The sequence below is a fragment of the Columba livia genome, chromosome 2 (assembly GCF_036013475.1).
Source record: "Columba livia isolate bColLiv1 breed racing homer chromosome 2, bColLiv1.pat.W.v2, whole genome shotgun sequence".
Classification (NCBI taxonomy): domain Eukaryota; kingdom Metazoa; phylum Chordata; class Aves; order Columbiformes; family Columbidae; genus Columba; species Columba livia.
In genome coordinates, this window is record NC_088603.1 from 116,974,418 (window position 1) to 117,110,487 (window position 136,070).

At 41.7% G+C, this 136,070-nt stretch overlaps 2 protein-coding genes and 1 long non-coding RNA gene across 9 annotated transcripts in view; 1 reads left to right on the top strand and 2 right to left on the bottom strand.

Moving 5' to 3' along the window:
• Positions 1 to 11,679: 11,679 nt before the first annotated feature.
• Positions 11,680 to 114,817, bottom strand: GAREM1 (GRB2 associated regulator of MAPK1 subtype 1). 6 transcript variants are annotated; one of them, XR_010470549.1, is made up of 7 exons: positions 114,415 to 114,817; positions 91,440 to 91,580; positions 38,630 to 38,760; positions 26,242 to 27,420; positions 21,151 to 21,317; positions 16,003 to 17,958; positions 11,680 to 14,414 (listed from the first exon to the last, which is right to left on the bottom strand). XR_010470549.1 is itself a non-coding variant. In XM_065053413.1 (6 exons), exons 1-6 carry the CDS (start codon positions 114,533 to 114,535, stop codon positions 17,046 to 17,048), a joined length of 2,652 nt encoding a protein of 883 aa, XP_064909485.1. In that variant the 5' UTR covers positions 114,536 to 114,817; the 3' UTR covers positions 11,680 to 17,045. The 6 variants fall into 6 exon arrangements, 5 of the variants coding, with proteins under 5 accessions (XP_064909485.1, XP_064909488.1, XP_064909487.1 ...); XM_065053413.1 differs by having other exon boundaries at positions 11,680 to 17,958; XM_065053416.1 differs by lacking the exon at positions 114,415 to 114,817 and adding an exon at positions 110,807 to 111,559 and having other exon boundaries at positions 11,680 to 17,958.
• Positions 114,366 to 117,684, top strand: LOC135578611 (uncharacterized). Its single transcript, XR_010470550.1, has 3 exons — positions 114,366 to 114,445; positions 114,817 to 114,982; positions 115,638 to 117,684. It is a non-coding gene; the product is annotated as an uncharacterized LOC135578611 (long non-coding RNA).
• Positions 117,685 to 122,294: 4,610 nt separating this feature from the next.
• Positions 122,295 to 136,070, bottom strand: part of LOC102096676 (ras-related protein Rab-10) — a 33,917-nt gene continuing 20,141 nt past the window's right edge. For both annotated transcript variants that reach the window (XM_065053418.1, XM_065053419.1), the window contains 2 exons: positions 132,982 to 133,083; positions 122,295 to 122,674 (listed from right to left, as the gene is read on the bottom strand). In XM_065053418.1, the coding sequence (XP_064909490.1) occupies positions 122,600 to 122,674; positions 132,982 to 133,083 (177 nt within the window). In that variant the 3' untranslated portion in view covers positions 122,295 to 122,599. The remainder of the gene's footprint in view (positions 122,675 to 132,981; positions 133,084 to 136,070) is intronic.

Below are 136,070 nucleotides of genomic sequence, written 5' to 3' on the forward strand. Positions count from 1 at the left end.
GCTCCAGTAAACTTGAATCTTGGTACTTTCAGGCTCTGGCAGGAAAGAACTTGATAAATGTTCTTGAACTTACAAAGTATTTTTACAGTTAATTGCCCAAATACCCTTGGGAAATGGGAAAACAGTTTCCTCAGTTTATTGGGAAGACAGTTAAATCAGGACTATTAGGAAGGTTAAGTAAGAGCACAGAGTAAATAGTTGTCACACCAGATTGAGAAAAGGTGACCCACCAGTATCTGTTGGTCTGATGTTTTGCTGCCATTTAGTCCAGCAGTCACAAGCAGGGACATGGCACTTGGTGGGAGCAAACCCAGGACCTCTGGTAGCACTGCTCCTCCATGGCCGCAATGGTCACCAAGACACTTCTTCCCCCTTAGGCCCCAAAACCCAACAGCCATCAGCTTTGTTGCTGTGGGCAGCCAGACCTCAGCAGCTGGATGAAGGTGGCAGAAGCAGGAGAGCCAGGAGTCCCTGCTGATGGGTCAGAGGATGCTAAACCTAATTTTGCCAACTCTAGGGGAACCTGGGACCATGGCCTCAAGAAATGCAGTTTGCCAGCAGCTGTGAGTATGTTGAGATGGATATTGAGAAGTGGAAAAGTTTTTCCTCTTTTCAGATAAAAAAGATAAAAACTTTCAAAGTATAAAACATTCACTTAAACCTTGTGAATACCTTGAAACATCATCAGTACATTTTTTTCTAAGATAGCAACCTTTTATATGTTATTAAAAAGCACAGCTTCCATATAAATGTTGTGAGATGTAATATTCAGCTTCAGTTTAGCAGGAGAAAATTTTGAGCAAATCAGATCAAAACCTTGTTGTCTGTTTGTTTATTTGTTTTCTTTTTCCCAGCATTTCCCCTCCAGAATGCTCTTGTCTTAGCAAACTTGATAATCTTGCACCACTGATTAGCTTCTAAATTGCTTTAGTTGTAAAGTTATGCCAATAGTACTGGCATATAAGAATTACAGTTTCTCATTTCAGCCTCAAACTGAAAAGAAAGAGAAGCTGGCATTTCTAAGATCAGGAGTGCAAACTTTTATAAATATCTATTTGTATTTATATATTAAAAAATATATAAAGCAACCACATACCTAACACCCCTTCAGACATTACTGCAACATAGGTAGGTACTACAGACATCCTCAGAAATCCTGCTGTTTCAACAAATCAAATACAATTGCTCAAACCGTACTTTCCTTATTAGAGTTCTTCCTTCAGAACCCTCCCAGAATAAATATATATATTTTTTTAATTTAAGATATCATTTCAAATTTCAAAGAAGTGTGGCTTTGTCCGGCCTAGCTTTGCATGTTATTAAGGGACCAGCTTTTGGGTTTATTAAAGCTTGAATAGGCAGTTCTTGGGATTGCAAGGCCTAGCAGATCCATTAGCATGTCACTGAGTGTCATTAGACAACTGCTTTGAATTTTTGTGGCTCCACGTATGATATATTTGGATATACAGCAAGGTAATTCAGGTGCTGGGCAGGTGCTTTTGATAAGGGTTGTTGGATAACTCATCCCACCTGTACTGACATGGTTAAAATGCCAGTAGTGGGGTGTGGATGAAGAGTTGTTTCAGTACTGCTAATAAGTCAGCGTGCAAGTTTCCCTCTTCAAGAGGGAAAGCACATACTCAAATAGAAAGATTTGGAAAGGATTATTGTTTTAGGTCAATCTGTTTTTAAAGAAAGTAATTGAATATTAGATTGACACTCTGTAGACAAATAAAGAGCTTGATTCATGCAAAGAAGCTGACACCTCTGCCAGGAGCTGTTATGGAGCAGGTTAGTGTTGTCAGGCTAATGTAACTTAATTACGGGTACTGAAAATGAAGCATTTAGAAATGAAGTCACAACTGAACAGCCACCATGCCTACAAGTGACAGAAGTAGAATAGTTCCATCAGCTCGAGCGATAAACTGGAGCCCATTCGTGAAATCAGTGGGTGTCTCGCCCGAATGAGCAGTGCAGGATTAGACTCGATTGCACATTGTGCCGACACTACTCAGAAACATAGAACAGATGTCAAGTAAATAGGGAAGTGTGGGACAAAACAGAAATAATTGTAAAAATGTGCCCAAGGATAAAATAAATTGATCCTAAGACACTAACAAACATTCTTATATAAGACAAAATGAGTCTTTGTACTGGGTTGGCTTTTATTTTCTTGCTAATATTGCATAACAGAACTACACTGGCATGATAGGAGGGGGGATAATAAAATAACTTATCAATGCACTATTAACTCTACATGCTCTTACCTAATAATAAGATATTGATGTCTCCTTTAATGCGTGTCCCATTGTTGAGAACCTTCTCATTACCCCGCAGTACCATACACAAAATGGCTTTTTTAATATAGTCATGGCCATGAACGTTTGGTGCTAAAGACTTGCTTAAATGGTCAAAGATTTCCTATTCAAGAAACAGCAAACACTTACATTGCACATTACCAACATTAGAGTGGAATCTCATTATCCATTAGTCAGTATTAGTGCAATTTATATCTTACTTTAGTTTGAGCTTTGCAGAATTTCTTGATCTTTGCCACATCATGAGCTGAGAATGTAGGTGCTGTTTCTTTGCTCATCAGTTTAACATTATTAGCCAGCATTATTGTCCTGGGTATTTTACCAGATGCAGAGAAATGTCATGAGATTAACTATTAAATAGATGAACTATTAATTATTCATGACACAAAAAGCTGCTTAGGAAAGAGAAAGTGCAAGTGGAATCAAATTCAGAGAAATTATTAGATTTATCCATTTTGTTATGGCTTAGTGAGGGAAATCCACAATAAAGGAGAATTTAACGAAGTTCCACTGTGAGGATTCGAAAGAACTACAACTACATTGTGGAGCTTTATAGTGCTGGGGATTTCATTTCTCCCTTGCCCTGCAATACGAGCAGGTAGGATATCTGCATGGCAGGAGATATCAAATAATGCACTCTGTTGTTAGGGCTACCTTGGAAGAAAAGAGAGAGGACAACTCAGTTCTTGCTTTGTTTTCAAAAGGCTTGCCAGGGACTTGGGCTTCTTCTACACACTGATCAGACATGTCTTCAAAGCCCACAGGGTGAGAAAAAGCTATCTTCTCAGAAGCCTGACTTCTAAAGCAGAAAGCGGAGAAACACCACTTCAACTTCTACTTTGTGAAACTATCAAACATTTGTTAGTTCACAGGCTTTGTAGGGAAGTGCTAGTGAGACAGCTGATCCATCAGAAGGGCCACAAGAAAATGCTTGGAGGAGGGGAGAGTGCAATTGATATCAACTATCTCCAAGATCTGCGTAGGAACATCATCCCATCTCCAGGGCACCATTTTGTCTCCCAATACAGAGGACAAGAACAGAAAATAAATAAAAAACTAATCCAATTCCTTCTTGACTGCCTTGGCGTTGCTCCAGAGGCTCCTGACAGACCTCCGTGTTTGCTGGGCCTGTCTCAGCCTTTGCGGTCAGGCAGAGCTCCCCTGGCTGCCATGTTGTCCCTGCCCAGGTGAGCACCGAGCTGTGGTTCCACCACAGCCGCCCATGAGGACAGCGCATGGAAGAGCACTGAGACATCTCAGGGGGTGTTCGGCTGTCACTGGGGAGGGTCTGGGGCCAGGTAACAGGAGGAAATTTGTTAAAGAGGAGAGCAAGATAGGTGGAAATGGTTGTTCTAGCTCCATCAGCAGCATGGCAGAGGTTCCCATGTGGCACAGGGAGTGGCAGGTGGCAGCAGGCAAGACCTATTTCTAGCTCTAAAAAAATGAGATTTCTCTGAGTAGGTCCTTAGGAAAGAGCTGGCAAGATATTTTTTTTTTTTTTTTTTGGTAATCAGTGCAGAAGAAAATTACCATAGAATTAATAGCACCTGATTTTTTTAACTGTTCAGTAAACGCCAATCCCTCTGTTTGATACCAAGTTCATCTCAAGCCCATCCCGACAGGCAGTCTCCTTTGCTGCCATGCCCAAGTGCAAGGCCAGCTGGCAGCTGCCTGCAGAGGGGGTGTCAGTCAGAGGTACCTTGATGCAAGGAGGTTTTTGTGACCGCTTATTCCTCCTGGGCACTAACCAAAAGAAATACATTTTTCTGTCGATACGTTTCATGTTATCTTTGTAATATTGTAAGCAGAACCGTATGCTCTTGGGATACGCAATATTTGGATATTTCCCCACTGAGGAGGAGGACGGATGGCAACTTCAGCTCAATGGTGTGGTGAGGAAGGGAGCATGAGATGGCAGGTAAGTTGCCTGCATGCTGGTTTGGTGCCTGTGTCACCCTGAGCTGCAGCTGATGCCCTGAGGCAGATTAAGATACCTGGATTTTGAGGAGATGCCCACCTGGGTCCCCACCACAGCCATGTGCCTGGGACCAGCCCAGACCAGGTGGCATGCAGCCAGTGGGACCGGTGCCACCAGCAGAGCAAGGGGAAAATGCTGTGTTAATACTTGCCATTAATACTAACCGATTAAGAAAACCCGACAAGCAGTGCATATTGCCTTTTATACAGCTGAGAGACAAAACACAGACCAAGTTACAACAAAGCTTAAATCCAAAATAATTACATTTTGTTACAATTCCTTCCACACAACCCAGGCTACCAAGGAAGCGAGCCGCCAGCGCCTGGGGAGAGACATGATTTGCTCCACAGCTTCCTTCAATCCCAGTGTGAGAATTTCCAAATGTTCGAAACATGGAGCGACTAAATCTTTTAATGCTCTCTGAAAAGCAATCAGCTCACCAAACGCATCATTCAGCAGCCTCCAATATAAAATAATTAAACCATGAAAAGCTGCTGCAGTAATCTTACTTTAAAATCCTAAATTCCTTTACATTTTGAGGATCTGATGGCATTGACTCCAGTCAGACACACACAAGCAGGGCAGAGACCGCGGGAGCTTCTCACAGCTCAGCTGAACACACCTCTTCCACTCCTTGAGCAGAGGGAGCTTAACTTTATGAAGATTTGTTGCTGCAGCAAAACTATCCAGGAGATACAGCTAAATCCAAATTCATTTCATTTCCAGCCAAATTATATTTTGATGCAGGCCACTAGAACCTAATCTTTCATCTCTGTTTTTCATACATGGAAAAAAAATTCAGAATAAGCAGCCTTTATCATACAAATATAATTAAATCAAATGGAAAATTGCATAAAGAAACTCAGTTAAAACAATCACATTAAAAAGCCCTTTACCTGTGTGAATGCAATCTTTGATTTTCTCAGAAGAGAAGGAAACCTTATTATTAAGCAAACTTAAAAGGGAGCCTGGATTACCCTTTTCCCATTTCCCTGCACTTGAACTGTCAGTCTGTCTTCACGAACACGATTTTGCTTCCTGTCTGTCAGGCAAGTTGACTTGCGTGTTCTCACATGCTAGAAAAACCCATGGTTTTGGTATTGCAGAGGCAATTAAGCTGTACAGTAAGCAGCAGACAAGTAGGAGACGATTTTTTATTCATGCATTTTTTGTTAGTTACATGCATATATACACAGACACACAGGTGCATAGACACACCTGCATTCAGTATCATAATACAGCTTTAGTAAAAAACTGAGCTAACCAAAGACTAGCCTTCTTTTAACAACCTTTTATTGATGTTCTGACTTTTAAAGAGCTCCCATCTGAAATAGCTTATGGTAAGTATTAAAAATGAAGAAATATAAGCCTTCTAGAAGACACCTATTTAAAATTATCTCACAAGTATTTCAGCATAATTGAAGGAATTATAGTCCTTTTTTTCCCTGAAAATTCCAAGTCTACCATTACATCAATTAAAAATGCATTTATGAGCTTGGCTTACAACAAAATGCAGAGCAATAAGCAGCGGCTGTTATGGAGAATGGCTCTCTGGGAAGAATTTTTCTGATATATAACACAGGCCTAGGAGGCTTAGTAATGCCTTGGGTCAAATTTGCTGATGAACATTATCTTAGTTTTTTGGCTGGAATCCCCTCTGGCTTCAGAAACATTCTATTTCATTTCAGGGCCAATTTTGTGTGAGAAATAAATGCAGAAACCCATGCAGTTAGGTTAGTTTCACACAGAAGCTGACAAATGCTGAGATTTGAGGTCCAAGACAACATTCACTTTATTCCTTGGTGTTTGGCCACATTTCCTTTAGATCTACATGAATGAGTGGGTGCAAACTGCATCCCTTGAGAACTGGGAGGGTTTTCATTTTACCTCATCAGAAACAAGTATCCCCATAATTCAAGGTGTCTCACACATTATTGCATGAATCTCAAGCTCTGTGAGTACCAAGAGAAAGATCTAACACCTTGGAAAAGCATGCAAGAACAAAAGTATTAGAAACAGAGTCATGTATAGTTTACAAACAAAATGTGCTGATACTGTTTTAGTGGTGGCACTGAGGTCTTTAAATGCATCTGTTCCTAAAAATCTTGATTTTTGCTTAGCAAAACATAAGTTGCAGGTAGAAATTTGCATTTTGGCATGAAACTTCGAAACTTTGAAATCCATTATTGAGGATGGGGACTTTTAAATACAAAATACCACTTCTGTCTTTGAAAGCCTCTGAGATATAAATCACTGGAGAAGGGGAAAGCAGTCCCAAGAAATATCCTTGTGTATCCTTGGCATGTTCTTCACTCGGGGCTGCTGCAAGGGAGGTGATACCAGGCCACAACCTTGGATTGAGCCGCTGTGTCTCAGCCTATGCTGGCTCTTCTTCAGTACGTTGGTCCTTTGTGTTTAGAGATGAAAAGCACAGTGTGACAGAGAGGCGTCTCCTCTCTCCTTAGAAACTGTCTTCTCATCTCCGGCCTTCTGCAGTTCAAACATAAGACTTTGAAAAGGATTTCAAAGCTTCATCTTGTATATGGAAATTCATGGCTCCAGGCAGGTTCATGATCAGCCCTGATATTTCAAGCTTAAGAGTAAGAAACTGCAGCCTAAACATAACTCATTTTACTTGTGTTCTGCCCTTCTCTGTTTTTGCTGTTTAAAGCCATCAGTAGGAATAAGATGATACCAGTTTTCATGGATCATCTATATAGTTTTACTTCAGGTAGGTATTTCAATTTTCTTATAAAAACACTGGGTTAAGGAATTATGAACACAAGTCATTTGGATAAGCTACAAAAATCAAATTCTAGCTGCCGGCAATCAAATATAAGTGATGTTATACATGCTTAGGAAACTGAACTCTGTACAAGACAGTAGCTGAAGTTGTCTCAGTAATCCCCAGAGTGGGGAAATAACCAAACCACTTTCAGGGTGATAGGAGCAGAAATATCGTGACATATGTTGGGCTTGGGAGTGGATTCATTTCACATATGAAGAAGCAGGGAAGAAGAATGAAAGAAACTCCATCAACTGAAAGCTCTGTAGTCCTCAAAACAGTTCTCACTGCTCAACAGCAGTGGGATATTTTTTTACAAACATTAGTTATGTGCTTTCATATGTGGATATCACCCTACCTGAGTCCTTCAGGGTTTGCAGGCATGGTGGAAACCAAGACCAAGTTTATCTGCAAAGGAAGCTCAGAGGTTAAAGCTCTCATAGCAAGAGGGGTACAGACAGCAGGAGCAGGGCAAGAAAAGGATGGGCTGGTCCACCTGGACATACCTGTAGGGATCTATGTGGGACCAGAGGCAGACACGCAGACTCTGCAACCACCCCATCACTCCACAGCAGGGGGAACCCAGCTGGTCTGTGGAGGCCAAAGAGTAGCAGAAGAGGGCAACAAAATTAAAAGCTGTGCTGGGTTGGGTTCGTAGGTCAAGCTGGGAAACCTGGATTTGTACTATTTGTTGCTTTTTTAATTACTGGGCTTTTTATCCTTGGCCCGCTGCACTCCCACTGGAGGCTCAGTTTCCAAGTCCTAGTGTTTAGTATTGCACAAGAAACTCAGATTGAATTCTATAAGGCAAAAAAAAAAAAAAAAGCACCGAAAACACTGTTAAATTACACTTTTTTTTTTTTTCAGTAAACCAGCTGCAGCAGAGAAGAATCAAAAGAAGAAACAATATGTTTCCTTTTTTTTTTTTAAGTCAGGAAGGAAGGGTTATTGGAAAGCTTACTAGATAGGTAAGAGAAAACTGTTTAACTCTCACTGCCTTTCATTATGGGAAGCAGAAGACAAAAATGCTTGAGAAATCAATAGTAAGGCAAGAGGAACTGCAGACCAATGTGGGACAGATATAGACAGTGGGCTGTGCCCATCTTTACTGATGCTTTACTGTGCCTATTTTCACTGATTTATTAGTAAAAGGAGAAATTTCAAGACCATGAAAAAGGCCAGAGGGCCACGACACCTCTCCTGTGAAGAAAGGCTGAGAGAGTTGGGGTTGTTCAGCTTGGAGAAGGCTCCAGAGAGACCTTCTTGCATCCTTTCAATACTTGTAAGAAAGATGGAGAGAGGCTTTTTACCAAGGTGTATAGTGCCAGGACAAAGGGCAATGACTTTAAACTGAAAGCAGATTCATACTGGATATAAAAAAGAAATTTTGTACTGTAAGGGTGGTGAGGCACTGGAACAGGCTGCCCAGAGAAGCTGTGGATGCCCCATCACTGGAAATGTTCCAGGCCAGGCTGGATGGGGCTTTGAGCAACCTGGTCTAGTGGGAGGTGTCCCTGCCCGTGGTGGGGGGAGTGGAACTAGATGATCTTTAAAGGTTCGTTCTGACCCAAACCGTTGTACGGTTCAATGAAATACTATTCCAATTTGATTTTCCAGTCTTTTTGAAGGATAAAAGTACTCATTGTCTTCAGGACGAAACTGAAGGACCAGTTGCCAGGGTGGCCTGTGCGGTATTCTTCAGGAGCAAAGGCTAACTAGGACAAGCATTTAGGATAGTTTCTAGCTGTCATACATTTCTCCCACTTGCAGAGCTGCCATTAAATAAATAAGATTAGCCAAAATATATGCAGTTCTTCAGGGCTCTGCCAGACCTTCTGCCAATTCTTACAGTGTCAACCCATTAGAGTTTCCTCTTGCTTTCTGTTTGCACTAATCCACTGGAAACCCAGCCCTGGAGACCTGCCTCACTGACCCCCATATTCATTAAGAATAATTGTCGATACTGTATAATGGAATAGTGACAGCACAATTAAAACAGCTCCTCTCATGGCAGAGCTTTTATGGGATTGGCAGAAGGTCCTAATGAGATCCCCGAGCCCATCTATCACCCTCTGCAACCCCTACAGCAGTTTTGTCTCCTGCGGCTGTGTGCCAGTCTGACACTGTGTAGCACGTACAAGCACTACAGCAGCCACCGCCACACAAAGCAAAAGGACATGACCCTCTGCTTCACTGCCAGCTCCTTAGATTTGGCACCTTAAATATGTTTTCTCCTTCCTCCCTGTTTCGTTTCCTTTCATTCTTCCTCCTACCCCACACTCCCTGTGAGGAATAGTTTTCATTTAATCCAAGTGTGTTTGGCACCAGATTCCTGTTGTCCCACCCAGGAGTCAAGGGCATTTTGAGGTCTCGTTGAGCAATAAATGAAGATTTGGGTTGCATATCTATGCTGACATTGTGGTGGCTTGGTTACCCATCTTGAGCTTTCCACCTTTGGAATCTGATGGTGAGAACAGGGAGAAGACGCCTCTGCCTCAAAGCCGCTCTCAATGTCAGCTCTTCATTGTGCTGAGTGAAAATGAATAGCTATGCTTTATCCTGGGAGAGATGCTGGATCTGGGCAACTGAATAAAAATATAAACACTGTCACCTTTCAACAAAAAATTATCTTCACTAAGCGTGACAACCATGGGCAAGAGAAGAAAAAAAAAAATCTATGTACAGAATACAATTAATCTTGAGGTTTTGTGCAACCATCAGAGCTGCCATTCCAACAGCCACCCATAGAAGCAGAGCCAGCAGTTAGTAAGGTGTACTAAGGGAACCACCAAAAATCATGCTGCCATGGGAGCAAGGCTGCTAGGGAGATGGTCCAGCAGCATCAAGGGACTGGGCAAAACAACCCAGAGCAACTGCCTGAGAAGGCCAGATTTTCTGTTCATTCTGCAATGGCAAATCCCATCATCTGCCTACAGCATGGAACACAGGGAGACCAGGAGAACTTTGCCTAGGTTTGCAGCTTTTGATCACCCTGTGCATGGGAGAAAGTGGTTGCAGATGATTTGTGCATCTGGTGACATAAAGCATGTTTATACCTGGGCAACAGAGCGTGGTGTAGAGTGCCCCAAGCTAGTGCCGACCTGAGCACAGTCTACAGCAACTAAGGACTTCAGCAGCGATTAGTCACCGGTGTCACGAGACAGGACGTCAGGCGCTCTCAATGTCCTGAATCCCATAGCAACTCAAGGACAGGAGCCCCAGTGGAGGGAGAACGGAGTAAATACCCACCTAACAGATCTAGTGGAGCTCCAATTGGTGTACGTATCACACCAAGAGGAACAGCACATCCATAAAGGTTAAGCTTGCACTTCCCAAAGAGATGAGAGCTGCATTTTCAGGTACCTCTCCTGCCTGTATTCCTTATTCATATTTATAGGTAGCCACGGTGACTAGAGTTAGACAGATTTGTGTCAGGCTTGATGACTGCTGTAACACACATGAACAGCAAACATCTGCCTTAGAACACCGCTTTCCTGACAGGGAGTTGTCCACATTTTGAGTTGTGCTATAGCCCTTCCCTTCACTTCCCTTTCATGCATCGAATACTTTCCTGCAGACCCTTTCACCCAGCCTGGATCCAGCTGATGGGAGCATTCAGAAAATTAAACATTTTCCTTTCCCCTCTTTGGAGAGGGGAGCAGAGATGTGGCCTGGACAGCCCTGCTCATGGTAAATGAGATTTTTCTTAACTTGGGAAAGCAATTCTGCTTCTCTCTGTTCCCCCTTCCCACATGATGCACATCCTGCCTCCAGACACACTCCTCCCCTCTCCCATCTGAGGTTTGGAGGAAAGTAAACCCCCTCTGCCTCAAATCCAATGGCAACCCCTGTGGCAGATTCTGCCCCGCTTTATTTCTTATAAACATATATTAACGAGTCTCTCCATAAAACCCTCCACAACTACTGTTGTGCTGGAGTACACTATCTTTTGGCCCAGTATCAGCAAACGATGCATCAGCCCAAGGAGAATTTGGCACAACAGCAACTTATCTGCGTGACATTTGGGTGGCTGTAGAGCTGACATTTCTCCCTGTTGCCAATATCGGAGGAAACTTGAAGGGGCAACCTAGAGCACAACATTGTTTTATCTCTAATTTTCTCCTCACCCAATAAATGCTTCAGAGACTTTTTGCAAATCAGAAATACCTGTGCACGGCCTTGTGCTTGAAAGCATATCCAAATTATAATTGAACACATTTCACTAAAACAAAGATAATAGGCTGAGGGCTTGGGAAAATAATGTTTTAGGCAAATGTCTGCTAGAGACAGGAAAGCTGTCTGGTAACAAATTCTTTGGGGAACACACCGCTCGATACTCTTGCTGAAGGGGATCAAGTGAAATTGCAAGACAGAGAAAAGTAATGTGTCTTGAGAGGTTAAATGCAAAAGCCTGATTGCTCCTCTCAATTATCCCAATCTTACTTTGTGAATTCACTATTTGAGAGGCGCTTATTTCTAAATTATACTGAGATGAGCAAGAGGATAAGTCATTGAAATTACTAAATGAAAATCAACCATCTTAAACAATACGTGCAACCCAACCAATTTAGTACAACAAATTCTGTACACATTTGAAATATCATGAAAATAGTGTCTTTAATATACAGTTTATACACTTACAATACGTGGTTTAAATTTGTTCATATACATTACAGGGATATTTATTTGCACCTGGTTTAAATAATAAACTGCCTTCAGCCTTTTACACAAAAGCCCAAAACAGCACAGAATTCCACAAAAACCATGCTTCGTTTTATAACGGAAATGTACTAAGCCAAAGATTTGGGGCTTTCTCTTTTTATCCCAAGTGTTACTTTTTTGACCTACCCAAAGTGAATCTAAAGAGCTAAGAACTAACAAATATTTTTAATATAATCCAGAAGATTGTCCAAGTCAAGAGAATCACTCTGCAGATTTTCACGCTGAAAATTTTGGTTATTACACACAGAAACAGTAATGTCTGATCAACTCCCGGACTATTAGGAGTTCAAGACACAACAAATGAAGAGTCATTTATTGCTAGGTCTCAACAAGGGGCCTGCATTTCCCTACTGCCCTGCCGTCCCTAATGCCACAAATAAAATGGACGAACCCTCATTTTGATTATGATTTCATTTGTACCTTCTAGCTTGTGCACCGGAATGCTGCATCAAAAAGAGGAGCCAGGAGAGTTTGGCTAAGCCTTGGTCCTTTTACATATGGCTGGTGTTCGGCTTTTAAGTGGCACGACATAACCCCTGCCCGGCCTGCAGGCAGGACTTTGCTGACCGAGTAACTGGTGCCAGGATGCTCTATTTAGCTGGGAGATAATGGAGTTGACTCAGGAAGAAAACATAGGAGAAAACAGTTCAAATATTTATAGACAGATTTGAAACATAGTGTTTTTTTTTGAGACAGCGTTGCTATTTATGCTGTTTCTCTTGAAGCTGCTGTTGTGGAATAAAGTCAACTAAAGTGTCAAATAGAACTGTTGTATTGGAAAATACCCTGTGTAATATACAGTTATTTCAAACCCTTGTTTCTAGCTGCAAAGAATTCTTCAAAATGCATTTTCCTTCTAATTTTGGATGGACCAAATGTTTTCTGTCTCTAAGTTTCTGGCCATAGGCAATTTTTACAATACTGCAAGAACAAGAATGCAAATATGCACTTTGAGTTGATTTCAATAAAGCTTTGGTTAGACAGCCAGGCAGTAATACAAAGAATCTTAATCCTAGGCACAATGAGAGTTTAAAGGAAACCAGCATTTCCCTCTCAAGCTTCCTCCCCATCCATCCCTTGGCCAGTTCTGTGTCCACCTCCAGAAAAGCCCCCAGGCCAGAATTCAGCTTTCGCCGCTGAAGGCCACATCAGTCCTTGTGCCGCCACGTGACTGTTGCATAGAAATAATGTGTTTCCCAGTTCAGGACAAAGAGACAGCTCCATACAGAATTACATGCCAGAGGTTTTGCTACCAAAACCCCCAGTCAAACAAAAACTATGAGGATAACGCATGACTTCAGACACTGATATCTAAATAAGCACCAGAGACTTTGCTTTTACTTAATCTGAGGAAAGAAGTCTGAGGTTAGGGTTGGCCTATTTTAGCAGGCAGCCTCCAAAAAGTAATAAAGATTTTAGGTCCGCTGTGGCATGACACGTGTTGCCTGAACTCAATGGCTACACCTCTGCTAGGGTCAAAAACGGGCCAGAGCCTGCTCTCAGACCCCAAGGACAACCAACACGGCTCATATCAACATGGCTGAACTCCATTGCCATCCACACCCACGCTGGTTTCCCACATCGCTCACCTCCGAGTGGTGCCTGGGAGCATCTGGGATCTCTCACAGCACAGGCTGGTTGGGTTGCACCAAACCATGCATGAAGCCGCCCCAAGAGTTCAGCAGAACTGACTCCCTTGAGACACTGCCCATCCCCTGGTGCTGCTCGGTGTGCCAGGACAGTTTGCAAGTCCTATTGAAGGCTGAGTGCTGTCTCTTCCTATTCACATCAGCTGGTAAAGAGCTCATATCACAGGGATATTCCCCAGAGCTTTCAGATACTTCCAAACCACAACGGGAACACTGAAGTAACCCTCTGTCTGAAAGTACAATAAGCAGTGCAGCATTTTGCAACTTTTTACAGGAAGACTGCTAATGCCTCAAAGACTCCTCCTGCCTCATTTCAAAGGTGCCACCATCCCTTTACTGCCAGGGTCTTCCCGTGAGATCAATGTGAACGTGTCTGCCCTGTTCACACTGCCTTCTGCTGCACCAAAGATGGTCCTGACCCCCTAACACCACAGCAACGAAGCTCAAGAGGAAATCAAATAAATTAGATCCCATGGCATCAATGCTGCCACAGCCTGGCTACCTAGGCAGTGGTGGAGACAAGGAACCACTGTGCACCAGCTGGTCCGTTTGCTCATCCCTCTCCCAATTTCAACAGAGCAGACACTTGAGTCCAGCTTGGGCATCGCAGCAGGTGGCTTACCACCACAGTCATATAAGTCACACAACACAAGTGTTAGAACACCTAAATCACTAAAAAAAGCTTGGAAAACTAAGGTGATGAGCTGCTAAGGGCAAAAGAAAAGGCCAAATGCTAACATATACATGAAAATAAGTAAGCAGTACCAAGCCAGAACAAGACAAGTGAAAGGACATGAATAGCAAGTTTGCAATTAGAGGTTTTAGCTGGCACTTCTACACACAGGATTTGCTTCTGAAATCATTGCACATCTCTGGGCCTTTCAACAGACCAGTTGTATTTCAGCCTATGCATACGTGACGTCAACGCAGCACACTCCTGAATGCAAATACCACCAGGCTGCCTGCAAGAAAAAAACATTCCAAGCAGGTAAGCAGAGATAATCGGTATAGGTGTTCATCCATACTCAAAGACCACTATTTTCTCAGCAATGTTAACATCCTAGGGGCATTACAAATATTTAATATTAATATTACCAAGAATACTTTTTTTTTTTTTAAAACCTGGAATTAACAAGCCAAATAAAACAAAGTGAAGTACCTGACATTTCAAATTTGGCCCTTTCAAATTTGAATGCTACTTTGACATAGTAAGAGTTAAAATTCAATTGACTTCAACTTGCACGTGCCTACCCACAAGCATACACAGCTGATTTAGTCCTACTTGCAGCTAAAATATTTTAGGATGCTAATTAAAAAGCATCCAGAGAAAGCTGTTGATTTGTTGCTAAAAGTCAATACATTAAGAAAAGGAGGACAACTACAAACTCCTAGGGTTTTTCTATTGGGATATTTTTTGGCTCACTTCTTTCTAGTACCCACGTCAAGTGGGCTTTGCTGTCTGGTTGGGAACTGGTGGTTTGCATTATTGCAAGACCAATGATGCATCCTGGCTTCAACATGAAATTTGCCTGGGCAATGGGGTCTCTACAACTGCCTGAAAGGAGGTTGTAGCACCGAGGGCTTTGGTCTCTTCTCCCAAGTAACAAGCGATAGGATGAGAGGAAATGGCCTCAAGTTGCACCAGGGAAGGTTCAGATTGGATATTAGAAAAACCTTCTTCACAGAAAGGGTTTTCAGGCATTGGAACAGGGTGCCCAGGGAAGTGGTGGAGTCACCATCCCTGGAGGTGTTTAAAAGATGTGTAGATGAGGTTCTTAGGGACATGGTTTAGTGCCAGAGTTAGGTTAATGGTTGGACTCAACGATCTTGAGAGTATCTTCCAACCAAAATGATTCTATGATTCCACCCCATTTGCAAAAACATCCTTTAAATGAGTCAGTTATATTGAGGAAAAAAGGCAAAATCAGCTTCTCATTTTTGTCCCTCTTCTGTATTTCCTCTTGGTGCTCCCACTGTGTGCTCTACAATGAAGAGAGATTTTTTTGAACTTCAAAAAGGTAAAAAGGCAGGTGATGGTGTCACCTGGACCAGGGCTCTGCTCAGCAGAAGGTGCAGTTGAACCTGCTCCAGCGTTCCTGTCTCTGACCACCTGAAGACCCTGGGCACACACAGCTGCCAAGGATGGACACCACAGACTGTTTTCTGAGGATCTCCACAAATCCTGCATTCAGTACTACAAAGGGAGGGGATGCTGGGGTTATTTAAACATATTTCGAAGCGGTCTGCCAAGCACAGGAAATCTATAATGGACTATCAAAAACTAATTCTACTTCTAGCCTTCTGTGCAGTTATGTTTGAAAGGTCTCCAGGGGCAGCCTAATGCCCCCTTCCCATCTCTGTGCTCCCTTTTGATGGCTACTCCTGCATGACATCTCTAGCAGTGAGCTTTGCAGCTGGGCAAGTGAAAGAGCACATCTTATGACACTACACTCTCCCCCACTTTGACACCCACATTTCCCCAGCCCACTGCAAACAGTACCAGTGAACTTAAATATCACAAGGCCCGAACCCCACTTGGCCCCTTCTCACCAGCGTGCCATGTGCTGTTCCTGCTCCGTCCCGCCTTACTAATGCTTTATTTCAAAGGCATCCTAGAGGGGTACTATCACCTTCCCACACAGATCCGACCAAAGAATTAGGGCAGCCCATCGAGCGCAGTTTCAGATGATCGTAACAGCAGCAGAGAAAACGTTGGGAGTTGCCTTTCACCAGAGCAAAGCTACTGCAAGGAGCAGGATCTGCCAAGGGAAGAGTCTGGGCACAGAACTGTCCTTCCCATGAGAAAGCTGCACGGCCAGAAGTCGTGCTCCTTACTCCAGCCATCCAACTACAAAAGCAACTTTTGAAATCTACAGGTCATAAACTTTTAATTGGCCAGGGCAGAGTGGCTCAGTAGGAAAATCCCCCTTCTCCCTCCCCTCTGGGCAATGAGCTAAGCAAGACTCCTGCTTTACATTTAACTCTTTCTGCTCAAAGTAACATGGAAAATGCACCCACATTACAGGTAGTCAGGAAGATATTGTTAATAAAAATGCGCTGCAAGAATAGTGTATTAGTGGCACTTCACAGCAAATCTTAACATTTTCAGATGTAGTGTCAAAACCGCGTTTTTCATATATCCGAACATGCTTTTTGTTAACAGAAACAGAAGAAAGTCACAGCATGTTACCAAATATTATTTGAACAGAAATAATCCCGTAAGAAATACACTTTTTTTACAGTTAACACAAAACTGTAAACTGGATTGGTGTGTGTCTTTCAGCATCAAATTGTTCAGTAATAAATACGACTAAGCCTTAACAGACTATGGAGTAAAAGTTCCCTTAGTGTCCAGTTTTTAGCAGCTGTTGAATGTTCAGGGATGCACAAGGCACACCTCTGCAGATTCTCTACCTTTATTATTGACATTAAAAAAAAATATCCACTTACCACCCAAAAACGTTTATCTGCATAGTAAGAATTTTTCTACTACTATTTACAGGAAGGACTTTTAGTGCAAAAAACAGGAAGTGATGTATTAGCTGAAGTGCATCAAGCACATCTCGTATAGTTTCACTAATAACTAGCTGGCATCACATCTTGGGCCGCCAGCCATTAATGAACTGTAGTATTTTCTTAACCTGCAATTTGCTTAGCTTAAAGTCTTCTGACAGGATTTCTTCTGTAAGCTGAACCAGTAAATTGCCATCGATCTTCTCTGTAACAAAAAACGATATGACATCTTCTGACAGACCAATAAACCTCAGCGATTTAGACACTTCCTCTATCGAGAGTCCAGAAAGGTCTGTGGGTGGCTGCCAAGGAGACCCGTCCCCACAAGACCTTGGTGCTAACTGGAGGTGGAGGGGAGACGAGAAGGGATAAGACATAGAGAATGTATCTTGCATGCCCTTTTTAATGAGATACTGATCTTCCGAAAGGTCTGGAGAACCAGTTTTTGACTCCTCCTCAGCACCATCTATTTTCAGCGGCAAGGGACACATGTCTGTAACTGGTTTATCTTCGCTTGACTTTGGTGCCCGAGGAGGTAAGGCAGGACATGAATGGCTCTGCTTTGCATCGCTGTCTCCCAGAGTTTTCTCGTCAGTGCAGTCTAGAGAGTAACTTGCCGACTTTGGACAGCTAGAGATGGTGCTGGTGAACTCTGCTGGGGTCAGCGGGGAGTACCCCGCCGGGAGCTCACACCCATCGAAGTCAAAAGTCAAAGGTGCTGGACAATTTCTCTTTGGCGTGCCTGGAGTCTTCTGTCTGGGGTAACTGTAGCTCCTGCTTGGATCAAGCAGGAAATCACTCCTGTTCAGGCCGTCAGCTGTTCCTGAAAAATGGTTTGGCCAAGATAACCTGGAAGGCAGAGCTTCAGGTGAGGGGCTTCCCAAAGGTATCGTGCTCTCAGGCTCTTTGGATTCGGTTTTCATTGCGTTACAAGGGTAGCAGGAGACAGGTGTGCTCTCAGTTGGGTTGGTGTTGCCACTCTCTGTGACATTGCTTAAGGAACAAAACAGAAAGGATGTAGTTAGTACAAAAAATGTGGCTTGTGAATAAAATCATAAACCATCTGACAGAGTCAGAGGGTGGCTGTCACAAGGAAAGAATCTTCTTTCCTGTGGTAGGACTCTTCAGATTTGAATTAACAATACAATTGAATAACGCACTGACAGCTCTTTCACTTTTTTTACAAGCCTAACAAGATGCTGATACACCCAAAAACCTCAGGAGGAAGACTTACGTCTTGGTTTTTCAAGCTTGTAAAAAAATAGATGTCCCAATTCAGTTCTGTGTCATCTCCCAAACACTCATTTTTTCCACTGTCGAATTCCTGAGGGACATCACCATGGAAAAGGAACAGCCTTACACATACTGAAGATGTTCTAATCCTGTATTTTTTATTGACACACCACAGATGTGTCATGATATGCACACGCTCGTAACAGAGGCCGGTCATCACTGCACTAGATCCAAGCTTGACTGACGTAAGAGATGACCAAAAGCTCTTTTGGAGCCAACATTTTCATTTCTTACGGCACTTGCGTGTGCACCGGGCACAGGATCCTTCCACACTGGTCAACAGTGCAAAACCACAAAATAAGTTAATGCTTACAGCCAAAGAAGAGTTTTAGCTACAAGGGTAAGCAGACCCAGCTGTATATGTTGAAGTGTCAGGCTTTAAGCTCACCCCACAGTAACTTGTTTATGCACCCATATCCTTAAAATCTATGAGGAGAAACACTTGCTTTCCAAAGGCACCTTAAGAAAGTAAACCCTGACCTACTTTCAGGTGGTAAACTAAGCTTAGCCTGTCAGAGAGAACTTACGGTTTTGTATCGAGGTGCTTCCGAAAGACAGGGATATCAACAAAGTCTGAAGGATTGAGTTTATCTCTGGAATTCTGGCCAATTAAGCCAGAACACTGAAAAAACAATTAGGAGATGTATGAAATCCTAACTTAACACAACAGAGGGAAACTAACAGTTGACATAATGGTTTTAATTATTCACCTCTCTCTCCTGCAAACTAACTAGTCAAGATAGAAACTCTATAGTCATTAGCTCAGTGAAAACTGCTTGAGGAGGACACAGCAGCTTTCAAAAAACCAGCACAGCTTTGAATGGATTGACATAAAAAATAGCCCTCCATGAACTGAGAGTGAGTCAGAGAGGAAGCCAACCTGGACACAAAGCACAAATGCGTAAAAGCAGCTCTAATCTGTATCACTGGAAAATTAGTTGGTAAACTCAGCTCCAACAGATGCAGTTTCCCCCTAACTACCCATCCCTTGCTCTCCACTCCATGCCCTCCAAATGTTTTTCCTGTTTATGTCATGAATACAAGTCTGCAAGTTAAAGCAGTTGGATGTTTACGATAGCAGAGATGTTTTTTTTTTTACCTCAACAAGGATACACAGCCAACTGGTCATTTCTGTCTGCTTAAAGGCCAACTGCTTTAATGTACTCAGCACAAAGCATTTTTCACAAATCTAGCCATTGGGCTGTTCAATTCACAGAAGACAGTCAGTGAGGTGTCGTAAACAACTAACAATACACAGAAATTAAGTTGATAGATCCTGTTTCTGTTATCTGATAAAACATCAGAAATGGGAACATTTAATGATTTAAAAGATTAATCGAATTACTGAAAACTGATAAAGTAATGTTTCCAAAGTGCTTCCTTATTCGTCCTCCACCAAAATTAATTCACTGGGACCCAGTGCCAAAGGATGCAAGAGAAACCTGAAATACTGCTGAAGTCAGGCATCGGGCATTTTTATATGCAGATAAGGACAAATCATACTGTTTTCATTTGTGTTTAAAATATTGTCTTGCAACCATTCATGATCCAGAAAATAAGATCATGGATAAAAATGGCAAGACTTGAAAAGCAACTTCACCAGCAATCTGGTTACTCCACACAACGCCAACTTTTTAGCAGCCCTAGGTCAGTTCTACCAAAATGGAGATAACTGGTCTGGACCCAAGCTGGAGATGAATTTCATGCAAATATTGCGAAGTTCGAGGCAAATAATACCACCTGCATTCCTGAGAAACTTCACTTCTCACTGTTTTCCTTGTTTCTTGGGAGGCAGATGTATTCTTGACTACAAAGAGGGAAAGCAGCATTTGGTGGGCCCCAAATGCTGGGAGGTCTTGCACCTCCTGTGGAGGCGTCCTTGACAGAACTACCCAACAGGCTTTCATAAAAACAAACGAGCAGCCTTGATCTAGAGTGATCATTGCCAGATACACAACACTAAGCTGCAAATGTGCAGTATGGCTTAGAAAGGCAATTGCAGCATAAGTTATTATTCTAACTGCATCTAGGCTGAAGTGATTTCAGTGGCATTTCAGATCAGTCTGTAACATCCAGACAGGTAGTACCTCGTCATTGAAGAGATACCAGAAATAACGTCAACAAGACATTCAAGTCAAAAAGGAGGCAAGACTCCAGAAGGTGTATACACTTTCTAAAGCCAAAGGAAGAACAGTGCATTGCTAGGCAAAGGTATGCAGCCATGGAATTCAAAATCTACTGTCAACTTCTAGTTAGCCTGAGTCGATTTTCTACTTTGTGGGCTAGGCTTGTGCTGAAGTGTGTTTGATCTGGAAGCTGTCTGGACGTCTTCTGCTGCATCTCACGTTGCACTCAGTGGTGTCTGTTGGCCTTCCTGTTCTCCATCACACCCACCCCATAGGTTCCCATATAGCTGGCATAACGCATTGTTGGATTACCACGTCCCTTTTGTGCCCCCACTTATCAGAGCTGACTGCACTGCACACATGTAGCACTGAAATCCCATCTCGAAGCTAGCTTGAAGATGCTCAAGTTTGAAGATTCAAGACTTTCAAGAATTATACAGAACTGTGCGGGATTTTCCATTTAGACAGCCTGTGTCACCTTACAGTGACATTACCTACACCAATATGTGCGGGTATTTAATATAAATCGCTATGTCCTATCTAGTAAAACATAGTTTCTGCTCGAGCTTTGCTCTGAATCTTTAAAAATCCTCAAGCTTTGCTTGAATCTTTAGAAATACTGTGGCGGGTTAACCCATTTCACAAAAAGTCAGCAACTCTGACCCAGTACCGTGCTTTTACAAACAAGCGCCTCCAAAAAGAGCACTGCCTCATTTAACTTTCTCAAAAAATGCTAGAATGAGGCTCTCACAGCAAAAACACATACATGTTGTGCAGTCCCGATGAGTAATAGGACAGAGTTGGGCTAGGAGAGCGGGTCTGCTGCCGCGCAGGTTTGACGGTGCGGGGAGGGATGGAAGGACTGGTGGAGGACGGCTTTGAACTCCGCGGTGGGACGGGGGGAGCGTTCAGGAGCCTGCATTCCTCTTTCACCTGTACAAAAGAAGAACATGTCAGTAAGCAGCAAGAAAATCTGGGCAACAGCACTCTCAACCAGATGAAACACATCTGGTTGTGCCTTATTCTGTGAAAGGAAATAATTAAAAAGGGAGGAGAAGAGAAAAATTATGCTAAGGATGTGCATTTGCAACAGTATGTGGCTGTCATAAAGAAGTCCAAAAGAATGCTTTACTGCCAGTAGAGCTACTAGCACTCTTTTTTAGGATGCTTTTCAGTACTTTGATATCCACTCATTTAAAAAGTAGCAGTAGTGAAACGATGTAGAAGAACCTTCCAGTACCACAGAAAATCAGAGAGACAGTTCCAGATACTTTACATTTTATAAGGAGCAAATGATTAGGCTTAAACTTCATTAGTGTTGTTTATTTAGCTATAATGAACCAAGCTTACGTAATGAGAAGATCTCAACAGACTTCAGTGTTTCCTGACTTATTTCATACTCAGCTATCCAGTGTTCCTCCCCCAAGAATAGTACATCCATCTGTCCTGGTTTTGTCTCATATTTACCAGATGCTGGCATGAAAACCTGGAGCTTCAGTCCTTCTGTAGCTACCCCAAGCAGTCCCGGATGAGGTTAACAACAAAACATACAAGCTGAAAGGCATGGGCAGAAGAGCCTGTTCAAGTAAAACACCCAGCCAACAGGTCCACTTTTTGCAGCCAACCAACTTTGCAGCTTAAACCAAATTACTGCAGCAGTGCTTATCTGAAATTTACTTTGGTATGCCTAGGTAGGAACAAAATACTAGGATCCATCCCCATAGAACAATTGATGGAATTAAGACCTTAATCTCATCAGGACATACTGGGGAGGGCATCTTTAGGGCTAAAGGTGAGCAAGACTACTGAGAATTAGGATGCCAGGCAAGATTTTTCAGGACTCACCACCTGCCCCTGGCAGAAGGAGACCTCTCTGTTCTCCTTGTTTGAAACAGTCTCAGATGCACCAGAAAAGGGAAATTCTCTTTGTGTCTGAAAGTTGCAGTTTATTTTAAAATTTAACAACACTGCAGAACTAAAAGTTATCTTAGCAGTTCTGCAACACATAATTAGCAATTAAAGTGATTTAATTTATTCAAAACCAGAATAAATGTGGAACCTTTTGCAATCCACTTCAGTGCTTTCAAAATGCAACAACCCATTTAGTACTTTTGTGAAATGGAAAATTGGGGACTGGGACACTGTAGTACATTTTTTTCCTAATTCAAAACAAGTCAAAATTACAGGAAATGCCCAACAGCATAAAGCACTGAAATAAATCTTGCTCTAAGGGTTCCTATTTGCTCTTTCAAGAAAAAAAAAAGAATCAATTTTATTCATGTTTGTTATTGAATTCAGGCATAAAACTCTTCAGCCATTTTAGTGCTGTGCCCCAAGGATGCCTAAGGACTCTTTTTTTTTTAATCTCCCAAGTTGGAGTAGGCAAAGTTAATGCTGCATGCTATTGAATATATACCCACGGGGTTAGAGAGACCATTCAGGGGAGCTCTTGGAGCACAGCAGACGGTCCAAGGGTTAAAGGGATTCTTTCCTGGGAAGACTGCTGGCATTCAAAGGTGCTGGCATAACAAACTATGCCAAGCTCCTTTGCTGACCTAGATTGCAGATCAGAACGAGGCCATAAATAATACCGGTTTGCAGTCCCAGTTGGTCCCTGTCACAAGACTGCGACTACAGCTGCCAGACACAGCCCTCAGGAAACCCAGCAGGGGAATAAAAAGGAGAGATTTTGCAGATTAAACTGACAGGAGCGAGAAGAAACTTCAGAGGCAAGCTACCCTCACACTAGGTCCAAGTGAACATAGATGAAAAAACAAATGTGGGAGAGGAGGGGAACAGCTGCGGTGCAACCTGCCAATCACCTTGATGGATGTTGCTGTTAGTAGGAAATACTCTTTTGCCCAGAAGCACTAGATGTTGTGCGGCTGCCAGATACAGACAAAGTGCATTCGCGCTGCACGTCCCAGGACTTCTATTCGTCACTTTCCGAACCCTTCCATGCTCCAACACTCCTTCCCATGACCCAGGGATGGGGACCGCTTTCTGATGGCATGAGGTGGATTTTAAGACCTCTGCTCCTTTGCCTTGGTGTCAGCCCAAGCCCTGCCAGCACCCCAGGGCCCTGGGGTGTCACTCGCAAACCTGGGCATTGCTAGTGCCCATGGCAGTGATCACTTCTGAGGCCAACCCGGATAAAACTCACCCCATCATTGGCATGACTGGGAAAGTAATGCAAAGCTGTTCAACACTCCTTGTTGCCAGGAGTCTGAACTTGCAACACACTCCATCAGGGATTTGCTTTAAATCAATCAGGAAAACAGCCTCTGATTTTATGCAAATTAGTGCTTGAAGGCTGAAGCAATTTCTAATTTACAGGCCTTAATTCAGAGGTCATTTCCCCCCCTCCATCCCCCACTTCTGCCTTTATGCTACTTGGATTTTCTGAAAGGTATTTAGAAAATAAGCACTATATATCAGAATGCTCCATCCTGCTGGTGAGAAGAAAATGAGAACAGCCTGTGAAACACTTGAATGTCCTTTTCTCTCTCCTACAAACAGCTCTCTTATACACTGATTTTAAATTTACTGCATGCAAAAACACAATTGCTAGCCAAGCTTTATACAGAAACACTATGGAATATCATTCTAGAGGGAGTGATGACTAAACCCCATGTTCATCAGCAGCTCCTGAGATGATCTTATTCTATAAATACCCTACATGGAAACCATGCAAACATCTCCTTGGCCCCAGCCCACTGATGAATTTGGTAGGCCACTGATACTCAATTCTAAAGCTGTTCCAGGAAGCCACAAAACTGAGCCTAAATTATTATCATCTATGGAGATGCATTTTTTCTTAAATTTTGTTTTATTTCTTAAGGGGTTACACCCCACGCCCACCTAAAATGCAAGATAATATCTTTACCAGAAATTACTTCTCCTGCATGGCTAGAAAGCAATACCAAAACTGCTGACAGCATTCACACATTACATCACTAATGTAAGACACACATGATAAAGTCACACACTTTTCCAAGTGACCTTAAAAAGCAACATATGCAGGTGCCCCAAACGCCACCCAGCTACCCCCAGAAGGGAGATGCTAAGCCACGAGGCTTCTCCAATCGTTTGAGGGTCCACACCGATGCTGTGCAGGTGCTCCACAGCCCTCCCAGCATCCCATTACCCACGCCTCAGGTGTGACATGAGACATCCATGTCTCAGGTATGACCCGGGGGATCATCCCCTGTCAGGAGGGCTGTCCTCACCCCACCATGGGGGCAATCTTCCTCCCCCTCATCCTCCCACCCGCTCTGGAGCTCTTTTGACCCCGTGCTGAAACAGTTCAGCTTGCAGGAATCAGCAGGAAACTAATCATTTTCCAGATCCAGACCTGGCTGCCTGCCCAGGCGCAGGAGTGCCAGAGCCAGCACAACACAGGAGCCAGGACTGTGTGGCTGCGAAAGGAGAAGGAGGAGGAGGGTGGGACCAGCCCCTTGCGGGTTTACATCAGCACAGGCTGCCAGGGAACCTCATCCCAATACGGTGCTGCTGGGCACTTGTCCAAAAGTCCGGACAAAGCGTCAGTGCATACCTGACCTCTGCGGCAAGGAAGTGCTCTTGGGTTCCCGCACTTAAGACATTACACGTAAACACTCTTTGCTAAGACGACGTAATGTCTTGACTTTCCTGAAGCTGCTGCAGCTGCTTTTTGGGGAAGTTTTGGCAGCACAGTCAAAGGGCTGCAGTTGTACACTTCATTCCTACGCTGGTGTTCTCTCCCTCTCCCTCTCCTCTCCTCTGCTGCAGTTTGGTCTTAGGTTAGTCTCAGCTTACTGTGCAGCCACACTCTTGAAAATATAATTGGACTTGCAAATGGAACAATGTTTATCTAAATTCCAGCACAAACCCTGCAAAATTAATTTGTTACATTATTATATCTGTCAAGATTCATGTGATGTGAGTATTAAATTTTGCTAAATATTCCTAGACACTCTTTCCTGGGGAAAGTTTTCTATATTCCCTTTGTGTTTTTTAAAAAATAATGTTTAGGACCATGACAAGAGACCACACGATGATTGGATTTTCCATCCAGTCCACATAAGCTCCTGTTGATAAAACATATTTGTATTTTTGTCTCTGAAGTCTCCATGACATTTCAGGTTTGGAGAAGTGATTTCTCCCATGAGTTTTGATTAGAAACCATAGGGTAGGAAATGTGCTCTATTTGAGTCCTGTAGAAAGCTCATTTAACAGCTCTGCAGTGTTCCTATTTACACATTTTATTTCAATAAGCAGTACAGAGTGATTAGTTCAGGTCTAGTTTGATAAGGTTCCCTTGAAGTCGATGACACTTAATATTCTTCAAATTCTGCAATAGACTTGTAACACAGAAGACAATCTGTCCTTAACAAATACTTCAAATGCATAAAAATTCTAGCTGTCCTCATTAGCAGGACTTGTTAATTGAAGACACACACACTAAGGTGATTTGAGGCAGTTCAAAGTGGGGTCATGCCCTACACACTTTGGCCACAGAAAATATGAGAAAACAGAAAACACGGAGGCCATGTGGAGAGATGATGTGAAAGCAAGAGAAGAAAGTGACCAGACAATTCTTAGATCTTGTTTGTCTGAGCAAAAAACCCCAATAAATACCACCCGAGAGTATCAAGATTAAGCTACTACTTCCATTTTATTAAATATACTTCAGTAATTTTTAGAATATGACTTACACTTAGTAGCAAAGTAGTTGAAGTTGCACATCTTACAATGTCTCACTATTTCCTTGCCCTCTACATGCCCCCCTCCAAGTCTTTCCTAAAAAAAAAATCCCAAGCAAACTCTTAACCAGCTGAAAAAAAGAAATGAATCGACATAAATAACCCTGACTTACTGCTTCTGATTTGGGAGGCACTGGAGGTGGAGGTAGGGAAACTTCTGAAGACTTTGTGGTTACTCCGACAGTCGCAGGCACAGGAAGGGATGCGGTACCACACTTTGATCGGAAAGACCCCCTGTAGCTGTCACATTTGTTCTTCTCACTTAGTGAGCGAGTGAGAGGCTGGTCACCGGCCTTTCCAGACCCTTGGTCCAACCACAGCTCTTCGTAAGGAAGCTCTGGTTTTGTAGGCAGAAACATCGATTCTTCGCTGACTTCAGGAAAAAGGTAATCGCTGCCACTGTCACCAGACTCCTGGTACTGGAGAGCATCGTGAGAGAAGAGGGCCCACTCGTTACACAAGTCCCTGCAGCCGTGGAGGTTCACTTCACTATTCCCGTGCAGATTGTTTCCATAGACGCACACAGAAAGCCGGTGGAAGGATTGGGTGAGCTCATCCCGTGCGTAGCTGAGGGAGTTGGGCACATGGCTGTGCCCCGGGCACCGGCTCTTCTTCGGGCTCTTGCAGTCTTCATTCCAATCAGTCTTCACATCTCGCACTGCACGGGAATACTCGTCTATGTCAAACTGTTCCTGGCATATATTAAACCAATGCTGTATGAGGGATTCATGCCACAGCTCCCCCTTCACCAGACTGTCGGGCAGAATAAATTTTGGAAGCGCTAAGTGCAAGGGAAAATGCATGGGAATAATTTTGTTGCCACGAAGCACACAACAAACCACCACAGTCTTGGTTTGAATGTTGACAAACTTGTACCTGTGCCCTTCACGGATAAAATGCAGGTCGTAAGGGTTTCTTGGTGTAGGACTCGGCACAGTCACATTAACAGGCAGCCTGGTTTTTTCTACTATATTGCGAATCGTGTGCTCCCCTTCTTGCATCTGCACCTCCAACGGGCTGCGGGTGCTAAACTTGCCCTTACACTGGAAAGGGAGACTGATGCTTTCGTTGGTCCTGTGGTTCATGCATATGAGACAGGGCATTTTGCCTCTGCCTAGCTTACTAATTGAATTAAGTTTCCCAATTTTTTTGAAGATGGTGTTGAGTCGTGACTTCTCCTTAGAAGATTTTGCATAAAGGATTTCTGCTTGCCCCATTAAAGTGAGCTCATCCCCAGTACAAAGGGTAATGTTGTAAACCTCAGTGTCTTCATTGCATTCACCTGAAGCCACCTGCAAAATAATAATAAAAAATTTGGTTTTGCCCTGCTGAAGATAAGATTTCAAATCATATCAAATCTATCAAGACTGAACTTACATGACTATATACTAGGAGAAATTAAACTAACTTTATTTGAACAGCTGAGTAGTCAAGTGCAAGGTGTTTAACCTGAAGCTCGGCCAAGTAACCTTTTTTTATGGTCCTGCACATTCCTGCATCCACATATTCCAGCAATTTAAATAGTCACTTCTGTCATACAGCTATGACAGAGCATGTCTGGATTCCCTTGGGAACCATTGGGAACAGTTTTTGCTGTTTGCTAGAACTTCTCTGCCAGGCTCTTGAGGGAAGCAAACCTCCTTCTTCCACAATCTTCAGCTCCCTGAGGAGCAAAAAAGGTAAAGCATATCCCTTTATTATCATCATCTCTTCCAGGCTAGGGGGAATCACAGATGACATCTACTCCCTGAAGGAGAGGTCAAGAATATCAGTTTATCCCATATGCCTAACTCCCCCCTCTGCCTTGCTCTCCTAGTCATAGACTTCCTTCCTCATTTTTTTATCATAATTGCAATTTAAGAGATTAAACAACATATGCACAGCCATGTGTGTGCTTTTCCACTATAGAAATTGTACTAGGAAAAAAAAAAAAAAGCAAACCAGATGTCCAAGGCTCATTTGATCCTGAAGTTATTTCCTTAAGACTGAGAGAACTCTTTATAGACAAGATTGCTTTGCTTTGTATTTGAGTGGCTTAATGCAAAGGGCCTTTTCAGGGACCTAACAACCCACCCAGTTCTTTCTCAGCAGCAGCAGATAACTACTTATAAAGAAACGTGCAATAATAAACACTACTGGCCTGTTATAGACCATTTTACGCAGAAATGGTAAAATGGAATATACCAAAGAAAATGGAATGGTAAAATGGAATATACCAAAGAAAAAAGCCAATTAAAACATATGGTAAAACTGCACAACCCTTCCTCACCTCTGCAACCCCTAAAGACTTAATGGAGCCGTGTGAAGTTCATATTCCAGGCTTCAAACTCGGGTATCACCACAGAATAGCCACTGCATGAAGTCAAGGCTGTAAGTCCAACCAGTTAATAACTGAGGAGTGCTGTGAAAGACGCTTCCTCTTGTAAAATGTGATCTGCACCTCACCCGTGTTTGTAAAGACGTGATTATCTCCTGCGAGCCTGTCAGAGCCAAGGCAGAGGCGGCTCAGCCGAGGTGTGCCGCCTCAGCACTTCTGTCTCGGCGCTTCCGGAGAGGAAGTCATTCAAGCCCTGAATTATCTAAACAAACACTATTTGGTCTAATCGAGGAAACTGCTGGGATTTTATGGTACGCAATACTCATTCACAGTTCACACCATTGGCCAGGCGGTATTTTGAAACACTGAGGCATGAAAGGAAAGCACTTGGGGTTTTTTTGCTGATAACACCAGCTATCATTGCTGGTTTCTCCTCAAAACCGCCACAGTGTTGCTTTTGAGCTGTGGCCATGTAGCCCTGCCTTTGGTGGAGCTGATAGTGTTGAGGGAACATGGGGCTCTGTGAATGTACTGTTCAATCACAGAATGGTTGGGGTTGGAAGGGATCTCTGGAGTTCATCTAGTCCATCCCACCTGCAAAAGCAGGTTCACCTAGAGCAGATTTCACAGGAATGTGTCCAGGTGGGGTTTGAATGTCTCCAGAGAAGGAGACTCCACAGCCTCTCTGGGCAGCCTGTTCCAGTGCTCTGGCACCCTCAAGGTAAAGAAGGTTCTCCTCATTTTCAGATGGAAGCTCCTGTGCTTCAGTCTGTGCCCATTGTCCTATATGCTGTCAATGGGCACCACTGAAAGGAGTCTGGTCCCATCCTCTTGACACCCACCTTTGAGATATTTATAAACATTGATAAGATGCCCTCTCAGCCTTCTCTTCTCCATGATGAACAGACCCAGCTCTCTCAGCATCAACAAGTTCTCACAAATGGTTTCTTTGGACAGCAGGAGCTATGCTGCCAGAAACTTTAACTGTAGACAGTACGGTTGGTTACAGCTTTTTGTCGCTTCCTGCAGGACACCGGCCAGAGCGAGGGAGGTGTCACCCCTATGGCTGTGGGAGCTGCTGCTTGGCCAACTCACGGCTCCCTGGTGATTCACAAACAAACAAGCCTCTGTAGAAGGAAATGGTGGGTCAGATGTGAAACCACAGAGGTAATGAAGTGGCCGAGCTTTACAGCAAAGGTATGATGAAGCAGCTGCTTATTAATGGCATCTATTTGAACCAGCCAAATAGCAAATGGATTTTTAGATTCAACAGGTATGTTTAAAGTCAAAATTATTTTTAATTAAAAAATCTGTTTTTTTTTCTTTCTTTTTTTTTTAAACATATATTGTCACAGGATAACAGGTGAAATAAAGTTGAATTTTACTGTGCTGGAACAAAAGAAAAATCACACCACAGTTCTAGTTTGGCACTCTGAGAAAAATACCGTTCTGCACTCTTCCTTCTGAACAAAAATATAAAGTATCAGCAACTGTCCAAAATTGTAATAAAAAAAAATGAAAAAGTGAAATGAAAAGTGTAAGACCCTTACTATGGTGATGCTAAGGCTGCTGACCACCTCACCAGGCTGAGTATGTTTAAAAATGTAAGTTCTGAAAGTCAAGAAAGCTATCTCCTCTCATCTTGTGTTAGGCTAATTCATTCATTACCACACAGTAGTTAACATGTGTAAAACATACATAGTAGGTAAATACATGTTCCAGGACATTAGCAACAAATATACACCATATCATACATATGTATGCATATATATTAACATGTATCATACCATACATAGTAATTACTAGAATAATCTAGAAACTCATACACAGATATCTCTAAGTTTTACTTCTCAGATTACATAGCTAAATATTTACTTTGTCCTTGTAGCAATGATCTATGAAAATCAAACTTGCTCTGTCTTGTTCACTCAGACATTTCACTTTATCAGTGGCCATAAAACTTACAAAAATATCAATAAATAGGGCCATGGACTTTAGTACAGGACATCAAGTTGACACCTGTAGAATCCTCCAGGTTGGGCAGGACCCCCAGAGTCATCGTGTCCAACCTGCTCCTCAAATCAGGTGTAGTTATGGCAGCCTGCTCAGGGCCATGTCCAGTTAAATCTTCAGTTTCTCCAAAGATGGACAATCCACATTTTCTCCAGGCAACCTCTTTATTTGTTCAACCACTCTCATGTTAAAATACATTTTTTTCTTATATGGGAGCAGAATTCCAACTTGTGCCTGTTGTCTGTTGTCCTCCAACTGGGCACATCAGATGAGTTAATCTGTCTTCTTTATACCCTCCCATTGGGCAGGTACGCACAGCAGACGGATCTCTCCTCAGGTCTCTCAACGCTGAACAACCCCAGTTCTCCCTGACTCTCCTAATGTGTAGCTTGCTACAGCCCCCTGACCATCTTGGTATAATGAATTATGGGAAAAAAAGGTGTTTCCAAAACTGGAAGCAACACTTCAGCTGTAGCATTGCAAGTGCTGAATGATGGGGAATAATCACCGTTCTCGACTTGCTGACTATGCTTTTCCTTACACAGCCCCATATGCTTTTGTCTGTCTTTGCCACACACTACTACTGTATACCAGGTACGGCTCAGACTTTTTCCACAGAGCCACTTTCTACCCATCAGCCTGTCACAGGTCTTATGGCATCCCAGGTGTTGGGCTTTGCACTTGCCTTTGGTGAACTTCCCTGGGCCCCAATCAGCCCAGGAACCAGCCAAGCACAGCAGCTGCTCAGAACAGATCTGATTCATGCCAAATAATCCGCTTAAAGACAACGGGATCTGGGAGAAAGTGCACTTCATAAATTATTCCTAAAAGGCAGAATGAGTAACACCTCACCAGACTCAGCTTCCTCTGCCCTCTGAGCTTCTAGCACTAACCCACGATGATTTGTACCTTCAAGCACCCCACGCTTCTTTACACCCTTGCTGAGAGGATCCCCCGTGCATCCTCCGGTTTCTGCTCCGAAATCATGGGTGGGGTGTAGCAGAGCCCTACGCTATTTCAGACACTTGGAGCTGCCAGCGGCACATCCCAGGCCACGCATGTGACACGGCGTATCGCTGGTATATGATGGACAGAACGGAGCAGTGCGCTATCTCAGAGTGGCAGAGTTAAGGTGGTCCAGAACACAGGCTGGTGCAGAAATAATAGTATAATTTTGTGGCAAATCTCCTCATAATTCTGGAAAACAGGTAATGCTACAGGAGGCAGAAAGCACCTGAGAAGCCTTCATTCAGCTACATAACATATCTGGGAAGTCCAGCTAGACTTCCAGTGGTGCTCCACTCTGCCCTACACTTGTAGCTCACTCAACTCCCTCCTGCTTTGCCCACATTTGAGCAACGCTCCTGTCTCCTTTGGGACTTCTCCACCAGGTTTGGTTTTTGAACCTTCAGGTGTGAAGACCTTGCAACTGGCAGAAAGCTGAGACCAGCAATGGGGGAAAAAAAGGAGGACAATACATTTTCTTCAATTATCTCCACAGTGGGACTGTGCCCTCATGTTTTAATTCTTTGTGTGTGTCACCTCCTCACATCCTCTAAACCAGGAATTCTTCAGTGGACAATATGCAGCAGTAACCATCACATCTGCAGTTGCTGTCATTAACCTAATAAATACAACCTCTCCTAGCTTGGGAGCATTCTGAAATCATTCCTTCCCCAAACACATTTATCTTCATGGCTGCTCTCTCTGTTTTACACATTATCACAACAATGCTTTATAGAATCACAGAATGTCCTGAGTTGGAAGGGACCCACAAGGATCATCGAGTCCAACTCCTGTCCCTGCATACGACAACCCCACAGTTCACACCATGTGTCTGAGGGAGTTGTCCAGTCTCTTCTTGAACACTGTCAGGCTTGGGGCTGTGACACCTCCCTGGGGAGCCTGTTCCAGTGCTCCACCAACCTCTGGGGGAAGAACCTTTTCCTAATGTCCAACCTGAACCTTCCCTGGCATATCTTCCTGCTATTCCCTCAGGTTCTGTCACTGGTCGCCAGAGAGAAGAGATCAGCACCTGCCCCTCCTCATTCTCTTGTGAGGAAGCTCTAGGATGTGATGAGCTCACACCTCAGTCTCTTCTCAAGGATGAGCAAACCCAGTGACTTTAGCTGAAAAGTTAAGTCTTAATTGTAAAAGGAGCGTGTCGCTCAGTAAAAATACAGAATTTGTGCTATGCTGACTTTGCTTTCATATCTCCATATTAAACTACTAGTGGGAAATTACTTAAAAAAAATAAGTATTATTGTAACTTTTTTTTTACCCCAGAAAAATCTGAGTTGAAACATCTACGCATATTTTCTCATGCTTTATACATTATAACAATGACTCCTGCAGTTTTATTTGCCCCTTGCTCCTCTTTTGCCCTTCCCAGCCCATTTTCACTTTCTGCTAACAAGTAAGAATAAGCAGGGCTCCCAGCTCTGTGGAAGAGGCAGTGCTTGTCACTCTACATTCCAAAGCCATCTAGAAATCACTAGGAGATGTTAAAATCGAACAACTCCTAATGCATAAGACCCACAGAATCAGAACCTACTCCATGCTGCGCTTACCCTCCACCTCCCTATCATGAATATTGATTCATTCTAACAGTTCAGTATTGGTGCTGGGAAGCTGCCCAGGAATGTTACTGGCTTACAGACATCTTATCAAACACATTGCAAAACACAAGTCAGTTAGGTCACTATAATGTTTTAAATTTGAAGACTCCCACAGCTCTATACCAATTCAGAAGCCAATTATATCTTCTGCAGAAGCTAGGCATCAGGAAAGTGATGAATGATTATTTAGGAAAGATGTTCTTTTGGGAAAGCTCAAGTATATTGTTTCTTTTTGCTTAAGGAAAGATTAACTCCGAAAAACAGATTTTGATAACACCCAAGCCAATATCCTGTCTTAGACTCCAATTGTTCTAATTTGTTATAGTTTGAAGTAGAAGTCTTTATTCACTTGGACACATATGAACTCCTTACAAAAATGATTTGTGGCTTCACATTGTTTGTCATACCCGCTAGATTTTATTAGATCAATGCAAGCATTGCATTCACTTTAAAAATACACAGTTAGGGTTTTTTTTTTTTTAGTAGAGTTCTTTTCAGCTGTGAGGTCTCTGATTGATAGTTGCTGCTTACTGTTTTTACTATTAAAGCCAAGGGACCAATCACAGTAATGTATTTATATAAAAATACATATGATATATACTAAATATATATACATTTTTTTACAGGTCACAAAATATGGATTAAGATTTTTAAAATATAAAAAGAAGAGTCTTCAGAAGATCTATTAGCAGAAAAAATAAGCAAACTTTTTCAAGGAAGTTGACTAAATTCAGTGAGATTGTATCCCATTTTTCTTTTATAAAAATCTGTCTCCCAAGACAGAGAATCAGCAAGTATAACTCTGCATGTCAGCATATGGGCATTTCCCTCTCAGCTGAGAGGGACTTTGCCCTGATCACTACATTAAAAGCTATCTTCAGTGGTGTTTAAGGATGTCTCAAATCAAAGTATTCCAAAAATGACCCAAAATGTGACAGATAATAACAGAATCATAGAATCACTTTGGTTGGAAGAGACCCTCAGGATCTATGAGTCCAAACATAACCTAACCTAACTCTAGCACTAAACCATGTCCCTAAGAACCTCGTCTAAATGCCTTTTAAACACCTCCAGGGATGGTGACTCCACCACTTCTGGGCAGCCTGTTCCAACACCTGACAACCCCTTCTGTGAAGACATTTTTCCTAATATCCAATCTGAACCTTCCCTGGCGCAAGTTGAGGCCACTTCCTCTTGTCCTATCACTTGCTACTTGGGAGAAGAGACCAACCCCCTCCATGCTACAACCTCCTTTCAGGTAGTTGCAGACAGTGATAAGGTCTCCCCTCATCCTCCTTTTCTCCAGGCTCAACAGCCCCAGACCCCCCACCAGCTCTGTCGCCTCCTCTGCACTCTCTCTAGTACTTCAATGTCCTTCTTATGATGAGGGGACCAAAACTGAACACAGTATTCAAGGTGGGGCCTCACCAACACCGAGTACAGTGGGACAATCACTTCTCTGCAGAGCTCCACCATGAAGTGACTCTTCACATGGGATATCAGGAAGATACTGTGAGGCAATGGCTCCCACTACCTGGGCTCCTTGCAGAGCAGAAACCCTCTGGCAGGTACACGAAAGCAGACACGAAGCAGCAGATCTGCTTCTCTCTCGCTCAAGCCCTGCACCAGATGCTGGAAGGAAGAGGCTGCCACAGCACTGCATGGCCAACGCAAAACACCGAGGTGCCGTAGCTGGCATGTGCTGCAGGTGCCGGGGGAAGAGAAGAAGAAAAACCACCCTGGAGACGAGGCTTGCAGCCCTATCAAGCTGGCATTGAGCCACAGAGCGATGAGGGGACTAAAGCAATAATTCTCAAGGTGATGTACTATGAATCGCTTGCAAATTTGGAGCTAAAACCTACACATGGACTGATTTCAAGAGAGTTGCTATTGTAGTGTATAAAAATGCCAGTATAGGTTACAAGCTTCTCTAAATGTGCTCTTTGGACACTCAGGGCAAGTTTATCAGAGCCAACAGAACTGCAATCAAATCAGGAGGTCAATTTTGCTTTTTCACTATAGATTTATTTCTGTTAAAATGCACATTGTATGAGACAACACAGTTAAACCACTGTGAAAAGAGGATTACACTAAAAAATTGAACAAATCAAGTATCAAAAATCCACACCAGCCAAACAATATCTTTGACAAGAAAGAAAAGAATCGTTATAGGGCTAATGAACTAATCCACTTCTCCATCCTGGAAAAGCTCTGCGAACAGCTTCACAGGCTCTCCTGAGAGACTGAGTGGGATCTTCAGGACAAAACCAATATCCTGCAAGGTTTGAAAGGTCCTGCAACACTAAGCGGGCTGGTTTTCAGAGTGCAGGAATTCACGGCTTGTCCAATGTCCAACCTATCAGGAAATATTGTTGCTTTTCTAAGAGAACTTTTTGTGAATTGCCCTCAGTATGATGTGAGGTTTCTGTTCCTGGTTTGTTTTCTTAAGTCTTAATGCAAATAGCTTCCTGGGTGTTCGTACAGCCTGCCATCTGCATGGGACCAGAGCAGCCGACTGCAGAAACCTGCTGCTGTTGGCTCAGCAAAAGCTAGAGCCCCGGGGTAGCACGATTTCCTTAATATTTTTCTTCCTAGCAGAGAGAACAAAAAAAAATCCTCATCTTTGTAGTGTAACGTTGATACATAACCAAAATTCTCTGCAATTATGTGCTGAATATTAATAGAGAAAAGGTTATCACCTATCTGGTCAGTGAATAATAGAATCGTAGAATCATTTTGGTTGGAAAAGACCTTCAACATCATTGAGTCCAACCATTAAACTAGCACTCTCAAGTCCACCTTTAAACCATGTCCCTAAGAACCTCATCTACATGCCTTTTAAACACCTCCAGGGATGGTGACTCCACCACTTCCCTGGGCAGCCTGTTCCAATGCCTGACAACCCTTTCTGTGAAGAAATTTATCCTAATATCCAATCTGAATCCCCCCTGGTGCAACTTGAGGCCATTTCCTCTTGTTCTGTCACTTGTTACCTGGGAGAAGAGACCAACATTCTCCTCAGTACAACCTCCTTTCAGGTAGTTGTAGAGAGTCAGAACAGATTGACCTATTGGCTGTGTGAAATTAGGTCAACCCCAGAACACACCAAATTGCAGTGCCTGTAGATGCTGCTGGCCAACAGGTACCTGAAGCAGCTGGGTACACAAGTACACTATTGATATATATGTACCTCCAAAGAAATTACTGGAAGTAGTTTTAGTCATTACAAAAATATTTGTCTGGTATTCTCCACCTTGCAATCCCCGCTCGGCTTGTTGGCCTGTGTTACAGCGCTCCTTCAAATATCAGACAGGTCCCAAAGCTCCAGCCTCAGCGCATTACCCAAAAATCCTACCTAGCTGCAAAACCCGTGGGGAAAGAAGGGAGATCCATCTCCCCTGCCTCTCCCAGGATAAGGGGGCTTATTTTTCCTTTTAACAACTCACACATGAAGTAAAAATAAAGTGACCCCAGGTCGAACCGTACCTGTGGCATATCAACACGTGCAGCAGACCTCAACAAGCACAGGCAAAACCATGCAGTGACTCTCTGGTGGCACAGCACAACTCTATAGGCTTTTTCTTCAAAAATTATCCATGGAAGATTGGAGTATTTGGAACAAGAAAGAATTCCCAGACTTCAGAGTTTCACCTCATTTTAAATGATTCATCAGATATTTTAGGCATTAAAAAAAAAAAAAATATATATATATATATATATGTATATATATAATCAGATTAGCTACCTGGTACTCTCTTCTGAATTTAAAGAGGCATGCCACATTGGACAGAAATAAACTGTACTTAGTATTCCTCCCTTTGCTCTAATCGGTTTCACAGGATCTCCCCTATATTAAAATTTTAGCATACATAATTCTCTTGCATGTAAACGGTTATTAAACACTTTCATAAATCCTGTTAAGTTCATTTATTTTTTGGAAGATTATAACCTTGGAATAGACTTCTATGAAACTGGAAAAACTGCCAAGAGAAATACTGCCAAGATAACTGTGTAACTAGGTTAAACCTGGATTATTATTACTGTTATTTACATTAGAGAGTATAACTATAGTATCTTTTAAAAATTGATTTGATATCTAACAGCAAGCTATGCTAAATTGTCAGTTTGCTAAATAAGACAAAGAGTTTTGAGAACACCCATATGAAACTCAAGACATGATGTTTTACACTGAATCAAGCCTGCAGACTAATACTTTTCTCTATATAAAACTAAAGCTGTACATTTTACCATGCCACTCTCTTGATTTAATCATTGATCAACTGAGAAATAATGGCACAGCACTGGATAAGGCTAGCAGTCCCAAAGTAAGGCTGATTTGCTTGGGCAGAAATGAAATGTTCCTGTTGCCTTGATTTGCCCAACCAACTACATCCTAAACATAAAAAAGTGTTCCAGCTTTGTCATGTAGCCTTCATTCATGAAAGGCTCTGTTTTATGAGTTCAGCTTAGTGGAGAACACTAATGAAAGCAATCTACTGCCTGTGTTGCTAAATTAATTAACTGATGAGCTCTCACACTTAGAGCAGTCTTCAGTAATCTTGTTTCATAGCTATAACTGGAGACTAGCTGGTGTCCCCCAACTTTACAATGCAAGAAAGAGTAAAAGCTATTAAAAGGTTGTTACAATAAACCCACATCTCTATTACATGCGACCAGGAAACTCTATACTGGTTTTACACCAGTATCAACCAGTTTCCCCTGCAGGGTACAAGATGGGCATTTGTGCCGCAGCAACCCAGCTCTGGGATGCTCTTCTACCAGACTTAGGTGGTGAATCAACTGAAGCAAATCAGAAGAGCTCAAAGGCCACTCTGCTCCGTTGGCAGAGCTGACCTACCTTCTGTAGTGTCACACATACAGGTAGGGAAAGGAAGTGCAAGTTCTGTCTTCTTCATTTTGTGCCACTGCCCTGCAACATGTTTGGTGACAGCAAGCACTCGTACACTCATGGGTTTGCTGACCCTTCCATGAGCCCAAGAGGCAGGCACATGCAAACAAACACACACGCACACAGAGAACAAGTGTGTCTTTTCTTCCGTGTGTGTTTTGTTTGTTTTTTGTTTTATTCACAATGCTATTTAGCTGCAGTAATTTTGAGACAAGCAACCCCATCATTTCACCCTGCATGCTCTCTGAGAATAAGGCTTTCTGGATAGGGATTTGAGCAGCTGCTGCTTAGCAGAGAATAAATTTCATACAGCAGGAGGGGGAGGAGAAAGGGGGCAACAAGCAACACTTGTTTAAAATCTGGCAGGAGCATCCTAATTAGATGAATTATTGGATGGGTCATGAGGATTGCTCCCCGAAGTACCATAGGACAGGAGAGCCCTTAGAGGACATGTTGATTTAAAACTGCAAAAATGATCCCGAAGAGCACCATCACTGAATGCAGGACAGCAAAGGTTCGTTTGTCTCAAAATAAAAAAAAAAAAAATCACACTTCCCACACAGCACCGTTACTCACTTGCCATGTATATAAAGGTTGTAACAGTTAATCACTTAAACAGGGATAAATATTTATTCAGGGACTACCTTAACGTTGAATGTTATTTCCTCCATGACGTAAACTCGTTCAGGAAATGCTTTAGCCACCTCCTCCACACTGTTAAAATACTGCACTGGCTCCTTAATATCTCGGTCTTGTTCCAGCAGCTTAAACTGCCCTGAAAACAGATGATAAACAGAAGAGTTGTAAGATATTTATATTGGACAACTGTCACTGTGGCAACTGCTGGCTCAACTTCTTCACCATTTTGCTCGGTCAATTTTTCCGGTTATTAGCAGCCAAACAAGAAGACAGGAGATCGCAGAAAGTCTGCAGAGAGAACCTGCCATGCAAGACACCCAGTTTCACCAGGTTGGAAGGAAAAGAACGTGTGGGAGCCAAAGTTAAACTAAAAGAGATCTTTTTATCACACGCTCTCTATAAATAGTAAATAACTATGGAGGCATTTGTGTTCGTGTACTTAATTCGGTGTAATCGTATCTGTACAGATAGCACTTTTTGGCCTTTAATATTAAAAGTTTTAGACAAAGAAAACACACCCACTACTATAAAATCCCCAAACAATAAACATAAGAGTTTTGTTTTTAGCATCATCAAATAGCTATTTAAAAATACTAGACTAAAACCCTTTCTCCTCTAGGCTTCCCTAAGATTGGAAGAGCACCTAACTTTCCTTAATCATAAACTAAGCCCTTTGAGACCTATAGTTAACATCAAAAAGTAAGCCATACACATTTAAAACCCTTTTGAAGGTGGTCGCCTTCAGAAGAGCACTAGAAAGAAGTGTTTCTTGCCGACTTTACCTCCCTGCAGCATTAAAACCTTGGCTATATCCTAAGTGTTGTAAAAGGCATGAACCAACACGTAGGCAGCTGCCCCGGGCAGACCTCCCAGGGACAGCCAGGTACATCAACCCCCTCTGTGCGCTGTGAACACAAAGATTAAAAGCTTTCTTTAACAAACACTGAGATAATGAAAGCTTAGAAGGACACATTTGCTGCTGGTGTGACTTCAAATCAGTGGAGTGATCTTCCCAAATTTAGAAACATTAACTACAACTAAGTTAAAGGCTGATCTCAGCAAGAGGATATCACAGCAGGACCTGAGGTAACAAACAACTCAAGAAAAAGAGTAAAAGGCTGAGTAAAACCAATGGTTAGTGCATTTGCTGTAAATCATATTCTAAAATTAGCAATGTATGCAGCCAGTGGATTATTGTTCCCCGAGAGTGCTCAACTTCATTAAAATTCATCCAATACATCAGGATGTCAAGCCACCTACAGAAATACTTTCTCACTCCTTCAGCATTTTTGTGCACAACACCCTGCTGCTCCTATATATCCCCTCAGACTTGAGACATCTGTGACATGTTCAGAGAATTCACCCACACTAAACTCTTTCAGGCCACCTAGCAGCAGAGGAGGAAACGAATGCAAGCTCAGCAAGTCCTGACGCTCCGTGAGAAAGACCCATCCCACCACCCTGCCAGGTGTGTGTATGTGTGCACACACACACGCACACCAAGAGAGGTGGGAGAGCAAGAGGCTCAGTTCCATTACCCAAGCCCAGAACACCGCTGACAGAGGAACACTCTTGTAGTCGGTGTGCTTGAGTACTGTGGTTACAAGCCTAAATATCAACTTAGAAGGCAGAAGACTTCCTTTTATTCCCTGCCATACGTTTTGTCTTTCTAAAGTGACCACAGTAACTTTGAAGTACTATCAGCAGGGTAAGAAAAGATGCTGGTACTTCCCACCATGTGACTACAACTTTCAACTGTTGAAAAAAATTCACCGCACTCCAAAAATCAGTTGGAGTTTTCCCAACTCTGTGTCTGCTTCAGGACACACTAGGATTTGAAGTTCAGCCAAGACAATTCAAGTGTTTCAAAGACCAACACTGGGGTAGATGCAGCAGGACCTCTGGTCTGACCTGCTGAAGCCATTCCTATAGTACATTACAGCAACATACACTGTTTCCCCAAAAATAAGACCTACCCCCAAAATAAGCCCTAACATGATTTTTTAGTATTTTTGAGGATGCTTGAAATATAAGCCCTACTCTGAAAACAAGTCCTAGTTACAGTTCATAAAAGAAGTCAAATTAAAAAGTGTCCAGGCAGCTATACATACAAAAAGTAATTAGTTTTGGAGCAAAAATTAATACAAGACCCTGTCCACTCCAAGGACCCTTCCGTGCAAAGCAATAGAGGGGCCAGGCAGCCAGCTCCTCTGGGCTTAGGGAATCTGGACAGTAAGCAGGGAGGTGCTCAGTTAACCAAAGCTGGAAAGCGTGTTGTGAGTGATGCCCAGACAGGAAGATATGAAGAAAGAACCCTGCTTTTTAATCCCCAGTCTGCCATACAGGTCATGTAAGTCCTCGCTTCAGGATTTCCCTCTCAGCCACAGCCTAACCAAGAAGATGCATTCTCCAGCCCCGCAGGTCCTTTCCCGTGCAGGCACCCCATTTTCCTGCCAAGGAAAGTCAGGAATGGGAGGGAACGAAGTCAGACTTCCTCCTCCTTCTCCTCCATGGAGTCAGGACATGCCAGAACATCACGTAGCAGCATGGACTATGAGTTGCATCAGAGAGCACCTGACAGCACAGAAAAGCTACCACTCTAGAGCATAATGACTGTATTTCACAGATAGTCACCAAGGATGACATGTCATCACACAATGTTCATTCTCCATGGGCTGACCTGAGACTGACGCTCTCTCCTGCTTACTTCTGAATTGCTGCTCAGGGACCACTGCTGTCCTCTGCAACTACCAACACAGCCACCTAGATGCCATCCTGATTGCCCAGTTTGGGATCTAGGGGTCTGATTTGCAAGATTCTCAGCTGTGGTTACTATCCAAGGCAAGCAGTTTATAATGATATTTCATACATTAAGTTCCCTCTCAAAGAAATAACACAAGCCCCCCAACAAAACCACAGCAAGTTTGAGTAACCTCAGATCTAAAATCAGTACAGTTACTTGTGATTTAACACTCCCCCTTATGTAGAGAATGGAGTAGAATACGATACTGTGTGGAAGCTACATAGTTGTTTGAAACTGTGAAATAGTGCAGTGATCAAAGTTTGCTAGTTCAGAAAGAACTTGAGAACTCTCACTTCAGAGTGGGAATTGAGTTGGGCACAGTAACAAAGCATGAATTCACATGAAGAAGGAAGCAAAACAACACATTGAATAACAAAACCTTATATGAAAAATATTCATCCAACACTTTGAATGAGACAGTGGTCTTTAATTCTAGGTTCTCTAGTTACTCTGTTTGGAAGCATAATAATATTATTTTACTGTGACTGTTATGTACTTAACAACAGACAGTCTGGTGGCAAGAAAAGGCCACTTACTCATTACAATCCAAACTTCCACAAAAAAGTCCCAAATTCCTCAGCACAGAAAAAAAATGCTTTAGGCTGTGTGCAACTGGAAGCAGGGTCTGGTATCTATTGTTGACTTACACACGTTTCTGAATTAAGTGAAAAGTCAGCTGGAGCTTTGCTTCAGCACAAAGAGATGCTCAGAACCATCCATGTCTCTCTCTGTGCCATCCTCCCCTTCCTTCAGCTCAGCCACACAAACACAAAGCCGTCTGTGCCTCTGCTGCTAATAAGCAGCAGTTCACGAGGGGGCTGACTACAGAGGAGTACACACTGATCCCAAAGCATATAATAGAAGGGCAGCATTAATCTCCTCCTGTTACGAAATCAAGAAGTATGCTGTGCATGGAAGCTGTCAGGGCTGGATGTTAAAATGCCTCTCTTTTGGAAGAGATGGCTTATAACTCAAGATTTTCTATAGACAGTTTTTTTGAAATTTATTTCCACATTGAAAAAGGCAGACTTTTTTATTGGAAGGAAAGAAGGCCTGAAGAGGGGCCTGCAATACACATTTGAGCCAGATGTCAAGTAACTAACTAATGGAGAGGAAGGAGACTATTTCTTATTATGTTTCTCCCTGGTCTCTACTCAAGCTGCCATAAAAAAGACAGCACGGCTGAAATACAAGTTAAATGGACATAAGTCTGGCTTGACTGCAAGTTAAAGTGGGATTTTATCACACTGCACAAGAGGCAAAATTTCATTGGGAGACTACAAACCTGACAGCAATCTTAAACAAATCACAACACAATTTAAATATGTGTTAATTAGGAATTTAACAGAAAACTTGAAGAAAATCTAAAGCTAAAGTTATACTATAATAGAAGCAGCCCCACCTCTCTTACAAGCACAAAAAGAATAATGAGATGTTTCGCTAGTAAATCAGTGCAGGTTCAGAAAGATCAAAGATCTGTAATACCTACATGGTCCACCGAGCAGGTGTGGTTACTCCTTTGCAGCCAAACGCAAACGAGTAATGAACGACTACTGCAAGCTTTATATCTCTTTATCTTCCAGCCTGGCCTCTGGCAGGCACAGTATTGGAACAGTTTCATACTAGTATATATTATCTCTGCAGATTATGAATTCTTATTTCCCTGTGAAGGTACTTACAGCAAAGACAGTAAATCCACAACTGCTGGAAGTAAGTCTAGAAAGATAAAAAGGCAGCGAAAGACCTAAACCAGGGCTTATCCTCCAGTTTTTGGAGGCATTTATTAAAACCCAGTAGGAGCAGGGAGATCAGTCCATCTTCCTTCTCACCAGAAGCTGGCCCTGCAGTATCTGCGAGCAGCGGCTTTAACCAGCCCTTTCAGTCCCAGACTTCAGGATGCTTCTGCTTTTGTCGCTGCTCAGGCTCTTCCAGGCTTACACAGGTTCACAACTCTAACCCACCTCATACAGGTTATTTCTGTAATGTCAGATCCCCTGTTTTTTGCAGCAACTTACCCCTCACCTCCAAATGGTTTAACCATATCTAAGAGTTCAGAATGCTTCCAAGAGAGAAACACGTATTTTGCACTGTCTCTGTACTGCGCCTAGACCAAGGGTGTCTTTATTGCAAGGGTTCACAGACTGAGCAAAAAGTCAGGCTTTTATGGATATAAAAGGATGAGAGCATGTATATGCTCATATACCAAAAAGAAAATTTGAACAAAGAAATTCTGAGAAGGAAAAAAAAAAAAAAAAAGTAGCTGCATGTCATCAGTAGGAAACATGGAAGGTCAGTGAAACATCTGCTCAATTGCGTTCGCTGTTAAATGTTTCTCCAAGGAGGCAGGAGTTGCATTGTCTTTCAGCAGCTTTGATTATTTAGTAAGTCTCACATCTCTCTATGTGAGACTGTATGCAAAGCCCAGCGCTTCTCAAGAATGCGCAGACAGCACAGCAGGGTAGCAAAAGTACTGCAGAGGTTTATGTTTCATATTATTTGTTGACTGCTGACTGCTTTTCAGTATTTCAAAGAACAGTAGAGCTGTCTCAAAAAGAAAAGGCTCTCTACCTGCCAAACACCACCATTCTGGAAAAAGACAATTTTTGTCTAGATTTTTCAGCATTCCTGTCAAAGCTGATAGGAAATAACTTTGTTTTCCTCCCCAAAAGAGATGATCCTTGATAGAAGTGAGCAGAGTTGAAAAGCATAAGCCTAAAGGATAAATAAGATGTAATAACAAAGGGCACGGAGAGGTGGCTTGCTAGATACCAGGGAGAATGTAGTTGCATGACTTGGAAAGCGCACTTCAGCATGGCTGGTTCTTACGTGGACCTGTATAGTCTTCCATTGACAGTGCACATAACAGTCCTCAATGCCTGATGCAGAAATAAATTTGTCTCTGTGGGGGACAATGGAAGGAAATCTCAGTTTACGGTCTCACTTGTCACCCCATCAACTAGATCATATGGTAAAGCTATTTCTTCCTTACCTAATCCTTAGACAAGGCAGCCAGTCAAGAGTGAGCATAGCAAACCAGACTTTGAAATAATATATTAAGACATAATCCTAACACTTCTGTCACTTCAGCCTACATGTATTTTTTTTTTAATCGGGGTTTTATTTAAATTGACATTTGCCAAAACGCCTGCACAGAACCTACATGTGGCATTTGGTTGTTGCAAGAAGTGTTGTCATGACAGTGGTAGTAGTTGTCTAGACCTGAGAAAAAGGAGAACAAAAAAGAATCCATCACAACTCTCTGACACTGCTATTACGTGACTAACTGGAACCAAGGTGTAAAGCCAACATTGCAGCTCTTTTGGGGACCGATCACTAGGTAACTGTGAAAAGGTTTAACATACACTCGGAAGAACGAACGAGTGGGAAATAAATGCTTTGCTTTGCTTATGTCATCTTCCAGCTGGTTTGAAACCTAGGATTTGTTCACAGCTCTCTGAGGAGAGAAAAATGCCCCCATGCCCAGGTCCTCCAGGGCTGCAGAGTCCCCCCCTGTAGGGAGGACAGTGCAGTGAGAGAAGATGCATCGCCGAAAGAAACTGCAAGTGTAAACGGAATTAGAGAATGTTGTTTTCAATAGTGGGAGCAAACAGTCCACAAACAGCTCACAGCCCTGGTGCTGATGGAGAGGAGAGGAAAGCTGATCACCTGCTCCATCACCTCTGGGTTCCCTATTGAAGGAGCTACCACCTTTACCTCAGGTTGAGACCTGGCTGCAAACTAACATGGATGCAACGTTATGGTAAGTTCATCCCCTCAGTCAAAGACAGTAAGACACCAACAGTTCAGGTTCATCCTTATCTGCCATGCTGACAGCATCTGTGAGCTATAAATAAAAAAAAGGTTTGGGAGGGCAGGGAAAAAGGAACTTTTTCTGAGTTTTAAGAACTTGTTTATTTGTGTATTTTAGCCTGCTGAAAACATACAGGAGACTATGATAGGGTGGGGAATACAGCAAGGAAAACACAAAACAAGGGTCTTTGATACACAGCTTCCAAAGGATAATGACTGAGCCACAGACTGGAAAAACTATGATTGATTCTTGTATTATAATCACCATGAAATAGCTATTAAACAGACTTTGAAATACTGCCTTTGTTTTTTAAGAGCTGCCTGTCAGTACTTTTTCTTGACGGGTGGGAAAGGGATGAAGAAAAGGACCTCCTGTGTCCCCATCTGTACCCAATCTTAAGGAAATTTTAGAAATGTATTAAAAAAAACCCAGATGAAACATGAACTAGAGACATATCTAAGTAAACACAATACAATTAGAATTCATCAAGTGTACTGGAGCTAAACTTATGGCACTGCAAAGCAGAGGGCACGGCACAAAGGCACATTCAGTCAGTAGCGATTGTGCAACATTTCATGGGGAAGGAGCCCTTCAGAATGAATAGCTTTACTTCTCAGAAGTATTATGAAGATTTGAAAGCCTCCAACGCCTTTATTCCTCTCTGTGTTATGTCTGTGGTACAGATATCCATTCAACCAAGGAAGAATGAGTCAGGCCTGACAAGCTGGTGAGACATGTCGAAGCACAGCACCAGCACGCTGACACATCCATCACCTGCACGGACCCACAGACACCGTTCCAGAGATCAAGGAAAGGAACCCAACCATGTTTCCCACACAGCAATGCAATGCTTGCTAATCAAAACCTCTAATCCTGCCCTGGCAAAGCAAAGGGGATGGTACAGCCTGTTTCTCCTATCTTACCTTCATGACTCTTAAGCAGCATAACAAAAATATCTGATTCTATTGGCAGCATAACAAAGAAAAATCAGTTCAAATGGTGACTGATGATAGCTTAAAGTAGATTTAACTCACAGATTTTGCATGAGAGGGAATTTTAGGTTGCAGATGATGTACAAAGACAGACAGGGAAAACAAGCCTAACCTCTAACCTTTGTTTCATAAGTTATTATCATCACAAATAACCAGACTGCCACAATGAAACGTTTCATTTTATGGGGTCACATGTTTGAGTGTCTGGACTGTAAGTTAACTAGATTTAACTTATTCACTGGGTTATCATCAATCTAACTTGTAATGAACATCATTTATTCCTTTCCCATGCACTGCCAACAGACACCAAGAATATTCCACAGGCTGTGTGTTAGTTCACATGCTCAAGTGACCATGCAGAGGAGTCTGATGACTACTGCACCATTTGACTCTCCTAATTACTATTAACAAAGGCTGTTGGCAGTTTTCTGTTGAACAGTAAGATTATAAAGACATGCACATGAAGATGGCATGCTCTCCTGGTGAGTAACAGAGCTTATCCAGATGGCAGGATAAAAAAGAAGGAGAAAAGTTACAGAAAGCCCAACTAAACCAGCCCTGGGCTTGCATGAAACAGTGCTGAGATGACTATGTTTAACAGCAGCTGCCCAACGACAAAAGCTTTTCTTACGTGACTACTAGCACTGTGCCTTTGGCACTGGAGTGGAGGCCCACTTAGACCTTAGCTATGAAAATGGTAAGAGTCACTAAAAGCTTATGGCTCTGGTCTCCTACAGCAGCAACCAGGATCCTTAGGAGAACATTTGGTGGAACAGCCTGCCACCAGAAAAGAAAGCAAAACCAAGTTATCCCTGACTTAACAGAAACCTCTATCGAGAACTTCTGTCCTCTTCATGAACAGCTGGAAAATGACATAGAATCAAAGGTGAAAAAGTACATGGTTACAGTTCTTACTGTACTTCGAGACACTTGTCTTACTAGGCAGATACACTGCTTTAATTTATACTTTAATACTGATTCAGGGCTAAAAAGCTGCCGTAAGGCGTGGAGACTCAGCTTAGATATCTCAATGCAAGTCAAAGATCAAACCCTGCCCTGGATAACAGACAAGTCCCTTAATAGCATCCTTACATTGTTCTGCCCAAGTAGATTTTCCCATTTCAGTGAAAGACATTATGTATATCTAAAATTAAGAGGCAGCACAAACCTAATCTGCCTTTGGGCCTACTCTTAACTAGGCGATCTCCTCCCAGATCATCAGTATACACTCATCCCAAGTTATTCATTAGAAGAACAGGGTTGTCTACAATAGATTAACATTTAATTAAAGCACAGAAGAAAGTTGAGATGAGAGTAACAGAATAAACTCCTGGTTAACATTTGAAATTAATATTACTAGTTTCAAGCAGGCTCAAACACGCCATATTAGAATACCTGTTAAAGGTTAACCAAGTGTGCTGGGATTTTATATCACAGTTGCATCAAAAAAATTCTGCCTTCACACCATGGATTCCCTCACCTCATTAACACTGATTTCAGTAGAAATTATAAATCTGCAAGATTTCCTCCTTAATGTGGAAAGAGCAAAATCCTATCTTTTATCAAAACAAAATTTCTGATCATTAGTAAACAACATTTATGTTAAGAAAATACAGTTAACACAAGTTTGTTCTGCTTGGGCTGATGCCCCCACCAGCAGTGCTGCAGCTGTAGATCATAATCTGCCCAATTCCAAGAAGCAAATAAGTACCGAAACCCAACTCCAACCTCCCCTTCAGCAGAAGCCTTCTCACGGGAGATACACATGGGAAGAAACCTTTCTTCCCTTTCACTCTCCTAATTTTGGTTGCTAAATAGTGAGCTTTAGTTTCTCATGCAACTGAAGTGTCAATGAAAGAAACTGGAGTATTTTCTAACTGCAGAAATGTTCCAGGACTCATGTTAGTGCAGCTCTAGTTGAACAGATTCTCCTACTTTCATCGTCTAAATTTCTTCAAAAAGGTAAAGAGGATTTTTGCTCTGATAAAAAGCATTTTAAACATAGACTGTACCTTACAGAGAGTAGTTCAGTGTACCTCCTCATCACCAGTGGACACAAGTGAATGATGACATTTATTTGAGGTTAAGATAAAAACTGGAGAGCATTCAAAAAAGAAATCCCATCCACCAGTGGCAACACAGAAATCTTACACTGGCTGACTAGAGAGGCTTCATTCTCAGAGGATCAACTGAGCTTGGAAAGAGGTTAATCATTTTATGGAAGCAAATTTCAACTGCATCGAAGAAAGTAAATTCCTGCAATTTAGAAACTAACAGGTCCCAACCTCTGTGTCAGGCGTGCTCTGAATTGCATTACTTCCCTTTGTTGATTAAAAAATTGGAGAGCTGCAATTATAGGGAGGAAGTTAAGATGTGTAGAAACATATTTTTGGTCATAACATGAATTTCAGAGATTCTAACTATGAGTGACTTGTGGATTTATACCAGACACTTTTTGAATTTGGTAGCCATCTCTTAAAAATTAAATTTGACAGAACGAAAGTGGCTTTTCCAAACAACTTCATGCAAATTCTTTAATTCTTGCCAAGTTGAAGCTTTTGCTAAAATAACAGCAGCAACTGCTGAGCTTAATGGTTAACTTCGCCTTACTGAGTAGCAGCTTTTATTTATTTATTTTGCAAAAGCTTCAAAGTCAACACTCACCAAAACTCAAGCTCTTAGTGCTTCTGCCACAGTGCAAAGACAGTTTCTTGAACCGCACACCCAACATCCTTTATGCTTTCTGCTCTTTTGCTGAGATATCTCTTTCCTCCTGCTACTCCCACACGAGTATCTCCATTTCTATGACCTGACTTTAACTTCATTCATCGTTTTCTTGCTCGCTGACAAGCCTTTTGTGCTTTTCAGGTTCTGACCTCATCCCATGCTCAACGGGCCGTGGCACAAGTGTAGGACGGTGTGTAGTAAAATATTCCAGCCGAGAAGGACAGTTGTGTCCACAGTACTGCCTCTGGCAGGCACTTGTGCTGCAAGAAACAAAGCTGAAGAAAAAGTGCATTCACGGAGCAGAAATCTTGAAAATGTACATAGATCAATTCTGTATAAAAAGTGCTTTTGTTTCCTGTTCAGGAACAGGTTTTTTAATTAACTGAATGGGAGGAGTTGTAAAAACCAGGAACAATGGCTGAGTCAGCAGCTCAGTCAGTTCTCAGTAGCTTACAGGGCTTTACATGAGACAGAAAAAACGTATTTCATTCAGAGTTAGACATTTTTATCAATGTGCAGAGAGACTTCAGAGCTTGGGCTTGGTAGCCTGAAAGACCGTCTGTGCATTATAGAGCAGCTTATTGTTTCAAAGCTCGTAGCTCATTTGCTTGCTGAATATACATGTCGTTTACAATCTCTAGCAGAGCCTGTATTTTTTTCCTCCTCCTCTCTCCCTTGAAGTATTGCACTCAAATTACTGGAAAACCTGTTGCTCAAATAGTTCCCAACATTTGTGTATCAGCACTGGAAAGGAGGCGTTGCTGTTCTATGTGATTAAAAAAAGACAATTTTCTTTGGAACAGTACCATCGCTTTGTATTGCCAATGCCTGGTGCAGACTGTAGCTTAGCTTACATACTTACAAAGTGTTTAAATTAGGAAGGAACTAAATTTATTGTATCTCTGACCACCAGCAATCATGAGCAAGTTCTGAAAAAACAAGTTCACTTTACTTCTGGAACAAATTAGACAACATATTTAAAACTGAAATGAAGCCAATTTCCAAAGAAACTCCTTAATTACACAATAGATCTGGTTTATTCAGCTGAAGTCTCCTGCCAAGGAGAGTATTCGGTGTTAAGTATATTTATGCTACAGCTAAAACTATATTAAAGATAATTAAAACAAGTGTAAAGACAAAAAAAACCCAACAAACACGATCTTAAAAATCACCTTATTGAAATACATGATCCAAAAACTATCATCCATAACACTGGAATATCTCTCAAGCATGCAAAGTAACGTGCAGCAAGCAAACATTACTAATTTTTTGGTTTAGGATCAACAGCCACGTTTATATTTCTCAGGTGAGAAGCAGAGGATGTTTTGCTACCCGTATTCTGCACGAGGTGAGCCAGCTCTTCTTCTCTCACTCTCTATGAATGCGACAGAGTTTCTGTCAGAATCGTTTGTCTGGCTCCCAGTACAGGAGGACATTGATTCAGTGTTGTGCGATTTATCTGCGAAGCAGACAGAGCTCTCGATAATGGCTTGAGATGAAGGAAGGCAGCTTTTAAGAATGAGTATTTTGGTGTATGTTCACAGCATGTGCTAAAAGTGTTACCCAAAAGGAAAACAGATGAGCTGAAAAGGTGGGTGAACAGCGATGCTGGGTAAGAGTACACTGGTTCAGCACTGCCCATTTAAATTAATTTTCACTGCTACTCAAGAAGGAAACAAAGATGATAAATCTAAAATTCAGATCTAAGCAAGATATGTATCTGCCTCAGTTCTCTTGAATGCATTCCCTCACACATATTTTGTTTCATTACCTTAAATAAGGTGAGTACCATCTAAACCTCTCTCTGGCAGTTCAAATTATCATAGCTGAATCCAAAAGGTATAAAGAAAAAGAATTGCCAGCCAATTTTTCCCCTCTTACAAGATGTCTGCCAGCTTGCTGAGAGCCAAATGAAACCAGTTAGTAGAGGCAGCCTAGCTTAGAAGACCTCGACAGAAAGTAAATGCTACAGACTGCACATGGGGAAGTTTAATTTCAAAAGTGTTTTTAGAAGACCACTTAGGGGATTTTGTTTTCTCCATGTAAATGATAATTCATGATTTAAAAAGTTGTACTACGCCTTGCTAATGCTTTTGTGAAATGCTATTGAATATTTTATCCTATATGTGTTTCTAGTGAAACCTTCTTGCTAATATTGGTTTAGGGCACCTCCGGTTGAAAGCCATTTTTGCACCAATTCCATTTTGTAGCCTTTCACAGAAAGGGCTGTGAAGTGGTAATTATCAGAGTGGCTGGCTGTCTATTTGCCTCTGAATGCATATGGACTTCCCTGGCTGCTAGATTATCATGAGATATGTTATTACATACTGACTTCTAAGTATACAAGCTAACATTAGCTTCTGCATATGTTCCAGAGAAATACTATTAATATTTTTGGTTCAAAAGAAATAAGTTATTCCTTGAAAAATGAAACCAAATCAATACTGAGAACTTTATGTTAGCACATAAATTTGAAGCTGTGAAGATGCCACTGATGGAAAAAAAAAGGATATTAGAGTTTCAGACACCTAGAATAGATATCACTATAGATATTTAAGAAAAAAATACGGCTGATGCTTAGAGACCAGAAAAACTGGGACATCCCAAGCTAAAAGCAACTCAAATCCCAAAACCATAAAAAGATCAGTCTTTGTTGGAGTTATGACAAAGCATTGAAAAAGTTTTTCCAACAGCTTGATGTTCCTTTCAGGTAAATGAAGTTGAGATTTCTGAACATAAGGAGCAGAAAGGCAAATACACATCTAAGAAACCTCACCTTTGAAATGACATGAATTGCACTCCCTGAAGCAGTAATTTCCTAAAAGAGTCCTTTGCTTCCTTTTTCAACTGCGTTACTGCGTTCCCAGCAAGAGCAAAACCCGACATCACACACAGCCTCCCACACACCAGCCTCCACAGACATACAGTGGCACAGCCATTGTCTTGCTGCCCAAGGTCACTTGCAGAAGGGTCACCTGCTCCAAGGAAACATCCCAACACTTGTCTCATCCCTTCAGTCTGCCACCTCGTACTACCATGCTCAGTTGCCTTGAAGGGACTGAGTGTCCATCCCACCAAAACCCTGCCACTGAATGGGAGGGTCTTTGCCACCAGTAAACTTGGCCAACACGACATGCTGAGTACACAGTTTCACTGTCTGCTTAACTAAATTAGTATAAAACATGTTTAGTTAAATCACTGGAAAGACTGTGAGCAGCTAAGCCAAGCCAGACATGATCTGGTTTACAGTAAATCTGTGTCATTTTATCTGCTGGAGGCTGGGCTCTCTGACTGAGAGATGTCAAAGTGGGCAATGCCACGGTCCTCATCTTTCTCCCCTGCAAACATTCTGCTTCCCCAGCCACTCTGCAGTCTGAATTGTCCAAGTGGCTGAGAGCCTAAATACCTATAGAAGTTACTTAACATGTTACCTACATGTTACCCATCCCACTGTACTAGCTGCTGCTGAGGCCCCACCTTGAATATTGTGCTCAGTTTTGGGCCCCTCACTACAGCAGTGAGGTGCTGGAGAGAGTTCAGAGAAGGGCAACAAAGCTGGTGAGAAGTCTGGAGCACAAGTCTGATGAGGAGCGGCTGAGGAAACTGGGGCTGTTCAGCCTGGAGAAAAGGAGGCTGAGGGGAGACCTTATCGCTGTCTGCAACTACCTGAAAGGAGGCTGTAGCATGGAGGGGGTCAGTCTCTTCTCCCCAGCAACAAAGGACTGGACAAGAGGAGATGGCCTCAAGTTGTGCCATGGGATGTTCACACTCGACATTAGGAAAAACTTCTTCACAGAAAGGGTTGTGAAGCAGTGGAACAGGCTGCCCAGGGAAGTGGTTGAGTCACCATCCCTGAAGGTGTTTAAAAGACATATAGACGAGGTTCTTAAGGACATGGTTTACTGCTAGAATTAGGTTATGGTTGGACTTGATGATCCTGAGGGTTTCTTCCAACCAAAATTATTCTATTATTCTACCCTTCGCCATACCCTGGCATTGCACTCCTGCCTGCTATGGGCTCCTCATCATTGACCAGTTACCAGCTCCAGGAAGACTCAGCTGAGCCAGCTCTCCGAAAGCTGTATGGCATGTGACCCAAAGTCTTCCCTGGATGGGAGTCAGAAAACCACTCCACACACTTTCCATTTGATTCACATTAAACAAAGCTTATGACAACCAAACACTATGATGCGACAAACATCGGCAACATGCAAAAGTTTCATATTGCGCAGTAGAGAAGACTAGTGGTGCATCTGAGCAGAATGAAGGGATGCAAAGGTCACATACATCTGCTTCCTTGAACCATCACACCTGACAGCAGTAAGACAGATACAGCAGCCCCAGGTTTCATTCTCCACAGCGCAAGACATCTTCCAGGGACTCCTGGCAACCTTGGTTGCTATCACATGCTGGGGTGATGTTGCTTCCCAGCTATTGTTGATCAGGCAAGCCAGGACACGCTGTGATCTTACATGTCCATGGCGCTGTGTGTACAGAGCCTGCCTTCCAGGGTTCCTAAGGGAAAGTCTAAGGCCATGTCAGACATCTGGTCTGCGAAGCCTGTGCACATCTTTGTGCAGAGCTGAAGGTTTAGCCTGGCCCTTCACATTTTACTTACTTCTTGTCTGGCAAACGTCATGTGTGTCAGTTCCTCCCTGCTCTCTGCCTCCCTCACTCAGAATTATTTCCCTCTAAAGAAAGGAAAAGCAAGCAAAGGAGTACGCTAAAAATATCTTCTGTGACTCACCTCTAGGAAGAAGAGCTGTGAATCACTACGACCCAAATTTCATAGTAAATGAATGAAATGTACAGCAAAGAAATCTATGCTACTCATTTTGAGTTTTTTTTTCTTCTACAATTAAAAAAAAGCTTTACGTATAGCATTAATATTGAGAGAAATGAAAGTTAAAAAGCATTCTCCCCATAGTAATAATAGAGGATGAGCTTTTCTGTGACCATTTAGCACAGGACTCTAATGATCAGTGAAAAAGGAAGATTAATTAGTCAATACATTCAGAGAGACACCAGTCCTTCACAACAGAAAAGATACAATATTAGCAGCTTACATATACCAGAAATATTAAAACCACACCCTTAGATCTTAGTGCAAGATTATAGCATGAAGCACTATGGGCTAATATAGGAAAGCCAGACAATTTAATTACACTTTCTACTGAAAAATTAAGCCATATGTAGAGCTCATCAGATCAAGCTTTCTAACATGTTTCTGCTTTTGATATGCAACATCTGTCTGAAAATAAGATTTTCATTTCCCTTATGAAATTTGATTCCACCTCCATGGCCAAACTCGAACAGTGTTGAAGGAAAGAAGTGAGGGGAAAAAAAACAAACGTTGGGTCATCTGACTGAGCCTTATAGCAGAGTTCAACCTGTAAATAGTAAAAAGGATAGAATATGACAGCTCTTTCTTTGCAGGTGAAGGCAAGAGGGCAATGCAAGAATAATAAGAATTTCCTTCCCCCAAAAAATATTTCCTAAATTTTTTTTCAGTGTCTTTCTCCAGGTCCACAATGTCTTAGGATCTCATTCCTCATTAAATAATTCCTCTGACACTGTAGTGCTACCTCACTAGATTTGGCTGTCTCCTTGAGAAAACCGCACGTGTGCAATGTGCAGACAAAGAAATGACACAATGCTGCTGCTGGATGAGCTCATCTGCCATCTTCATCATCTGCCACCTGCTGTCACTGAGCAACGTGAAGCATAATGAGCTTCAGAAACCTGCCCACCATGATGATCTGCACAATGCACAGTGCTCCAGCTCCTGTCAGCTGAATGACATCTATACTAAGTAGAACCATATGAGTAGGGATTTAACCCCTAAAAATGCATGAAAATACACGTTATAGGCTGAAGTTTTAAATTGCCAGTTATTGAACGGTACAATTTTCTTTTCTATTTCCATTGTGAATCTGAAAAGCCTTCAAATTCAAAACTAACAAACAGAACCCTTCAGATTAAGCTCAACGTCGTCCTGCAGTAGTTTCAACAGGTCAACATTCCCAAGGAAATGGTATAGCTGAAAATTAATTCTGCCAACTCTGATCTCAAACTGCTATGAAGGGATCATTATGAATGTTCACTCACAATGTTGACCCACACTTCTACTAATAGCCTGTATTTGACTACAAATTTCCTGGTGACAGAAATGCAATACAAAGCAATAGCAAAATGTCTTGCCCACGCTGCCATCAATTTAGCAGAAAAAAATTAACACGCACCCCTCCGGTTCAAGAAAAGTTTCATCAATACACATCAGCCAGCAGGATCTGGAGCTCTGTATATACGTTCTTTTAATGATTGCCAAGTAGTGTTTGCTCATTACAGTAATTAAAATAATAGCTCAATCCTTTCAGGGTCAACAGTTTTCTAAAAATTAAACTGCTTTATTCCAGCTTCATCCATCACCAAGAGTGGAAAATCATTCTTACACCAGAAGGGGGTTCCTTCTCACCAGGCAATTAACAGGACAAGCCCGGACGCCGCAGCAGCATTGGGAGAAGGCAGCCGGCACAAGGGGTGCATTGTTAGGAGCCCCTTGCCTTGCAGGGGCACCCCGGCTCCCCTCAGGGCAAGGGTTCAAAGGCTCCACACAAAGCGGTGCAAGGGGCAGAGCTGCAGTTCATCCTCTGCCCTGCTTTTTCTCCTTGCTAGGGGTGCCATAGCTGACGCATTGGAGTTTTCAAGGATCAGGTCTCTGCCTTGACTTTCTGCTCACTTCTGACTTGACAACAAACTCTCCCAAAGGCTGGTGGCAGAGGGAGGGCTGGGGCTGTGTTTCCTACCCTGTCAGGACTAGTCCCACGGGAGCAGAGATGCAGTTAAGCTATTACACAGAAGGGAGTTTTGTTTTCATTTGGCATCAGAACTGATAACAGAGAATCAAAGGGAAAATCAGCGCTGAAGATTTATTTGTGTATCAAGGGGAAGTCCAAAAGCCATTGAAATTGTTTACAGAAGATTGAAAGAATAATACAAAGAACAAACATTGTGCTGACAGATATCCAGATGGCATTTGTGGGCAAACCTCAATGCCTTTAGCCCAGCTAAATTTCATTAACATTTACAGATAGTTTTGGGATTTTATTTTTAATATTTCTAACATTTTGTTTTGGAGAAACAGGAGTCATCCATCTTTTCCACCTCCCCTTCCTTTTTGCCCTGCCACTGCTTTGTGACCGAATTAAATCTACCTGGCAAAGCAAAACAGTTCAGGCAACTGGTGCCAATGGCAAAGGGGGGAATGGAGGAAGAGGTGTAACGCACTGTGGAAGTTAAGGATGTTGCTTGTGCTCCCACAGGGCTTTTCTGTGACAGAGTTTCACAGCGTTCCTGCCAAGTTACTCACTGCCAGGACCAGGCTACCCAGAAGTTTGGAAGAGGCAAAAACACATGTACAATAGGAGAAGGCAGGTCCATCATCACCTTGTATCCAGACACTTAATTCTTCTTACATAGACTCAACCCTCACATTTGAAATCCCTGTGAACGTTGATGACAAACCACAGCAAGGGATGTTTCCCTACCAGACACAAAAGCAAGCCAGGAGTGATGTGTCCAGGACTTGCATCATCCCGTGGAGACCAATCTCTCCTCAGTGGGAATCAGGGCACAAGTACTCAGACTTGTTTTAAGATAAAGAGACATGAAAGTTGAAAATATTCACCCATGATTTGCATGAATTAAAAGTTTACCAGGCAAACCCTTTCTTTCCACAGCCCCATTTTGTGATACCAAAATTTCTGTACTTCTGTACCAATACATTACTGGCCACACCACTGACAACTCTTTCATGCACTGGGTATGGACAGAGTAGAAACACTTAATGTTTTTCAGTTTATCCAACTAAATCATTCCAGATTGCTGCAGGAGGTAAGGAAGAGTGAAAAAGTAGCACTGAATCCTTCACTTTCGTATAACGGTACTGAAGTTAAAAATACATTTATAAAATATTAATAATCCTTGATCTCCCTTCAAATCCAAGTGATGGCTGTATTTGCTGGTGATTAGAGACCCCAAGAGATTTATTTGTAAATGGCTGGCTCGGACTCTGCTAAATCCTCCTCCTCTTTATTTAGCCAGTTTGCTGACCTGGTAACTATTCAAAACACACATTTTAATAAGAAAAATATTCAACGACCGCCAGCACATTAAACCTCTGTAACAGACAGTATTAAGGTGGAAAATTAAAAAGAAAGGTGTTGATTTGACACTCTAGGGGAGGGGAGACCTTTTCAGCAGCAGATGAATTCAATGTTGAGAAGAGGCCTAAATCTTCCATACAGGCAATGTGTTTTGTGCTTCCCTGCACAACTAATCTGTTGTTACTTATTCTTTTTCCTTCAGTATAGATGGACCCTGTGTAGCAGGGAACAGAGGTTTGGAGAACAGCCCTCATTTTGTGCAGTACAATACGGCCTTCTCAATTCTTACACTGCCACTGGAACCCTCGTATCGTACACAGGCGAGAGAAGGACAATTTTGAAAAGAATAAAGCAAATAACCGATTTTAATCTCCTTTGAGTGTAATACCACGTCCTGACTTAAGGACTACTAAAAACTTTTATGTAAATATTTTCCGCACCTCGTAGTTTATACAAACAGACCCTATGTGTATTTCTTGGCTTTCCAGGAAAAGAGACAGTTACTAATGTACTGAACAGATTTCCAATCAGATGTTTGGTGAAGGTCAGACAGGAAGGCATTACGTGTCTGCTTGCACATGACTAACTAGCAGCCCCTGCAGACTAGCGGATAGCTGCATTTGACTAGGGAAAAGCTTTCAGGCTTTATCAGTGACATTTTAGATCATACCCAAGGAAGGCTTGTTGATCTACCATGATCCACCCAGATTAATATTTCCCATAACAAATTTAGTAATATAAAAAGAAGTCTAAAAGTGCCCACAACAACCCAGGAAAAAAACATTCCCACCAAAAGCCATTTTTGTTGAATGCTGGTATTTTTTTATATCACAAGACCCAAGAATACAATTCACATACTAAATGTGCTCCACTTAGGCAAAGTTTTAACAGATTTTTATCCATCAGAGCTCAGAGACATGCAAGCGCAATTCCCGAAAGACAAAGGGATTCCCATTCTCATAGTTAGAAGTGAAAGGAGTGGGCTGGAGAGGGAAGTGACTATAGTTAAAACTGTCAAGGAGTCTCAAGGAATGAATATGCATTGACTGACCTGAATCTATTCCAGTTTCACATGGTATGAGAACAGAACATTTGTTTCCAGCTGAACAAGAAAAAAAAATAAATGCGTTTCCACATCTTTCCTGGGTAAAGCTGTATTTGAGTTTGAGATAGCACTTTTCATAAAATGGTTTGGTTAACATTAAATAGTTCAGAGCACTTCAGTCTGGTAAAGGAGTTAGATTGTTTGCTCACTAAACACTGCTTTCAAGTATTTTACAAGAAACAGAAAAGCCCCCTTATTTTCAGGCAAAGAAAACCATGATCAGCAGATCTCTGTTCATACTCCACTAAGCAGGACAGAATTTATTGCTCAATAAGAAAGTTCAGGATGTCAGATTTTTGCCGCTTGCTGCAAAGCTGGACGTTGGAGGGAGAAGCAGGTGTGAGGCAGCAAGGAGTTGTTCGAGCGTGCTAAAGCAAGCACGTCCTGCAAACTCCTCCAGAACACTGAAGTATCCTTTAAGGAGTTTGTCATCTTAAAGTGGTGCTTGTCAGCTTTAGGTTTCTGAACCTGAGTTTGTCCAAGCACAGCACTGGCAATTCATGCACTCGCCCCGAAGAGAATGTACGACTAACCTGCCTGCTACGGATTATACCAGGGTCACTACAAGAATGTTCAAGTGCACAGATATTTTGAGGGCAGATGATTTTTAAAAAATGGGCAAAAGGCTATTTATCCTTAAGAACTCCCAGGATGCAGCACGTGGTTTCTTCTCCTACCTGATCGCATCTTGAAAAATTGTGTGGATGTTTGAGTAGCCTAAGCCGCAACCTGGAAAGGTGAGGAAAGTTTCCCGACAAGAAGAAAACAAGGGAGTTGAAGAAGTAAGAAAACTACGTGCATCAGCACAACCGCTCAGATGAGCATGAATGTTCCCAACTTGGATGCATAAGGACTTAAACCAGTAGGATCCAGTTTTCACAAGTTAGCAGCCACGAGCACTGAGACCTTCTCTCTCAAGAGAAGGGGAGAGAGGGGGAGGAGAACAAGCAAGTTAGCCAAGGAAGGCCATCTGTTAAGTGAACCTCAGCTATGAACTCAAGACCTGCCCTTACAGAAGTGTCCAGAAAACACACCAAAAGCTAAGCAAAATAATTCCTTTAAATCAACAAAAATGAAAAAAATAAAAAAAAAAAGGCATCTTATTTCAAAATAGTGTTACCATACGCTATAGCCAATTAGTCACAAATTAGATACAAAACAAACCTTAAAACAAACTGCAAAATGACAACATTTTCAGTATTTTTGAAGTCATACTCTCATTGGTTAGGAACAAGTGAACAGTTAAATTATACGCATATGCCAAATTTTCTCCTGGCAATATTTGTAAAGTTTAGAAAGAACTATTTTGGAGAGATACAAGGAAGAAAAGGGAGGAGGAAAAAAAAACCAACCTCCCACACACATCCCTAGCTCCCAGCAGAAAGGAAGAAAAAAGTTAATCTGAACATCAGCTCCAAATTTCATACTATTATTCAGAAGGCAGAGAACCAGTGTACTATAGGCAATAAAGACAGGTTCAGTCCTTTCCTTGTCTTGCTGCCCAGCATTTAACAGCATCTCATAAAACAAGATAAATGTCAGAATAAAACCACTCATTTTAAACTAACATTTCAGCACTACAGATTCAGTTTTTAGTAATAAGCAGGAAATAAAAGGAAGGGACTCCTACCCTTACAGGACAAATCTGTAATGCCCTTAATGAATCATATGATTTAATTTGAAAGTGACCTCTGGAGGTCATGAAGTCCAATCTCCTGCTGAAAGCCAGACTAAGCTGAAAGGTGGATCCCAGCACCCCATTCCATCAGGGTTTGAAGGTGTCCAAGCATGGAGACTCCATGGCACTTGTAGGCAATCCCTTCCAAGGTTAACCACAATCATGACAAAGCTTTTCCTTACATTTAAGTGGACTTTTCCCTGTTGGACATTGTGTACATTACCCTTCCATTGTGTACCTTCAAGAAGAGTCAGACCTGGTCTGGTTGGTGGAAAACTGGCCACCCCCATATTTCTTCTTCTCCAGGCTGAACAAGCCACATTTCCTCTAGCTTTCCTCTTATACCATATGCTACAGCCCCCAACTATACCAGTGACTTTTTGCTGTTTCTAACCAATTCCAGATATGCTAAAATTTGCAGAGCGCTCTTAATGAATAAATTAGCTTGCTAACAAGATAATTTTAAAGTCAGCGATCATCTTTCTTTGACATCATCTACTTCCCTTTATATAGCATGTTGTTGCCATTTCCCTCAACATGAAGTGTATAGTTTCATAACTCTTAATATCTATAAAGGGTTAACAAAATACTGGAAATGCAAGCCAAGCCTCCTCTACCCCAAAATAAATACATTATCTATTTAATATGAAAACTATCCACAGCACCAACTGCTTGCTTCCACATTTTCCTTATTTTTTTGCAGCCTTCAGGATACATCTGTACAGTATTTTCTAGCTTTTCTTTACTAAGAATGAAAGAAACTTGTGTCAGTAATTATGTGACTCCAGAAACTGTGAAGTTAGACAAAATAACAAATGAAGCAGTTACTGAAGTAAAAAAATTAAAATCAAGACTTGAGAGGAATTCCCTTGATGGTAACTGAACAGTCCCCTCCCTGCTAGGAGAAGAAAAGAATCTAAAAGATGCTCTTCTGACATCAAAATTGATAGAAATATTACTGACCTAGAAAGATCAGGCACAGAGACTGAGTAAGACACTTTCAGAGAGAGATTACAAAACAGCAGTCATGGGAAAACCCTCCTTCCACTCCCATGAGAGCTGCTAATCTCTCATTTAACCCCTCCGCCATTTTGCAAAATAAATTATGAAGCCAGAAGGAGCCAATGTAATCAGCTAAGTCTTATCTCTTTGATAGCGCAAGCCAGAGGATTGCAATGAATTATTTCTTCTGGGTTACGGCTTACGGGTTTTTGCTTGATTGAAACGTTTCCAGAGAAGGAAGTTCTGCCCTCAAATTCATAGTTTTTCCTCGTGCTCATTGCTACCATTTTGTTCAGTTTTTGCTGCAGTTCTGCTGTGATTTGGCCTGGTTTTAACATTGTGTAGCTTAATTTCACCGCTTTGATAAGGGAAAGCTCTTGGAGACTACAGCCAAATGAAACTAATTTCCCTTCCATATCCCCAGAGTTTGCAAGGAATATTATTTTCCAGCCTATTATTCTCCCAGTATCTTTTCCACTGTGAAAATCAGCCGTAAGTTGCATCCCAGCTGCAGTCACATGAGTCCCAAAGAGAGAAGGAGATTTCTGTATACCTCTATTTTACATACCCATTGATTACATTATGCCCATTTACCACAGAAATGATGCTTCTTAAAATAGTGTTCCACTATCATGTATATGTAACTTCTATTCCTTTGCTCGTGCATACATAATTTTTGTATCTGTCTGTACTGAAATAATAACTGTTAATGTAGATCAATATGTAACCTGGTTTCATTTATTATACTACTTATGTCTGGACTTGTATCCCAGCCCTTTAATGCATGAATAAAATAACTAAAAAACCCCATATATATAGGAATGGATGTGAATGCAGCTTATACAATCTCAGTTCCTAATTCACAGAAAATAAAAGCAGACATTCAAAGATTCCCTCTTCCCCTCCTTCTCTTGCTTCCAGTGAGGAATTTATTGTCTCTAAAACAATTCTGGTAAATATCTGACCTGTTCTTATAAACTTCCAACATGAGAGATTTCTCAAACTGCCTAGGTAATTCATACCATTACATAGAAATCTCACATTTGGAAAAGTTTTTTGAAATAACTAATTTACGTCTGCCTTGTTAGAACTGTTTCCTTCAGAGGTTGTTGTTTTCCACACCTTGGTTATTCTTGCTGCTGTAATCTGGATTTTCAGTTTGTCTGCATTTTTCTTGAAGTACAGTGCTGAATGTGAACATGCTGTTCAGCTGATGCTTTACCAACAGCCAAGAGCAGAATCGTATCATCCCACAAACTAAAAGTTTCATCTCAGACACTTCACCACTCCCCTTTCCTTGAGGCAACATCATGACTCTGTTGACTCATGTTCAGATCTATAAACAGAAGTAAACTATTACTAAATTTGTTTTCCATATCTAAATATTCAGCTGAAAATAAGTCTTTGATGTCTGTTGCCAGCAATGTGCTTGACGCCTGCCTTTTAACCTTTTTTCATGCTCTCATTCTGAAGTGGATTCCCTTTCAACTGTCAACAGTTTTCAAACTGCAACCGTCAGTAGCTTGGATGGTTGATTTTCAGACATATCAGAAGGCCACTTTCTTAATAAATAAATAAAAGCATAATGAAGTGGCAGATAAAGACCATAAATACTACTTGCTTGATTCCCAATTCTCTGTGCGGGTGGAAAGAACATGCTTTCATTTTGGTTACCCCCAACCATTCTCCAGTGTACCAACTCAGCATGGATGGTATCTTTGCGATTTCTTCAGGAAAAGAAAATCTATCATTAAAAAAAAAAAGATCAAAGAACAGGGAAAAAGAGCTACTGATGGCAAATACAGTATTTTAAAAACAAACTCGAGTGTCATATGGAACAGGAAAACAAACATGTTCTTAATTTGCTCTATTCTTTAAAGTTTCAGTGAAGTAGAACCAGACCACAATTAGGAAAAAGAGGCACCTGCCTAAGACAAACAAGCAAAGTGTTCAGTTGCTCACAGATATTTTTGTGTTTGTAGCAATACAGAAAGACTATAAAAACCCAGCAAGGGAGTACTCAGGCTACAGCTCTCTAAAACATTCCTGAGTTTAGACAGTTTCTATTCCTTACATATAAAACCAGCTGTTTTCATCACACATATATTCCCTGTGTTTAAGAAATGCTTGTAAATAATATGCACTTCAAAACCATACTGAGTTAGAACATTTGATAGAACAGATGATGTTTGTATTGAACATCACAATAGTTTCCCAAATGGGAAACTGATGTGCAAGAGCAGTGAGGTCCATGCAAGATGGGCGGTGAGCTGAGGAAGCATCAAAAGATGCATTTTGAATAGGTGAAATAATGGGTAGAAGCAATACTATGCATGAATAATTGCAACCAGGTTCCCATAGTTAATAATGAACAGAGATGAAGAAACTCTGCGAAACAACCATAGAAGTCCTCATTTTAATAAAAAAGATTCCTATATTTTCTAAATGCTGTTGGACACACAGACTGGTAGTGAATGAAACAATCTGTTGCTTGAAGCAATTAAATTTATGTCTTTACACGTCACTTCCTAAGATATGCTTGAAAGTTCTGACACAGGCTTTAAATTCCTCAAAGTAAATTAGTCCAAGAAACAAAGAAAACAAAGACGTTTCTGTTGAATATCCTTCTTCTGAAAGGTGTCAGGCAAACACACTTTTTTTTCCCCTCTTAAGGAAGGGAGTCAGAGGAAACATTACGAATACATAAGAGTTTACAGAAATAAACAGTGAAATAATACCATAAAAGGCAGAAATGAGCCATAAAGTTAAGAACTACAAAATGTGACATCTCAGTGATGCCTCCCAAGTAATGATTAATATTTTCCTTACCTCATATATCTGCACAAATTTTGGAAGCTGATATATGCCAGGCTAGACTCTTCTTTCCGGAAAGAAATAAAAATCCCTGGATTTCTCTTTTAAAAGCCATAAACCATGAAGCAGTTTAAGTGAGCCAACTCCTGTACTTTGTACATCGAGTGCAGAGGCTGTCCCTAAACCAGCTTGAATCTTGAAAACTACTTTCAGGTATTAGCAGTTACACTGGGCTAGTCCTCTGGAATCTAGAAAGAGAATCTAGAAAGAGTTCTGCCTGGCTGATTTCTGAATCACTAATTAAGGTAGATTTTACTGAACATCTTCAAATATGGCATTTTATAGCAACATTCAAATCTGACAGGGCAGACAAGTATTTTTAAACTGCAGTAAATACCATTAAAACCATCCTCATTCATAATGAAAGATGCTACTGTGTTACATGAGACCAATAATCATGAATTGCATTTTCTGTCAATGAACGTAGTTCATCCTTTTCTTGAAATCTATTTTTCCACATTTTACTAAGCAGTATTTTGTACTATAAACATAATTTTTCCAGTTTGCCTGGTGTGCTTGGATTCTCAGCTGTAGGATCAAAGTGACATAACTTTAGCCAAAATTTCAAAGTTTTTCATGGAAGAAATGTTATTTTACTAAGTATACCAAGATAAACACTATATAAACTTAAAGAACAGTCTTGTGTAGTAGCAGAATATGAAAGTGTTCTGAGTTCCAGAAAGATTTCTAGATGACCAGCCAATATTCTTTTAAATAAAGTGATTAGTCCTCTCCACTCCCTAACAATTGACAACAACAAGCACATTTAAGAACTTCTTGGCTTATCTGATTTTTCAGGATGCTGCCTACGCTTAAATACTACTAAACCTACTACTCCCAATAAAGACTAATGAAAGAAATCTAGAAAGGCCAATTGCTTGCTCTGTTACATAGACACATTGCTGTACTTTTTCACTATATAGACGTATTAAGCAACTCAATCCATGTGCAAGGCATTTTTACACACTGATCTTCTCCTACATGCCTAGTATATCACAATTACCTTTATTGCTGCCCACCTGATGCCTATAGCAACTATGATGTTTAGGATCTGAATGACATCAGAAGTAAAACAGTGCTAGGATGTTATTTAGAGAATAACATTTTTTTTATAATATCTTTGAGTTCAGCTCTATTAGAAGACACCAAGAGAGTCTTTGACATGGCTAAAGTGCTTAAATTAAGTCCTTACACGTGTGGCTTCTGTAAACCAGATTAATCACAGATGGTGAACACATGCAGTATAAGACCATGTATCTAGCTTGCTCTCTGAACCCTTCCACTATGGGTAGCTACTAAATGAACGCTTTCGAGAAGAGACTTGCAGAACAAAAGTCTCCTTGAACCCATTCTCAATCAGGTAAGTGTAAAATTCATAGCAAACAATCACCTTCATTTTTCTAAAGGAGAACTGGTGGAGATTAGAGGTTAGGAAGGCACATTCAATTAGACAGTGACATATTACAGTATGGAGATACATAAATTTTTTTTTGTGTGTGTGTTTTGTTGTTGTTGTTTTTAAATACTACTAGAATCCATTGGAAACAAGCAAACAAACAAACAACAAAACAAAAAAACCCCACCACACTATTTAAACAGTATAAACAAAATATAATGGTTATTTCTAAGAAATCATCACTGGATCTCAGATCCTACAATATTCTTCCTCATAGTTGACTTCTTCAGTTTGGGACAATAGGCAGCATCTCTCTTCCATGCCTCAAAAGCCAGGCAGTCAGCAGGCTCACCTGCATCACAAGAGGTCCAGCTTTCCAGTCCAGATACAAAGGACTGAAGTGGAGGTGACTTGTCTTCAGGTAAGCACTGCTGGCTACTCTATAAGAAGGTCTCTAACATGGCTTTTTCTCCCCTTACCGCCTGTAACCAGACAGTCTCCTCTCCTCATGTGCTCCTTCACACAGAAGACAAATTTCTCAGGTGCTGAAACACCAAGACTCAGAAGAGGTCTTAGCTGAACACACCACTCCAACAACAACATGATGCCCACAGAGCACTAAACTGGCCTTTCCACACTGCTATCCAATGAGTGACAACAATGCTCAGTCACACAGAAAACCAAATGTAAAGTCTCGCCTTGTAAGGCTGAGATCAGAAGCTGAGATCATGTACTGCTGCACGTCAAACTGTGTTTTGCTCTCCTACTCCAACACTCACATCCCCCATTTTTTTTCCTCCCACCAAGGACTCCATGTGTCTCATCCCTCCTGTGCAGTGCAAAAATAGCTGATCCTCCCTAAGGACCGTGTGCCCAAAAGTCTGTCTGCCTTTTCCAACTGCATCGCATGAAATTCCAGCCGGTCTAACAAAAATATTATGTCTCCCTATATAACTTCTCCTTGCAGAGAAACAACATACATACCAACACTACAGCTACCATCCCTCTCTGCCTGCATTTTTCCTTCTTCCTCACTTTTTCCACAGAGGAAGAAGAAATAGGCCATTCCAGGGTATCCAGGTTTTAAATCTTTAGCTAAGATTTAAAGTCAGGGCTCAAACTGCTACCTAAAAAGCTGTTATTTATTTGATTTACAGAGAAAGGACTGAAACTGCTCGGAGTGCTAGCCAAAGGACTTCTGCCCCCTATATCTCAAATGTTACCTGGCATGTTGGCACCAGCCAGGTGTAGCATCCACAGAAACACAGGATTGGAAAGAGTCACCTGGGCCATTAAGTTCTGTGTTTTGAGCAACCACAGACCGTCACAGTAACAGCTCTGTAGTCCACCAAGATTTCCAGGATAACCAACACCCATTGTCTCATTTGAGACACGGGCACCACAAGATTTTGCATTGGCCTCTCTGTGACCAAAGGAGGACTACCCTATGGTTTATAGAAAAAGCAAAGTGATTCTTCTACAAAAGGTTTCATTTAATTGGAAAGCATTACCAACCTCTCTTTTCCCTAGATACAGATGGAGGACGTAGCTCTCCATGGTCTCAGCAGGGAGGTGGCTTGGGTTTATGCACCCAGATTGTAAAAGCCTAAGCCTCTATCTTTTCCCAAACAATCCTTCCACCTCCCAGAGAGAAGAACAGCGTCCCTGCAGAGCCAGGCTGGCTTCACACCCAGCCACGCTGACCCCTCGCCAGCCCAAACTCTGTAGCGCCCTTCGGAAGAGGCAGTTGGGCAGCTGGAGCTCTGAGTAGGGTCTCTGGCATTGCTACCAGGCAAGGTTCATTCCAAGATGATTCTTCATCCTGAATTGCTTCTTCAGCTTTCATCCGTAAGCCTCGGCCCTTGTCCAAGGGCTAGCATTTCTGCTACGATCACAGGTGGCCAAAAATGTTTCACCTCATCCAAGGAGGTACTAGCCACCCATAAAAAGCCGGTTTTGCTGTCAATACACGCTATGGGACATATTCCTCAGTTTGGCTCATCTGTGCACCCTCAGAAGGCAAACTAATGCAACACATGTAAGCCATGAGCTTCTAGTTTCAATTCAGAGAGAGGACAAGCAGTGTGTTTAAGTTTCTTATGGATGCTTTAACAAGCCTACTAACATTTATCCACCTGTGTGATGTTGCCAGGCATCTTTTTAATTGGCTGCAGGACAGTCATAACTACCTACACACCTTAGGTCCTTATACAGGTTTTAATTAAATGTGTTTATAAACTGATTTATAAGATTACAGACAGTATCTGAATCTCCAGGAAAGCCCTTAGGATGCATTTAGTAAAGCAGGAGAATTCACAAACAAAAAACACACCTGGAAAAAGCAATGTAACTGTGTGTTATGGCAGGCCCCCAAAAATTCCTTTTACTGGTAGCAATCAACATCCACCACAGACTCTGATTCGTCATCTACTGCTTTTAAAATCATGAGGCCAATCCACTAGCCCCAAATACCACCTTAAGCAAAAACTCCATTCAAGTCAAGTTTCCAGAAAAACTGAGCTAGACAACGTGGCCTTCTCCATTCTTGTGAAGCAAAAGGTAACACACACGCTACAGAAAGTTTATGCTTCAGAGTAATGACATGACAAAATCAAGTACTTGGTAGTTATAGCTTTTCTTGATTAGTCCAGAAGTAATATGCAAATTAAGGAATTTTAATTTGGTACAGTGTTGTCTCAATCAACTAGGCATAAATGAATCAATATGCAATCAAGCATCCTCATAAACAGAAGTTTCATCATCTAAGTTAGACCAGCGTGGTCCTTTGCTTGATGTAAACACACTTCAGCCTGCACAGCAGCTACAGTTTCAATATATAAAATGAGCTAAAGAAGCACAAACCCTGCACGTCCTAGTCACAAGGGAAGAATCAGACTAGTAGAGAACTGACAGCAATCAGCATATTTAGTAACCAAACCCCAGTTCTGTCCTCCTACGCTGCCACGCTTCCTATTCTCACTGTCACAAGAAAGGTGTCAACACAGAGGATTGCCACATTTGCTTCATCTCTATCACTATTTCAACTCTATTTTCACTTAAGCTCTTACTTTTATACAGCACCTAAGTGAAAATGTACCAAATGGACACCTTTGTGGAAGATTTTCAAGGCTGTCTAGCACCAAGCAGCTCACAACTACGACAGCAGAACAGGGTGAGAAGAACCACACCTTCATCTTTAAATTGGCTTGACGATGGGTTGGTGATCATCATATTACTTAGAGTACTTGTTTCAAGTATGTTTATTCAGTGAGGTATGACCATTAATTTTTTTCTTTGCCTTTCATTTTCTACCAATTGTCTTGTATTTTCCTACAGAGGCTTAGAGAAGTTATGTTAAGAGTATTCACAGTTCAGTAAATGAGAGAGTTTGAAGGAAAAAGATTTCCAAGTTTGTTCCCTCTGCAGTAGTGACTTTTAATGGTCCACCTAATACATTTAATACAACTGTGAAAAGCTTTTTTTTTTTTCTTTGTTATTAGGCTTACACTGGTCATAGAAGTATCAGGATCTTCACTGAGAAAACCATATTCAGATGGCTCAAAGACATAACATTAAAAGCAGAACCCTGTACAACTTCAGCAGCAGGTGAATGGTCCAACCCCTCCAGTGAAGTTACAGTGACTGGTTTTCAACACCACAAGTCTGTCCACCAACATAACACATTTGCTGTGCTGAGACAGCCTCCAGGGCACTCCTGATTTTTAACTTTCAGCTGTTAGGTAAAAGTTGGAAACAAGAAGCAGCACAGTGTCACCACCCTGCTAGTTCTCCAAAGTAGCTGGTCCCACAGGCCATAACTTAAAAAACCTTCTGCTTTCGAACTTAACACCTCTAGGAACTGGTTAACTCAGCAAGATTTGTGAAGAGTAGCAATGAATGAACGAAGTCCTAAGAGGCTCTGTTCCACGTAAGCATAATTAATGTATCCAACTATCATGCATAAGACTGACATTATCTTGGAAAAACTCCAAGGGTCACAGGCGTGATACAGGAAAGGAAGCTACAGAAGGAGCTACTGTATTTGCTTAATAAATCTACTGCACAGACTGCTGTCAGTGGATTTTGTTCCAAGAAACTATACAAACAAAACAGTCTTTACAGACAGAAGAAACGGAAGGGGGTGGGAGAGAGGCGAGAATGATTCGATCTCATGCACTCTAAAATAGTTGAACAGCTGAAACTTTCATGGACAACGTCTGCGGAACTCATGAATTTCCTGAATTATTGTGACAAACTTCAACTTCACAACTTGAAGGAGAAGAAGGCCACTTCTTTAAGAAACTAAGAAAGTACCACAACTTGTCACTACAGCATGAGGCTGTAATGAAACAGACAGCTTGGTGTTTGTTAAACCATTTGCATTATTTGGAAAATTTCCATCTTTTTCCAAGATGGGAATCATTCACACATTGTCTATAATAGCTTTTCTAACAGAACAAATGGATCAAATTTTATATAGTCAACCTTTCCTATAAGATCACAGGAGAACATGAGTGTTACTTTATCAGACTGGAAAGTCTGTAGGGTAATCACTGAAACATTCACCTTTCAGTACAATAGTTACATGCAACTGGGGTAAGCACTACTGGCTCTCCCAAAGTTGCCCTGAGGAAACACTTCAGACAAGACTCTCAGACAACTTAGTAGATGGCAAAATTCAATGTACTGCCCTTTATTAATTGAGGCTTATTTTAGTGAATTAAACTCACATACAAGTGTTTCTTGTAACTCAGAAACTCCTTGCAACTAGGCCTTGGCATGTGGTTCTGGTGCCCATTACCACCCAAATAGGCTTAATAGTTCTTCAGAAATACTTTTTTTTTTCTTCATTTGTTATTGTTAAGGAGGATTGGTATTACTACCCTGTTATTCTTCTGTAAGAAGAAATCTGCCTTCAGCAGCAACATTGTACAACTCTGAATTGCTAAGGGTCACTAAAAAGTGGCAGTAATTAGTACTCAGTTTTATATATATGTATGTATGTATATATATATAGAGAGAGAGAGAGAGATGAGTTTTATATATATAGAGAGAGGTGTGTGTGTATACATGCACACGCACTTCCATTTATGCACAGGCATATACACATATAATATATCAGTTCTTAAAACATGGACCTTACCTTTCCATTCCTGCAAAGAAACAAACAAAAAATACCACTTCATAAACTCTAAAACACCCCCCAAAGTCCTAAATTCTGCCCTGTCCGCATCTACCATGATAGAGCATCTGTAGATGTCAGAACAGCATACCCCTCCCTCCTTCAACACATAACCCTGACCCACTTTGCTGAAGAAAGCTAGTGATACAGGCTCCAAATATTTCATTCCGCAGCTGGTCTTTAAGCCCCAATAACCAAGGGAGGTTGAAGTCACTCTCTAATCTCCTAATGTGTAAGAATCAACAGAGCTCCCCTTTGAGCAGCCAGCCTACGCCAAAGCAGGGAACAGATTGTGTCAAGTGACAGCTGCTTTCTGGCAGAACACGCGGGCTCCCTACCAAGAAAGGGAGGCAGGAAGCATCGCTCACTCGCAGAAGAGGTTGCCAGCTTAAAAAAAAATAAAATAATCATATAGACATTTGAATAAGATCTGTGCAACTCTAAAGAGAACCCTAAATGTATAGCCCTCTTCCACTCAACTTCAGCAGGATGACAATTTGCCTAAGTATTTGAATGGGGCTTAAGATATTATTGCTGCTCTATGAAGACAAAAGAGGATTGTCAAGCTTTCTAACTAGTTAAACCAAGTTTGAAATCAGCCATGTGATACAGCTACTCACTTTTCTTTAAAAGAATTAGATGTAAGAAAATGAGCTGTCATCTGCCAATTGATCACTGTGTGCGTATACATACAAACAAACACGTAGAACCATGCTTTTTGAAATGGCGTCAGCTGTACGTAAACTAGGCGTGTAATAAAAAATGGCTCCACTGCTCCATGTTCTGCCCAGCTTGTTCAAGTATTATTTTCATTTGGAAGTACCACCAAGTACAGCTTAAGACCAGCCACGGTTTGATTCATGTAAGAGGTTTCTGAACTAACTTACGTAAGCATTTTTTTCTGGTTGTCTATGATTTTTACAGCACAAGGTTAGGATATTTTTTATCACTACATTTTTGAAGACAAGTTGCTAGAATTACACTTTTGTACTTCTGGGTGCATAAGGTTCCAAGACGAGGGGAAAAAAAATCCAGCTCAAGCACCTTTCCCACCTCTGTTAAAGAAATAAATAATAATTAAAAAAACTCCAGAAGAAAAACTTGGCAACAAATCAGCAACTATTTTTGTTTGTTTGTTTGTTTGTTTTTCAATGACCATTTAGACATTTTGGCTGCAACACTTGACGAATTTTCATTCATATCCATATCCTTTAGCTGCATGATTTAAGCTCTTCTTAGCTAGATTTCAGTACCGCTTAAAACCTTTGTCAATTTATCAGACACATAGCAGGCTGCAACTAACTGCTTTGTCACCAACATGCAAACAAAATAAAAGGATTTTTCCCAGCTAGCTTTAGCAGGATAAAGAAAAGACTGGAAAAGGTATGGAATTCAGAATTTTTAGCAGAAATGGACTATCCAGGTTGGTTGTTCTTTTGAAAGAAGGTGGTCATATAAATCAGACCCAAATCAGTTCTAATACGATATGGTCAGCAGAAGAATATTAAACTGCAGACTGGAATCTTTTGATTACTCAAAAACGGCAAAACGGGTGTAACGTAAATACATCAGACATCAACAGTGCAGTTTGTGGATAAAGGAAAAGTCCCAACCCCTAAGAATAAACACACCTACAAACAGATCCAGTAATAGGAAGAGTTTTGCAATACAAGATAATACTAATAAACCAGCAGAGACGGTTACAAAATCCCCTCTTGTTAAGCATCCTGATTACATAATGGATTTAAGATTATAAATTATTGTCTTTACTACTTCCTCTAGTGCTTTACATTCTGTTTACCAAACAGAAGTAGCACGCAAGGAACTTGCAGCAGGTGTCCCACTTTGCTCTGCAGCAGCGTCCCACTGGGCCACCAGTGGCCATGTGCCAGCCATGGGGCACCTCCACAGGGCCAATGCTCCAGCCCACACGACAGCTACAGAGTCGAGGCACAGCTGGGGCACGTGAACAGAACTTAAATTCAGATTCCAGTGCTACGTAACCAAAAGCTGCTGCTGCTTTTGAGATGTTAGTGGTTGGACAGACACTTTCCACTGCAACTACATGATTCTCTTCTAGTTTTGCATCTGTGCCCACGAATACACTGCAACTCAGTACCAATTTACAACTGTTTTCACAAATGCTCCTCTCTAGCCAGATACCAAGCACTTTTAAAGCCGGTCTCTGTTCACAATCAGGCTAGCTTAATTACTATCCCTAATTTGGGGTCTCTGTCAGACAAGCCCACATGAGTCCTTCCACCCGAAGTCAGAAATTCCTCATCTTACATTGTCTCAGGCTGCACCATCTGGTCTACAAAAACATAGTGTGCCTTATCTTAAAGAAGCTGCTTATCCAGCCATGGGTTATAATTCTTGCTACATGTCCAGCCTGGGGATCTTCAGTCTCATCTACCATCCTGCTTCACCTGGGAAGTTCTGTTTTCTCCTGGCTGGGCCTAATAGTTGAGATGCATGCAGAACCTGCAACAGCACATTCACAGTCAGGAAAGAAAGTCATCTTGTAAAGAACAACCAGGATGACCCACTTTCTTATCCTGCAAGACTCTAACAACAGTAGTCTCTTACTGGAAAGCTTTAGAGAACTGAACAAACCATAGAAAAGCCATCAACAATACTTTTGGCTCAAGAAAGATTTATTGTAACACAAAACAGCCTTTAAGACCATATACCCATAACTTTTTAGAAAAGTAATAATGACCTTTGCCAACTACTGTATAGGGCTTGTCAATGGCACAATGAAAGAGGGAAGTGGTTAGTTTTTTAAAATGGCCTAAAAACTATGCCCACAGTTAAGAGCTATTCAAAAAGATTATTAAAAAAATCTGCTATTCAATTACAGCATAAAATTATTTTTAAACTACTACTTTTACTCAAAACCTAAACACTAAGGTATTGAACATGCAGGATAGTGGTGCTTAATAGCTCACAGAAGAACATGCATCTCTGAACAACTGCAAAATGAGAGGGAGAGAACAGTCCAAAAGTGACTTTGCTATATTTAGGAATAGCACAATCAATACAATACAGACATCAACTCCACAAATATAACTCGGGTCAGTCGCCAATGCCTGAAGCCAATACATCTGCAGGGTAAAAAAGAAGTAAATAAATAGATAAATCAGTCTCATAGCATAAGAGGGAAAAATTCCAATAAAAGTCTTTGCCAAGCACAAAAGAAATGCTTTCTTCCTTTCTTTCTTTTGGGGGAATTTAACACATCTCTACAGGAGTTAAGGAATCACTCAGCTGTTCTTCATCTGTTTAATTTTGTGTTAGTTAACAAGAGATTGTTGAGCAGCCAGAAAAACTAAGGTGATACCACACACAGCTCAAAATGACAGCAAAAAATAGTGGCAATCTAACAGCCCCACTTTGCAGCTCAGAGGGAAATGTTGCATTATAATCTGGATGCAATCAAATCTCTAGTGGGTTTGTAAATCATTGCTAAGAATAATCTGTCTGGTTGTTTACAGTATTTAAAAGAATACTGGTGTCGACACCCAAAGTTTGATTTCCATGTTGGTCTAAACTCTCGCATCTGTAACTGTTTGCAGACAAAACTTTGTCATCTCTATTTGCTGGCTGTTCTGGAATAGTCGAACATTGTAGTTATTAGGTCTCCACAAATCATAAGTGATAACTCCTATGTAGAAAAGTTTGTAAAAGAAATTGAAAAGATAAAACCAAAATCTCCACCAAAACATCCACTAACAGACTGGAAGACATCCATGGAAACAGTACTGTGGTATTTTACATTTACTGTTTTATTGACTTCTGCACCATATACGTTCCATTGACTATGAAAAATTCTATAAATTTACAGGGCCATGAAAACAAGTAGATTTGACTACTTATGAAAAGCAGCAGTTTGGGTGGTTTGGGTTTTTTTGTTGTTGTTGGGTTTTTTTTTAAATAAAAAGTTAGTATACAAAATTAATCTTTATCAGCTAGTTTTAATATATGCAATTGTATCTACTCAAAAGGAAAAGAGGAGAAACAACATTTGAGTGCATCTGTTTCCAAATATTTGATTGGATATGGTTCAAACAGTCTGCAGCCCAACTCCTACAAGAATAGGTACTCTTATAAAATAATACAAATCCTTTGTATATGCTCTCACACCTGCTCTTTTCAGCGGAAATTGCATTTACACAGTTCCTCACTCCTACGATGTTTCTGAGCCATAGCAGCTAAGAGTAAGGAACCTAAATTTTGTGCTCCAAAATGCAACACCCATAAATCCCTTGCTGTGGGTGGTTGGAGTGCCTAATTCAGTGCGTTTAAAATTAAAAATCGTACTTTCAGACTCTGAATTTATAACTACACATTTTTGTTGTTGCTGCTCTTACAACCGAACTACATTTAATATGGACTCAGCTAAACAAATATGAGAATCCTCACATCCACCCTTGAGCATTAAATTGATTTTGCTATAATTTCTTTCTATACAGATGGAGATGGACATTCCTTTATAGCCATTAGATTAAGCTTCAAAGTTTAAGGCATCATGCTTTTTGATCTCAGCTGTTGCTAAATAAGATTTGAAACCTTGCAATTTGTAGCCTCTGCCTCCTCTCATGGAAGCGATCCCCTAGACCCAGGGCATTGGGTTCAAATAGCTACAAGTCACCCACATTGCTTCCTTATATTTTTCACTTTTTGAACTATGGTAATATCAGCAGAATACCAGAGAATACAAGTGTTTTCAAATACCTAGAGGCAGGTTCTTCCTAAGAGCCCTTATCAGTAATCTAGCTCTGCTCCCATTGATATTAGTGGGAGTTTCATTACATACTTCTGCAAAATTATTTATAACAGAGAGTTTTCCTCTGACCTAAAAAGTCAGTTAAGAAGAGCTTCACCTAATCCCTCCCTGATGCTGCTTGTGTTTTCACTTACTCCAAACATTACCCAAAAGTTCTGATATCACCCATGTGCCATAACCACACTCCTACAGCAGAGAAAGAACTTTCTCCTCCAGTAAGGCATTACCAATATGAAAGACTGATGAGCTTTTCAGACATAAAGAATTACTTATTGAGGGTTACTGAGCCTTGGAACTACAATCATTCAAGACAAATTTCTGAGTTAAATAATTTGTTACTTTTAAGCATAACTGACTTGTGAAACTCATCTGGTCTAAGAAGCCCTGATATAACATGTTCTGGAATGCAGCAACATGGAGTTGTGGCTGCATCCCACAAACAGACCCCAACCGTAAGAAATAGACACAAGGTTATTTTAAAATCCATTTCAGAGAAATTGTCTGAGGACATAGGTAAGAGGGTGTGTTTGGTTTTGTTCTTACAGTTCCTCACATAAAAGGATGAATTTTTTAAACAGTTTTTTTTATTGTTTATTTGTTTAGTACAGAGAATTCCTGGAGGGGAGACTAACATTTATAGCCATGCTAGTCAAAGTATTTTGCCTCTGTTCCCAAGATGATCCCTCCAACTGAGGAAAGCAAGAAACAAAAAGCCTCCTCCGCCAAAACCGGCCCAAGTCGTGCCTATTGTTGATTTCTTTTGAAGTCAACTACACTGAAGCCTAGGGCAAATGCTAACCAACCAGGTCCTGCATTTTATTTTTCCAAATAGCTATGCACAGAAGGTTTTCAGCTTTACAAACAACTAAATCGGCCTTTAAAAAGAGAGCTTGTTTTAAACTGCTCCAACTAAACTATGAACACAGTCAAGAATTACTCAAGTGCTGCCTTTCAAAATGCAACAGCTGATGTCTGATTCAGACTGAGAAGACCAAGACTTACTGTTGCTCTAGGTGGGACCCCAGGCAGTAATGCTTATTTTCTCCTCCACTTTATTTTATAAATGCATCTAAAGATCACTGTGAATGAACCAGTGACTACGCACTATGAAAAGTAATCAATACCCACCATCACCACATACAACAGCAAACATTAGAAGTATGCACATAAAGCACACACACGGTTCCTGTGATGCAGGCCCTTCAAAGTGAGGGTCTCTATTTATAGGCAGTACAGCTCCTATCCATCATAGCAGCTTGTGGGCACAACAGGCGCTTAAAGCTGAAAACGTTCTTACCCTGAAAAAGTAGCCTTGTACTAAACAACGCAGCTGATACTGATTGCAGAGCATTCATGCATTCAGAAGCATTCTTGCCGTCGTTTTGTTTTTAAAACTTGAGGAAGATAAATTTGATTTTCATAGACCTTAAACACTAGGTTTCTAATTGTAAGACTCAGCCCCCTTCCCTGCTCCCTTTGGAACTTTTTCAAAATAGAAAGGACCCACTGCAACCAAGTTTTGCAGAAACTTTCTAATGGAAACGTGGGCTTCCTTGCACAGCCACTCAGGTGTGTAAAAGCTGTGGCAATTTGTCATACAGGAATTCCACCGCATCCCAGACCTCTTTCCCCATCTCCTTTAAGCACACTAGTTAACTTTATTCTATGTTCTTAAAATTTGTGACATTAATGTCTTTCAGTATTTCATTCACCTCCAAGTGTGTAAAGCACCTTAGTTTTGTTGAAAACTGCACATGAAAGATAATTCTTTTGGCTATTTGAGTAGCCAGAGATAGGGAAAATTCAAAATTCTGCTTCTGTGTTGCATTAAGCTTACTCTGTCCTTTTTCAGATGAATTCAAGACAATTAAAATAAACTAGATACCTTAGCAGTTTAATCCCGGATAGGAAAGGATGGATCACTGCGAAAAGTTTCTACCACTCACTGTACAGTCGGCAAGACCTACCCAATCCTGATCAATCCTGTTTAATTCACCATGCTATGTTTTATAGCATGTACAGTCCCTTTATGCTTTACAATGGAAAAAACTAGATTTTAAAAAAAATAAAATAAATAATTTAAAAATCCCCCTACATGCATCCCAATAGCAAAGAACAAAGTTTAGCTCAGCGACATTATCAAATTAGGTAGACAATTTTGCACATCAGAGCATAGCTTCCTTAAAATATATTTACATTTTTCCCCAAAAAAAGTTCAACCCACTCACACTGAATGGTTTTTACTGCTCACACACAAAGAAGTATCTGCAAGTAGTCTGGCTTCTGGCATACAGATAGCTTGGAAACCAAATCAAAGTGAGATCTGGCATTTGTGTATATATGTATATAAAGTGGCTATTACTCACACCTTGCTATGATAATATGACTTGGCAAATACAGAGATTCAAATGCTTCCCCCTCCTCCCTTCCATATTGTAGGGCTATAATTGGTCACCAGCACTTTGACATAGAGAAGGTTTGTACGTACGCGCCGAGCTGGCGCACGTCCACATGAGGTCTGGGCAGGGAGAACTTCACAAGAGTTGTTGCGAGACGCACACAGTTGGAAGAAAGCCCGTGAGACTGCAGATTAACAGTCTACAAAAAAACCCTCCAGACTGTGTTGGCCAGCTGAAAAGCCCGTCCCCAGATTGCAAACCAGCCTGTCAGACAGCAGAGCTGGCCGCGTCCGAAGCCAGCAACACAGCCCTGTTTTGCGGGCTGCTTAGATAGCGAGTGCATGGCTAACAAAATGAACTGGGAGAAGTTATTTTAAATTGCAATGACTAGTTCATATCTTATCAAAAGAGCTAGATGTGCACAATCGTGGCTGCTAATAGCTTCCTTCTCTGAAAGAGCAACAAGAATTTTATTCATGGCAACTACAGCGTAAACAGTGCCGGGTGAAGGGTTAGGTGGACTCTGCTGCTGCAACCACCCCAGTGACCTCCCATACTCCCCACTCTTCTTGCAGACAGTCCGGCTGAAACAGGTCCAAACCACACCTCTCTTTCTTGCAGAAATACTTAACCAGCCTCTTTATAACAGTGACAGTGGATTCAGCTAAACCACCATGTGGTGGCAATGCTCAAAGCCGAAGCCTGCACAAGCAGCCCTCTCTCTTTAGCTGTGGGCTGGGTAGTCCCAGCTGCACGCAGAGGGGGGCAAAGTACTTTGGACTTTCAAAACCATCATGGAGCAGCAAAAAGAAGTGTTAGAAATCACAGCTGGAAGAAGTGGCACTACTGCACATCAGATGAAGCAGAGCTTCAGAGTGGATCAGTAGCAGGATGATGGAGAGCAAGGTTGGCTCCACTTGCTATACTCAAAGTAACTCCAATATAAGAACAAACATCAATGTCAGATTCAACGTTAAAAGTCATTGCCATAGCACAGAATATTCTTCAGCAGACAAAGTGAAGTGAAGGACAGCCTGACCTTGCTACGTGTTCATGTGAAGTCATAAGGCTAAATGAGGAAGCTGGGCATAAATAAATACGTTTTTAATTGCATGACTCCTTACACAGCTACACCTCAGCAATGGACTTCTCTTAGATCAGTCACACAGCTGTTACTAACAGCAGAGACCTGTTATCACAAATTTTATGTTTGCATACTTGTGGCACCTACAGTTTAGGAACAATGTTCCCATCAATCCTCCAGACTTATTACTGGCTACCAAACACAGTAATTTCCATCAATTCTTTAATGAAATTAATTTTAACAGGATTTTAAAGACCAGCTGCAATCACTTACTGTGGCCTTTTGGACTACTGTGACTTTCAGAAGTCAGTTATTATGTTACTTATTTATCATTAGAAAACCCCACATGCTGCAAAAAGGTACATATGGCACCCAACCACCATTGAGACATAAGGAACTGGGTGTCTTCCAGCTCTCTAAAACTAGGTTCTGGAACATTTTCTTATCGTTTTGGCAACAAATTGTTGAGGAAGGTAACGTGAGGCTTTGTCTTTCACTAACACTTGCATCATGATCTGCTCTCCTTCTCCCTGAGAGAAAACCCACCAAAAGGTTGCAGGATTTTTTCTTTTTTTCTGGCAATAAGATGCTGTGCCACACACAAACTGGATGAGAAGCCAGCTGCTGAGTGGGAAGCTCATTAAAAAGGGCCATTTGCTTGCCATATGTCTCTTTCTTCTAGACAGACTAATTCTAGTCATTAGAGTTTTAACCAGAAATGCAGATTAGCGGAGCAACTTTTTGTTAAAATGGTACCAGAAATTTTCCTAAGCATGAGAATATTGAGAACCACTTGGTGTACAAAGCGAGAAACAAGAGCCCAGATCCCGAAATGGGACTGGCAGAACACCTCATCCTTGGATCTCCCAACCTCCTGCAAGGAGCCCCAGTCCCACCGCCTCTTCCTACTACCACTCTCCACCACCACCCAGGGTGCCACTGCTATTGTCTCCTGCTTCCCCCGCTCCACCACCACCTCCCTCTCATTCCTCTCCCTCCTTACCACCTCCCTAACATCGCTAGGGCTCATTCCCACACCCAGCACCATGACTATAGGCGTGTAAGCTGACAAGCTTGTCTGCCATCCAGAAGCCTGTGTCCTGTGCTCCCAGCTTGGGAAGGTAGCATAAGCACATCATCTCCCAACCATCCATCTAGAACAGCTCTTGCAGAGCTTTAGGTCCATGCAATGTATCTTTAGCAGTGTGGGTACCACCACCCGAGGAGACAAAAATAGGCATCCATTCATTAGGCTTCCTACAATGGGGCAGTGGTCCGTCAGCAGGAATCTAATTGACAAAAAGGAAACCAACCAAACAACAACCCCCCAGGATTTCAAGTGCATCTCTCAGCCCCTTAGAATCAGATAGAGCAGTTTTACAGATAGAAACATATGCATACTAAATCTTGCTGTAAATGTCAATCTCTCTTCTATTTACATACTGTTTTAAGACTCTACCAGTCTGAAGGCCAACTCAGGTTCTCCATTAATTTTAGTTAGAAAGTTTGTCTAAATTCACGTTACGTTTCTACAGCAACTGTCCTCCTGGAGGATCTGAAAGCACTTCACAGGAAAAAAATGATACCATGAACCATTACAAGTAATGACCATCTTCCCCACCTAACAGCCCAACAACACCTAAAGAAGGCTAAAGCTGACTTACTATCACACTGTAACTCTCCTTCCTACTCAAGAGTATTTCTCATCCCACACCCTCAGATATGCTGTAGCCCTTCCCCTATACCAACTCTGAGAGACTCATCCTTTCCAGCAGCTAGTTCTGGGTTTCCAAGTCACGCTCCCAAGAATCTCTGAACTCAGACCCACGCATCTTACGCACACCACTTCTTTGTTTTGTTTTGTTTTTTTGGCGATGCCATTTGTGTAATAAATGTCATAATTCTCCCCAAAGGCAATTAATTTAGCAGGGACACAGTAGCTAAAGAACTGGATTATGGAAACCACCCTGCCCATCCATCTCACCAAGGTTTTACTTTTCCCATCAAGCTTCACATGAGTTCCACTCAGCCTACATAACCTTTATTTTTTGAGTTTGGAAACACAGAGGTCCATGCAGCATTCTATGACAGACTACTTTCCCCAATAAATACTTCTTGCTGAACACTCTTTTACTCCTCCATACATGCATATCTCATACGTGACTATGTTCGCAAGGTTATTAAGGGTAAAAAAAAAATAAATCCTACAAACAAAGAAAATACCCCTATTCTTCTGGCAGAAGACAGCAAACATACTTCCCATCATTTTGATGAAGATCTTCAGAAACGTTCAGATACGACTGTACATCCCAAACACATGTACCTCTTTATTCTTCATGCACGTGTGCAACCATCATTACAAAAGCTTGACATTTCACACGATGCGTTAGTCCTCACACAGACCAAAAGAGGGGTCAGATGACCACCATGAAATAAAGCAACAAGGAACAGACTCAGCCAGCTTGAACTACTTCAGTCTCCCAAACACAGCCAGCCAGCCTTGGCTGGCTATTCCCAGTTTGCTGCAATACAGAATTCATGTGAGATGAACTGGAAAAGGTTGAACCACTGACAAATATTTAAAGAGCGTGCTGTGAAGGTGACTTCCCTGAAAAACATAATCTTAGCCTTTAGATTTAAAAGGTCCTTCTTATTCCATATAGGCTATCAACCATCCAAGATGACAGTGGCATCTGTCAGTGTCACACATTTTGTGACAGGTGGCTCACCAGCCAGGTGTTCCTAGTTTGAGAACACTCATGAAAGCCCCTGCAGAGTACATTGTATTTCCTTCTTTGCCCCTGCTCTGCCCGCCTTTGGGATCAAACTGCGTGCTCTGGTTCAAAACAAGAGTCGAGTCTCACCTGCAGTAAAGGCAAAGAACAGAAGTTGAGTTTCACATCCATACATAAAAGCTGTGAGGGAAATAAGTACAGGCTTCAGTCTCCCTCTCATGCTTATGTCCTTCAGAATGAGAAGCTAAATGGTCATGTTTCTCCCATCCAGTTAAAAATGGTCACCTTTGCTATTAGCGTTAACAGCTCTCCTCCCACCCTTGAAGTAAGTTAGCCTCTGCCAACTGAGAACAGAAAACCTCTGCAAAACAGCTCGCGACACAGAAAAAAGACAGTTTTTCCACTCCTCGAAGTTTCAAAGCTCACAGAAGTGCCCTTCCCTGACACAGCAGAATTACTGCCTTGGATCACAGGCTAAATTAAACACACAAATTACATTCTCCATATAAACAGAGTTATACATGGCTTAAATACCACGGTTCTATTTTCCTATTGGCACCAATCGGTACAGTAGTTCAGCCGAAGCTTAAGACATCCGTGATGTCAGTTGCTTTAATAGGCAGCACTGACGTGACCAGCTCTCCTTCCCAGACGTGAAGTGCGTTGGTTTCCATGGGGAGGACGCTGACCGAAGAATTCCTACCGCACTTCCTATCGGTTGTTTTGAGCAGCAAATACTGGCCCCTGGGGGGAAAGGGGCAGGGGGGAAAGTCTGGGCATCCAAAAATTCACAAGATTACATCATCCTGTGCAACACATTTCCCTGCAGCTCCCTCTCCCAAACACACACAACCTATCAAAAACCCTGTTCTACATTCCTGCCAGCTGGGTTGTGTATTTACAGAAGGGAAAGACATTAATAATTTTGGCCCTGCTTGTTAGCTCTGTTGTAACAGTTTCCCCTCCAGCCCTAAAAAGCAAAAGGGACAGTCAGTCTAAAAGAGATTTCTTAGACTAATCATAGAAAGCTCGTGGCAATTTCTTCCCTCCCAAATTCCCATGCAGACTTAGACCACATAACAAGTCACAATATCAGGAGAGCAAAAGCAGGAGATAAGACAAACTGAAAAACCAAAGGCAGAATAAGCAGACAATAAAGTTAAAAAATAAACTATGCAGTAAACCATACTCAGATTCCCTAAGCATTAGGAATTGTACTTCTCAGGAAAACTCTGTATGTGCTACTAGCACGCACTACGATCCAGGTAAGAATAAGGCTCATAGGACAGTCACACTGGTGACTCTGTCACTCTGCACGGGTTTCATAGAAGTGGCATGTGCTTCCTTTCTTCTGCACCTGCTACTCTGTTCATATGAAAACACAAAACCCAGCTTCATATGCTCTAGACTTAAGAGATTAACAAAAGGCATCATTATTCATATGGACTATCAACTCAAAACATACCACTTTTCAGCTCAAACAGATTTCATAGAAATTCTTCCTCAAGGTTTGCACAGAAGGGAAAGTACATTTTTTTTTTAAACTGATTAAACAGTGACTCTGGCCTTCACAACTGCCTTCTCTTTATTCTCTTCCCCCATCAAGGGTCAACTTAGAAGACAGACAAGTGGCATTAAATCTGTAAAATTCCTACTTTAGGAAAACAGCTGTGAAGTTCCAGACTTGCAACTACAGACCACAGGGTAACAGACCCTCTTCAAGCTCCTAACTACCCTTAAAGTTTTTTAACTGTATGGTTTTCTCAGTGCCTGATTATCTACTTCAGGGTGGGAAAGGGTGAAACAGCTTCACACCTAATTCATGCCTTGTTCAGTGCCTGGAAACAGGCAGCTCATCCCTACCTGAGCCTCCCTGGCAGTAGATTACAAGCTGGGTATGCTGTGGCATTCATGCACCTCCTTCCTTTTAAAGGATTAAGTTATATTTTGTGAAAGAGGAGAACAGCTTCCTCGTGGGAACTCAGGAGCCACACTCCCAGTTTCCTCGTAGTCAGTATTTAGTGCAGCTTCAAAAGGTCGGCAACATGGGATCAGAGCAGAACCTCGAGTGCAGCCCTAAATACACCTCGAATTCCCAGGGGGGGCAGCCTTTCCCTCTCGGCTTCCCAGTGGTTAAGTTAGGCAGCTTTCAAGACCTTTCTCCCAAGCACCAAGCACTTAAGTCTTTTCTAGCACCAGGCAAATGAGCCTGGTGCTCCACTGCACCAGCAGACATATAAGGCAAAGTAAATCAAGCAATTCCAAGCAAATCGGCTGTGATTTAGCCCATCTCCAAGTCTTCTGGGAACCAGTTTCCTGGCTGCTATTCTACCCTTCTCTCAACTGCAATCTCTCAAAAAGTCATCCTCCCCAGTTAATTTCTTTTGTATGAGCCTCTAGAGTTTTTTTTTTTCCTAACTGATGCAACTCGGATCAGCTTCTTTGCTACCCACAGAGATCAGAAACAAGCAAATCAAACAAACACACACACACCACCACACCTTACAGTGAATGCTTGTAAGGTCACAGCTGAATTTCAGCAAATTGCAAGTTTGCAGACTTAGAGTAACAGCCAAAAAACTGTGAAAGTCTGAGAGGAATGTGTGATACTTCGAATCATCAGTTGTACTGCAGGTTCTCCCTCTCTCCTCCTACTCCCTTTCCCTTCTCACAGATCAAAAGTAGAAAGTTCAATGCTTAGGCAAATCTTAGATTTTTTTTAAACAAGGGTAAGATTGTACTCATGCCCAAGTCAAAGTAGAGAAGAGCAAGACTGATGTATCTAAAAGCATACACCTCTTTCCACCTTGTACCTCACTGAGACAGTATTGAAAAATATGACTATCATCACAAATTTTTGCTTCCCTTTAAGGAACTAAGCAAACCCCATGAAACAAACCAGATTGTATAGTACAAACTGGTGTCTGCACATCACAAACTCTTATTCCATGTTGCAAAGCAAGAGAGAAAATGCAGGAATTTACTTTCCATGAAGTTTGGCACATTATCAGACTCTTCCTCCATTACTTGGAATACTACTACCCTGTGAACTAACTCTACTGTTCTCATTACATCAAAGAGCAGAAGCCTTTGAGAGCTGCAGACACTACGGCCATTTTAGACATTCAGCAAGACTGGAAAGCGGATGGGAACTAAAACAGAGCTGAATTGGGTTTCACCAGAAGGCTGAACACAAACTTCGATACATCCAGCCAAACTGAACTTCAAGCAAATTCTGCAAATTCTGTAGGTGACTCCCGAAATCTCTCACAGACATCAGGCTGTATACACAGAAAGACAGAAGCAGTCTCACAGCCTGCTGATTTTAATTTATGAGGGTGATAACTTTAAGTAAACTAGACACTGCAAAAAAGTCTGGCTGACTCAAGAGAAAGATGAAGTTGAGAGTGAAAACTGTCAGCAGTGCAACCTGATGAAGAATTGCATACTGCTGTTTCACTAGAAGCTAAATATGAACCATCTCCCAACACTGAAAAGGTATTCCTCATCCATAGCTTGCATTCTGGGAAGCTGCCGGCGCATGATACTAGAGAGCAACTACCACATATACTCAGTACTCCTTGGGCTCAGGACAAACTGTTTAATCAAAAATTAAGTAAGGAAGCAAGCAAACAAATAATATGGGAAGACATATGTATATATTCCTAATAGATATAAAACAAAATGTAAAGTGGAAGAGATTCTTTGTTACAGGTGGGCAGACAAAATGGGAATATTTCATGAAACTTAAGGAAAAAGCTGCTGCTTCACGAGACTGCATAATGGGGGGAGATGAGGGAATAGGAAGAACATCTGCACCCACAGGTGCAAAAGAAATAAGCAACTTTTGCCAGCAACTTCAGTGCCTGCATTTGATCCTGTGATTTGATACTGCGCTGTACATCAATTGAGAGGCATTTGCCAAAATTTAAATAGGCACAGAAATGTGGAATAACAAACAGATACGATCACGGGGAAATCTGACCACAACTAAACTTGAAGGTAACTCTGTGGGGAAAAAAATAATAAAAAAAATGAAGAATATAGATATGTGTTCACATACGGAAGAACAGTTCATCCATTACTTCAGGGAGACAGGTTTGAAAAATTCAGGAATATGAAGACAGTTTCCAGACTACAAAGCTGTGATTGCCTAGAAGAGTAAAACTCAGCCTTTGGTAGGGAAAATGGATGGACCGATTAAACTAAAAGCAAGTAGATAAATATATTTTAAAGCCTGACATAAAAAGCATGGAACGATGCTGTAAGGGCAATTACAACTGTTCCAGACATTACTGATCTCAGACGTACAGCTGAAGAGGCACACACTGCTCATGAAAACAGGTGCCCTCTTGCTCTGCAATACCCAGGCACTACTCCATATCAAATAGACTTTCTTCTATTGGTTTACAGGGAGAAAAGGGTTGCAGTTCTCAGGAAACTTCACACAGTCAAGTATTCAGAGTTACAAAAGTCATATTTCTTTTTAAAAAGTGTGAAGACTATGTGCTGGTGGCAGTGCATTTATTGGTAGTACCTGCAGAGAAAAGCTTTCAAACCTCTGACTGCTTTTCAGATGACACAATCTTTTTCAAGAAAAAACAAAACAAAACTTCAGTACTGTGAGGTTAAGCGTTTTGTTCTGTTTTCTTCTGAGGACATATATTCATTCACCACTTACCAGCCCACAGACACGTGGCAGCCTGCCTCTCTTAGAAGCACCGCATTTGGGTCCTGTTCTCTACAAGTTACATTCAGTTCTGTAGCACAAAAGCCCCAGGAGAACATGATAGTTGAGTGCCAGGTTAGGTTCAAAGCAAAACACAAATTAAAATGCAAAACATAATTTCATATCAAGGAGTGGTGTACCTGTTGGCTAGAATCACTTAAGTTCTCTGCTCCAGAGCAGTGTCCCTCCCTGTCTTAGATCTTACCCACCTCTTTGAACTTAAAAGTTACCCCATCAGAGCTGTACTGCTCCACTTACACACAACAGGCTGAGCTCTCCCTGGCACCACCCGCTGTTCCCAGGCAGGCAAAGCCCCAGACAAAGGGCTTTTTGTCCAACATCACCTTCTTTGACCAGCAGACAGTATTAAATTGCACTTGAGGGAGTGAAGAGGCTAAACTGAATGTAAGACAGGGAAGCACCCCTCTGTCTCCAGAGAAGTACAAGTTTTGGCAGCAGATACCATAAAGTCATCAAGCAAAGGTCTAATGTTTGCTCTTCTCTCCAGAAGAGAGCTGTACAGTATACTTACACAAGACCTAAAATACTATAAACATCTAAGAGTGCTCAGTATCATGGAAGTCAAAATCCAAGCTCTTCCAGATTTCGGGTAAAACAGGTTCAGGGTGGGCACTGAGCAAGAGCAGCTGCTGTCACCATCTCAAGACAACTTGGAGATGCCTAATTCACACCATACTTCAGCACTCTCCTCCCTCAGCATCTCATGCCTGAGCATCCCAGAGTGAGCTTGGTGGGACCACAAAATTGTGTCTTAGAGGCAGGGATGCCTTTGGACAGGAGAGAGACACTTCTGCAGCTGCACATTGCAAAATCTCTGGAAGCTCTCCTACTATACAGCTGCAAAGGCAAGTTCACTCTTGAGAAGACCTGCAGAGAGCATCTTTCTCTGTGTTAGCAGGACAGAATGAGGAACAGGCGCATCAGGCACCACTCCATGATTAACAAATCAAACCAGTAGAAACAGGTTTCAGCAGGACATTCACTGTACACTGGTTCTAACACCATAGAAGGGACTTCTGACTCATTCCCACCGCTGCCCCACCTGAGAAGGTTCATATGACAAGGTTTTATATTTCCTCATTTAAAAGACATTAATTAAGCTATCAGCACACTTACGTAAGCAACTGGACAGGGCACCAGCGATTACTCTGCATTAGCAATTGCACACCTTCACTGTGAGGCGGGGAGGTGTGAGTTCACAAGAAGACTATTTCCAACACCCCGGATGCGTTACAGCATGGCACACCCTGGAATAGGGTGTTACTTTCTAATACCTTAATAAAAGTATTTTAGGAGCACACAGATGGCAGCACTGATGCAAGAGGTATTCCCTCCAAACCCTGAACAAAGCTGAGTAGAAGCTTAAACAAAAAGCAATGGTAGGGGTTTGGATTTTTTTTTTTTTTAAAAAACATCATTTCAAGGGATCAGTTTTACTCTCAGGAGGGAAAAACCCTCAAACAGACAAATGAACCATCAGTTGCAACAAGAGAGATAAGGCCCCAACAAACAACAGGAAAGGTTGTGTTATGTTTTGATTAAACATGGTAGTGAGTATTTGGGGCAAAATAACCTAGATGCTGCCAACCGATCCCCAAGTACTTTATCTTTTGTTGCATACACCCACCAATGCTAGCACAGTCTTTGAAACAAAAGACTATACTCTGTAGGTGAGTGTACACGCACACACACGTGGGTCATTCCACAGCTCTCTGTGCTGCTTTGTCCATACAGCAAGTTTTAAGTAACCACACTGAACTCCATCAACTTTTGAATCAGTAATCTGCACACATAAGGAACCGTGGCCTCATAGGACAGGCGTCTGCAGGACTGAACTGGGCTGTTTATAGTCAGAGCAGAAGACTGCAGCTAGAGCTCGTGAATTCTCAAAAACTCTTTGGATAACTTTGAGCTATATAGCCCTGGAAGGTAACACAAGAAGGGTCAGGCAACACCTGAGGACCACAGTGTTCAAGTCCCAGATTGTGACTTCAATTGCTTTCAGTTACCACAGAATACGTTTGAGATGTAGCCATCAACACCCCTGGGACAAATCTTCCCATGCAGCTACCTCTGCACGGAGGAACAACAGGCTTTCCTCTTGATGAGCAGCAGCACAGTGAAGTCTAGTTCTGGAAGTTGCCAACATGCCCTGTATGTTCCAAATCAGACCATAAAATGGTATTTTCCAGATGCTACTAAGGAAGACATTTATCAAGATAAAGATTTCAGAACTACCTAAGGCAAAACTAGTGGTAACATTTGACACCAGCAGAAGGGTATGGATGATAGATACACACTCACGTTTAGAGTAGAAATTTAGTATTAAGGATATCACAGCATCAGGAACAATATAAAACTAGTTTGGACAGAAAGCTGGTAAGACCTTGTTGTATGTATAAACTGTGAATTATGGGTACCTGAGGAGAGCAAAAGCAATGTCCATATGTTATGATGGTTTACCTTGGGCTCTTGTGAAGTCTGCTCTCTCACGTCAAGACAGGGCACTATCAGGACAGGCACTATCCACTCTCCATTCCATATGCATGTGAAGACCTCTTTTGTTTTAGAAACCAGAAACACATTGAACTCGATGCTACATTAACTTCAGCTTTTACTATAAAAAGAGAAGCAGACTGGAAAGAGTATTCAAGAGGGAATTGTTAGACTAACAGCTGTCATATATGACTGTTCTTTGACAGCAACAGCAAAAATTAACCTTGTCGGCCTTTCTTAACAGAAACAACCAGGGTAGCGGTTTCCCAGTAGGGAAAGGACCATCAGCAGGACTGCAGAACTCAGGTTCTGTTAACAACTTTTCACTTAAATGTAAAATACAACATTTTCCTTCTTTAATAAGGCCTTATTGTATTTACATTTAATAAGTGTACCAAAACCTGATTTAGCAAGTAGCAAGATAAGATTTACTTCATATTCATACATATGAGTGATGACTTAGTGGTACTTAAGCCCATAATCTCAGAAGAATAACATCAATTTCAACTTCCCTTCCTGCTCAACCATTGCAACCAAAATCATGCTGCAGTTTGCTATGTTAACATTCTGCCAGGGAGAAAAAGAAAAAAAAAGGAAAAAAGTTATTCCATTAAAGCAGAAACAAACCTGGAAAGTCATTTAAAATTAATTCTTTTGTTCAATGTCTAAGGGTCATTTTGGTAGGCAGTAAAGCACTAATGTCAACTGTGTGTTCATAATACCTGACAGAAGTTTAAAAGGTAAAGCATGCATAAAGTTGGCTCTATAATCCAAAATTTATACAGAAGTACAGTTTACAAATATTTGCCTATGAGGACATAAAAGCCCTCCTTTAAAACCAAAACCCAATGGCCAGGCCCCATATAAACATTACATTATCTGTTCTACTTGTGCTTTTGGCAAAGATGGGAAGTTCTCTCCCTCAATCCCCACCTGATGGTTCTACCTTTCGGAAGCAGCATGTCCTCCTCAGAAAGATAATGATTCCGGAGTGCTTTGATAACTAAACCTGCATGTGCTTAGACACATCTCTCCTTTCTTGTAGGCAAGCCCATCAGACATGCTCTGGTATTGCAAGTGAGCACTGACCGTCTTTGTTCCAAAGTTCCTTTGGCAGCATCAGAGCTCATCACGTATTCAGTGTGTGCCCTCACTACAAGGTGGTTCCTGAACTTTCGTGTATTTTCATCTCATCAACAAGGGGTTTATGGCAGGGAACTTACTGGAGATTGTTTGATGGCAAAACATGTTCTGCCGACTAAACACACACTCTTTTCCTGCACGAACACAAGCCAGGAAGAAAACCACATTGATACTTTTGCAATATCTTAGGGGATGGATTTTGATTTTGCTGGTATCTATGTAAACTTGGGCTATGTATGGTGAGTAAGGAAACCCAACTTAGCACATCTTTGTTAACTTCTTAAAAAATTAAGAACCGAGCTTTAGTAAACTTCTTAAGATCCAATCATCTTTCATGTCAATAAGCAGTTTATTTTCTCTTCTCCTTCTTCCAAGAACCACAGTGAGGATTTTAAAGTGCACTATTCAGTTTGAAAGGAGCCAAGTACTTATCTGGCCACAGCACTGAAGCTTATGCAGCCCAGAGATGTAAAAAAACCCCACACAAATAAAAACAAGCAAAACCAAAAAACCCAAACAACAAACAAACAAACAAAAAAAAAAAAAAAAGAAGAAAAAATCCTCAAACCCCACAATATTACTAAGCACAAGCACTAGAACCTCTTCATACTTAGAAAGTTTGAATTCAGAGAGTTCCAAAGCCACATATATTATGACACTATATGCCACCATACCAAAGCTTTTAAATATGTCTTAGAAAAAACGGCCTTACAGAGTGAACTCCAAGGAGAAAGAGTACATGAGAAGGCAACTGGAATAAGTTTCACCACTGAAATAGGGTGCATCACTGCAGCTGTAGCACTGGTGAGACTGAAACAAAGCATTTCAGTCAGCTCTTGTACAACTCAGCGTACCCTCATTGCACCAAGATTTTAAAGAAGGCTGTAAGAGAGCTGAGTAAATTACTCAACTGATAATTGGCTATACATACAACCAAGTAAAATATTAAGCCCCTGTATCTGCTTTGTAGCCATGGCTCTTCCAGTTCATACTTTCCAGCTTTTAAAATTTTTGTATCTACTGCAGTAAGATAAGCACTTCCCACTTGTATAGTATTGTTCTACTCAGCTTGTGAATAAGGACATTAAGCAGTAGGAAACAGTATTAAAAACAATTTCCTAGGTAAGTAAAAATAATTTGAAATCATAAAATAAATATGGATTAATTACATCATATTTACTTGGAAAAACAGCATTACTGCATCATCCAAAAAGGCAGACAGTGATAAGGAACTACCACAGAGGATTAGTGTAAAATTGCAGTATTATTAACAAGGGTCCCTGGCTTTTAACATGGAAATATTAAAAAAATCCCCTCCAGCTTGAGTATGCAATGAAGTGTAAAACCCATTCCATCTTTGACTGAACATTTCAAGGCATTTTCAAACTTTCACACATTTGTCACCACGTTCACAGATGAGAAATGCTGGCAACTCATTACACTCAAATTGAAACCAATTCTTCTGTGTAGCTACATGTTATGTCAATGTGCTTCCCAATGAAATACATCTATTCAGCAGCCCTGGGAGTCAGTATTCTCTTGTGCTCTGTAACATTATTAAAAAGTTAAGTCACAGTCACTGCCACCAGAGCCTTAGCTTCACTCTGTCAAATAAAGTGATCACTGTACGTGGTAGGCAATTCATTCTCTTTGAATTTGTATTTCAGGTCAACAATAGCTTTACCTGCATAATGTACAGGGATTTCTATCTTTGGCCCTATGACGTAGTGACCCTCCTCCAGACTATGAGCTGTAATTGTTGTCCACTGTCGACACGAATGAATCAGAAGATAATCGCTCTCTCGAAGGCCTTCTACAGCTTCTCCTGCAAAACAGATGTAGGTCCTTAATAAATAAATAAACCAACCAATCAATCATCACACTGCATGAAGAATTCGGAAAACTTCACAACAAGCATTTTATTCTTATTGCTGCTTATTTTTTCAGACCTTTTGATATTGAAAAATCCAATTAAGTAAGTTTCAATCCTATGCAGTATTCACTTTTGCAATGTAAGCACTTTACCTTACAGAAAATACACACAAAGCAAAACAACTCAGTGTATACAATACCACAGAGATGCAATCCAGATTACTCAGCAGTGGTTCTGGGGCTCCTTTTTCAGATTTCTGCATAAACAGACTTTTCATATCTCTATTTATGTCTGCCTATCTCAATAACTACAAATGATTCAGAGCTATTTCAATTTTTAAGGGAAAAAATACATTTCCATATGTTGAAAGGTCATCACACTACGCTACAGCCACCCGAAACCAAATCTTGTTTGTCACTATGAAGTACCTGTGTATCACACTTGCAGATACAGCGATTTCAGCTTTGTCACTCTATCCCTTTGCAAGTTACTGCTTAATTAGCCATTCCTATATCTGTAAATTTAATCCTGTCACTTGAAAATAAAGAGGGAAGAAAAATGTTAACACACACACCAAAGTCTTCTCTCAGAAATAAATACAACCAGAAGCCTCCCAGGAGGCATCTCTGCAATGCCCTCTGTTGTACTGTGGTGTCTGCCAAATCCATCCCAAGGTCTGCCAGAGATCCAGCTCTCCTTTCTTCCCCCGTCCCTACCAAGTCCCCTGCATTTCCACCAAGCACCCGATCAGGACTGGAGTGCTTTGCTTGGCTTTGCAGCAGTTGCAAGAACCACATCAAGACAGGCTGCTCAGAGTGCCAGCTACACATCCCAAGCATGATACACGAACGAAGTTTCACAGAGCAGGCAAACTGCTCTTATACACTCACAGTCCTGCTCAGTACGCTTCTGTGTCGAACACACAGAAAACAGCCTTTCTCCAGGTGCCTTTATAGCAGCCATGGGAACTTTCAGGAACACCTGGCAGGCACTAAACAAGGGCCAAGAATAATGAAGCTTTCAATTTCATTTTCTCTCTGTCCCACCAGCCCTCTGCAGTCGCAGCCAAAAATAAAGCAAGTAGTTTAGCCCTAGGATCAAGTTTGGACAAAACCCATCCCCTTCAGCTACTAAAACAAACTGTACTTTCTCTTCACTGTCCTCTGATACTCTGGAGTCAGTGGAATAATGAGACTTCGCTCAGCCTGGAGCAGCAGACATTCTCCCTGCTCAGTCGCTGCAGAGGAGAGATGCTTCCCATTGAGCTTTTTTGGTGGGGTTTTTGTTTGTTTGTTTGCTTTTTTGTTTTGTTTGTTTGGTTAGTTGGTTGATTGTTTTGTTTGATTGGTTGTTTGTCTTTGGTTTGTGGTTTTGGTTGTTTTGTTTTGTTTTTTCCCCCCGCACCAGGCAATCTTTTTCACCATAGACAACAGCTACTACACACCCCATTCCTGCCTGATTTCATGCTCCCATTCTATCAGAAAGTGCCCTCCTACACGATCCAAAACACAGCAACTGGTGTGTGTGAGAACGGTTAGATTTTAAATCAGAAGAGACCATTACAACCATCTGCTCCAACACTCTCTGGCCACAGGATTCTGCTCCTTTCCTCCAGAAACATGGATTTGGCTACAATAGGGAGAGGTCCCTCATACCTGCCTGCAGAGTCCAAGAGATGGACTCTAGGTTTGCTGTCCCACAGCCTGTTGAACATTAAAAAAGTCTCCATTTTGCACGTTTGGGGCTTTAACTTACAAGCATGGTTAAGCTGCTGTTATGGGGGCGTGTGGGGGAACCAAAAAACCTAAAGGCATACAGAGCCTATTAGTACCAGTGATTCTTGCTGCCAAGAAGGTACCATTTGCAGGTTTCCTTCTTTTCCACAGAACAGAAAGCAGCTTCCAGGTAAGCAGGACACTTCAAGAACCGGTTTCCAAGTGCCCGTGGGACCAAGGTCCTTGGCAGCCCAAACAAACAGACAAGCTGCTCCACACCAGGTCCTGCTACCTGGGAGGCACCAGCTCTCCACCCATCCTGTGCTGGGAGATGGAACTTCGGTAAGTCGAGGGAAGAGCAGCAAAACTGCTGTGCAGGAAAAGGAGAACTCTCTGGCCCTTTCCATATCTTGAGGGAAATTCAGATATATTTGCTAGAGGAGTCATGCACCTGCTAAATCTTACCAACTCATCTGACCTTGAGCATCTCCAGTTCTCTGCTCCAGGCAACTCCTAATGTATAAAAATTATCTTTGGCTTGCTGCAGAAGAAGGTTACAATTTGGAGGGAAAACACAATAATAATAATAATAATAATAATAATAATAATAATAATAATAATATACGGTGTTTTCTGAGACTCATGTTTCAGTTCAGAGAGTTACACTTATGCCTTCTATAATCTATGGCAGCAAGTAACTATTCCACCCCACAACAAAACAAAACCAATGACACCTAAGAGAAGAACTAGTATTTTACTAGCTTCACAGACAGTGATAAACAAAATCTGAAGAAAACAGCACCTTTGACATTCTTTTTCTTTGTCTTACAATCTGTAGGCAAAATTTCAGAATGTTACCTAAAAGAAGGCTGGATTCTACACCCAGGATTCCAGGGAAATAATTACAGTATGGGTCATCCTCACAGAGTCTGGGAAAGATATTCTCAGGAAAATAAAAACACCCATTATGAAAAGGTGCTTCCAGTCATGGTTCACATGCCACAGTCTGTTTAAGTGGTTACTCCACTAAAACTGGGTGGGACAGGTGAGTGTAAAAAGAGATTACTAAGGCAGGCCCACGAGTGACTACGTAATTAAGTCCGCAGCTGGAAGTAGCTGTATTTTTTTAAACAGAACCTGCGAAACCACAATTCTTGTTGCACCAATTATTTATTCCAACTGATTACATCGGAAACGAATTTCATACTCTGCCGCGGGAGCTTAAGCCGAAGAGAGGAGGTGGAGCAGATGCAACAGGGAGATCACGGTCCCTCCAGCTCCCTCACAACAGGCAGGTCTATCCATACCAAACCTTGATCTTTCCTAACCATGGGCTAAGCCAGATTCCTGGGGTTGCTTTACAGGAAGAGGCCGCTTTTCACCAAAGGAATGAATGGACTTGCAAAAACACCTGGTGAACGATGGCCTCCATGCTATAGGGGAAAAATGCAATGAAGAGTCAAACATGACTGAGGACAACAAAACATGGCCAAACATGCTTTCTTCTTTCTTCCATTTTCCTCTAGTCTGTCTCCCTGCTGTGAGACTTGCTCTCTGCCTCCTGGACAGGAGGACCTTGCAGGCACCTTGGAGATGCCTTGTACCCCAGCTACCCGTCTCAGCTCGCAGCCCAAGCACAGCCCAGACTTACCCCTTAACGCTTTTCTCAGCCAACTGTACCTTGCAAAACAGCCACGTGCATCCAATCTTATTTGTTTCCTCGTCTCAGTAACACAAGTTATGCAAGCCTTTCATTAATCACATTTTAACTATGTGGGATAGAACTCGGCAGTCCTCACATCCACCAACTGTGCAACTCAGTTCTCACCTATGCAACATACTCCTACACTGCTGCTTACACACACACACACAAAAATCAAATGCCATGAGAAAACAGGGAACACAGGCCACTCATCTTTAGTAACACTTTTGTCTCTTATGATCAAATATGGATTAGCTCTATCTTCTCACCCTCTCCTCCCCACCCCATATGCCTGCAATATAATTAAACCACAACAAAGACCCTAGAGGTAAATACTTGAGTTGTTTTTCTTCCCCCCAAATAAAAACCATAGAAGCAATGAATTATCACATGCAATTCCCCATCCCTCCCCAAGTTGCCTACCTCTTTATAAATTATGAGTCAAGTTTATTCATAATAATGCCTGATACTATGAAACCCATGATTCTCTAACAGCACCTAAACCCCAAATCAAGCATCAGCACCCACCCTTGCCTGCCTAGAAAAGCCTCACACCTCCACAATGTTCCAGCCAGTATGTTCCTACACAAGCTGTCTTCCTTTAAGCACCCTGAGCACAGCCAATACTTGGGCTACTTTATCTTGCATCACTGAAGCAGCACCACAACAACTATTCATGTGTTCATTGCAAATAAGATGTATTACCAGTTTTTTAATTACATAATCCATTTCCATACAATTCCTAAAAACTACTACTATTGCAAAGCCCACCCTTGTTGAAGGGCAATTGCAGAGGGAATGCTGACCATGAAAGTAAAATTGTTCACATGTTGATACAGTAAAAAAAAATATAATTGCTTAATCAAGATTCCCATGCTTATTAAATACCACCTACATTAAATGTCAATGCTTCTTTAATAATTCTTTCCAGTTCCAAAACCGGATCATCCACATTTGCCAAATCTTGGCTCTGTGATTGTAAACACTCCAATCTCAAATTAACAGTTAACAACTGGAGCAAGACTAGGAGCAGGATACCTCGATCTACAAGTTCGAAGATGAATTTCTGTTCTCACTTGCAGTTTTTAGGAATGAGGTGAGAAAACAGAGTGTAGCTATAGGCAGGGATCAAGTTTGTGTACAGCAACACTGTGGCACAGAAGGCAGTTAGTTTCTTTTGAAGCAAGCTCTGACCTCCCCCACACATTGTTGCCACCAGTTACTGTCTAAAGACACACACTTTTATTTAGTTTAGCATTTCACAATTTCCAAATGTTTGGAGTAAAGCCTCGGGAGAAGAACTGAAGACCCCTCTGGTTTTGAAGGGTCTGAACACTCCCACCTCCTCTTCACCTCCTTTTGCATCAACAATTAAAGTAAGCTTGTCCCATTAACAATCCATAAAAGACAATTCATGCAGGTTCCATATATTATGGTTTGCCAAAGACAACAGTGTCTTCTCAACACCAACCACTAAAGAAAAATGTAAAACAAATGAAAAAAAAAAAGTCAAAGTTCTCCTCCTAGCATTGAGAAACTAACATTCAAGGCACTGCAAAATGTGCAGACCAACATGACTCATTCACTCACAGAAACTACACTGCTAAAAATAAGCAGCAATCTACAGGAATATAAACGCTTTATAATGCCACACGCTTTGTCATCTTGGCTAAGAGTTTGCATCACTGCCTTAAAGCATAAGCTTTGCATCTGGAGACATTAAAATAGTAGGTAACAAGCAATTTGGATAAAGAGATGAAGTCACATGCAAGGTTCCAGCAACGTAACAGATATCATTTATACACGTCAGATGAACTAGGCACCATCTCCTCCTGCCAGGAAGATGGTTATGAAGACATTCCTCTCATCTCATTCATCACAGAGGACTGTAAAGTGATCTTAATGCTGCCCTTTGCACATCAGTTCAAGCATGCAGAATTTACTCTTCCCGGAACAAAAAGGCTTACAGAAAATAGTTAGGAGCTCAGAAGAAACTTCAGATGCCTTTTGTGAAATAGCTGGTGAAAAAGTTGCCTGTGAAACCTCAGGGAAAACTCATCAAGACTTCGGGCCATGTGTTTTCATTAAGCCTGAACACCATCTGCATGCAAGGTATCAGATGCCATACAATTAAGTGTATCACCCACCCTGCTTTGGTCAGTTAAATAGGGAGCAAGTTTAATTATTCCACCTAATGTTCCACAATCACATAACATATCATTATATAGGAAAATCTCGGCACCATTAAAAATAATTTCAGTAGGCGTGCAGCCATCTACCTACGAAACCACATAAATGAGTAACTTGAACTTTATCCCCACTTGAGCTTGCACTAACATTTGCTAGGAATGAAGGGTTAATTCGTGGCACAGCAAAAACAAGTGGCTGTCTGGTCAGGTGAGCATGTCTGCTGTGAAGTAACTAGGAAGAACTGTCAGCATGTGGCTAGTGTTACCGGGGAGACTAGCAACCAAGGGCTATTTTGCAACAACTAGACGCTAAGAGAATGCAGAATGATTAGAAGCCGGGAAAAAAAAAAAAAAAAAGAAGTGAGGTTCTTACTTATTTATCATGCTATCATCACACTGAGGAGCCTTACACGGTATCTGCTTCACTGGACGTGAAGCTTCACTGAACTTGCCCTGGCTGAGAACCAAGCAAGCCGTGCATTAAAATGCACCTTAGCTTTATCCTACAGCATCATGAAAAACAAAGCACAGCCCCAGCCAGTATGAAATGAAGTTATAATCTATTGTCAAAAAAAAAAAAGACGAAAAAAAAGATATAGTACTATGAACTTCATGGCTCTGTGCAAAGAGATGTTTCAGGTCAGAGGAAGGTCACACCGCTAGCACAAATATAAATGCCAGAACTTCTCTTCCACTCCAAAATAAGGAATCCACAGCACTGTACACCAGTCGACTAATAAAAGCTGTCTTGTTTTTGGAAAATCCAACTTGTTTTTCTATAAACATTTGCTAGTCACATAGCTCACACACAGATTAACACCTTTAGTCAAATTTGATTTCTTTTTGTCTTACAGAGCCAAAGCCTCCTCTCAGCACAAAAGCTCAGGGGTCCCCCTTCTAAAAGGGGGGAGCCCAGCAGTGAGGAGACAGCACACCTGAAGAGAGGGTGCACAGGTCAGAGACACACGGCTGGGCATGGCCAGCACCCAACATCTGTGGGCACTGTGCACACTGACCTCAGCCGCCTTGGAAATGAGGGTCTGTGAGCACTAAAGGTACCTCAGCCAGGTGTTAAAATCAGGCTGGGTACCACAGCATCCTTTTACCTTTGAAAATAAAAAGAAAAAAAATCAGTCATAACTCATGGCCATTCTCATTGGGGAATATGTGTTCCCTTTCCTTTACACAGTCTTCAAACACCTCCCAAGCATTTTGCTTCTTGTTCAGCCAGTTGGTAGTTTGGGCTTCTGATCTCTTGAAATACAAGACAAGAAAAAACAAGGCATAACCATCCATAAAAATCAGTAGGCAGCAACTCCTTGTTCCACATGAGACAATAAGTCAAAAAAGATCAAGGTGTTTGTCGGGCTGCATTGCAAAGTTTTTTCACTGTTCTGTCTGGTTTCATTTGACGCAGGGACACACAGAAACATCAATAGCGTTCTAGAAGCACTGCACTGAATATATTGCTTTTATGTAAGTAAGAGGACAAGTTATTTGAGAAACACAATCAAAAAAACCCCAAACTGTTAGCATGGACAATATACTACTGGAAGAGAACTCTGAGTAGTCCATTTTCCAGTATCTTCGAGGCTTAGCATCTATTTTTACTGGAGTCTGAATTCAAAGAGCAGCATGAATTCTTTCACTTAGGGGACAAGACTGTGCTCCTAAATAACCTTCTCTGGTTTTAATACATGCAGCAGAGGAGAAACAAAATAAATGAGTATGTGACAACTCAGTAGAAGAACCATCTACTATATTCTATTTGTTAATCAAATACCTGTGGTGCTGTCATACGTGACCATCTGATGGCAGTTGGTTTTTTCCTCCCCTTGATGACAAGTGAGCAAATGCCCTCTTTCCCTTAGAAGCGTGAATTTTCATCTAGAGTCATTGAATAGTTTTGGTATTTCAGGCAGAGTGAAACTGTAACAGTGCACAGGAGAGCTTCCATCCGACATCCCACCAACCACAGTGCTTTCAACCTATGGTCCTTCACCTCCAGCATTGTCATATCACTGCAGCAACACTTCACTGGCAGAACAGGTGCCTCTTCTACAGATCATTTCACTAACACTTAAAGCTTTCTTCTCCCATAATGCTGAGCTTGAAATTTATGTTTTGGAGGAAGAAACACAAAGTTCTTGCGAGGTCAGAATAGTCACATTAGGACAATTGATTTCATTTTTTATATTATCAGCAGGTCATGCAACCTGCTAAGCAGTTTACTACTCCTCATGGCAAATAACTTCTATCTGAACTCTGAGGGAGGGTGGCAGGGAGGAAATCAAACCTTTTGTTTTCTGCATGCTGCATCATACTTCAGACTATCTGTTGGGTATTTATCTGTGGAGACATACCTCAATTAATATCAAAGACAAATATTAAATTAGGGTGGTTTGCTTGCTTAAGCTTTGGCACTGTACTTGGTTATTGACTCAAATCTCAATGAGCTGTTAAGCCCACTAGTGCCATTGTGTCTGCAAAAATGAAACTGGCACTGGTCTATGACATAGGTCAGAGGAAAAAGTTGATGAGGAGAAAAACACCAGAATTTTCCAGTTTGAAGTAGAAATGGTAATTTGCATGGAAAAAAAATGCACATCCTTCTAACATTCCTTAGCAAAGGGAGGAAAGAAAGAAAACCCCAGAAGTGTTTTGTTACATGAAGAACCCACTTGTAGCAACACTAATTAACATTGGATCTACAACGACTGAGAATTTTAAGGAGGTTTTTTTGTCACTATGACTGATCAGATGCTTGGAAGTGTTACTCTCGCATAAAACACCTAATGGGAGAGAAGTAAAAAGAATATATAATTGTAGAAAACACTGCTACTACTAAAAAAAACCTGCTTTGAAAACCTCTTCATGTTATCAGTGTCACTGTCATTCCATGCTGACACACACACAAGAAAGTTGATGAAAAAAATTATCTAGCTTATCAGACATACTTCTTTGTTTACAGAAAAGCAAAACAACTTGCATGGGAGTGTATAATGGAAAGTCTAAATACAGACTGCCAGTGAGATAAAAGGGTAAATATTGTAATTTCTAGGAGCAAATATTGTAGTTTCTAGGAGTGAGATGAGGAAGAGAGAAAAAAAAAAACCCAACACACCAAGACAAACCCAACCCATGTTAAAATTTAAATACCTCAGGGCTATAAAATGTAGCGTACTAAATTTTTAATTTGAAGGGGGCAGATTCATTAGGAAAGCCTGACAGTGGTCTCATCTGACTGTCTGTGTCTGAACATACAGCAATAGATGAAAGCAGAGGGTACTGTCCCCAGCTGCACAACCTTCTGAGCTTACAACACAAAGATCTGGAATAAAAATTGCAGTTCTGTCCAGGACTGTTGATAATCAACCTTGCTTTTCAGTTTCCCATCTTCCTTCTAAAACATTTTCCCAAGCAGGTTTAAATATGTGCTTCCATCCTGCATCACATCTGTTTGTGTTGGTTGCTATTATCTGGATCAACCAGTATTTCTGTCATGATTCAAACTGCAGTCAAACAACCCTCTCTCAAAAGAAATCCAAAGTAATATTGACTTGACCTTCCATCAACTGCATGGACTACACATCTTTCCGTGAATGAAAGGCTTCCCAAAAGGAAAAACTTGCAACTAAAGCTGGGAACATCAGGCAAAATTAGTTGAAAATCTTGTCTGCTGTCTCTCAAATTAACATTCAACCAGTTGGTCTATCAGAGTCGGTTTATACTTTACAAAAGTGTTTGTTTGTTTGTTTGTTTTTTCCCCAAAAAGTATTTTATTTGAGTCACAGGAGAGCCCAAGCATCAAAGCCAGCTCAGGCTGTGTCCCACAAACTGACCAAGAGCTCCAGACCACCTCTTTGGTTCTCTGCTTCAGAGGCTGTGGAGGAAACACCCAAAAGACTCATGCCACTCCATCCAGCCCAGATGGAGACACTTGTCTGCCTGAAACTGCTTGTCTGCAGCACGGTCCATCATGAGCAACTACACTTCATCTCAGCCATGGATGGTGGAGGGAGAGACACCACATCACCTCGCAACTTCAGGAAGAGCTGAGCAAGATGCAGCTACCCAAGAAATAGTTTGTCTGAGATTAAGCCTCTCCCCACTGCACACCTTTTTCCTCGGATGAAACACAACTGTTGTTGGCTACGGTTGGCTGTGCTGCAACAACTGTGAGTCATGTCTGAACAAGAGAGTGTCCAGTTTACTTCCCTGACCCTCCCTGCTGGGCGGGGAAGGGGCGAGGACGGCATCGCCCTCAGCCCGCCCAACATCGCTACTCCAGGTGCTTTGCTCATTGATGTAATCCTTCAGCCTCGCAGGAACGTGATTAGAACTTTGGGTGACCATTTGATATTTCACAGTCAAGAAAAAGGAGATAAGGCTTTACTTTGGCAATTTCTAGTCCCTCTGCAAAAGCCTAATACAATCAAATTGTTTCAATCCAACTGATGCTGAACTCAAGCTATCACCCACTAACGCCGAACAAGAGAGAAGAGACTCCCATCCCCCTATTCATTTTAGGCTTGCCAGCAAGAAGACAGATTTATTTCTTTAGGATTAGCATTTTGCTATTGGAATGACTGGATATACCAGTACTGTTGCAACAAATCAGCATAAACCATAATCTTGTTACAAGGATATGGGACAGATTAATCCACTGAAAAATCCAGTTTGTTCCAAGACGAGCTTTTCTCTAGCTGCAAATACACAGAGAGAGCATCTCAGTGAATCTTCAAAAAAACCTGTTCGACCTACTGCAGGGAAGAGGAGCACAAATATTTTAAATAAACACTAAGTGGAATTCTGGTGCCACTGCTACTGATGGTAAACGCTCTGCTGACTTTCAATCTCACAGTTTAAACTTTGGCATCTTGCTTTCTTTGTGTTCCTAAGAAAAATATTGGGGGGGGGGGGGGGGGAGGTGGAGAAGACTAACAACACAGATTTCACTGAGCTTTGTTTGTGTTTGTTTCAAGCCTTCAGAACAAACATCCCGGAATGAGAAACCTTACTTTTTATGAACTCAAGCCAAACAAGCCAAAACACATCTTTCAACACAGACTGCTCTCCACCCCCACACAGGGGAAAAAAAACCCCACTGAGTACAACAACATCCTAACATTTGCATTCCAAAACACAGTAACTTTCTGCTGCTATCATAATTACTCTTCTTAATACTGAGCATCATCAGCTGTAACTCCAGATTTGCTGTATGCTCACAACAGATTTAGCTGTAAGATTGATCCAACAGAACAGTCAATCGCCATGGTTACTTATAAACCTCCCTAGAAAGTCTCACCAATTCTTTAAACTGCTCCAATACCCTGCAACATGTTGAATAGTGCCAACTATTTATCATGCTAACTTATAGTTGACGGGAAAAAAAAAATAGAATCAATTAATTGAAATCTGAGATTCTCATGGAAGAAAGTTTTCTGGTTTTGAAGTCACCTAAGATCACATATCTGAAGCATTAAGAATAAGAGCAAAGAACCTGAAGTTTAACTACAGTTAAAGTGATCACAGGTTAGAATTAATGAGAAAGAGAAAGCTAAATAGCTTTTCATTATAGCTTTTCATTGCATGCCATAGAGGTTCTAGCCTAGTTTAGTGTTACCATAGAGAGGGATAGGAAGGAATTTCATGTTTAGTTTGTTTTCCATTTTGAATTCCAATTGCCAAAGTCAGGGGAGGAAAAAAAAAAAAAAAAGATTTAAAATATTTGTCCTTTGCAATCTTTGCAATCAAGTCACCAGGTTTGGAAATGAGGAACCCAAAGAGTAGCTTTCATAAGCAGTCTGATGAGTCTGGATAAAGAGAATGATGGAGCAGCCTGCTGCCAGCCAAACCAGCTCCTTTAAATGCTTCATTAGGAGAGCCGAGGTTTTCTTTCATTAGAGGCAAGCACTCCTCACGCTAGAAAAGCCCCTGCTCAGATGCATCTATAAATATTGTGGAGTCCACCAGAGGATACGCTTCCAAGTGCCTGTTTAGCATCAGGTGCCTAGTTGGGGAAGTTTAATACTTAAGAGGCGAGAGGTGGGCACTTAGCATTGCACTACATGCTTTTACTGGCTCCTATTTATTTCAAAGCACAGCTACTGAATGGTTGCTTTAATTGATGAAACTGAAGGCTGCTGCGCACCTTAGCTGCTGCAGAAATAATCTCTCCCTGTGTAAGTTGGCTGGGAGTCTGGTCAGGGAAGTCTGGCTACAGCTCCCCGGATTCAGGATGACAATGAAAAAATGTAACCCCATCAACCTCATGAGTTTAGGACCTAGAACCAAATTCTATATTGCCTTGGCAGACGGAAAAGCAGCCGATTCATTCAGACTTTTCCTGGGCACAGTATAAGAGCTAGGGAGCTCTCATTGTCAGTTATTTATAATTAGATGATATTTTAAAATAGCATTCAAGTAAACACGCTCCATCCTCTCATTATATACCCCAAGTCCTAAAGAGACACTATGCTGCTTTGTGTTGCACAGCAGTGATCCCTGTTTGAACTTGGGGCATCTTGGACAGGCTCCCAATTAAAAATAAAGTAGCCAAAATGAAGGAGCAGCTCAAGCATAGTTTTCTTTAGCTTTGAAAGAACTCATCATTACACTTTAATTTGCCTCTGGTTTTTTGGGCTCCCCCCCACCCAGCCTGGGTAAGGATGGAATAAAAACAGCGGGAAGCGAGCAAAAGTTCAGCTCTGCTCTGAAGTGGGGTTGCCACCTGGCTGCTTGCCCGGTGGCCTGGCCCATCTCCCTGTGCCCTCAGAGACCCCGCAGGCACTAATTGATTGCACAGACACTGCACCCACTCGTCGGGGCTGCCACTGCCTTTGCATTTTATCTGTGTCCATCCTACCCATTTTGCTCCAGCTGGAAAAATTCAAGTCTCACTACTAAGAAGGTAATGCCTCATACACACACAGAAATTTTGGACATTCGACTGCGATTAGGCATCTCTGGTTTGGCTACCTCCCGGTACACTAAGAGTATCTGAGCAATGTGAGAATACTATCAAGAGGAATGCAATCTGAGCCGCACCTAATTCTTTTCTGGTCAAGAACAGCCATAATCATGAATGCAATTTATTTCCATTGTTTCAGAGATATCTACATTTAAACCATAAGGTAGAAAAAGAATGGCTTTGATTTTAATAAAACACAAGGGATAGGTGAATAACATCCTGTTGATAATATTTTTATAATCTGAAGAAGGCACAAAAAGAAAAAATAAAACCCTCCTGTGAAGCAGAAAGCTTCTCCTTCCGATGAGCAGCATGCAGAATGGAGAGTGAAGAAAAGCCCATCATGCCTCACTTTCCCCTTGAGGGCACATTTATCTTTGCCCACAGTCCATTTGGTCTCAAGATACTTTGTTATATATTGACAGGAACCCAAATGATATTTGACAATGCAACCCATAAAACATGCAACAGAAGTGATCTTTTTCTCCGGCTTGCCCTACATTCAGCTGTGGTGGTGCTGCAGCTTTGCTGCTTGTCTACAGTCACATCCTGGGTTTGGTGACTGTAGTAACACACGTGTAACTAGTCATATTTTGTATTTTTGTATGGAACCATATCACCACTCCAAGACACATACGCATCAACACTCTCTATATTTTCCTGCTATAAGTATAATGTAGCTTCACACTGGAGACACAGAAAGAAAGCACGACCATAATGAAACTATTATACACAAATGCAACTCAGATAAGATCTTTGATATTACCCAATGTGTGTGGTTGTGGCCCCCTTCAAAGTGGAAAAGCAGCATTTTGACATTTTAATAAACAGAAGCCTGAATAAAACTTAAGAAAGATGCAGGAATAATATAATACTTTGGAAATGAGGCTTTCCAACAATAATATACACATAAGGCCCTCCTCCTGTCTAGTCACATAACAAATGGACAAGGATTACTATTATTCTTACAAATAGCACCTCCACTCACTCTCTGTAAGTCAAGCAAGCAGTCAGTGCTGCCTGGCAAAAGGAAGCATTACATGCAAAGCCTACCTATTCATGTTTGAGTCCTGCCAGCAAAACTCCCTTTATTGAAGTTACATCAACAGCAAAGTGTGAGACTCCACAGGGGGAGATCCTGTATCATCTGCACTGATACAAATCATCCCTCTGCAATGAAACCCAAAACACCTATCTCCTTCTAACAGCAATGAGTTGCAGTTCCAATTTCTGGTCTCAGCAACCAGAAACTTTCAAGTCTCTAGAAGTGTCTGAAATAACATTCCCTGCTTGCTTTCTCACCTTGGGTAGCACATACACAGCAATCACTCCTAGTACACGTACAGCCAAACATAATGCTGCTGTCTGGTCCCAGAAGCACCCTCTAAATTAAAGGCAAAGAAGAGGGCATGGAGATAAAAGAGGAGGGCATGGAGGGATGGAGAAGCAGATTTTGCACAGGAGCTGTAAGAAGTTGGAGGACAGGAACACAACAGCAACATGCCTGTAGTGCTGGAAGAGGTGAAAGAAGGACTATCCTATTTAAAGGCAAGAAAGGATAACAGAAAAATTGCACTGCTCCATTCTGGGTGTTTTACCTCACAGTGAACTTCAAAACAACTGCAGATAATGCTGCAACATCTACTGGAAGCCCACAAGTGCAGGTCAATAGCCTGGGGGATGGACTGAGTGGCACAGACTGGAGCCAAGGGCTCCCTGAATCCAACCATGCCCCAAAAGGATGCTCTGAAAGAGGCAACAGGAAAGCTGAACAACAAGATGATCTATGCACATCTATGCACATCTGCCTTTTTATACCCCCCCTTTAAATAAAAAGTTTCCTTCATCTTCCCCTCCCCAATCTTCCTTCTCTCATCTCCAAAGTGGTGAGATGCCAGGAAGTAACAAGAATAGTCAATGCTTGCTTTTAGTGGGCAAGTAAGTAAAATTGCCAGTTGGAACAACAAAAATTAAAAAAAGCTGCAAAAAGAAAAACAAACACATGGGAGAGGGTATCCAAGCATTTGCGGATTACTTTGAAATAGTTCCTGGAAGTAATTTAGTAACTGAGCATTTAGACTGCATGACTCCCACAGGCCCAGCGTGCCCTGTCTGAGCCCAGCTCGCTTCAGCACCCAGCAGCAGGACGGGGGTGGGGTGGGGAACGCCTGGACAAGGGCAGCGGGCACCGGTGTGAATTAGGGTATGCACGGGGACCTTCCTCACTCACACCCTCAGGTCAGTCTTGGGCACAGTGTCTCACCCTTCAGGACACTGAATAGGCAGTTTAAAGCACTTTATTTCTAGACTCCCTCCAACCAGCCCATATCCGTCTTGTGATGGGAACCACAACCCCATGCCCGACACCTCATCTCCAGAGGATGCACCCCCCTGTAATGCACCCCAGCCGCTGCTCCTACCACCAGCATCTGAAGCCCCCCAACCTTTTTCTAGAGACTTGCCACCCACTGAGCTACATCCTCACCCCTGCCAGGTACACATTTTGCCACAGAGGCTCAGAGACAGCAAACAAAGCAGTGCGTGATGCACATTAGCCAGTCCAAGGGGCTTTCAGTCCCTTACTCAGTTTTTTTCCCACTCCCCCAGCTCTGACCGTAAGGATAAACCCCTCCAACTTCCTCACTGCCACCGCTTTGTCAGCAAGGTTTCCCCTGCTCGTTTCACAAATACTATTGCGGCATGTCGTGTTATTTACATCTGAGCCACTACAGTTCAGCCCTGGCATGAGGTAATTCCACTATCAACTTAATCAAATTAAGCTCTCGGGCATCCTCCAGCCTCCGAGACGGTATTTAAATCTTTATCCTTGGTTCTCTTCAGGACCCCAGTGACATTCTCACAGGCCAAGGAAACATGGACTAGTCCAAGTTCTCTGGGATGACAACTTGCACTGGAAAAGAAAAAGCATGCAAACAAAAAGGGCACTTATAAAACAATTTTACATTTCCTAAAGGTTTGCAACTCCAGTAAGGTCCAAGTTCCTGTCCATACTAGCATCACAGTACCTTCCCTACCATTCTTCCTGGTAAAATCACCTTCCACTCCTCTGATACGAGCAGACCAGCTCTTGCCTGGGCATGCATATGCTACAGCCCCTGGCATAGGGCTCCCCAGGCCCCCTGAACCCCCAGTTCCAACAGCAATCACTTGTCACTTCGGGTGTGCATCGCGGCTCGATCCAGACCTTTGTTGTGTGTTCCGCAGGCTCAGGAGCATCTCCCTCCTCACAGCAGACTTGGTCTGCAAATGTGACGGGGTGATACAACATGCAGCAGCCGTACAGGAACTATCGAGATCGAGCAGCTCTTCTTGCTGACGCGATGCCTCAGCCAAGCGTGCAGGTGCTCTGGCAAAGCCCCAATATTAGTAGTTTTATGCTGACGTGCACACCGCCACAGAGATTGCAAAGCAGACATGGCCCCGATCCTCAGCAAAGACACACTCTTCAATCGGCTTACGCACCTCAGTTTTACATTTCTGCACTAGGCCTTCAATTAGCAGATTTGGCTCACAGGTGGAGGTGCAGTGAAGTTAGCTCTGCAAGCTTTTTATACTATAAATGGTATGAAAATCGCAGACCACAAGAGCTACGTAAAACTTGTTCCACAGGGAAGCACCATTAAAAGCAAAAATTTCAGACTTGAAATATGGGCTCACTGGGTTTTATGAAGGTTGGCTTTGAGTCATATGCAATCCACATTAAGATGATGAATATTTTCCTATAGGGGAGAGACTTAAGCTTCCCTAATGCAACCAACTTGTTACTCCTAATGCCAAAAGGAAACACAGCAACACCCTTGCCCTTCACTGCTGACAAACCACCACTGGAATGACTGGAACACACTATAGCACTTCCCACAACTTCCATTGAAGCCTGGAGCACCAGACCACATTGTCCAATACCCTCCAGTGCTTCGTCTTGGCATACTCCCTGGAGTTGCCTGTGCTGGGCTATTACAGGGAGTGCCAATTCATGTAATCACCGAAGCCAGGAACACCTAGTCCCAGAACAACACTTGCAGACAAAGCGCAAAACAACAAAACTCTTCTTTCCTATGCTACACTTGTACCATTCCTTACTACCATATCTTGCAACAGCAGCGTATGATTCATCACACCACATTTGTTTTAAGATTAAGGGTTTTACTAACTGTTCAAGACACCTTAATTCCTTTGATTTCATGTGTATCTTGTGCCTTTTCTGAAAGCTATATGTAATTTAAATGAAGGAAAAAAAAAAAAAAAGCTAAGACAATAAGCTTCCTCTAGGACTTTATCCATGAATTTAAAGTTATAGCACTTGAGCTCCAGATAAGAAAAGATGAATGGTGTTTCACCTTCCAAAACCTGAACTAGAGAATTATCCAGGAAGAGTTTGTCCAGGTATGTACACAAAGGCTTCACCTAACAGAGCCAAAAGTTTAGAAATTGAGACAAAGAGCTCCACACCTTGTATGGCAGAAAAGAACACGAACATTTATTGAGTGTGTAAGAAATAAGAGCAAGGCACCGATTTTGCACCTTAGCAGCCGTACCACACTACCAAGATACTCCGGCATAGTGCAAATTGCATACTGATTAAAGAATACATGGTACCCACTACTGTACGTTAGCATTATTGCCAAACATGAAAGCAGCTCAAAGAAATAATGGATTTTAAAGTTTAAACAGGTACGTTGCTGAACTCTTTATCTGTCTCACTGGAAGCCTGCGCTACCCCTGGGAATAGATGTTGCCAAGTTACTGGCCTCCATCTCCAGGAGGGCACTATAACCTTCACAGGCATCATTTGGGAGCTGCAGATTTTAAATGAATTAAAAGCTTTTTCACTAAAATGTTTCTGGAGCACACCTCTGCCAGCAGAGCAAAAGGCAAAAAGGAAAAAGAAAGCCAACCAAAACAAAAGCCCAGGAGCAGCGGTTAGTGGCAACCTGTCAACTGCTTTCTCATTCAATTGTCTTGATGGAAACAGCAGACCACAAGGTAAAGGAGGAAAGAAGAAAACACGAGGAAGAGATGCTTCTGAAATTATGCTTTAATAGCAGAACACACAGTGCAAGCAGTTGGGGTTTCAAAGCTGCTCAGCACGTAAGGAAGAAATCAAGCTGTGTGGATACAGCACATCTTGAGTATTTCTGCATTCGTCTGTCACCTACCGCCACAGTACGCAGCAGACGGCCACACCTAGAGCGGGAAATCAGATCGCAGCCACTGCCCAGGAGCTGAGCATATCTGAGACCTCTTTCTTGGTCTACTCGAAAGCTTTGCCCTGCCCCCCAACATGATTCCTTTTATTTATTCAATAGCAGACTGCTGAGACACCCTGCACTAGCTTCTCAAAAGAAGGAGGTCATTTGAGACAATTAAAGCACGGATAGCAGCACTCAGACATTAAAAGAATAAGTCTCTTTGTAGTTTCAAAGTATTGTTTGGCTGCAGAGATAACCCACAACTGTAGTGACGCAATACAAAATTTTCATTATGTACATGGCCACGCTGTTCTACTGAGTATGATGTTCTTTGATAAGCTGCAAGGTTGCTCAGTTTCCAGATATTTCAAACCAGAATAAGCCCTACAGTAAAGTGTGTCAGGGAAAAATGGTCCCCAGAACATGACTGGGGTAGAATGACATCACCATGAAAAGTTTTGAAATGGGAGAGAAAAAGTGAACCTGAATACGTGCAGTAAATAAAATCTCTCTATCCCCAGGAGCAATAGCAACACAAACTCACCATTCACCTATTGCTGATATTCAGAGGACTTCACTCAAGGGAAAGAAAAAAACAACTTTTTAAAAGTACATTTGTTACCTATTTTATAGATTTTTCTTTATTTATAGCCACTAATCATGTCATTTTATCTTACAGCAACCCCACACTTAGAAGAAGAATTTCCTTTGGAGTCTCAATGGCTCACTGGGATCCACTGTCTCCACACAGCAGGGAACCACTTCTCTATGAGATGAGGACAAGTGCCACCGTCTTTGATCCCAAGAGGACCAGTTTCCACAACCTTTTTTTTTTTTTTTTTTTTGGAATGTGCATCAATATGTTTATCCTTTATGAAAAATAAAGAAATAAAATCAGAGGACCACACACCCTCTTAATCCCAGAAACTTCAGTCTTTGTATACAAGCTGAGAATTTCTGTGAACTCTTCCAGTTCACACCCAGTCTGTGGATGAAAACTACCTATTAGGAAAGGCTGCCCTTGTGGGCACACAGCAACAGCGACTGGGTGAGAGGGAGTTTTGCCAAGAAAAAGTAACAAACTCTTCGAGTCCAAACGGAGAAGCAAGCTTATGAAGAAAAGCTCAGCTTGAAGGTCAGCTCTATGCAAAGCAATATTTTCCAGATCTTAACCTTGACAACATTTCTCTCTTACCCTCCAAAATGATCCTTAGAAAAAATAATTACCAGAAATTTAAAGCCCCGGGATAATCAGACACAACGTTGTTTCAGCATTAGGAACAAGATACAGCCATGACTTTGTTGTTAGCCCTTTCTGCCAATGATCCGAAGACAGCCAGCCCAAGCCTCACGCCCAGCTGTGTCTTCTTCAAGAGCAGCGCCGCTCACCTTTTGCCCTGTTGCAACAACCACACTCCGATAAGATCTCTTGCTGCTGCTGGTTCCAGAGCGAAATCTTTTCCCCACTGCACCCACCCACAAAAGCCTCTCGGTGTCACCAGGTGGAATCCAGCTGTGACACTGTAGAACAGGATGGTGGAGGGCTGAGGACAGGAAAAACAGCACAAAGCTCGCTCTTCTCCTGCTCTTCAGGTCTTGCTTCTTTCCATCTGGAACAGTACACCCAGTTAATTCCACAGTGTGAGATAAAGTCCATTCATTTTCTTTGGTACGGTGTTTCGTTTAGCACTCTTCTAACAGTTTTGTATTTGAGTTATCCTCTAGAAATATTTAAGCCATTCTATATGTTTGAAAAAAAATACCATAGAAAAAACATTTGTTTCTTTTCTTTTTTCCCATCGGTCTATTTTTCCAATTAATATAGCAATATTCACCAGCAAAATATTAAAACAACTGAACATATTAAAACAAAACTTGACTTACAACTTAACAGTATCCAAAAGCATAACCCGAAACACAACTGAACAGTCTCAAAATTTCATCTGAAAAAACAGAAGCTGACATATTTATCATTTCTAGATGGATAAGGCAGGCACTGTTGCCCAACTACTTCCAACTATATCTTGATGTAATGACAGACTACTTCCTCCCATTCCTCCTTTATCCATACCATCAAGAAAACCCCTCCCTTCTTAGCAGAGGACCAAATTTAGTGTGCATAAATATTTCATAACTTCAACTTGTCAAGAAATCAAACTGAAATACTTAAGGGCATTCTTCCAGGAGCTGCACATCCCAACTCGAAGAACAAAACTGCATTCATCATACCCGTTCTCTGCCTTCAAACTGAAAGGCCTGAAGGTGAAGCAACAGCAAAAAACTGAAGTCTTCTGTGGGTATCATCCAAGAACATTACCAGCTGAATGCTAAACCCGTTAAGAAATGTAGAAACAACACAGTATGGCTGGTGTCTTCTGAAGAAAATACAGCTTCAGTTTTTCAATCCTCTTCTACATCCTGGTCCTCCAAAACAAACAAATTCTGGCTTTCACAAAACCTCATGATGACTGAAACAACCTGCTGCTACAGACAGAGAAGCCAACCACGAAACGAAAAGGTGAATGAAGACAGACATCTACAGGTGGTTTGATTTCCAACAGCATGAAACACATGCAGCTTCCACTGTTCTAGAAAGGAATTCAGCACCTAAAGAAGAGACGAGGCCATTTCTGTGCAACAGAATCCTGACTAGTATCAGCAGTGGTGTGGAGGAGACGCAAGCTGTATGCTCAAAAACTGGCACAAGATGCTACTTTGTTAAAAGAAGTAGCCTTAAGCTTCCCAAGCACTGGATGATGCACACTTGCATTGGACTTGGTATTTATTCTCTTCAGTACTGCACCAAGAAATTCTCTGACAGATCTTATCAGCTTTGCAAGGCAAGGACAGAGGTGCAGAGCAACCACCCCAGGACAGCAGGTGCTCCAGTCATTTCCACAAACAGTGCACGTTCCCAAGTTTCCTCCTTCAGGAGGTTACGCACTGATTCATGGCTGCTTGCTCTTATTGCAAGACAACATCCTTTGGAAGTAGCAGAAGTGTTCTCTTTGTACCACTGAGACCATGGCGTCTGTGTTCTTTATAAAATATTGATTTGTCTGCCAGCTGTAGTCCCAGAAGTTAAAAGGTACATCCGTATGAGTAGGTAAAAGCAGACCCAAGAGCCTTTGCCCACACTCTGAACTGGGCAGACCTCAACCAGCCCCAGCCTCAGCACAGTGCCTGAGCCCGTCTCTTAGCAGGGTTTAGCACGGGACTGAACCACAGGACACCTACACCAACAGCTGCCTCATGTCTGGCCATCTCAGGGCACGGGAAAAAGAGCTCAGGTCTGTTTACATCACTTGCCGGTGCATATGCTTTAAGTCTGACACATGGGACAAAAAAGCCTTTGTACAAAATCCACATCTTCATCTCCCTAACCTATCCTAATCTATCCTAATACGATATTCTTGTCACCAGGTCTGACATAAGACCAAAACTGAAATTACTTACCTCAAAACCCATAAACTTTCTCTACCCACCAAGATCTTTCAGGTTCCTTCAAACAAAGCATGAAAAGAGGAGCAGGGAGATCGGGAAGTGTAACACACAGAGAGGGGAATCAGTAGATCACCAATACATATATCCTGTTAAAGTCTGAATCACTGCCAGGAATCTCAAGCAAATTGACAGCCTTAAGTGCAGTGACTGGAGGCCATCTTAGCTGCTTCTAGTGACAGAAGGTATTACCACCAGGAACTCCTTAACATACCAGCTTTGCCAGTCTCACAGGACAATATACATTCAGTAGTATGAAAACCAGACAGCTGCAGTTAAAAAGGCAAAGCAGCTTTTCTTTAACCTGCTTCTAAGCACCAGCTCTGAGGAACCTGTACAAGGGACAGGCAAAGTACTGCATAATCGAGGGACAAAGTCAAAAAAGCCCAAGCTTGAATCATCACTGGATTATGGGAACTGCAGTTAAGTAATAAACCAATCCTGGTCTTGACCTGCACAGTGGGGAGTAAGCAAGGACAATGCCTGTGCTCATTTTTAACTTTTCAAATCAACACAAAACTTTATAAAAGGACTGCTCTATTACATTGTGTAAGTAGAAGGCAATTTCATAAGCTAATGAATTTTAAAACCTGGAATTTTTTCATGATTTGAGAGTTCTCTTCTGCATTCCCTTAGAGACAGGCAAGTTGGACAGTTTTCATGGAGCTACCACGCAACACACACACACACACACTATCACAAAGCATCTGCCTCAGCCTTTATAAAAAATTCCCCATATTTCTCTGTGCTGACACATTACTTTTAAAGACATGTATCTAGGAAAGGTAAAATGCTCCTGTCATAGCTATTCTGTCAGACCTGTTTCTTGTTTCCTGGAGTAAACAGAATGCTGTAGACTTGGAAACCGCAGGTGAGCACCCATGTGAACAGTAATAAAAAGTTATCTGGAGACTGTAAAAGCTTCTCACATTACTCCTCTTTTTACAGGTCTGGGGCTTTTTTAGTAAAGTGTAACATTTGGGATTTATCCCACTTGGCTATTTAATATTCCTTCTTACTTGGCCTTGGTGTAGCATCACTTCATCACAGTATTTGGTCTCCAGTACAGAAGACTGGCCTTCTGCGATTTGAGACTGAGAGAACCTTTTCCAGGCAGCTGACAGCGAACAAGCTTCACCAAGCTCCCCTTGATACACACGGTAGGGAAAAAGGAGGAGGGAGCATTACCCAGATATTTCGATGCAAAGCAACGCACGGACTCCGCTTCGAGTCCAAGCCTTGCACCGACACCCGGTAGCTGCAGATGCCGGTGTAGGGACCGCACGGAAAGTACCGCAGGGAGCCGCGGAGCTCTCCGGCTCCCTCCAGCCGCGGGAGGAAAGCGGGTGCACCCGGGGGTCTGACAGCCCGCCCCAGGAGCGGCCCCGCCGCTCCCCGCCCGCCCCGCAGCCCGCCCGGCCCCACTCCCCGCCCGCCGCCGGGCAGAGCCGGCCGCCCGCCGCCGGGCAGAGCCGGCCGCCCGCCGCCCCACGCACCGCTGTCCAGCCGGGCGATCTGGGGGAGCCGGTAGGTGCTGACGAGCAGGTCCAGGGGAACGGCCACCGCGCTCCACTTCACGTCCTTGAGGCTGCAGCCCAGCGGCGGGCCTGGGTCCATCTTCCTGGCCCGGGGAGGGGGAGGCAGGGGAGCCAGCCAGGCAGCGCCGGCGGGGCTGCAGCCAGCGGGGAGGGGGACAGAGGGAGGGAGGAAGGGAAAGAAGGAAGGAAGGAGCCCGCCTAGCTCAGCGCCAGCCGCCCCGGGACATGCCGGGCTAGGCAGAACGGGAGACCCGCCGGGCGGCTGCTGCTACTGCTCCCGCCGCCCCCCGGGACCGGCTGGGGCCGCCCGCCGCCGTGCCTGGCCCAGGAAGCGCCATCCCAGCACTGACTAATCAACAGGGTGCGAGCAACGCCTGCGCAGCTGCCGCTCCTCCCCGCGCCGAAAAGGAAAAGTGCCGGGCTGCCCGGCGGGGAGCGCCGCCGCCGAGCCTGTCCCTCTCACTCCACCCTCCGACCGCTCGCCCGACGTGCAGCCCGCCCGGGAGAGCCGCGGGCGGCCCCGCAGGTGTGTGCGTGTCTCCTCCGCCCCGCCCGCCAAGCGCTGGGGCCGGGGGGGAGCGGGGAGAGCCCCGCAGCGCAGCCGGGGAGCCGGGTGCGAGGTGGCCCGCAGATTGGACACTGTGGCGTCTCTGGCAGCGCAGGGATTCGCATGCGAAAGAGGACGGAGATCCGTCTGCATGCGCGTTTACATTTACCGTCGGTAGACAAAATGTCTCGCTTCATTTCTCAAAGCAGTTTTGAGCAAGTGGGTTGCATTGCATTTTCTCACCATTTTATTTAGCATAGAAACTATGACACTATAACTACCCCACAATAAGAAAAAAAACTAGAAACTGTAGAAACTATCCTACAGTAAGAAAAAACCCAATTACATGGCAACTTTGATTACATATTGTTTAGTTTTCACTGGTGAAGAATCACAAATGGGTATTTAAAGTACTAAGAGTAGTGCATAGAAGTTGGAGGAAGATCTTTGACTTAGCTGTATCATTGTTACTGCACATGCAAGTATTACATATATTGACAATTCAAGGGTCATCAGACCATGAGAAAATTTATAATCAACTACTAGTTCTCTTTTCAAAGTGATGAAGTCTCATATGATCTTTATAAGCTATTTTAACTAATTTTATCATTTTTAATGAATTTTTTATCTCCAGGTTGCTAGACTGCAGAAACTCCTGGAAATTAAACCAGAAAATCCTACTCCGGGGTGGTTGCATTGTACCGTGCTTAAGTTTATTTTGTTCACTTCTGCGTCAAAACCCTTTCTTTTATTGCAGTAAACCTGGCTGCATTTTAGGCTGTAGTGTTGACTAGAAACATAGAAGTGCCTTTCAGTGATTTGTGAAACAACTGAAAACATCCACCGCCAGCATCTCCCTCCAGGTGCCATCTTTTCTGGTGTCTTTCCTTGCGCTGGCTGGGGATGGCAGAGCCGGGCTACAAGGAGATCTCCTGCTCCTCTCGCCCTTCCTCACCGGCCTGGTGCAGGGCCGTTCTGCGCTGCGTGCCTTGGAACGGCTGGTGCCAGCAGCACCGCCAGGACGGGGACAGCTGAGACAGACACGCTCTTGTTCTGCTCCGCTGCAAACAGAGACTGGGACTTCAGCCATGCTCTCCAAGAGGAAACAAAGGCTCTGGAAGCCAGTCGGCGCAGAGGATTACAGAAAACCCAAGTTGTCTTGCTTCAAATGGATCTGGGTTGGTTTGAACCTTGTCCTGATGTGGGTCCATTGCTTTAGCTATGCAGTCTGGCACTGGGATTTCCCAGCGCTATGGCAAACCTTCCTTCTCTACATTTCAGTCATGCTGCCGGTAGATCGCTCCTACCAGAATAACTACCTTTAAAAACAAGACACTGCATTTTTTTTCAAAAGTGTCTTCCCTTTTACAAACTTCACAAAATGCTTTGTACAACTTAAGTGAACTAAGCTATTGAAGTGCAAAGTAATATACTTGCTAAGAGCATTATTGTAGAAATATGGAAAGCAAAAGTGTGGCTTTAAGTCGTTCATGTTTGATGAGGTTATTGGGTGCAGCATATAAGGCACAGCAGATCAGGTCAGACTGGGATTCACCAGGACTTCAGACACTCATCTGTCAAGAACTGCTTCTAAATACAATCATACTTAGCATTAATTCCAGGATAAATACTGTCTCGCAGCGTATGCTTCTCTCAGACAATATGCACTTCTCCTGTCTGGGAAGAAATTCATCTTTCGCACAGAAATAGTTACTGCTAATTTTTCTTTAAAGATTTTTTTCGTTCAGACAGTTTTAGATGTGTTCTAAGTCAGTCTTCATACAACCACGTTTGTGTTCTCTCCAACTAGTAGAAACCCAGCCCACTCTTACTGGTCCTACTGGAACAGGATGCATTTTAAAAAATATGTACCTTGGAGATACTATCTAAATTTCATTCAGTTATTTCCAGGCAAAGAGACATCATAAAGCTTATTAGTATTTAAATGTCTCACTGGGGCTCTCAAAGTGACTTTGTTAATGCGTCCTAACTGTGCTATAGCTCAACCTCCTTGTTGAATATGTACAATATATGTAATATATCCTAATGTAACATACACAATATTCAAATCACCAGCGTATATGAATCTCTGATATTTTCTTCCTTTAACTGCACCTTATGTATAATTAATACTTTAGAGATAATAATTTCTCTGATGTCTAGCAATGCTTTAGTCCCTTAGGTGATCTCTTACCCGAGTCTCTTACAAGTGCAAAAAGCTAAGAAAGCCATCAGACCTCGAGAGGAATCCCCGGGAGCAAACACACCACAGGACCAGGGCCTCAGTTACAAAACATTTTAGTTTTTGCATATGTGCCTTTCAGGCATCGTTCGGAGATGGTCTTTATGTATCAAGAGCCACTTGTCACCGTAAAACCATAAGCAGTGGCAGGGGGACTCCAATTAACTCCTGAAATTATTCTTAAATGCATTTTGAATTGACTGACTTTCACGTGGATTTCACAACATGTTTATGCAGCAGGCTGTAAAAATCCCTAGTATGTATTTATTGCCAATAAAATGATTTTTAAATATTTTGGATCATCATCAGTTCCTGTCTACACTAACATTTCAAGTGGAGCTGTTCACAACAAACTGATTTTAGTATGAATCTGGTAACATGCTCTACAATGTAGTTAGTACGCATACGCCAAATAAAACTCTGAGCCTTATACAGTAAATTTCATGTGAAGCCATCATAGTGTTTCTTTAAAACCCCCCATGAATTTGCATTCCTTCTTCCCACATGTGATTTGCCTTTATATCAAAGGCCTGATTTTCATAATAAATATTTCCAAGTCCAATGGGAAACAACAGATGCAGTGATCATTTCATTATCAGATATTAAATACCTACCTTTCTCTGAGGCAAGGGAGAAGGGGAAGGAAAACAATGCATTTGGTATCGTTGATGTCTGTGCATCTTGTGTTTTTAGAGAATGCTATTCCTGTCTTACTGGCAAAATGCAGGCAATCTTTGCTCATGCAAGGTATTCTAAAGAGATCTGAGGGTTGGTGTGAACGTTCATGTTTTCTCTTCCATTTCAATTTATCAGGTGTCCTTTTTCCAGTCATATCCCTTATTTAACCTTCATTTACTCTAAAAATTCCATCTATGGGAATTTATGCAACACTATAATCCAATGAGTTTTGGAGAGAACTAAATGAAGATAATGCTCTCAACTTACATCCTCTTTTCTACTTGGGAAAACGCCTCCAAATACAGTGTTCCAATTTGGTGGGAGGTTTTTTGGTCCTTTCTAGCGAGAGTGGTGTTTCTTCCCCAGCGGCACACTGCTGTCAATGTAGCCCACAATGCAGATGCTTAGGAAAAGGCAGGTCTTTTTTTTGCTCCAGGAGAGTGAAAGATGCAAAGAGGACTGTGCTCACACTACCTGGAGTGTTAGGTGAAGCGCGCTGCATCAGCTAGCAGGGGAGAGGCGTCCTGCAAACATTGCATGGGAACCTAAATATTTGCATCTCCCTAAGGTGGGCCAGTGACTGGATCATACCCAAGCCACAAGCAGTAGAAAACACTGTGAAAAGGAAAAATGTAAAGAAGAAATTCCTGTATTTGAAACTCTGATTAGCTATACAGAGAAGAAATGAAAACTGCGAATCAATCAGACCCTCTTTCATCTATTTTCTTTGTTAGGAAGAAGAGGAGGAACTAAACGGAGACTTAAACTCTGAGCACTAGTATCTAAACTTCTGCAAGTTCAGGACAGCTTAAGTTAATCAGAGATCTGCTGCTGAAGGCAAAGCTGCAGACTTTGATCTACACACAGGAAGGAGAAGTAGTAAAATAAAGACTAACTTGGCTGAAGTGTAAGATCTTCAATGACTCGAAAGGATGCAGAAAGTAGGTCAAATTACTAAATTATTAATAAATGTATAGACTATGTATGGACAAAACCAGAAAGAGAAGGTCCCAAAATGTTAGAAAAATTGATTTAAAGGATATCAAGGATGTTGGAAAGGTGCATAGTGCAAAGACCAAGAAAAAAGTCAGTCTGTTATTCCATAGACAGGAAATATATTTAATCATCATCTAATGATGCTGAGACACTAGTATCCTTAATGCCTTTTTTAACCTCAGTCTTTAAAAAGGCAGATGTGATTTCACTGTTAGCACCACTGACAAATGTCTAAGAGCTTAGACTAGAAAAAAATGAAGAAAAAGACTAGAAAATATTTAGATAAGTTAAAGATTTTTTGGTAGACTGGATCTGATGAAACTCCCTTAGGGTTCAAGCAATGTTAGAGCTGCTATTGAGTATCTCCAAGAATCAACAGAGAATGACTGAGTTCCAGAAAACTCAGAAATGATTGAATCTGTCTCAAAGGGTGGGAGGAAAGAACTCCACAAACTGGTTAGCTGAATTTCTACTAAAAAAAAAGTTAACAGGTAATTCAACCATTTGCAAGAATCTAGAAAGTAAAGATATAAGAAGTAACAGCATGGGTTTTTCAGTAACAAATAATACCAGATCAATCTTCCCTACTTCTGGCAGATGCTAAAAGGCTTCATGGACAGGGTAGAGAGACTGAGGATCATAGGGTTTCATATAACATGCTCTTAACTAAAAAAACATACTGTCTAGACAAGTATGTAAAATGAGTGCAAAATTATTTGGAAATTTTTAGTACTCCAAAGCTGAAAGCCTACATTGTACGGGATTTCACCGAGATGTGTTTTGGATTTAGAACTATTCAGTACTTTCACCAACATCTTTGATGACTAAACAGAGTACACTTACTCATATTTGGAGACCATACCTACAGGAAGAGGCTCCAGCTACGCTGGAGCACAGCATTATGATTCAGAAGGATCTTGGCAGATTGAGGAAACTGAAATGCCACTGAATAAGGAGAAATAGAAGGTTCTACGCATACAAAGGAATAGTCAACTGCACAAGTATGTACCAGGATAAAAAAAGCAGTTCTTCAGAAAAGAGAGATCATGGATCATGAGCAGTGCTTAGCTATCTTGCATTACGCTGATGCTGAAATGCATAAATAGGAGTATCATAAGTAAGATTAAAAAAAATTAAATTTATCCATCCGTTATTATTTAAACTAGAATAGTCTGCTTAGTTTTCAGGTCTACGCTCCAGGATAGCTGAGAACCAACTGAAAATATCAGGAGCAGAGAGACAAAAATGGCAAAGGAATTCAGAAAACTCAAACTACAAGGAAAGGTAGAAGGGATGTGAGTTCTCTGGCCTAAAGAGAAGAGAGAGAGCAGGCAGAGATGTTCACTGACATAAACAGGTTAAGTGAGAACCTGCTTTCCATGTGTACCAGTTAGGTTAGGTATCAGGAAACCTCCTGCTTGCCAAACCAGTTAAGTAAGGACTGTATATCACTTGGAGACACTGAGAAATCCCCATCACTGCAGGTCTCCAAACATCTTCCCGCAATGCAAGCAGGGACAGCTGATCTGAGGCTGAGATAAAGAGAGGACCTAGACAGCCTCTCAAAACCCCTTCCAGCACCATTTTCTTCCTCTGCTATGGCTGTACCTAAGGCAGGGATCATAGAATCATAGAATGTCCTGAGTTGGAAGGGACGCACAAGAATCATTGAGTCCAACTCCTGTCCCTGTATATGACAACCCCACAGTTCATACCATGTGTCTGAGGGCGTTGTCCAGTCTCTTCTTGAACACTGTCAGGCTTGGGACCACGACACCTCCCTGGGGAGCCTGTTCCAGTGCTCCACCAACCTCTGGATGAAGAACCTTTTCCTAATGTCCAATCTAAACCTCCCCTGGCACATCTTCCTGCCATTCCCTCGGGTTCTGTCATTGGTCGCTGAAGAGAAGAGATTGGCACCTGCCCCTCCTTCTCCCCTTGTGAGGAAGCTGTAGCCGTGATGAGATCTCCCCTCAGTCTTCTCCAGGCTGAACAAACCAAGTAACTTTAGCCACTCCTTGTATGGCTTCCTCTCCAAACCCTTCACCAACTTTGTAGCCTCTTCTGGACACTCTCCAGTAGCTTTATATCCTTTTTATGCTGTGGCACCCAGAACTGCACCCGGTGCTCCAGGTGAGGCCGCACCAGTGCGGAGCAGAGCAGGACAATCACCTCCCTCACCCGGCTGGCAGCACCAATTATCCTTTGTTCCTTGTTCTCAGATTTTGCTCTAAAAGCCAGCTGAAGTGACTGGCTACGATGAGTAGCCTGGGGAGCAGCTGTCAATACATACTCCTTCCCGTCCTTTTGCACCCCTTCCACAAGCACGGCACATCACCCAGTGGCACAGCAGACTGGCAGGGTGCTCAGCCACACGAGGTCCCACATGCTTCAGAAAAGCGCCTTCCAGTTGAGCTCGCTGTCTCAATATAAAACGGAATTAATAATTTGATATTATGACAATCTGCAAACAGCCCCCAAAAAAGCAGCAGGCATATTTCAGGAGGGTAGTGACATTCTAGAACAATAAGGCAGTGAAGTTAGTTATTCTGCATGTGCTGGGATAGCTCACAACACCATTTTGCACAGTAATATTATTCATTCACAAATGGTGATAAAACAAATTTAATGATCAGCAAGAACCACATCTCCCAGGAAAAAAAAAAAAAAGACAATATAATCACAACAATTCTTCAGATTTCCCAACTCATGTTTGCTTTGTGCATGCCCTGCAGGTTTCATTTGTGTTTTCTTTGATTAAAGAAAAAGAAACTGGCATCCTGATTCTGCCCTCATTTAAATTTAAAGAAAATCTGATATCCTCCACTGAAATTAAAGATATTACATACCAGTATAAAATGGATCCAAATGAGCAGAATCAGATACCTGATGTATTTATACTTTAAGAAAATAATATCAATATCTCATAATATCTAAGTAGCACTGCATACCCTTTTAATATTGTGATCATTTACAACAAAAGGGACATTTGAAAATGCAGGTATGCTGCTAACACCTGCGTGAATTAATTTATAGAATGATAAAAGTTTATGTTAACAAGATACTTATTACTGGATGCATTCTATTGTTCCATGTCTTCTGCCTTCTAAGGAATGTTTGGCAATGTACTGGTCTTGTATATGGCTTATTCTTTTCTCCCAGCTCCCCCCTTTGCAGCCTCCCTGTTCAAGGGTATTCAAGTAACATGTCACTGAAATGGGTATAAAAGAAACAACACCAAAATTTCCCAGAAAATTACTTCAAGAGATGTTATCTGGGGAATAGCATAAGTGATTTCTTATATCAGAAGGTGGCCTGTGTAATGTCAAAGTTCATTACATTACAAATCTAGTATAAATAACACAGGAAAAAGAGTCGAGGTAATCTTTTTTAATAAGAGAAAATTAGTACACTTAGATTTCATTTCTGCAAACATTTGTATGCAAATGCATTCATCCTGTGATGCATCCAATAATTCCAAAGTCAGATAATTAACTTCACATTAACAATATGAAAATATATAATATAAACATATCAAAACATTTGGCAACAAAGTTTGTGTAATACAAAGGATGCGTAAATACTGTGTTTTAGAATTACAGGCTCACTTTTAAAATCTTGTATGTTCCTTTGCAATAGTTAATATTTTCTGAAGAGAAAATTGAATAAGAAACAGTATTTCAAAATGCACAGCAGGTTCTCTTCTTACTTTCACGGAGAGTCACAACATCTAAGTCATATAATACACAGGTTTTCTGTAAATAAAAAAAAAAAGGCAAACACTTAAGATAACTAGAACTCAACAACTAAAAAGCTTCAATTTTCACATATTTTAATATGTAAAAGATTTGGTGAGGTCACAAGATATATTTTTCCTTGGAATATTTAATTAAAAGATTGCCATTTTCTAATAAATTAGACAGAGATTCATGCACATACAAGTCTCAGCTTGCTATCTTTACATTATTTAGCTGCCTCAAACATCCCTCCTAACTCTGAAGGTGACGGATGATAGAAAGTGTCTTTGGAGGAGACACTACAAACTATACAAACTGATCCTGTAAATCTTTAGTCACAGGAATTATTCTAGTTGTACAGCTTCTGCTGTAGACTACACCAATTTTCACTAATTCACAGTTAAGCATACTCATCTTGGAAGTATTGAGCATGGCATGCAAAAATCCAGTTGAAAGGAACAGGGAAATATAGAACATCAGTACCCACTAAAAAAAGCACAGGCTATTAATTGTTATAAAGGACGTTAACTTGTTTTGTGAAATTCACTAAAATTCTCTATTTTCTTGCCTCTATTTAATTACCAGGAATAGCCCCAAATGGAAACAACGCCATCTTTATCAAGATAAATTATCACAATAGCACTCCACCCTTGTAAGTCATCTATGTACTGATTGTAAAAGCAGATTTAAAAAAATCAATCAGAAAAGCAGGACTCTTCCTTTCAGCAATAAACTCAACTAGATACTTAGTGCTGACCACAGAAACAATCAAACTCAGTTGTGCAATACAGTACAAGCACATGTTGCAATCTTGTACTCTAAAACTACGAACACCGAATCCTGAACTCAAGACAGAAAGACATAGAGAATATTGTCACATGCCTAGGAAAAAAAATAATAATAAATATCCTAACTTCTCTACTTGCCATTTTCCTGCTTACTTCTGGCAGGTTTGCCAAGTACGTACTGATACAGAGAGAAGTAAGTGCAACCACTGGATTCACCACATTCCTCTCTCACCCCAAACCCAACAGCCATAAATCGCCATTTCTGACAATAAAGAGAAGCTTCCAGAGAGGACAGCTACCTAAGCTGGAATTCATCCAATTCAAAGCACATGAAAAAATAAGAGGGGAAAAAAAGGTAGCATGTAGTACAATGCTAATCATGATTCAGAATTGAGAACTTGAACCTGCAATGTCACAGGGTAGCTGAACATTGACTACATCCAGAAAGGTTCACCTAAAATCACTCAGCTGACTCAAAACCAGGGGAAAAGAAAAGGTTCCTGCATGTTACAATAAGCCCTATGCCTCTTTTGCTGAGAATATTTAACCCTACCTAGAATTCTGGAGAAAAAACATGAAATTTGTTTCCCTTTTCCTTCTGTAGTCATAGTTTTAGCTCCTCCAGCTGCCCCTGCCAGGGCCATCCCCACCAGGAGGGGGCTGAGCTCATTCCTCCCCAGGGGTCTCCCCAGTGCAGCTGCTGGGGAGAAAATGAAACACCTGGGAAGGGATCAGAAGTGACAGAGAGAGGCAGGAGCAGAGGGCAGGAAAGGTATCGTAGTGGCTAAACCTCACATGTTCAAGGTGTCATCAATAAAATTATTAACACGATGTTCTGACTTCTAGGACACTGGAAGACTGAGACTTACTGATTTTAGGAATTACTTGTCATTAGTCACATATAACTCATGTATGAAAGAATACAGCATGCGCACTTGGACTTTTTTGTTTGAGCGACAAGTACCAACAGACATAACATTTTTATTACCCTTGAGAGTTCACACAAATTCCAACATGCAGCTTTGTAACTTCTGTTTTGTTTTAATTTTTTACAGAGTTGCATAAGGTGCTTGAGTACAGGCATTAGCCATTGTGATCTGTGCTAGGGGGAGACAGTATCCGATACTTTTGAAGCGCAGACAATTAAATGTAAAGCATGAAGACCTTTTTAAAAGCGGGAGCAAAGCAGAACCAAAAGTACACAACCACGACCTTGTCATCCTGAGGAACAAGACACCACTCTGGTTTACAGATAAGATTCTGAGGAGAAAAACGAAACAAAAAAAGCTATGGAAAATAATGGTACAATAAGAAATTTAAATTCACTCTATTGAGGCCAAGAAATAACACTGAGGATTGATTATTGTGGACATAAAGTAGATTTTGTTTCAACTCTGCTTTTTCTTCAAAAGAAAAAAAACCAAACAGTTGAAGTTGTAAAAGAGGTCTAGAAAAATTCCTGTTTGAACAATTTCAGAATTCAGGTTTCACTTAACTTGAGAGGAAACAGATAATTTTACAGTGTTGCAGGTAATATTCAACTTGATGCTTTTAGTTAAAGGGGAGACACTTGCATGTTCCTTAAACACTGAAGATACTTATTTGCAAATATTTTACTACTTAATAGTACTTTTGGGTGGCGAGTAAGTTGTTCATGTGTAAGTAGTGCAAGGATCCTTAGGACTCTAGGTGATTAAGAATGGTGAAACTTATTTAACAATGTAATTGTTCATATAATCTGTAAAACCATTATTTGATAGTAGTTCATCAACAAATTAGAGCAGAAAGACAAGAACCATCTCTCCACAAATAAGAAGAGGTAATAGTTTGATTTAAAAGCTATTTAAATGTTGAGAATCACTTCAATTCAATAAGACTATTCCGTACAGGACCTTCATCAAGCAACTAAGGGCCTGGGATTCATTTAAGCAAAAGTGCTATACACACATTTTAAAAGTGTACATTCATAACCTGGAGAGATACCACGAGTCCTGCATAAAGTGCTGAAGCAACAATTGGACAATCCCACGTAGTGCTCAACTTCAGCCCAGCCCTGGAAAAGGTGGGGCACCCTCCTCTCCTGAAATTACAGCAGGGAGGTATGCAAGTCTCTCCCACCTGTGAGAACAAGGCGGGCAGCATTCCTTCTTCAGGGCTCCTTGAACACTTAAACTGCCAGCTCACATTTCAGCACAGCTTGTTTTAATGCACTCCCCTACAAGCCAGCCAACAATCAGCAGAAGACTGTGAAAAGGTGAGATAAACCAGAATGGTAGCGAGAAGCTCAGATCTCCACTTTAGCATCTTGGACAAAGTTCAGTTTCGAAAATACCACCACAGACACAGATGCTGCTCTACTCTGCAGTGATTTTGGAATCACAGACTCCGTTAGGTTGGAAAAGACCTTGAAGATCATCCAGTCCAACCATTAACCTAGTATTGCCAAGTCCACCACTAAAACATGTCCTTAAGAGCCACATCTACATGTCCTTTAAGCACCTCCAGGGATGGGAACTCAACCACTTCCCTGGGCAGCCTGTTCCAATTCCTGACAACCCTTTCTGTGAAGAATTTTTTCCTAATATCCAATCTAAACCTCCCCTGGGACAACTTGAGGTCATTTCCTCTCATCCTATCACTTGTTACTTGGTAGAAGAGACCAACCCCCTCCATACTACAACCTCCTTTCAGGTAGCTGTAGACAGTGATAAGGTCTCCCCTCAGCCTCCTTTTCTCCAGGCTGAACAGCCCCAGTTCCCTCAGCTGCTCCTCATCAGACTTGTGCTCCAGACCCCTCACCAGCTTGTTGGCCTTCTCTGAACTCTCTCCAGCACCTCAATGTCTTTCCTGTTGCAAAGGGCCCAAAACCAAACACAGGATTCGAGGTGGGGCCTCAGCAGCACCGAGTACAGCAGGACAATGACTTCCCTAGTTCTGCTGGCCACAATGTTTACTATTCCTGATACAAGCCAGGATGCTGTTGGCCTTTTTGGCCACCTGGGCACACTGCTGGCTCATGTTCAGCCAGCTGTCAATCAACACCCCCAGATCCTTTTCCGCTGGGCAGCTTTCCAGCCACTCTTCCCCAAGCCTGTAGCGCTGCCTGGGATTGCTGTGACACAAGTGCAGGACCCGGCCGGCACTTGGCCTTGTTGAACCTCATACAATTGGCCTCAGCCCACAGATCCAGATCCCTCTGTAGAGCCTTTCTACCCTCTAGCAGATCACCACTCCCACCCAGTTTGGTGTCATCTGCAAATTTACTGAGGGTGCACTCAATCCCCTCATCCAGATCACTGATAAAGATGTAAAACCAAACTGGCTCCAATACTGAGCCCTGGGGAACACACTTGTGACCAGCTGCCAACTGGATTTAACTCCAGTCACCACAACTCTTTGGGCCCAGCCAAAACACTCCCTAACATACAGAGCTACCCCAACGTCCCTTGCCTATCCCTTCTGAAGAGTTTATAGAATTCCATTGCAACACTCCGGTTGTGTGAATCATCCCATCATGTTTCCATGTTGGCAAGTCTATCATAGTTTTTTCCGATACACAATGGCTTCCAGCTCCTCCTGTTTGTTGTCCATGCTGCATGTGTCCATGTAGATGCAATCACTTGGGCTACTCATCCACCTTTTTTGGAGAAGAAGCCCTAATTACAGTTTAGTAAGACACTGAAGCCTCCTGCCACCAAATACTAGTTTTTCCTGTTAAATAGCACAGCAGACGTGTCTCACCTAACAGGCACACATCTGTTTAAGCTGGTTTTAAGCTCTCTGCTGAATCAGTGCAGAAAATCAGATAGGATGAACTGCTCTTTACAGCCAGCTGTCCCTCTTCCCCAGCTCTAAGCAGGGTTTGTATCACTGGTGTGAAATAGATACCTAACTTCTAGACACAGGAATTGTGATGAGATGGCAGAGACACCACGTTTTTGGCGTTTTTTTTTTTTTTTTATGAGGTAAAGAAAGCTAAGCTAGTGTACAAAGGGAAATATCATTTAAAAAAAATAAAATTAGAGAAGCTCTTTGAATGGCTTCTGGTGGAGTAAATTTAGAGATCTTAGTTAAGATCAGCTGCCCATTCCTTGCTGGAAAACTGCTCAATTTAGCAGTGTCACACCCAGTTGGATTCACCTACTCTGGTACTACTTCTTGATATTTTGCTACTGGTTCAATTTTTTGGAGGTGGTTCACTATGGGTTTGGAAGAATTTAACGCTATACATTTCAATGCCCTCAAGAAAGGCAGACCTGGAGCGCCTGTTGGAAAACCACAGGCTTTAGAGAAACAAGCAGAAGGGACTGTAATTGAAGTTACTATTATTTACAACTTATTGAAATTCCAGGGATTTTTACCCTCTCTAATGACAAAATGAACATACTTAATGACCGCAATAATTTTGTTTATATGTAACAGTGATAGTTGAGCAAGCCTGGCAAAGCATGGCTGAGAACTCCATGCAACCCAGCTCATGTGATTTCTGCGCCTGAACTGCCAGCAGAGAGAGCTCAGTTATTAAGATCGGTCCTGCCGTTTTCTTGATGTGTTTTCCTTCTGTTCTGTAATTCAGATTACTTGTTCACAATGCAAGACAGTCCTCTTGCAACAGGAACGGGCAGGACAGGTCACAGGCAGTATCAAGCAAGAGACAGGGATATCTTAGCAGAGAAAGTGATCGCTGGGGAGACAGGGACAGAAGCAGGAGAGGACAGGGGATCAGGCACAGCAGGACCTACTTGCTGCTCAACACCTTCCTCAAGAAGTGGGGATAAAGGCCTTGCTCCCAAAGCCCGCTGTTCCACCCTACTATAACATATGACCCGGTGGCAGAGTGTGGGTCTCTATCTCCTTCTTCTGTTAATACCATGGTAGAATGTAACAATGTTGTACTGTCATTAGTTCTTTCATAAACTTGAGAAGACCACTGTGCTGTTACTCCAAGGTTCCCCAACCCAGCAGATCATCTATGTAAGGATTAATATAGTTGCACCTCAAAAACCCCAATTAAGAGAGCAATCTGGCTTCAAAGTCAAGATCTTGCAGAAGCAGCAAATGCCAGAAGTCAATCACATGTGTAACATTCCTTTAGTCTCCCACAGTTTAATTTATTTAACTTTGACCATATGAAACCATATAGGCTGAGATATGGGGTCTTCCATAATCAATGGAAAGAGAAAGGCACCTTCAGAACACAATTTTATCCTAAAAAGATGCATCTCTTTCCAATGAATAGTGATGATTCCATACAACCACACCAGCCCAGTCATGTAAATTTTAGCTGGCTAAGGTTGTATTCTAAGATGAATCTCATCCCCTATATTCAAACATTATGTGATTAAGTTTTAATTTACATTACCTAATTATATGCTACTGCTTCCAGAAGAATATCTGGCTCATGCAATGTCCAGAACAGACTTTTTTTTTAATTAACCAAGATAGTGTAGTAAAATTATGCCCTACATTGCACCAGCACTGAGTTGGTACCATTTATCCTGTTTGCTTTAATCTCTGTACCTTGGTTCCCATGTGTCCAATGCTGAATATAGTACCTAATGTTACTAAGACAGTTATGAAGATAAAAATCTAAAATAGATCTAAAATACAGCATTACGAGCATTATGAAAAAGCTCACAAAGAAATTAATATGCTGTGGTCAGTACAAGATAAATAAAGGGCAAATAAAGCCTGGGGCTCCATGTGTGACTGAGGATAATAAGCACTGAATGTGCACTGCTGGAGACACAGGGATCTTTTGGACAAACTAATAATTCCATGAACCTTGGCAATAATGAAATCCGATTTCCTATGGATTTGGGTCTTGCAGTGAATTAAATTGGATATCCATGATGCAAGTTCCAGCTGGAGTGGCTGGTCGAAGCATTTTTCAGTCTCTCTGTGTAGTCATCTCTGTCTAACACTGTATGAACTAAGGCTGGAGACTTTCTTTGTGCAGAGTGCTCTGCCGGTCCTTCACCCAACACCTTATTTTCAAGGAACTCCTCAGGAGCTTAGTTATCTTTTAGTTTGACCTGCCAAATTTGTTTAAAATCAGCTAGTGAGTTCCAAAGGTACTTTAGGAGCAAAGGAATTGGACACACAGTGTAATCTCAAAAATCTTGTTCCCATAGGAGAAGGTAAAGAGATCAAGGAAGGACAGAATTGATGCCTGAATGTTCATCTCAAATGACATCCAGCTGTTAAACATTATATGTTACTCTCAACAGCACAGGGAAAGTTCTTAACTGGATTTTGGCTGTTCTCTGCTCAGCAGATATATGTTTATTTAATATTGCATTAAAACAATCTCAGTAGTCAATCACTCTTGAGAGGTAGGCAGAACATAAATTTTGGTTAATTTTACAGCAGTCTTCAGAGAAGAGCAAAAACTTTGTGTGTGTGTGTGGTTTTTTGTTTTTGTTTTGTTTTCTGTTTGTTGAATAGAGTTTCCCTCCTTATGGTCCTAGTTTAGAAAAATATCAACCACCACACCCACAAAGGCAGAAATATAAAGGCTTGTCATGTTTTTTTATAAAGCTAGTTGAGAAGAGTACTGCTCATCAGCCATGAAACCAAACAACACAAAAGTGCAAATACTAACTGCATTCTGGGTGGTATTTTTTTTTGTTTTGGTTGTTTTTTGAGGACTGACTCAGAAGTACAAATAGTTCACTGGCAACCAGAAGCATTGTTAAGGAACAGCTGCCATCTGTTAATGAACAGGTTTAAGCATATCTGAGACTCACAAGAATCATGAATAAATAAAATACTGTTGTTATTTGTCAACATGTCCAAACAAACCACCTTAGCTGTTACCGGCATTAGCCATCAAATAAAATCCGACTGTTTTAATGAGACTATCCACGTAAATTAGAACCGTAGGACTGAGACCCAGCATAGAATGGCTGAGATAGTATGTGAAAGGTCAAGCAGTGCTTTAGTTATCTGAATCGCTGGGATACAGAAGTCTTCTCTCTCCCTTAGGCCCACTATAAGTAAAATCACAAGAGATAGGAAAATGAAGCACAAAATAATGACAATGCAAACTGGGGTTGTTTGCCTAGTTTTGGTTTTTACATCTGACACATTTTAATGTGTTTTTTCCCAGTCTTCCACTGAACCACAACTTGTTGTAAATTTTAAAAGAATCAAGAAGCTGATTACTTCTGTATGAGATCTGTAAGTCTGGACACTGATCTTCCCCATCTACAGGAGTATTTTAGGTAGATGTAGTTAATAAAGAAATGCCCATAGTAGATGGTGAACAAGAGTGTGTATAAAAAAATCCTCATTTCCTCAGACCAATGCATCTGAAAATGGTCTACTGCCAGCCAGCTTGCCCTGCCTAGGCTATCTTACTTTTGAATGACCTCCACATACTTCCCCAAAGCCTGGCCATAATACACTATTCCAGGGTGTTGCTTTAAATGAGCTTCCTATGTGGGACTGGCAAAGCAATGACACACTTCCACTGAAGCATCTCATCAGTCTGGGGCAGGTGGTCCTATGGCAGAAGTAAGGGAGGCCCTGATATCCTGCTACCTCAGACATAGGTGTCTCAGGCCAAAACACTGTGCAAAGCTGAATCTCCTTTTTACAATCATCAAGTGCATATTTTACCACTACGTATTGGATGTTTGACTGAACTTGATCTCAGACTGGCACCTATCATGTCATTTTTCACAGCTACTAGTCACACTTCCTACTGCACCTTCCCTTCTCCAAAATTTCATCAGTTAGTTGAAGTTAAATTCAAGTACTACATGCAGATTTCACAGTTTTGTGAACAAGCAAATTATTTTGTCAAACCTGAAACTGTATGGTAGACTTATTTTTTCTGCTGTGAACTCTTTCTTATCAGGCCATTGGCAAAACCAATTGGCTAAAGGAGTCCTTGTTTAAATCAACAAAAGCATTTCACTAAAAATGGCAAATTATACATCAAAGGAAAGGTACTTGATGCCCCATCATGGACTGTAAACATTTCTAGATGAGGTGAAATGTTACTATGAACTTGACAAATTCTCACGGACATACGTTTCAAACACACACACATGCACACAGTGTACAACTGTATTCTCAAGCAGTTCTAGTTCAAGCCATGCAGCAGTGTAATATTTTCAACATGGTCTGAATTTGTTTGCATGTCCACACTATGAAACCCATGAATTTTCATGAAGATAAGTAGGAATACTAGTGTTCTACTTAAAGTAAAATAAATAGAGGCAACCTTAATGTGAGAAATACCCAAACATATTTTCTGCATGCTGGAGAGGCTTCTCTCGGATCTTACCCAAACACACTGTGCAGAAATGCTCACTTCACACATATTTGTCTTTGCAGAAGTTATAATCATATTTACTGTTCTGTAGATTTCATGCTTCACACTAACAAATACATTCTCTATTTGCAGCAGACAATGTCTTTTTCATTTACAAGAAATCAGAGTTATCTTATTTGAGACTTTCCACCAGCTATTCAAGTGCCACTCCCCTCCTGTTCTAAATGACATTTGACTGTTGAGTTGCTGAGCTTTATTTTCATGCTAAAGCAATCAAAAGCTTCCCCCTCCCAGGCCCAAAATAACCAATTATAGCTTGTGTTATCATACAATACAACAAGACCTTGATTTAGAAGCAGTCCAACCCTGAGCTATTATTCTGACCATCCCCTATGGCTACTTACAAAACACTGCAACGTGTGACTTTGTCAGTAATTCTGCTCATTTATCTTTATTATGATTCCACGAATATTCGGAATGGAAGGTTAGTTTTGTATAACTAATATTGGTGATGAATGACAATGATAATGCAGTGCATGAAGAACATCCATTAATGTCTAAAATAATATTCTACTGTCCAAAAATAAATTGCGATGCAAAACATTTTCAAAGCTAATTAACAATAATTCAGTCCTACAAAAGTATTGCAACTCTGAGGAGTAAGGACCTTTAAGCCAACACACTTGAGGTAGTTAGAGATACTGGCTCTGACAGCTACAATAGAGATTCTACCACTAATTAACTCAATTTTTTAGGTCCTAATAACTTCAAAAGCACTAGCGTAAATCATCCAAACAAACAACTATGAACTTTGGATAAAGCATTTGACTGCTGAACATAAAAGGTCTGCTCATTCCATCAGCATGTAGCATCTTCACAGTGTGCATACTCTGCAGAAACCTACATAAAAGGGAATTTCTGGCACAGAAGTGGAACTACTCTAGAATTGCTAACATGTCCCTTGAGGAAAAGCATGGGAAGGAATGCCACAAATGCAATTTTCCTGGATTTTCACCTTCTCCCTGAACTGTATTTTACCTGCTCTCCAGTTCTGTTGGTCTCTTCTCCCACAATTCTTCTCTCCCGCATTCCTCCTCTGTCTACAGCTACAAGATGCCCTCAAAATATTAACTCCATGATGCAAAACCAACATTGCCTGTGCTTTGCTAAACCTCTTCTGTATTTACAACCTTGTCTACCCAATCTGCCAAGAAAAATCTCCCATTTTCTTTCTACTCAGAAAAGGAGCCTACCTTTTCCAGTATTTCCTTAGTCAAGATTGTGAATGCATCCTCAATGTTCACATTATCTCTAGCACTGGTTTCAAAAAAGGGTATTCCATGTTCCCAAGCAAGCTGAAAAACAAATGCAGGCAATGGGATGAACAGTCTTCAGGAAAAAAAACCCACTTCCTAATACTAATAGCAAGAGATATGGAGGTGGACAGCTTCTAACATGCTATATAAACACTGATTTAGTAAATGTCAGCTCAGTAAAGTACTCTATATTTATCCTCAGTTTATAAAATTCAGGTAACTCTTACAACATTCTTCTTAATTTTTTGCATTTTCAAAACAGCTTTTTAAATCTATCTTTACTTGCAAATAAGAAGAATAAACTCTAGTGGGTCTGTTCTCAATGTTTTATTTGGAAAATGAACTGGCTCCTAGGCAATTATTCAGAGAAAACTAATGGAGTGCCTGCAGAAAATAATAGATAAAAATATGACAAAAACTGTAGAAAGAAAGGCATGATGAAACATAAAAAAAAAAAAAAAAAAGAGATGCTCCTTTTTACCAGAGAGAGAGAAGCACAATGATAATAGGCAAGCAAATAACAGATATGTATGTGAAAACCTATTTAGGTAGCAGGAGAAGAGAGAAAATACTTAGAAGAAAAGGGCAGCATATACTTTACAGTGGTTGATTTTATTTCATTTTTTCATGCTCTCTTATTTCCAGTGAATTTCCCTTACAGACAGCTTGGAGATACATTGGCATGAGAAAAAAAAAAAACATAGCTTTTTAAGGTCCTAAACTTTTTTCTAATCTATACAGTTAAATACATTGAGAAAACCAGTTGCATCATTGCCTCCCAAGGGAGGGGGCCAATGTGGGAATAGTATCTGCAAGAAGAACATAGCAGAAGAGTCTATTTATTCCCTTTGCAATGGATTCCTTCTCAGTCCATGACTGGAGAAGACAAACGCAGGCAAAGAAAATACTGCTTACATTGTACAGAAAATCCTGTAATTACTGACCACTTAATGATTTATTGGGAAGGCTCTCCATTAGGATAAAAAGTCTAATGTTGGCAGTTATGTTTGCTTTCAATGTGCTCTAGAAATAACAAAATTCCAAAATCAGGCATGAAGGTACAAGAACTGGACTTCAAAGTTTTAGTCAAAATATAATAAAGATTATATTAAAAGTAGATTAAAAGTAAGCACAATGGTTTCTTTTCCAAAATGCTAAAAGAAAATGTAATTTCAAAAATCAAGACGAGATCTGGACTGTTTCTTAAAGCAGACACCTTCATAAGGGATTCTAAAACTCCAGCTGACTGCTATGACCTGTTTTTGGTACTGCAGCAACTTGTTATGGAAAGTTAAGATCACTGGACTATTGGCAAGTGCCAGTGCAAAACAATAATGCATAATGGTTCATAAAGTAAAATACAGGTAATAAAAAAAACTGGGCTAATAAAGTGGAGAAGACTGGTTGGCAGCTTGTAATGTACACAGAATCTACTATTAAGTAGTCCTTTTTTTTTTCTTGTGTCATGTAACAGATTCCTAGAGGCTACCTATGTACAAAATCCGATGAACACAAATTGTTTTAATCATGGAATCACAAAAAACATTTGGAAATATAACCCCTCTTGAAATGGAGCTACTGTCCAGACAATATGGAGACAGCCATGACTTTGTCTACACGAGTCTTGAAATCCACCAACAATGGAGATTCTATAACCTTTATGGGACCCCCTGCCATGGCTACATCACCCTTCTAGTGCAACTGGTTCTCCTTATCTCCAGTCTGAACCTCCGAAGCCAGGACTTGTGTCTGCTGCCCCTTGCTTTATGGTTTGTCTCTACAGAGAAGAGACATTTCAATTGCTCTAGACCAATAACTGCTCCTCAGCCTCCTCTTCACCCAGTTCCCCCAGTTCTCCTCATGGATTACCAGTACTAGACCTCAGTCACCTTTGCAACTGTCTGCTGGACCCTCTGCAGTTTCTTGACACCCTTATTGAAATGGGAGAGCCAAAGCTGGACACCATATCCCATGTGGAATTGCCAGCACTAAGTAGGGGGGTAATAATCTCCCAGATCTACAGTCCTTTATCCTTCTAATGCAGCCCAACATGCTTTTAAGCAATGAGAGAACACCCGTTGACTTGTATTCAAGCTGGTGTTCATTGTAACCCACTGGTCCTTTGCAGCAGGGCAGTGACCCATGCCAGGGATAACTCCATCCCAGGTGTAAATCTTTGCACTTCTTACTGAATTTCATGGTGTTTCCATTGGCCCATTTCTCAAGTGTATCAAAGTCCCACAGAACTGGTGTTCTCTCATTTGCTGTGCCAGTCACATCCCTCCACCTCATGTCACATGCAAGTCTCCTTGTATCATCAGCCAGATTACTGATGAAGATGTTGAACGTGAGCCCCACTTCGCTTGATGTTCTCTGCTCATTACTCGCTAAAAACCAGACACACAGCCTTCAATTGCTACCCTTTGCCTCTGGTAGTCCAGCCAATTTTCAGTCCATCTAATGGTCCACTTGCCCAGCCCACATTTCCTAGCTTCCAAGTGAGGATGCCATGGGAGAGGGTGACAAAAGCCTTATTAAAATCAAGATACATCACAACCACCACTAACTACTCCCTTGTCCACAGAGTCACTTCCTGGCATTGCAGAGTGCAACCAGGGTGGTGAAGCACAATTTGCCCTCTTGACTATTCCAGATTATCTTTGTGTCCTCTATGTCCTTGGAAAAGGATTTCATGACAACGTGCCCCATGATCCTTCCACTGACTGAAGCGAGGCTGACTGACTATAGCTTCCTGAGCCCCCTTCCTTGCCTTTGTTAAGGATGGGTGTCATGCTGGCATCTTCTAGTTAACAAGGATCTCTCCCAACCACCACAATTATTCAGAGTTGACTGACGGTGGCCGCAGTCACATTGCCCAGCTCTTTCAACACAATTGGGTGAACTTCATCATGTCTATGGATGCATCCAACTTCCCTAGCACTTTCTAATCCAATGCTTTCCCACTGCTGCCTGACCTGCTCCCTCCCAGACCATGCCAGTACTTGCAGAGGCCTGGGAGTGAGCTC

Coding starts and splice junctions, on each gene's coding strand:
- GAREM1 (XM_065053413.1), bottom strand. CDS start 114,535: ATGGACCCAGGCCCGCCGCTGGGCTGCAGCCTCAAGGACGTGAAGTGG. Junction 91,581..114,414: donor GATCGCCCGGCTGGACAGCG/GTGCGTGGGGCG, acceptor TCTGTTTTGCAG/GAGAAGCTGTAGAAGGCCTT. Junction 21,318..26,241: donor TGCCTCCCAAATCAGAAGCA/GTAAGTCAGGGT, acceptor TCTTTTGTACAG/GTGAAAGAGGAATGCAGGCT.